Below are 104,456 nucleotides of genomic sequence, written 5' to 3'. Positions count from 1 at the left end.
CTTTTCTTAAAGCAAGTAACATAACCACACTGACAGCACCAAAGTTTAAACTGCACCTTCCAGATTCTCCCCCCAACTGCAGTGTCCAGGCTGCAGAGCTTGCACTCATCTCTGCAATTAGAGGAGTACCTTCTAGATCACTTAAAAAACAAAGTTAAGTGGTAGTATCTCAGTTATCTGGAAGGAGATAGTACTGGTATCCAAGCATCATTTTGTATAGTATTTAATAATTATGCTTGTCAGGAAGCTAAATTTTCTCCTCTAACTATGGGTTTAAAAGGGACTTAGTTCTCCACCGTCCAAGACAACTATTATTCAAATACTGTTGTCTCTTCTTATCAAATGTTCAGAGTATCTCAAGTTTGTGCCTCTATATGGAAAGTAACACAATACATCACAAAGTACAGAACAGTTTAGGGGTTTTTGTTATGTTCTTAGAACAGACTTTGATGAAATGAGCTTTTTCTTCTTGCTTATTGTATTAAGACTGCCCTTGGACGTTGACTTTCTACAGAGTACAGTCAGCTCTTGACATAAACTTGTCTCTAAGCTTTTCACCCAGCCACCAACTTACACTGCCAACAGTCCAAGATGCCTGCAGGATTATGGCTCACGAACTGGAATAAGATAAATCATCACGCTTTTGAAAAAAAGTACTTTTGAAAATTGCCATTATCTAGAACATACAGCAAAACATGCCACAGCTGCTAAAATATTCTAGTTGCTTTGTAGATCCATATGCAGTTTCTCAGTTACCAGGTTTACATATTTTGGAGCAATGACAGTATTTCATCAGTATGGTGAAAGCTGTCAGTCAGAAGAAAAACAAGGAAGAAAAAGTAAGACTTAAACTACTCCATTTTCTGACTGTGAGTACTATTTTACCAAATAGCATTGCAATTGCTTGTTGGACAAACAATACTTAGTTTTTATGCAAGAAAGTAATTTAAATTTAAAAAGGAGAAACAGAAGCAAATAAGAAGAGCCATAAGGTTATCTTACAAGACACTAGGTTTTTGATAGCACTAGAGCTGGTAATACTTTAGAAACAAGTCTTCCCATTTACTTTCCTCCTACGTTTAATTTTGGATTGCAGAATAAAACTGTCTCCCCACTAAATCTTTCTTTGGTTTTATTTAATCAGTGAAACTACATTTGGTTTCAACATGAAATGAATTTGCTAAGAAAAACTCCCCTCAAAATTTGCGACAAGATATAATCAAGGTTGAAATAGGTTTGCAAATGAAATGTCAAGCAAGAAAGGTAGCAAAAGCTCCATTTTTATAGTTGTCTATAACATTAACTTGCCAATTTTTACAACAAGAAGTTTTGAAATGTCTGTTCTTATTCACAAGAACATAAATTACTTCAGTGCAAAAAGAGCGAACTTTGCACAAGATCAAACTGCTTTGATCTTCTTATCCATTCATATAACAGTAACATAAAATTGACTGTGAAACTTGGAAAACTTGTACAGATCTGGAGTAGCTATGACTAAAATTCTGATGCAACTATCTCAACTAATAGCTTCTTATTCACTACATCTACACGTGTATTCAGAGAATCAGTATTACACATAATTTGAAAGGAGATGGAATAAAACAACCCAGAAAATCCAGCTTATTCCCACTAGGTGAAGGGCTTGCGATTTCTCCTATTTTGTAGAATTTGTGAGGCTAAAACTATAGCAACTTCCAAAACAAAGCCTCCAGGTGCTTATGGAAAAAGTGAGAGTGCTATTTATCTTCACCTCTTACCCTGACAGCCTTCAGGCCACCTGATGTTATATCCTCTTCCACAGTGGCAATGACTTCTTGTCCAACAGCCAGCAGCATGTTTTTTGTAACATCCTTCGTGAAGACTATCATGTCATCTATCATCCCATAATCATGGCAAAGTCTTGTCACTACTCCTTGTATCCTTTTCAATTCCTTATCACCTGCATCAAAAGGAAAAGTGTTCACAAACTCAAATCACTTGTTTATAGAACTATGCAAAAAGTTATGAATGCTACTAAAAGGGACATCCATTCCATCAAAAAGCCAAATGGAAATAGCAACAGTTGCCAACTAATTATTTTCACAATTAAGACTTGAAGTCTTATTGCCATTTATGGTTTCAACCAATTAATAAAGCTAGTTAAATACAAACTACATTTTAAAACCAACATGCTCTAAGCTCCATTTTAAAAAAAAAAAAAAAAAAATCACAGAATATGTCACACTGAAAGAGACCCATAAGGATCATGGAGTCCAACTCCCTGCTCCTCACAGGACTACCTAAAACTAAGCAATATGATTCAGTGCATCATCCAGACGCCCCTTGAACTCTGAGAGGCTTGGTGTCTTCCCTGGGAATTCTCCCTGCTCCTCACAGGACTACCTAAAACTAAGCAATATGATTCAGTGCATCATCCAGACGCCCCTTGAACTCTGAGAGGCTTGGTGTCTTCCCTGGGAATCCTGTTCCAGTGACTGACCACCCTCCCAATGGAGAACAGCCTTTTCCTACTGTACAGTTTGAATCTCCCCTGATGCAGCTTCCTTCCACTTCCTTGTGTCCTATCACTGGTCCTCAGGGAGAGATCAGCACCATCCCCCACACCCAAGGTGTTGACTGTGATGAGGTCACACCTCAGTCTTCTTTTCTCCAAGCTGAACAAGCCGAGTGACCTCAGCTGCTTCTCCTAAGTCACAGCCTCAAGACCTTTCACCATCTTGGTCGGCCTCTACTAGACCTACCATAATGGTTTGATGTAGCTCTTACATTGATGCATCTGAAATTGCACACAGGACTTGAGGTGAGGCTGCCCCAGTGCAGAGCAGAGTGGGACAATCCCCTCCCTCACCCAGCCAACGATGCTGTGCCTGAGGACAGGACACAGTTGGCCGTCTTGGCTGCCAGGGCACTGCTGACTCATATTCAACTTGCCATTGACCCAAACTCTCTGATCTCATTCTACACAGGTGCTGTCCAGCCTCTGTACCCATCTTTTTTTTCCATTCAGGTTGAAAAGGATCTTTAAGATCAGGAAATCCAACTGTAAATCTAACATTAACAAGTCCACTACTAAACCTTGTCCCTAAGAGCAACATCTACACAGCTTTTCAAGTATCTTCAGGGATGTTGACTCAATCACTTCCCTGGGCAGCCTGTTCCAATGCTTAACAACCCTTTCCATGAAGAAATAGTTTCTAATATCCAGTATAAAACTCCCCTTGTGCAACTTGAGGCCATTTCCCCTCATCCTATCCCTTGTTTCTTGGGAGATGAGACTGACCCCCACCTCACTACAACCTCCTTTCAGGCAGTTGTGGAGAGCAGTAAGGTCTCCCCTGAGCCTCTTTTTCTTCACACTGAACAACCCCAGCTCTCTCAGTCACTCCTCAGCAGGTGCTCCAGACCTTTCACCAGCTTTGTTGCCCTTCTTCGGACACTTTGATGCTCCAGCATCTCAATGTCTTTCTTGTAGTGAGGGGACCAGAATTCAACACAGGATTTGACGTGCAGCCTCCTCAGTGCTGCATACAGGAGGACAATCACTGCCCTGGTCCTGCTGGCCACACTATTTCTGATCCAGACCAGGATGCCATTGGCCTCCTTGGGCCACCCGGGCACACGCTGACTCATATTCAGCCACTGTTGACCAGCATTCCAGGTCTTTTTCTGCTGGGCCTCTTTCCAGCCACTCTGCCCCAAGCCTTTAGCTCTGCATGGGGTTGTGACCCAAATACAGGACTCATCACGTGAACTTGTTGAACCTCATGCCCGTGGCCCATTGATCCAGCCTGTCCAGAGCCCTCTGCTGACCCTTCCTACCCTCAAACAGATCAACACTCCCACCCAACTTGGGATCATCTGCAAACTAACTGAGGGTGTCTTTGATCCCTTCATCCCTTCAGATCACTGGTAAAGATAATAGTCACAGCATTTTCCTCATCCACTAAGTGGGTCACCTCCTAGGAGGAGATGAGGTTGCTTGATGTGTTTCACAAATCCATGCTGGCTGAGCCTGATCCCTTGGTGTTCTGCACATGCCACACAACATGATCTGCTCCACAGTCTTCCCCAGCACTGAGGTCAGGATGATAGGCCTATAGTTCCCAGACCATCCTTCCCACCTTTCATTTAGATGACTGTCACATTTGCCATCTTGCATATGGGGATCTCCTTGCTTAGCCAAGACTGCTGGTAAATGATGGGAAGTGGCTTGGTGACTTTCTCTGCCAGCTCCCTCAGTGCTCTGGGGTGGATCCTGTCCCATCCCATGGACTCATGCCTTTGGGCTACAGGTGCTTCATTCTGCTCCTCACCCCCATCTTCCAGCTCAGTAGGCTGGGTACCACTGGTATTGCTATTAAAGACTGAGGCAATAAGGGCATCAAGCACCTCAACATTTTCCTCATCCTTTATTACTGTGTTTCCCTCCAGACCCAAAATAGATGGGGGCTCTCTTTAGTCCTCCTTTTGTTGCTATTACATTTACAGAAACGTTTAGCTGGGCTTTGCCCCTTCTAATTTACTCCCTGCATAACCACATGACATCCTTGTAGTTATCCTGAGCTGCCTGTGCCTTCTTCCAAAAGTCAAACTCTCTTGTTCTTTTCCTGAGGTTCAGCCAAAGCCTTCTGTTCAGTCAGGCCAGGATTACTCCATTTCAGAATCTGACACTTGAATACAAATATATATATTAAAAAAAATTATTCAAATATGCTGAAAAACTTGAAATAAATAAATAAATACCTGCACACTAAATAGCTTCTCCCAAAAGCTGTGAGGCATCAACTATTTTTAAGATTTCCTACAGCAAAAGAAACTCGTCAGCACTGTTTGCATGGGGACTCCAACATAGTTAAGATTTCTATACCGAAAAAGCAGGAAAAGTAAACAAGCTATACAAATTAATTCTTCAGATTTGTTTAAATGATATTATAGTTAATATACTTCTGAACCTAGATGTAGCGATGTTTCTCTGTAAACCTAGAAGTTTTTAGTCTTTTGGATTATACGTACTATCTACTCATGTATCACACAGACAACTCAACTGCACTGCCCTGCAACTTCAGACTTAAACGTGGGCTGAAATATGCTAGTTTAGACTTCGAATATATTACTAGCTACACTTACAGTCAAGACAAAAAGTGTTTTTTTTTTTCTTTCAAGCATTCATAAATATGAAAAGGTATTTCCTGCTACATTGAATAATGCTACTAGAAGCATTCTTAAATGTACATAATTTTGAAATATGAAAACTACACTATCATCTCCATTCTACAGCCCAAGTAAAACGAAAGTTTATTCATTAGGATACTAGCACAAGGGAAAACCCAAAGCTTCACCACAACACTGCTCCTACACCTCACTCCATACTCTCAGCAGCAAAAGTAACCTGTCCTACCCAGGAAACGGCAAAAAAGCACTTCGGGGAAAACTTCCACATGCTGTGTACTCAAAATGATGCCTTATAATCTCAATCTTCTCCTTACTTCTGAAAGGAGTGAGAAGGAGGTGTCTTAACAAACTGTGGGCCTGCTGTAGATAAAGCCAGATACTGAGAGATGAAAGAAGCAATGGGAGGAACCATAAATTCCACAGGAACTCCACTAATTGACACAGACTGTCACTCAAGACTTCGTTAAATCCCTCGATTCAGAGAAAAAGAACAGAGACACAAAAAAAAAAAGAAAAGAAGGAGGGGGGTACACATTAGAAGAGGGTCTTTACTAGGCAATTCGGGAAGTCTGTGCCTCTCAAGTACCTCAGCCAATGGGGAAAGGGAGGGAAATGCGGCCGGGAAATTAGGATAAAAAGGAGGCCGCGTCCTCAAACAGCCTGAGAGACCCCATAGGAAATGCCCAAGACCTCTCCCCTTATTTGAATAATGTAACAGGACTCCTCCGTCTGCTTTTTGGACATAAACCTCTGGTGTTTGTGGACTAATTTTCCTAACGCTTCTTTTCTTAAGGAAACAGGTCTGCCCTCAATTGCACTCACGTGGGGGACAAGCACACCTAACAGCTCAGAAGCTGCACCACAAACCCGCAACCGGCCCGGAATTCCTACCTGAGGGAGCCCATCTCTTATCTTCGTCATCTGCGCGTCTCCAGAAGAAGGAGACCGCCTTAGAAAGGAAAGACAGCATGCCGGAGAGCCTCAGCGCAGGGTCAGAGCCCTGCAAAGTCCGCCCGGCCGAGGCGTGAAACTCCCCGGGAGCGCCCCGATTGCTTCTCTGCTCAGTGGGCATAAGAAAGAAATCAAATTCTATATCTGTATAATTAAATGGGAAAATTCCATTTCACCTGCATTTGCGCTTTGCTGAAGGCAGTCAGATGTGTTAAATTAAGCTTTTTTATTATCACATCTTTTTATTTATGTTGTGACATTGGTTTTTATTTACATTATTGAAGACGTTTTTCTTTACTTTTTGTTTACGTTTTCTAAAAGGGTGGCAAGGGCACTCTAGAGGTGGTGTCGCACGAGGTTACCACAGAAAAGCTTAAAGGAAAGGGGTGCGTGCAGCTTGTTGCTTGCTGGTGGTGCTGTCCGAAATTGTGGTCGTAGTGTGTGACGGGGTTTCTTTGGTAAGACGCCCAGGGAGAACCCAAGGACAGGATCTCACCTCGCCTGGGCTGAGACCTCTCCGTGCCCTTCCGTGGCCCTGGGAATAAGCCAGGAATGGAGTCCTTCCAGTGTGGTGAAACGGAGCGGGTTGGAAGAGTATTCACGTGCAAATGGCATGTTGATGGGGTTTGATGCTCTCTGTAGCAGCCGGTTTCAAAATGATAAGCTCTAGAACATGATAAACTTGCCGAACAGGAAAAAAACCGGTGGTTATGTCTTAATATCATGAATGAAGGAGCTGCTGTAGTGCTAGCGGAAATAGAATTTTACTGACTTGCTTACTATGTCTGTAGTTCATACTTTCGCCAGTTCTCTTCACACAGTGCACTTCAGATATCTCGTATAAGCCCTCTTTGCATTTTGTTTAACAGTATTTCACAAGGCAAAGCTTTTTGAGTTGACGAGCTCAGCATCCCAGTAGTTTCAATAGGAACTGCCATATAAAGCTGTTAGAGGAGGTGGTTTCAGGAGGTTGAGCAGAGCAGTGTGTGCTTTTTTGTAGAAATCACAGAATACACTGCCTAAGTTGTGTGACTGAAGCACCAGTTGTCTTTGGCAACTTTTTGGTTTCTGCTTGTATGGTTCACTCAGCGTTATTTAGGCAAAGAAGGGCTAGGAATGCATTTGAGGTGCTTTAACACAGAGTTCTGTACAGTTCTTAGACCAGAATAAATTCTGGTTGCTAGTAACTGCACAGAGGTTCCAGTTTTCATTCTGAAGTAACTGAGATGGTGCTATTGGAAGGAGAAACATGTATGATTTCTGTAGTCAATGCTGTGTTTAGAAAAGTGCTGAGAGAGTGTTAGCCTCTTTTGATACATTGGTTTAAAGAATTTCAACTACTGTTTTCTTTCACCGAGTTTCCAGTGGAGTTCTGGCAGGGGACTGTTAGTTGGCCAAAATGTGATGGATGAAGAAATTGTGTTTCTGGAGAAGATGATGGTTTACATGAAGGACTAAATTCAAAGAAGTTTGCATTATACTGGGGGAGTAAATGTTATTCTGGGGGAGCAAGACATCAGTTTGAAGCTATTTGCTCTACATTTTGATCTTGGTTCAGTACATGCCCCAAGACAAGAGCTAGGAATCATGGACTGAGGAATAAGCTTCAGAGAAAATACATCAAAGAGCTGATTTTAAAAGAGCTGAAAATATTGAACAAAGACTACAGGTAACGAGCTAAAATAGTGTAGTTAAATATCGTGTGGAAGAATACAAGTGTAGTGCAGCTGTTAACTTACCAGAAAATGGAAGAGTTAGTCAGGATGGTAAATGTAAATTTCACCAGAGCTTCAGGTGCAGTTTTCATTTAGATTTGGGAACATGTGGCAAACCTTTGTTCAGGGCTAGGGAACCTGGCCCAGGACAGAATTCTTTTTCATTAGTCTTTGATAGTAAAAGTAGGACTATGACAAGCTTATGTACCTATTCGTCACACTATCCCTTGGCACTTGAGTTATAACTGTTAATCTATTTTTTATCTTTTGTGATTACTGTGGGTGCATTGCACAGCCTGTGGCAAATGACCAAGTATCTGCTACAGCTGCATTTGTTCAGTGGTCAATCCTGTGGTGGAAGTATGTAGTTCTTCATAGCTGCTCACAGTTTGATTTGATTGTTGTCCCTTGACATTCTTTGGCCTAAGATAGAATTAAAACACTTAATTTTTAAATCCTTTTCAGAAGCCTGTCATGTTGTGTTGGATTTGTTATACATGGAGCATTCTTTGTGTTGGATTCCTATGCATTCTTTAGAATTAGGAGGAATCTCTTTGTACAGCACATTTGTACCTTATTTAACATTACAAGGTCTTGGTCAGTGACTTGTGTTCTAGTTACCAGAGCTTGTCTTATAGTTGTGTATCCGCAAAAAAGAGACTTTTTCTGGAATTAGGAACATGAAATGAAGGGAACCTAAAATAAGGGCCCCAGAAAATTTTTAGAGTAGAAGCTGAACTTTGAAGTTTAAGTGTTTTTTGTTGATGCTGATGCAAAGGATACAGTAATTATGTGGTGAACCTCTGTGCAAAAGGGAAATGGGAAATACTGAGAAGTGCACAGGAAAGGGGGTAGGAGGAATTTCACTATAACCTGAGAAGACACTGTAATACCATGCTTTAGAGAGGGAACTTTCAGGTACAATACTGGCTCAAACACTTGGAATTGTGAACAAATTGTTCAGGGTTTGAAGCCTGCTCTGGTCAGCGGTACAGGACTTTACAAATTCTTTTTATTCAAAGAGATTAGATCAAGCAAATACCTGAATATCTCACCAATTTTATTTAAAAAACCCCCAAAACAAACCTTCTCCCTAAACTGGTCAAAAGGGTTAAAATATTGTGTTTTGTATCTATGATAATTTGTGTTAGCATTCATTGAAAAAGCTGTCAGGTAAACAATACCCTTTTTCCATTAAACCATAGTCTTTGGAAAGTTACAGATAATGGAAATAGTTGTGCAGTGTTCCTTCCATGAGCAGAGGAACAGAAGGGCTTAATTACTTCAGACAATTTTGCTTGACTGTACAGTCTTTTTTCCCCCTCTTTTCTAGCACAGTTTACAGCTGTGTCTACTGCTGTGTATAGTGTAATAATTTCCCTGTTTAAATCTATTAAAACAACTGTAACATTTTAATATTCTTTCAGTATTGGCTGACATGAAAAAAGGAAAATCTACAGTCTGTACAAACTGAGAAGTTGTGCTGTTCAGAAGTTTTTCTAGCATACTTTGAAGGTGATGCCCTTCAGAATACTGAAGATTTAATTGTGTCTTGGTTACAAGAGTGTTTAAAGTTTAGACAAAAGACCCTGTCATTGCTGTAGCTGTCAAGGTGCCAACATCTTCAAGATAAAAATGTTCTTTTTTGTTTCCCTTTTCATTGCCTAATAAGCAGGAGGACTGGATCCAAAGTACGCTGGCCATTGCATGTCACTGCTGCCTGCTAGATTTAAAATATGTTGTTTAGTCATCTGGTTGTTCTGTAAGTATAAATGATGGCACAATTGAAGTGTATGGGGTTTATCTGACCACTCCAGAAGACTGGGGTTAGTGGAAAAGGACAAAGAAGTGTTCTACAGTGAAAATCATAATGTTGATAGATTTCTAACCTCTAACTTTTGAACCTCCCAACTTGTTGAGCTACTGTAATACTTGAATTTTTATTTGTAGTTTTTTCTAGGAGAATATTGTATTGTAAGTACATTTTACTCTTTTGAAACAAGAACTCGTTTGTTGGATATTGTGATCACTGGCTATTATGGTAGCTAAAACTGTTCAACTGTGAGGAAGCTTTTATTTAAGATGCTAAGTAAGGCGTAGTATTCAAATAAGAAAGAGACATGAAACTTTTAATTTGTTGGTCTGATTTGGAAGCAGCCCTATGAGATGTAGTACAGTCATTTTCTAGTGTGTTCTGTTAATTAAAATTCAGGAGGCATTTTCCTGTTCCCTGGCTTAACTGAAGTTCTTGCTGTGCTTTTGTTCCATATCTGAATAGATGTTGTTGAAAGCCAAAGTGTAAGGGAGAACTTTTCAAAGCCGGCATGACTCACTGAACGGTGAGAATATCACAAAGTGTACAGGCAGCTGTGTCCACAGGGCTGTTTTAAACTGACAGTTAACTTTTCAGTGGAAGGTAAGCACAAAGGTTTTTAACTGTTGAAAAATCTGCAGTAACTTAATTCTAATATAAGATACTCCTCAAGGTATTTTAACAGATTGTCAAGCAGAGAGGTGAACAGAAAAGGACGAAGTGAACGAGAGAAATGGTTGATACTGGGTAAATTAGAAACAGTTTGCTGTAGCTGAGTTATTGTGAGTATGTGTGTTCATGGGACTCATAGGGAAGACTCATAGGTGATAAAAAGTGTTGAAATCAAATGGAATTTATATTGAAACCTGTTTGATTATCTTTTCTGTCCTGGAGTTGAAAAAGAAAAAAGCTTTGGTTATAGAGGTATGCACTAACTAAATACCTCTAAAACTGGTTCTTAGGTCTTGAAATAAGAATCTATTGAGGTATCATAGATACACAAACTTTCAGTTTGTTGGTACTTGTACTGTATTATTATGAACTGTGACTGTAGGATGTAATTTACTTAATGTATTCAAGTAAGTTGTTAGAAAGCTTACATACTTTGAAATGTGAATACATCCAGTAATTAAATATTGCTTTTATTTATTTTGTCTTGAATACACAAAAAAACCTAGTTGAGCACTGATCTGAGTATGTGAAGGATCTAACTAATATTTTTTTCTCTTTCTTCGTAATTTCCATTATTATTTAATTGCCTTTCTGAAGTGTTATGACCAGGGAAGAAGGTTACAGAGAAGAATTTAGCTATGACAGGATGGCAACTTTGGAGCGAGGAAAACAAGAGAATGGAAATTATATACCAGATATCAAATCCAGTGACCTTCAGCTGTCAAAGAGGCTGCATCCTTGCTTTAGTTACAAAACATGGATATTTTCTTTGCTGATGGGAGTAAGTACTTTAAATGATACCAAATTTAAAAATATATGTGAGGCCTTAGTGCCCAGCAGTCTGTTCTGTTTGACATCATTTGAAGACTCATAATTTCATTGATAGTGTTGAAAAAAATCTTTGTAAAAATAGAAACGTATTAGCAAATCTGGAATGTAGTAATTCACTGACTACTGGTATTCTTTGGATATTTTTTTACTAACCAGAGATGATATGTGAGGCTTATTTTTATCATTAACATTAATCATATAAGCAGACAATAAGTGTGATAGTGGTAAATACCAGCCCATGTGTATGTATAAGCTGTGCCTTTTGGTAGAGCATATAGAGTATGCTGACCATATGCATTCTTTTAAAAATATTTTTAACTATTAAATGTACTGTGGCTGCCATGATAGCATTTTGGCGTTAAAAATATACTTGCCACATTCATCTGTCAGGGTTCAATAGCCACATAATTATTTGGTATAATCATTATGTAGTGAGGTGTATACTTGTGTTTCTTACATGAACATCACAGTGATTTGAATTTTTTTTGTCACTGCTAGAATCACAGGATACTCATCTTGCATGTACATCATATGCTTATCCATGTTCTGAGCCAAGTTAATTAAACTTCATTATAGCAATTAGAATTTGATCTTTTCTTTTTCTGTCAGCTCGTGTGTTTTGAAGCGTAATTTTTATTAAGTGCTAAAAGTGTCTCACTGTTAATATGGTAATTGCTTGTTTTTACACAGTGAATAAAAGTATTGCCTTATTTTTGTGGAAACAGCTGAACATTTTTTCCTTTCTGACAAACTGCAAGGCTTGAATTTCCTTTCAGATGTACTCTCACATGAAAAGAGAGCAAAAGAAGTGCTGGCCTTCTTTGCACTAAATTTTCTCAAACTTAATTGTCAAAAAGGACAACTGCCTGTAATTTACTGAGTTGTTGTAAATTTTTGGAGACAATAATGTCTAATGATAATTTGCTGAAGTCATATTATCAAGAAGAATAAACTTCATGGAAAAATGAAAATGCAGTTTTATTCATAAACTAATGGAATAAATTCCTATCAGATTTTTCTCCCAAGCATTTAGTCTCTATCAGCTCTACTGAAAGACAGTGTCCAGAAAAGAAAGTCTGTATGCTGAGCAACGTAAGTCATAGTGAACAGAATGATGCTTCAAGGAGCGGTTGCAAACTGTAGAGTGATATCAGAGTGGCTGATGGGCTGGTTTTGTGCAGAAACAATTTGATGAGCTTCAAGCACAATTTCAGCTTGTGGTCCATAGACTGTTCTTCCAGTCTGCCAGAGTTCTCTCTGTGTTTATACATGCACATATACTATCCTTATTTTCTGTCTTTATTTAACAAGGATTTTTAAAGACCTCCAGTAATTTTCTAACATGAAAAAAATACCCAAATAAAACAAAAGAGCCGTTCTCTTACCTTCCCCAGCCCCTTAAAAAAAATGCCTACTCAGAAGAATGACAAGGAAAAACAAAATAATGTTACTAGAAGACTCTAATCACTTATTGCAGAGTGTGTAACTGTGGTAGTTATGAAATAAACAGAAGACTTATTAAGGGAAGAGGAGCAATTGAACATTTTTGGATGTGCAGCTGAATGAAAGCAGGAAGAGAATTTGGAGGGATGCAGGAACATAGTGGAAGAAACCTCATTAATGTATCCCAATACTATTTTTGCTGCTGTGTTCTAGCTGGCAATTGCCCAGCTGCCCATATGCATAATGAATGTTGGTGGAGTCAAGCAGAGAATGCAAAGTAGAGCCATAGCTGAGGTTTCGGAAACATTTGTACCAGTAAAGACTGCAGTTACCTTTTCAGTATTTTATTGAGGTATTTGCCAGGTCAGGACAAAATGCTTGATTTAAACATGAACATTATTCATTATTAGGTCTTGGTAATCAGCAAAATATCTCTGGAAGTCAGCATATTTTGATGTTTTTCTTCAAATTTATTCACACAAAACCTGCATTCTTAAAAGTTCATCAGTAGCTCAGTTTGAAAGGGATTGATTACTGATTTTTATCTGACTAGTTGTTACTTTTTAAATAGTTTTATTAATATAAATTTATTTTATTTCTTGCTTTCCAGACTTGCCTCCTTATTACTTCTGGATTTTCACTATATCTGGGAAATATTTTTCCATCTGAAATGGATTATTTACGTTGTGCAGCAGGTTCAGTAAGCATTCTTAATTATTTGCTGCGGCTGTTTGACAGCAAATGGAATAGTAAATATTTTTTGTGGGTTTATGTCTTTTATTCTATCTGTCTTTTTTTTACAACTAATTTTCTTCATGGAAGATTTAATTCTATTTAACAGTTCATTAAATGGATTTTTGTCCCATGGTTAAGGGAGTAACAGTTGTCATAAAGACAACTGGGTTTGTGTTACCATTTTTGTTAATCAGCTCACCACTGGCATGCAATATTCATCTGCTGAGGAGTTTCTCTGTGCTTGATTTTAAGAAAATTTTGATTGCTATGCATTTGGGAAGTTTTCTGGCTATATGGTATCAAAATTTATTTCAGATTGTATCTCAAAGTATTGATTTTTGAGTTTATTTTGCAATCATGTCCAAGTAGTGAAGCAGACTAAAGTTTTGTTGAATATTATTATTTTATTAGTAAAGTATGCATTAAAGATGCTTGACATTTTCCAAAGCCCAGTATTTTTTACTATATTTTTAGGGGTGCATATATATGTTTACTGTATTTTACACTTTAGATATTCATGAGTCTGATGTACTTGCTTTATGGCAGTATTCTGTTCTGTCATTGTTATTTTCTCAAATTGACTTATATATTTAAGTTAGGTCCAAGACTAGTGCTTTACTTGGAACAAACAAGTCCCAGGAGTTACTCTGTGAATAAGTTATCACTTGAGTTTCCACTAAAGGTGTTAAAATAAAGTTGGAGTAGTTTTTTGCAGTCAGTATCCTCACAGATACATTATTCTCTGCAACATTAGTGTTAGTTACTGAGATGTCTCTTTCTCTGCCCCTAATCTCGACTCTTTGAACTTCATGTTTATTGAGAATTTCCAAAGACCTGCTGGATCTTTGGATGCAGGTTGTTATCACATTGGGTTTGAAGGTGTATATGTTTGTGTGTCTGTATGTGAGGAAAGTGTTAGAGCTCCTACTGCAGGTAATGGCATCAGTGCAGTCAGAAGAGCCTAGGCAGATGTGGAGCCAGCTGGCCACCAAGTATCTCATTTAGCCTGAAGCTCAATTGCTCTCTAGACATTCACCATCTGGACTAGTACTAGGACTCAGTTGCCTAAACATAGTCCTGTAGTGTTCTAGAGATTCCTATGTATCCAGGACATAAAAGGATGCTTTAATTATGTTCAGTAAAGGTCATTTAGGTGTTAAGGAAGTGCTGCCAAGAATTTTACATATCAGTATTAATCTCTTTATAGTATTCCATTATTAAGCTGTCAGTGTTCAGATGTGTGGGAGGAGAATTAGAAATGTGGCATTTATTGCATGATTCATTATTTAATATAAGAACATTTTAATTACTATTTTAGGCATTTGTGTAAAATAGAGTTGGATCTGTAATGGAGCCATGTCTTTTGTGGTGGGGAACAGCTAAGGGACAGAGAAATTACTTTGCGAGAATTTTCATTTATGCATGACTTTTCCATTTATCTTTGCCCTCAAGTATGGAAACATAGATTTTCGTGAACAGAGTGGAGATCCCAGGCACAATTCTCCAAGTGTATCTTGACTCAGCAGATTTTTCGCAAGGTCCTTCGGAACTGTTCTGAGATTGGGCAAATTTTAGCTTACTCAACTGGGATGATGTCTGTTTAAAGAATGTGCAGGCCCAGTTTGGGAGTAGCACTGTTTTCTCCTGCTCAAGGATCTCAGGCCTTCTAGAGTTAATTTAAACTAACAAAGCCATGAAATTCCTCATGAAAGACTTTCTTTCTTTTGTTCATCACGTTGTGCTGGGTAGTTAATCAAAACTGAGGGATATGGAAGGTATATTTAAACTTCTTGTAATCCTCAGACACTGATTGTGATTAATGAGCTCAGTCAAGTAACACATTTTCTTCAGAGTTTTTGGTCTTCTGTTTGTCTAAGTGTACTGAAATATAAATTCAGACACATAAAATACATCTATAAAAGTATATATAAAATTTGTTGTGCAGAATATCCCACTAGTCTTCTCTTTTAATTTTTCCAGTGTATTCCTTCAGCAGTTGTGAGCTTTGCTATAGCAAGGAATAAAATTAATGTGGTAAGTATGAAATTTTATTGTCAATTTTATCTATCTATCTGTCTGTCTGTATGTATCTGTGTATCTCTCTCTCTCTCTCTATATCTATATCTGTGTGTGTGTGTGTGTGTTCATATTCCCCACGTGTTTCAAATGAGAGAGAAACCCATTCTGAAACTGTTTTTCAGATACCAAATTTTCAGATTCTGTTTGTCTCTACATTTGCTGTTACAACAACGTGTTTAATTTGGTTTGGATGCAAACTTGTCCTCAATCCATCAGCTATAAATGTAAGTTACTAAAACAATTACTAATTGTGATACATTTATGTTTGTTAAAAAGCAAGGCGGGGCGGGACATTAGGTGGCTGGAGATCACATGTCATTACTTTGCTGCCAATATCCCGGTGTTCCTGCTTGGTCTGTGAGGAGAGATCATATAGCATAACTTTACATTTCTCTTTGACCAATGTTAGTTACTTGCAATAATATTCACAAGATGTCCATGATTATGTGATTTTAATTCTTTTCACTTGCCTATTTCTTGTCCATACTGTGTGGTTGATTACTGAAGAAAGATAAGGGAGAATAACTGTGTGTGCAAATCTGGCTCTGATGCTTTTTTTTAACTCTTCTGTCTTAAGAGTAATTCAGCTGCTGACTTGCCCTCCTCTTCAAAGGGTACTGTTCCAGTGAGACAGTCTCACTGTTAGGCGGTTCACTGCCAGCTGTTTTCCATTACCCATGTGGTACAAGGAAGATGTGGAATACCATCTCTAACTATTCTTTCATCATCATATTTATTTTGCTTTCCCATGGGAAACTGCACAAGAAACTAATAGTAGGTCTTTGAAATCACTGCTGGTAGTTTAAAAGCAGTAAGACTCATAAAAAGGGTAAGTTTATCCAATTAAGTCAATTCACATTAAAGACCTGGATAATCCCTCATTGGTGTTACTTGTGTTGATACATATTTCCATGAAATAACTTTAGATAGATAGATGGAATGCAAGATACGAGCTATGCCCTAGTCCATGACTGTGTAGGACCACTCCAGGAGGGTACAGTTCTGTCATTAGTTTGCTATCAACATGATGGATGCGATGTGTAAAGATCCAAGCTGCCACTCTGTTCCTTCCCAGCTCTTAAAATAAGAAACCTGGTGGACAGAAATAAGTGGAACCTTGTGCATGCTGGCCACTGCAACTGAAAGTGTTCAGATCTTGAACAGGATTCAAATTAACTCCAAATTGTGTACATGCATTTTTTTTTTTTTTTGTCCTTGCAAGCTGAGTGTCTGTACCTTCATTATAGTTTGTGGGATACAGTCGGTGGGACCCTGCAATCTTGTTTTCCTCAGCATAGATGGCTAAGTCAGGATTCCCTGGCCTGAACTTAAACTTCTCTTCCTTAAAAAGTGCTGTGAGATATTCTGGCCGACTTCTGTGTCTACTCTGGATGGGTGAGGGTTTCCCCTCAGTCTTGTGTCCAACATCCCATTCATGCAGGCACATTCTCCATGCAGCTGGTATAATTGAACTCCACCTCTAGTTACTGCTTGGCCCAGTAGCTTTTAAGGCTCCCTCTTTTTTCTCTTATGGAAAAGATCTCCACTGACAGTAATGGAAATATAGAGAATGTGGGTGCATGCATCTACTGGAGTGTAGGTGCTTGATTTGATTGCCTAACCATAAATGTGTGTCTCCATTAGGTGTGTGCTTGCTTGTCCTGCATTGCTGCAGCCACTGGTCCAGGAGGGTACCAGTGTCCTTTAGATCCTCTGTCATTTGTCAGACCTGTGCAGATGTCTTGAAACATCTATAGGATATCTTAAATCATATTAAAAGTGTGGATTTAAACAACTGTATTGAACTTAAAATTATTAAACTTGACATTAATTCAACCCTTTCATACAGTTTCAGTGAACCACATTTTAATACCTGATGCAGGTTCAGAGAAAATTGGATTAAAGTTGTGGTAATTTACTACTTTCTACTCAGTTGCACTTGCATGTTCTTTAGTCATGGAAGAGGGTTAGGGACACAGCTAGTCTGGTTCTCTGTATCTAGTGATGGATTCTATGTACAGTAGTAGTTGTACAGGGAATTTTCTTTAGCTCTTAAAAATCCAACATTGAATCTCCCATTGTTACAGAAGGTACTTCTAGCTTTAGCTGTACTTCTTTTTGAGAAATAAACTCAAGAAAATTATCTAAGCTCTGAAATTGGAGATGAGATAGTTTTATATTGTTCTAGGTGTACTGAACTAATTTTATGAGTGAAAGAATCTATCTGATACTCTAGATATGTCGTATCAGAAAGTAATACTGGAAAGATAAAACTCTAATTTGTTTACTGTTATTTTTTAAATTTTTGTTATTTACTTCTTGTACCTGGTTATACCTCACTTGTACTAAGTGAGATGGTCCATCAGTTTTGTTACATTGCTTCTGGACTCACACTTGTGCATCTACTTGGCACTGCACTGCCAAGTGTGACGTGTGGCCTTGCCAGCTCACATCAGTATTAGTGCTGTACTAAAACATGTCTTAAGTCATGGGAATTTATAATCTGGTTTAAATTGTTCTGCGGGTCACACATTTGAAACCTCTTCTTTTGCCTAATAATTCCTGTATTCTTCACTGTAGCACATTTTCTAGAAGTTTACCACAATGACATTTTTTGCTGTTTGTGGAGTTAGTGCAACTGTACAGTCTGTTGGGTACAGCAAGGCACATAGTTCCAACTATCATTTCCTAAGCGAAAGTGAATTTCAGTGTCCAAAGAAGCCTCCTAAATCTACCACTTACTACTTTTTTCAAAAAACACGTGCTGCAAGATAGGTGGCAGAGAAAAACTGAGATTTCATCATCAACAAAGCAGGTCTGACATGAGGAAACAATATAAATCTGTTCTAATTTGTCGAACAATGGTTTACTATAATTGTATGGTTTGGAATGGAGTCAGTTCTCCTTAGACTTTTGGTACTTTGCCCCAGTGGCTTGACTGACTACCAGATGTTTTCTTGTGCTGCTGGTGGAAAAAACATGGTGCTTTTGAAGACAAGAAAGGGAGATCCACTCTGCCTAACTTGTGTGCCTCTAGGAAATGTTTCTGTCCATTTAGTGTAGGTATCTACCTCTTTTCATAAGAATAATAAGGAACAAAAGAGCAATGTTAAGTATTGCATTTACTTACTTGTCTCTTGGATATGACCAATGGTGGCGCCCATGTTTTTGCACAACAATGTAGTCTGTGAGAGTCATGAAACCATGAAGAGTGTCTGTGAATGCTTTACTAGCAGTAGGCAGGCCACAGAACTGGGATCCTTGCTGCAGTTCTTTGGTTTGTGTTTTTGTTCAGCATCCACTATGGTAGCGCACCATTTGGGATTGCAGCCTAGGAGTTGTGACTTGTGGCCCTCCTTCCCCGAAGAATCTTCCATAGTTGCTGCAGTGTTCCAGTTTCACGTGGAAGGGCCTGCAAAAAGCAAATGTGCACAGCAAACGCTCCCTTGTCATAAGCTCCTCTTCTGGAAGACAGCGATAAAATCCAGGCAGAATATTTCCATAAATGAAGTAAATGTTTCTTTTTTAGGTTAGGCACTCTGAATATGATTCTGAGTTGTTCTTGAAATTCATCAAGAGCCAATAAAATAGTTAATGAAGTATGTAATCAATAGATATGACTAAATCTGACAGAAACCAGACAACCTGCCTAATCATGCTAGACTCAGCCCCTTCCTTTATTTTTAGTATGGAAGACATAACTCATTTATGTCTGGGATTTTACTGACAGATAAATTTCAACTTGATTCTACTTATTCTGCTGGAAATCTTCATGGCAACTACTGTGATCATTTCAGCTAGGTCTACTGAAGACTGCTGTACAAGAAAGAAAGTAGGTACCCTTAAGGATTGTGTGTGTCCAAAAATTTTCCGTTTTCCGTATTACATACACCTGACAATTTATTGGCAACTCTAGTATATAACTTTGCATGCTAAAACTATATTTGAACTATAAATAAAAGTACCATACAAAACAGTTATTGCTTCTTCTATCTTTTAAAAGTGCAGTGACCCCTCTGCAAAATTACCTGTTCAAAATTATACAGCACAGAGTTCTTTGAATATCTTACGAATGGGCATGGCAAATGTTTTATTTCTGTTTTATAGAATGAAACTTGGTCATGTGTGAAATATTAGAGTATGATAACTTGTATGTATGCAAGCAATACCTTTTTGAAGCCTGATGTAGAGGAAGTATTTGTCTTGTATGCCAGTTTCGTGGTATCTGGACAATGATCTTGGCTTCTGGATTTGGGGCTATTGATAAAATTCTTTTTATTCACATGTACTTTCCCAAACTCCACTCATTTTTCTACAACAGTACTTCTTTTAAGTAAGAATGAAGCAAACATGCTATGCCATTGGAAATGCTGACTGATAAAATTGTGTAGTGTCTTGTCCTCCTTTGGCTCCTGCTAGTCCACATCTGTAAAATCTGAAGGCTCAGGAAGAAAGTGGAAAAGGGAGACAAGATGACAATATTTTGTTATCAAATGGTGGCTGTGGAACAACTAATCTGGGACTAATTAATTTTGTTTTAATGTAATTGATGTGGTCTGGCACTGGAAGACATCCTGATGTGTCACTGTCACCTCTTCTGGGCCAACCAGATGTTGCATACCACTGTTAGGATCTGTAGCAGGTTGTACAAGATATTAGAAAGAAATGTATTGCTTTGTATATTTTTTTATCATGATTTTTTTATTCCCTCTAGAATACTGCATATGACAGTGCCATTGTTTTGAGCAATGTCAGCTTTCCTGCTCGAATTCTGAAATCATACTCAGTAAGAAAAGCATTGCTTCATTAAATCAATTTATTACTTCATCTTTCTAAGTGCTAAGGTTCTCTAAAGCCAGGATGAGATCAGTGTAGTTAAGAACTTAAAGAATAAAGACAAAATGAGAGATACATAGTAAAATTGCAAGATAAATCATAACTGCTCTTTATTATGGGAAGGAGACTATTTAATGACTTAAGGATAAATAGTGTAAACTGAACTGTTGTTTGGTGGAGCTAATAAATGAAAGCATAAATATGTAAGCTAGGTAGCATTTTTCCATATTTTAGTTGTGAGAAAGTAGACTTCATGCCTAGCTAGTAGCATAAATGCATTTTTCTCTTTCCAGTGAGTTCCTTTCTATATGCAAGTAGGAAATTTTGCGTTCAAATACGTTGTTAATAATTTGTGTGGTCTTATTTGTTTTAGGTAATTGAGGTGATTATTGGAATTTCATCAGTATTTGGTGGAATAATTGCTTTGAATATGGATGTTCTAGTCTCAGGTCCATACCTCTCAGTAACGTTCTTTTGGATCTTAGTTGCTGTAAGTAGTGCAAATGGAAGGTACTCTTTTAAAACAATGGCTTTTATTTAATGTTTTTTTCACTTTTCTCCTCCCTACCGGAGTATTTATTTGGCTCTAATACTGTTTGGGAATTGCTGCTTAGCAAATGAATTAGTACTTCAATATAATTAATATATTTATGCAATATTTTTGTTCTGTTTTGGTTTGCAATACTTAGGTAAAGTGTTCTGATACATTTTCAGCCCTCAATTCAGTAAAATAGAAATGAGTATTAAGGATATTAGAAATGAGGTGTTTTGTCAAAAAAGTCATAGGTTCTAGAATATTTCAGGATGCAAAAGAAAAAGTTGAGTTTAGTTTCAGCGTGGTAGAATCCTTAGAACATCTTATTTAACCTCTCAGTTTTAACTGTTTTAAAAGTCTGAGCCTGTGATTGGTAGCCCTTATCCCTAATAACAGCCTGTACCTGTGAGCAATGGATTCATAAAGGATGTTGTGCCACCCTGCTTGCCACAAAGGAACTGATTGAGAAAGAAGACAATGATGATTAGGTTTATATATGGCTCCTGTGTCTGTAAAATTCCTCTGCATGGAGTGGGAAAAGTTCATAAACAAGCTTTTCAGCATTCAGAATTCACAAAAGAAAAAAAGCTGTGAATAGTGGGAATTACTGTAACTCAATTGTAATTTTTGTAGTTTTCAAGTCAATAAATACTTACTTTGTTACACATGTTTAGTGCTTTCCAAGTGCTATTGCAAGTCATGTAGCTGCTGAATATCCAAGTAAATGTCTGGTAAGTGTGTAAAATTCTTGGATTTTGTCATTAGAGTGGAATAATGCTAAGAAAGTCTGCCTGACAGTGGGCACTAATCAAGTTTGCTCACTTGTTTTTAGCTGCTTCTACAAAATGTGACAGAAATGTGTTAGCTGGTATCCCTTAAAAGAACTCTGGTAGATCCTTTGGAGGCTTAATTTCATCAGTTCTAGAAAAGAATTTGAAGAGTTTGGTTTCTTTTTTTTGTTTTGTTTTGTTTTGTTTTTTGTTTTGGATATTTTTTTTTTTTTTTTTTTTTTTTTGTAGTGATTCCTTGGGCAAAGATATTACTATAGAAAAATGACATGCTTCATATGGTATGCCCAGAACTGCTCTCAAGCTTGTGAGATGAGGTTCCCTTTTTCTTTCATTATCAGTTGTGGTTTCTGAAAGAAGAAAATTAGGTGTGCAGGCTACACTGGACCTAGAACCTATTTTAAACAAATTCTTCATGATTAGCAACAAGAACTAAGTATATTTAGTAGAGTGCATTTATTCCTTGAATGTTCTAGATGTGCAGTTAAGGCTCCTTAAAATATCTGTTCCAAGTAATAGTCATGCAACCATATTTAAGTGAGTAATGATGCATGACCACAATTGAAGTCAGAATATAATCCCCGTAGGGGTGATATTTGAATGAAACTTGGCTGCTGTTGTATGGCAATAAATTTGCCTCAGGGCAACTCAAATTTATTTGCATAAGATTTTTTTAGGTTGCAAATCTGCAATATCTGTTGTTAATTCTCATGAGTTCATATAAATTGAAGAATAAATGGTACTTCTATACTGGCTCTTCAGATTGGGTATTGCTTCCTCTATGTGCATATGAAAGGCACTTGTAAAATAAAGCAAAAACATCATCATCTGTATTGAATGAAATATGAATTACAAATCAACAGTGTTTTGGCTAGGAAACTTAAGTTATTCAAAGCTTGCTTCTGTATCTCCATGAAATGTGGATGGCTCTTAGTATTTGCCTTTTATGTGTAATCTTACACAGTTTTGCACACTTTTGTTATGCTTGCTTCAAGGAAACAATTCACAAACCAGAGTTAACTTTTAAAATTATTATTTAACATTTATTATCTTATTTTTTAGGTTGAGGTCCTGATTGCCATTAGCAGTGTTACCTCTCCTTTGTTGTTCACCGCTTCAGCATACTTATCCTTCAGTATCATGCAAGTGGTTGACATCTTTAAAAGTTATCCACCTGCTGTTAAAGTAGGTGTTTTTATGCAATTGAAAAATGAACCTCTATCTATTACAGTAGCAAGTTAGTAGTAAATTAGGCAATATATGAAGACAAGGTACTGCATTATAAAGGTTGAATGAAATGTTATAGAAAATATTTAACGACTTTTGTTTAACTTATGATATAATTGAAAGTATGTTACATCTATTGGCACCCCAGAATTAAGAGTTTAAAAAAAGTAGGATATTATTTTAAAGGCACAGTAAAAATAATATACAATATGCTAGACTCCTTGAGGCTTTTATAATTTGTAGCATTTAAATTAAAGATTCTAGGTCTCCTTGAAGAATACATTTTTCTGTTTCTTAGGATGTTTACTAATAGTCGGGATTGTAAGCCTGTACCTGGATTCATTCAAAGTCTGGATTGGGACAGAGAAGAAAAAGTTTGCAAAGTTTAAATTATTTTGGTATGAAGTGTTACTCATGCACTGCTGAAGAGCTTTCCAGGGCTCTACTGGCAGTGTTTACCAATCCCTGACAATGTTCAGAGAACCACTTATGGGCGTTAGACCAGTGTCAGTAAGAGTCTTTACTCTTAGCATCCACTAGTCATTAAGTAGTCTTGTAATTTTAGAAGAAAGGATGGAAAATGTTTATTAAATTGGTATCTCAGGGACTGGAAAATCAGCTTCTGAGTATGTGATCCTGTTCTTATTCTGGAGGAGTGTACTGTGTTGTTGAACCTCAGGAGTGGCCACCGCTTACATACCCTCTTTAAGTAGCTTCTCCTGTCACACATGTTGGAGACAGATGACTGCACTGTCTAGACAGTTGGTATGCCCTGCAGAGCATTTCTTATATTCTTACTCTGTGTCTGGTTACAGCAACAGTGGGCTGCTCTGCACAGGAGGATGAACAACAGAGCAGGAGTAACAGCAAGGCAGAAAAAGAACAGTAACTTCATTTGCAAGCAGGGCAGTCCTACAGCACCCCAAAAAATAGTAAAGCAAGGCAGGTCCAGCCATGGTAGCCAGGTTCAATCAATGCTTCAGTGATTGCCAGGTAAGTCTACAGTACTGAGGCAGATCTAAGGTCATCCAGGAACTCAGGTCAGCAGGGCAAGGTCAGGCCAGCAAGGCACAGGGCCAGGCCCAGGCATAGCTGGGACATTGCTTAGGCCAGAAACAGCAGTAAGACACTGTTTTAGAGGATGATTTCCTCAGTTCTGTTCTGTTTCCAGAGGAAAAGATAATTTGGCAAATTAACATTTTTTTAAAAATTACAGATCTCTTCTACTTTCAGCAAACTCAGGCACTAAAATTTTAGTTGAAACTTTATGCTGAAATAAACTGTAAATGATAATTTGAATTAAAAAATCTAGATATGAATCTTTATAGAGGTGGGGACATTATAAAATATTTTATTCTGTTATTAGTTAAAAATGTATGTCTATTTTCAGCAATCTTATGATGTACTCCTGTTGCTTCTGATGTTGATGCTGCTAATTCAGGCATGCCTTACTATTGGAACTGTAATACAGTGTGTGAATTACAAGACAAAAATGAAACTACAAGATTCATCATGGACACCATCACAGGTTAAAAAACAGGAATACAGAACAACAGAGGTATGTATTTATACCCATGAGAAAATTTGAAAATATCTATTTTAAAATAATCTTTTGGTAATGTTTTGTGGTCTTAATTTCTGATCTTAATTCAGACGACAATTAAAAGCTGTTCTATGAAACAGAATTTTGTAATCAAGAGATAATAGTTCGCTGGTTGGATGATAACTGGGCATGACATAGGGCACAGAACTGTACCCCTTAGGCTTTCCTCTTTGCTGTACAGAGCTACACCCTTAAAGATTAAAGACCCTTAAGCATGAGTAACTCATGCTTACTGCACTAGAAAGAGAGTGCTGAATTCAGTCCCTGCTCTAAGGAGAGCATCTGGACTGAAACAGCACTGGATAGAAAGCACTGGGAGCAGAGACTGGAATCAGTCAAGTCAGTAAACAGCTGCTAATGGAAAGTGGAAGCTTTGGAATTGTGTCCCCTCAGGCTGCTGAGGGTATTTGGTGTAGGTTGCTTATTTTCTGGATCTGTGTCCTGAGACTTATGTTTTGTATAAAAGATGAAGCACAGCAGCACTTCACTGCTGCAAGTCACATTTTGGAGCATAGGTCATGGCACGGCTGAACACGTCTCTGCTGAGGATTATTTACAAAAATATTCCTGGTTTGTGAGTCACTGAAAAACTGGGCGAGTTAAATGCTAAAAGGAGCACTTTCTCCACAAAAGCAACACTTTTTTTGCTTACCTTTTAGTATTTAAACACATGAATAATGTTATAGGTGAAGTTGCAGGTCCCTTTGGCTTCTCAGAAGTCTGTGTTCTTAGGCAAGGCCTTAATTTGCTTGCATGTACGTAGGTGAATCTTGCTTCAGTTGCACCACTAGGGGCTGCTTCTGGCTTTGGGCTTAAAGGTTTAGGTGTGAGGGCTTTCAGTCATGTTTTAGAAAAAATCTCGAAAAAGTATCTTAAGTAACAAGTTTAAAATAGGAATTTGGCCAAATTTCTTTGACCCAAATGTTTCAAATATTATACAATTTACACTATTATGTTTTATATCCTAAATATAAACTCTGTAATATACAAAACTATGTGATTTACAAACGTATAGAATATTTTAATAGCTCTGGCTGTAACTATTCACATTTGCATTCTCCTAGCTTCTCTCAGCTATTTATTTGCTTGAACTTCAGGTTTTAATCAAAACATTTTTTCATGTTTGCATTTGTCTGAAATTTTTTTGCTTTTAGGTTTCCAATAATACCTTAAAGGATTTTGACAAAGATAAAGCTTGGAAAGCAGTTGTGGTGCAGATGGCTCAATAGTTTGGATTCTACAAATGCAGGCAATACAGCACAATCCAATACAGTCAATCAACTGAATTAAGGTTTAAAAACTTTTCAATTTTTAAACAGCAATATAGTTGCAGCAGTAGGAGCCATGGAATAACACAGTAAATGATGTATCTTTCTAATAATTTCAAAATACCTTGATAATATTTTTAACGTATCTGTCTTTTCTGTTGGTATCTGTAGTCTAGAGTTGCTTTAGAAGATACCTTTAGAAAAAGGTAATGAGTCACATGGATTTATGCGGATGGCAAAGTAAAATATTGCAATACGTAGTAGGCTTCATATATTTGCAAGAGATTGTTATAACTGCAGTTATGCAGTCAGTGTGACTGATAAATGCTTTTGTAAAGTTATGAGTACAAGTCATAATTGATGTTTTTGCTTATACTTCACTTTTGTAGGAGTTGTAAAGTTGTTCTGCATCTTATTGCTTTTATATAAATAAAAGTCTTTATTATGTGGAAACTCGAGAATGTGGATTGACATTCTAATCAGAGAGGTGACTACAGAATATTCTTTCCCATTAAACTTCAATTTCTGGACTATTAAAAGGGGAAGTGGCATTTTCTGAGTGCTGGGACACAAAAGCTACTAGCCAAAACAAAAACATCCAACAAACAGAAGCAATTGGCCAAATAACGGGAGATAATACTGACATTAAAAGAGGATTTTTTCACATAGGAAAACTTATTTTTAGGTATATTACTTTTCATTTATTTATTTTCCTAACTATCTTGAAAACCTATGAAATGTAGCTGCCCTGAAACAAGGGACGTCCCCCATACAGATTACCTTTTCCTATAGCTGAACTGTGTGTATGATCATGTAGATTTCAAACACTATTAGAATTTCCATGTTAATAGGAATTTTGGTGTAACCAGGGTGATAGCTGCTGACAAGATGGTGGTGGGATTATTTTTTCCTGTTTTTATCATTTTATTGATGATTTTTGAGAGGTTAAAGACTTCGAAGTTCATTCTTTTTTTAATCTGAAATAACTCAGATAATTTCATTTGTTCAGAGCATGCTGTAAAGCTTAACTCTTTGCTTTGGAGAAGGGGAAAGAAAAAGAAAAAGGTGTGTAGAGTGCAGAGCCTTTCAGGTACACTAGCATGTTTCTTTTCATTTTGGGAAAGCTGGCAGTTATTATGGGATTTAAATACATGGAGGGTACTCTTTCAAGTTTAGAGCAGTCCTTCTTAAGAGCTTGTACACAGCAACCTCCCTGTCCACCTAAAATAATAGGCTATGCTTTTGGTCCAGAGTAGTACATCAACAACCAGAGGCTGCAGCTGCTGTTTCTTAAACATTGCAAAATTTCATGCCTGTACTGGTGGTACTTGTGTGAACATTCTCTCAACCTAACAGCTAATTGATTTTATATCCGCCACAGTCCTACTGATTTTGCAAGTAGGAAAAGTTAGGGTTTGATGGTACACTATTTTTTTAAAGCTGCAAAGAAATAATGACAGTTCTACCTAAAAATAAACATCTAAACAACTTTCTAAATATCATACATGAAAGTGGAGAAAGACTGTAGACAGTGTAGAATTTCTTCATGAATTATTGTAAAGTGAAAAGATAGTAATATGCAGAATAGTGCAAATGTAACTTGACTGTTTTCTTAGTGCTTTGTTTTCCTTTATGTGGTCAAACATTTTGCCTTTGTTTAACTGAATCTTGTTCTTTCAGAGATTATCTGTTTCTTTTCTGTCAAGTGATGATTAGCTTTGGTTATCCAGGTTAGATATAAGGAGATACTACTTTTGTAAATGATTTGGGTGGGAAAAGAAATTAAGTGAAGTTGCACAGCTGATGGAATTTCCTTTTAACAAAATGCTTATACCAACAAAGCAGACAAAGGCACTTTAACCTCCTTTTGAGTCAAATGGCTCGAGGTGCTCTCTTCTAAAAAGTGAGATTCTTTTAAACAGCTCCTTTTTTTTTTTTTTTTTTTTTTTTTTTTTTTTTTTTTTTTTTTTTTTTTTTTTTTTTTTTTTTTTTTTTTTTTTTTTTTTTTTTATTTCTTTTGGGGAACTAAAATGATTTAGTGTTTTATTAAGAAGTGAAGAAAATAGCATTCATCAAAAGAAAGAGAGAAACTAAATAGGCTAAACAGGATGATTGAGTTAAAATATGGATTGACCCTGAGTAATGGTTGAGATATATGACTGTATCTGAGGTTTTGTAGTCATCTTAGATTAACAAGGGTAAGGAATAGATGGGAATAAAAAAAGAGGTTGTCATAGAGCTGCCAGCCATAGATTCTGCTTTCCAGTGAAGATGAGCACCCCAGGGCTCTCTGCCTGGCCATGGCTCCCTTCCTGCTCTGTTCAGCACAGTGGAGCCTGGACAATCTGCCAGCTGCCAGGACTTCTCCCTGCATGCCTGGTAAATTAGGAGCCCCACCATGGATACCCCTCCGGAGGCTGAATTTTCTCATACCCTGCAAGAAGGAAAATCATGGAGGTAAGAGGCAGGCTTTTAAAATCATATCTAATGTTGGGCTGGCTGCTGACATGAAAAGCATTTCTCAGGCAGAGAAAGTTTCACTGTAAATATCACTCTGTGGGCCAATGTTTTTGTAACTCAAAACAACACCCTCCCATATGCCCTTCTTTACCAAGGAATTTTTTGTATTGATGTTTGACAGAGAGTAAATCTAGATGGCTTGAAGCTTTAATTAGAGTCTGCTGGTAGATGATCTGTTTCCACAACACAGCTAGAAAGCCTGTTCAAAGGACAAAAATCATACCCCTCTCTGAGGTCAGCCTGGTAAGGTAAATGTGTATGTGCCAGGTTAGAAGAGTTTCTGCTCGGAAATGCCTGCCTTGCTGGTTATCACTAGAATTAATGCCATGGGCTGCTGCTTAGCTTATACCAGGAGTTAGGTTCCTAGCTTAAAAAGATATAGCCGTGGGTAAAATAAAGCAAAAAAGCAGACTGAAGCATCTCCTGAAAAAAAAATTGTGTGCACATGGTGCATGAATGCTTCCTCAGCTAAAAATTTAGCTAGGAAAAGCTAGGAAAGTGAAGGGAAAACGTGCAGTTTTAAGAGCATATTTTGATCCTCTCTGCAGGTGAATTTCTTGCAGCATCTCTCCAGAAACAAGAACACACTGTTGACTTTTGATATATATTTTTTGTTTTCATAGTAACTTGCTTCATAAGAACAGGCACGTGAGGGGGAAAACTGCAGTTTGGATCTAATTTATCAAATCTTACCTTTGGTGTTTCTATCAACTGTTTTTCTGTTTAGACACTTGACTAGTTAATGGTTAGAAAAACAATATGTCTGTGGGTTCATTGGACCTAAGCTACTGATATGAACCTGGGCTTACAGTGCCTTTGGGTGCTCAGCTGGAATGAGAGATCTGGATGAAGTGACCCACTGCCTTCCCACAGCAGGAATTTTTTTAGGAATGCAGAGCTCTCTGTATCCAAGGGTGTCCTTGTGCCAAATGCACCATGCATATGGGGTTTTTTATGCACGTGTGTTCTGCATGGGTAAGTCTAAACTGGTAGGAGTTTTTTAGATATTTCTTATAATATTAAGAAGATGAATTAGCTGATCTAACTCAGTGCTGAATGGGGTTGTCTCCCCTTCCTTTGTCCTAGCTGGGGCTGGTATCTATTAGACTGGCAGAAAATAAATATCGATTAAGAATTGAATAGTATCCTGCTGATTTAGCCAGGTTAGCACACAAGCAGACTCATAGGGGCTATAAGATCTTGGCTATGTCTTCATACCAACTGAATGTAGAACTGGACTTCTACCTCATTGGAGGAAGATCAACAGGTTTTTTGTCTTTTGTTAGCACTTCTTTTGACCTTTCCCATCACATTCCTTGTCTATGTTTTGCCTTGATGATATGCCCTTCTCCATTCCCTGTTTGAAAAAGTAGACTTGCACATGATCCATACCAGGAATGACAACTTCAAACTGACCATGTAATCAGTTTGTCTGTAGATCACTGTAAATAATAGCTGGAGTCTCTCAGGTAAAAGATTGCATGTTTCGTGATCTGGATCTTTTGTTTTTAAACACATGGGATCAAAATAACAGAATCTAAATTGGTTTCAGAAACTGGAATAGTCAGGCTTCCCTGGTAGCTGCTTGGGTTTTATAATGATTTCCTGTTTTTTCAAACATTGTAAGTAATTTTGGTTATTACTGAGTGGGAAGTGCCTCAGGGAGACACTGAGGAAAAAGAAAATATTAGTATAATCCATTTTATAAATAGTAGTATCCAAGGTAAAGTATCTTCAAAATATGAGTTTTGGATTTTTTTTTTCCCCTTTACCTGTCTAATTCTGAGATATTTCACAGTAAACTGTTTTTATGCCCATATATTTATAGGAAAGGCAGCCAAGGAGTGAAGTAACAGTGATAGAGCTGAATGTGCTGTGATGAATGAGATTCATGCAAAAGGAAAAACATGCCTTCTATCTTTAAGCAATGAAGAAAGAAATGCCCATGAGAACAGTTTGTGGCTAATTATTTCCTAATCAGTATTTTGTTAATATCTAATTATTTCCATCAAATATAAGAAAAAATTGCTTTTCATACTTATTTTTTCAAGACATGAAAATATCTTTATTTTATATATTTTATATAAAATATCTTTATTTTATTTTATAAAGTATAAAATATCCTTATGTAATGCTTACTAGAACTTTTCTCAGAGTGTTTTTTAAAATATTTATTTCCTACTCAATCTTTCTGTTTCATTAGTTCAAAAATTACAGCTTCAGTAATGAACCGATTTTAATTGTTTTCTGTTCTATAAAGATAAACTGTTTCTGGAGGAAAAAAAGCAATCAAAGTGATACTGATTTTTTTTTAAAATTATTTTTTCCCTACCCAACTCTGATTTTAAAATCTGCTGTAGCTCCTTTTTGTGGTTTAGCCCCAGCCAGTAACTAAGCCCCACACAGCTGCTCACTCGCTTTCCCCAATGGAATGGGAGAGGGAATGAGAAAAGTGAGAAAACTTGTGGGCTTAAAGCAAAAACTGCACACACAAGTGAAGCAAAACGTGGGCAGGCTGGTGTTCAGGTATCCTCAGGAAGGCAGAGCTCCATCACATGTAACAGTGACTTGGGAAGACGAATGTCATCACTCTGAATATCCCCACTTCCTCCTTCTTCCTCCAGCTCTATATGCTGAGCATAACACCATGCTGGAATATCCCTTGGGTCAGCTGGGGTCAGCTGTCCTGGCTGTGTCCCCTTCCTACTCCTTGGGTGCTCCCGGCCTCCTTGCTGGTGGGGTGAGGAGCAGAAAGAGCCTTGACTCTGTGTAAGCTCTGCTCAGCCACAATGAAAACATCCCTATATTACCGATACTGTTCAGCACAAATCCAAACCACAGCCCCATACTTGCTACTGTAAAGATAATTCAGTCTATCCCAACCAAACCCAGCACATTCCTAACCCAAGAAACACATTTAAATAGATGTTTGGTAGCGGCTGTTTTCTCAAAAGTGCAGAGTGCTTAGGTTTAAATAGTCCCTGGTCTTTCTTTCTCCACTATTTTGAACTACAGAGGCTGAAATCCCAATACTCAGAGTTTGCAGGGATTTGTACTACCTGTATGTTATGGAAAGGGAAAATAAGTGTTAAGGCACCATGTGAATAGGATAATTTGCTGTTTTGTATTGCATGGTTTTCCGCTTTATGCCATCAGACTTTGGACATCCAGAAGGAGCTTGGAAATTTCTGCAGCTCCTGAATCTTCCTGCATTACCAACTCTTGCTTCCCAGCAGCTACAAGAGGCCAACTGCTTCTGCAGAGGCTGAATTGCTAGAGTTTGCCCCAATATTTCTGGTTTTCAGAAGTGTCCCCAGAGAGGAGGTGCTGATGGAGTGCCTCCTCCCTCTGTGTTTCCTACCTCTATACTGTCTGTATCAGCTGGACTTTCCTACTGGGCCCTATTGACAGTGCAGGGATAGTCACAGGTTCTTGGTTGTTCCTGGGATCACCACTTGACAAATAACCAGGATTAATAACTACTCTGGAGCTTGTTTTTCTAGACAAAGGCCTTGACTCACTCAGGCTCAGCTCTGAGGATATGTACTCTTTGCCAGCAATCCTGGTTTAAATTATTCATCATGTTCTGCTGCTCATTTGCCCATTTCCATTGAAGGATGTGGAAAGAGTCTCATTTATTTCAATATGGCTCATCTTGAAGTTTTTGTATTTATTTTGTGTTCTTTCTAACATCTGATTTATATAAAAAATTACATGAAAGCAGAGTAATTTTTATTTGCATTATATAAACACTGAAGATTGAAATGTGAAAGAAAAAAGATAGCATTAAAACTTTAGCCTGCTCCATACTGTCTGCTACTACACTGAGCTTCACTAGGACACCTGTGATGCTTCAAATTGATCTGCCTAAAAAACACCCCCAAACTACCCAAATTGCACAAAATCACTCTTTGTTCTGGAAGAGTTTTAAAGCTGCATTGGTATCCTGACTCAGTTTACATGGCTTCACACTCTCAGTTCAACTGAAGGATTGAGATGCATCAGTGCAGGACAACAGCTAGCATTGTTGCTGCTTACATCTTTTAAATCTTACACCAGACTACTTATTTTTTGAGGGCTGCATAACATCAATTTGTTGATGGTTTCCACTCTGCCAGTCTTTCCAGACTTCCCCATATCACTGTCATTTGCCGGTCCATTCTTTTTAAGTGTATAATCTGAAATCTTCCCCTGCTGACCTCAGCTGAAATTTTAATTGTTGGGATAGAATTTTTCTTTCAAACCTTCCAGGATGTTAAAGGGTACTTTCTGTTCTAGAAACTGCTGGTGTCCTTGTGTTAACCTCCATTTTTTTTGTGTGTATCGTGGCCCAATACTTTGATATCAGTTCTATTTATAACCTGATCCATAGATCTGGTATCTAGACACAGACTATATATTTTTTTTTTCTAAAATCCAGTCTGTCCTAATAATGATGTATTAGGAATTAAAAGGTGAGCCATAATTGTACTCATGGAGATGTGTTGGAGTGTGAGAGAATCCCTTCCCTGCTGCACATTTTTTTTTAAATGCACAAAAATTAATTTTTACCCCCAAACCAGACAAATACAATTTGGTAGGATTTTTAGAAAGACAGTTAAGATAAATAGATTTAATAATTTATTTACTTTTAGTTGCAACTCCTCCACATTTGCTAATAATTCCAGTTTCTCTGAGCTTTAAGTTCATAAAAGTATAGTTTGTCTACAAAAATTTTGGAGCATCGTGAATATGCTTTATTTTTTATTATTATTTTACTGTTTTTTCTGAGTGGATTTTTTTGAACACTCAATTTTTTGGTTTTTTTTCTTTATAATTTTATTAACGATTTCATAGTGGTCTAAAATAATTTTCTTAATAATTTAAAAATATTCTTTATTTTATTTCTTTAATAATGCACAGGACTTTCAGCAACCTAATTTGGAACTAGATTATTTTTCAAATAATCTTCTAGCCCAAACCACTTTATGATTGTATGATTCTAATCTTAGGAAAAGAAAGTCTTCAGCATCTGTGGGTTGTACCTAGGCTGTAAGCAGTGCTCCTAAGGTGCTGCCTACTGTGACAGTTGCTGTCATTGCTGAATACTTGTGACTCTTGAGGGAAAAGGTCGGGGTGAGAGAGGAGAGAGAGGGTCCTCTTGAATCACATAGATGAATTGAGTAGTGGTTGTCTTTGGACAGTGAATCAGTAACTTGTTGAAGCTTCTGTTTTACCAGCCTGTCTTGTGGCTCTCTGGGATATAGGTGCCCTTCTGGTACCTTGTAGGCTCACTCTGGACAGGAGATGTAGGCACAGTCCTGGAAAAGTGCAGTTCCCAGGTAGCTCTGAGTCATTGTATTTTGTTGAGATGACAGTAACACCTCACACAGCTCCACTCCAGAACATGCCTGACATGACAAGAAGCTGTCAAGTTATAAACAGCTGTCCTTTGGTTGATGTGAGTGGTTCTGAGGCAAGATGTCTGTTGCCTGGAGCAGGCAATACCACTGCACATGGAGTTAAAAGAACAGCCAGGGGACTGTGCTGGCCATGGCCCCTCATCTCTAGACAGCTGTTATAATATAGTATGTGTGCCTGTGTTGGTGAAACTGAAAAGTATGTACTGATATATCACAGGATCCTCTTGCAAAATGTAGTGTGAATGTGGCTATTGTGCTCCAAAGAAGGCTGGGACTTCTCCGATATGGATGTGACAGGGACATGCCTTCCAGGGTAGACATTGACATGGTAATTTAACAAAGTCAGAATATAATGTAGCCAAAGCAGAAATTTCTTTGGAGTTCTGTGCTTAAGCTCCAACACATCAGGTCACAAAATCCATTTCTGGCTGCTTAGGTATGTCTTGCGATGCATCTGTCCTAACTTTCATTTTCAAATAATGTTTCTTGTAGACCCTTGACCAGCAGTGGAATTATATTAGTGTTCTCTTTTGAAGTGGGCCAAGTACGTATCCAAGCATGCAAAATTTGTGAAGACAGACTAAGTAAGAAAAAGAGACCTGAGCTGATGGTCCAGAGATCAAGCTTGACCCAAGAGAAAATGGGGAATACAAAAGCCTGGATTTTACTCTGTACTCTAGGGTCTACCTCTGCATTTTATTAAAAACACTGAACAACCAGGCCACCATCCTGAAATGTGCAAGTTTTGGTATCAAACCTTCTTGGACCGTGAAATGTTTAGATTCTGGCATTTTTGTGTTCTTGACCAGTGCTCTAATAAAGATTTAGGATGCAAAATATCTGTGTTACCAAAGTGCAAAAGGAGGCCCTTCCTATTAAGGGTTTTTTACGAGTCTTTTTCTGAAGGTGGAGGGAACATTGGTAGAAACAGAACAGGATCTTTTGCTATCATCTGTTCTTCAGGGATAAAGTAATGAAGCATCAAACTAAAGACAAATGTGGATTAAAATATAGGTAAGGTATAGTAAGTAACAAGGACAAAAAGACATCTGTTAGGAAGAAATTATTTTCAAAAGTATGAACAAGAGTCCCAGTTGAGCAGGGAGCCTAAGAGATAGTGTCACTGTAAATTTCAAATGCACTGATGTTTCTACATAACTGTTAGTTTTCAAAAAATGTGGCATGGGTTAATTATACTGCCCAGCTTTTGGTGAGAATCTTAACGGGGGTTCCAAAACCTGATGTAATAAAAACAGTGGATGAACATAGTAATTCCAGGATACAAATTATGCAGAAGCTGTAAAGTAGCTAGTTTAGACATTTTTTAAAAAAAGGTTCAAATGAAGCAAATAACAAGGTAGTTGTTGCCTGTTGAACTTAATAACAGCTTCAGTCCACACAGAAACTGTCTTGACTGAAACATTGTTCCTGCATAGAAAGAGTACATTGGTAGAGCTGTGCTACGATCGGCTTTATGCAGAATGTGACAGAGGTGTTCTAAGAAATACCAGAAACAATAAGAGAATCAAATTTCATAAGGTGAATGACACTGTTAATTTCTATGGAAACTGGAGGTAAATGATACACTAAGGAGAGTCAAAATGGTGTTTGTTAGAGAGTAAAACATCCTTGACCTGCTCACTCCTGAATATTGTCTTCAGGACTCCTATCTTACAAAAGAGTATAGTAAAAATGAAGAGGTGTATTACTTATCATAGAAAATATAGAGGAGGTATGCTGGAAAACAATACAACTGTATTTTGGCAAAGGTGAGATGAGAATGGGTATTCCGTGTTTTTTTAAAGCAACAAGGGGGAACCTGACTGAATTATTTGGAAGCAGTTTTAAAATAAAAACAAAGCAAATAAACATAGTTTAATCACACAACTCACTGCTCCAAGAAGTTTTGAAAACCAAAAGGATAAATGATGCAAAGAGCTGTTTTACTAATATCTTTAAGAAAGTTCCAGAAGCAGCTATTAAAACCAGTGATCTCCATGTGGCTTTTGGTTCAGTAAATCCGTAAGATCCAGGTCATTGGAACATGTCAGCATACATTGTTAAAATAATCCATGTAAGTAGGATATTTCACTTCTTATTTTTTCTAAGCATCTGTTACTGATACACAGGAGAGTGGGTTGGGCAGATTTTTGATTTGGTGTGGTTTTGTGCATAGATGTGTCACATCCTGCTCCTGTGAGCACTCTGGATTCATTGATGCCTGTGCTCAAAGTTTTCCTGGACCTATTTGATAATGGGTCAGTGGGCTTTGAGGGTCTTTTGGTGGTCTCAATCCACCTCTACTGGATTGACCCTTCCTTGACAGCTCCTGCCTGCTTGTTGATATCACTTCAGTGCTTGCTCTGTCCTTTATGTGGTCACCATGGACCAGAACAGGGAAGTGGGCCCAGAAGGGTGCTTCCCTACCTCCATAAGGCCCCCATTTCCAGACACAACCTGTTTTAACTTCCCTGCTTGAGTGGCCATTAGTGTTTGAGGCATAGCAATGCAGTAACTGCTTAATGTCTGAGCTTCTGCGAGTTGACAAAATTTAGTCATTTTTTAACAAAAACATTTAAATTACATTTTGTTCAGTATGGCGATTGATGCTGCTTATCTAAAAATAAAGTATTGGAAAATTGACAAACTGGACTCACATGAAGTATCTAAAATACAAGTACAGTTGATACATTGGCAGAGTAGATGTATTTTATGTGTAAAGCCAAATCCTAGCAGATGCTGTTAGTTGTATATTCCCCACTGTAGCTGATATAAAAGGTTTTGTAAGAGCACTGAGTACTTGGGTCCTGGCACTGTCCTACTGAAAGATATCTCTCAGTGGCGAGCAAGCCGTCTCTGTGGAAGAAAACTTCCCATTCCCCTTGGGCATATCACATGTAGTCTCCATATGAACCAGAGCGTGTGTTTTTGAAATACTTGTTCCTTACGATGGGTAGTGGGACTATATGAAAGATAGCACCCAGAGAGGCATTCCTGGGCATTTTGTTGTGCTAACAAGTATTGAGGTGTTGTGACTCACTCCTACCCTGCTTTCACAATTGGTGGTGTTGAACTTTGAAAAAACATGCATATTTCTCAAAGCTGCAGATAGGCTATAGAACAAGACGCTTCTATTGATACAATTAGATAATAACTGAAATAAGTTCAAAGCACAGATTTCTAGGGTAAAAGAACCTGGTATCCCTGCTGATGAAAAAGAAGAAACTAGTCTTTCAGGACCACCCACCTCAGCAAAGCTGGTTTTCTTTTTATTAAATTCACTAGAAAACCAGGAAAATAAGAATGCATTTGAATACCCATGAAGTTGCCTGGTACATAAGTCTAGAAACAAAATTCCCATTATATATGGAATTTATATATGGAATTTACAGAAAAGAAATCTGTTGATCTGATCTAATGCTGATGTGATGAAATCCAGAGGGAAGAGGCTTGTACTGTGATTTTCAGAAATCACTGTTTCCTATTTTTCACTCTGAAACATGTGAAATGAGTTGAGCATGCTTTCTATTTCCCAGAACTAGCAATTTTCTGTCTTTGGAAAGTTTTAGAGGGAGGAGCTCAGAGGTGCTGTGGGAGGGACTAAAATTCATATTAAAGTTTTGGCACGAGAGGGAGAATTGTCAGAGTAGAAGGTTTCTTCTGAGGTTTTGCTTTTTTAATTTTTTTTTTTTTTTCAATTTAGGATGATAGGTATTTATGTTCAGATTCTTCTAATCATTCTCTTTTGGAATGCTGATTGTCAGATTATTCCCAGGATTGAAGAATGTGGACTTTCATGTTCTCAGGTAATCTCTTACTTGTTCCAATTTGCTGTCTATTAGTATAGTAGTTATATGCTGCCACAATAATTGTAGGAAAAGCAAAAATAGAAAAATATTTCAGCTGTCCTGAACATTCACTTTATATTCCTGTCATTCTGAATTAAGTATCCAAAGTGGCAAAGATGGCTCTGAAAGGGTGCAAAAAAAAAAGCATCTTTCCACTGTTTTCCACTGCTGCTGTTTGTTTAAAATCTGTCTTTTGTATTTGAAAAAATTATTTTGTTCATATCCACTACTTTTTCAGAGTCAGTTTTTACAACAGCAGTGGTGCCAAAGAGATGAGAGAGGGAGGAATGGGAGGTTTCAGAAATTCCTAATTATGTTAGGAATATTTGAAACACTGACTTTCCTGTGAATAAATGAATTAAGCGTGAGAAAGAGTAAAACGTGTTTTTCATTTTGTGGGTTGAATGTAACTTCAGTATCAAATTTAATGACTTCTGTATGTGCATGAAAGGAGTGTGAACCATACCATCTCTTTAATAGCTTTGGATTTTGTATGATTCCAACTATCCCCGCAAAGGGGCAGTATGGAGATACTCTGCTCCTCTTGGCATTCTGAAATTGTAAGCATAGAGTACATTGAAAGAGAAATTTTTAAAAAAGGATTATATAGGCAATCTGACTTTTGGTCTTAGTGGGGGATGATAACTGTGTACTAGCTACAGAGAAGTGAAATTGATAGTATGAAGGAATCTGGCTGTCTGTATACACTGCTTGAAGATGTCAGTATTTAGGACAGGCAGTGAGACATTCTAAAGATTGTTTAAATGTGGTGGTGCTACTCAGATATTAAGCTAATTCATATTATAGCAATTTTTATATATTTTATATGTGTGGCCTAGAAAAACAGTAGGAATAAAGATGCTTATAAAATACGAGACTGAGCAAAAAAAGCCCTCTCTATATTTAAATATTCATGTATTATAGTTAATGTTCCTGTATTCAAATTCTGTAGTCTATATCTATTTAGATGTTCTTAGAATCGTATAGCCATAAGAGATTAATATCTAGATGTACCTGAACACTTTTAAAGAATTTTTATGTACTTAGGTTCGTGAATGCAAATACACATCTATTTTAAATAATTTATGCTCATTGGTCCGCTGCAATGAGAGTTTAAAATAGAAATGATTTACCATTCTAATTTATCCCTCTAAAGAGTGTAGGACTATGGGACTCAGCGTGTAAAAATCAATACCAACATTTTTTGATGAGTTTCAATCTAGGGGACAGAATTTACCTCTGGGGACCTTAACAGGTATCTTTCTCTGTCAGACCTTAGGTATGTATGTTACCAAGACTGATTCACTAATTGCCTATGATATAGACACAACCCTGAGGTTTGGCAGACTGGATCCCTTTCTTTGCCATCAAGAGTCTGTCTTACACTTTTTCCAATAATGAAGATTGATTAACTGAGAAAGGTCTTATTTGCAGCGGAAATACATTGTTTCCAGTATAATGGAATCAATCAATCAATCAATCATTTGTGATATTAGGGACAGGACTCAGTTCATGTGCTGTATGTGATGTTTCTGCTAGTTGTATTCAGTAGAATCTTGAATACATTAATGACAAAAATGTTTTCTCAGAGGGAAAAATAATGATCCCAACAGGATAAATTACTGCCAGCATAGCATTTTCAATCTAGTGCAAAGCATTTTAACTAAATGAACTTTAGGGTCTCATGACTGGCTTGTTAGAGGAAACTACTTTTCCTTTTCCTTTGAAAGTAACTTCAAATTCTCTGCATAACTGACCATGATTTGTGGGCTCAGTCCAATTCAGGAATTATTCTAAAAGGGAGCAGTCAATCTTCCCCATGATGAGTAACTCAGTGTTCCTCATAGGGGTACTAGTCAGGGGTTACAGTTTGTCTGTGTGAAATATGTGTGTGCTGCCTTCTGCTACGGCACATCAAGTCACAAAGTAGAGAACCAATGACTTGTTTCTAGCAATTTCCTTAATGTGATAATGAGACACTGTAATTTTAAAATTATCAGAGATTTCTGCAGCTGCTGTTTTTACAAGTGAATATTACAGAAAATTATGTTTTTTTCTTGTGAATTTTTCCTAAAGTTGGTACAGTAAATTTCTCTTTTGCATTCAAACTTGAGGCTGTGTGGTTTTTCATAAAGCAATAGGGGGATGAAAAGCAATTAATTAGCATTTTTCTGCATTTTTCAAACTGTGGGTATTGTCAGAAGGTTTTTAGCAGGTTTAATAACTGAAACTGTTGAGTTTGACCAGTAGACTAGATTTTAGTGTGTCTGTGTCCACTGGATATTTGTGAGCAGTTTTGACCTCCGTGGGTACTCCTTATCGGAGTAAAGCACTGGCTGTACTTAAGAGGGAAATAGTGATATAACTATTTTGAGGCATATGACTTGCAAAGCACCTGCCTTGAACTGTTTAGATTTTGAATCTTATCACACCTTTATGAATCATTCTTGGTTTACCATGGGTATTCAGAGAGATATCCTTGCATTGCCTTGTATAAGGCACTGTTCAGGTTTCATTACTGTAACACAACCTGTGCATCTGTTCAGTACAGGAAAGGAAAAAAATAAAAGAACATTGGATGTTTATGCCAGTATTACATGGAATTTTAAAGAGCATGAAAAATATGGAGCTGTGGGTTGAATGATGGCAAATGAACGACTAAGCTTTTATTGCATGTTATGATTTTTTCTCTTTTATTTTAAGAGCTTGGCTTTAGAGCTCACGTGATACTCTAGTATTCAAAGTTTAAATGATGTGGGCATGTTCCCCATGCCCCACCCAATAGCAAACACAGTTATCAACCAAGTTTCCTTGTGAAAGCATAGGGGAATCCCAGCCTGCAATTGGAATTGGGTTTGTGCCCTACTCATTTTACAATCCACATTGTTTGCAAGCTGTACACAAAGAAATAGGCTTATGCCAAATTTGATTCAACAGCTGGTAAAGATCAAGAGCACTGCATTTAAAAAACAATCCCCAGAAAACGATGAAATAGTATTTGTGTTGTCTGCTATTTAATGCAGTAATGCTTCCAAAGTCTGTGGCTAAAGAAGGAAACCCTAAACTGAATCTGGGATTTCCCTTTAATTATAAAGGTTATTGGCAGCAAATTCTTGATAAAACTGCTGCTTGTTCCTGCTATTCATAATCAAAATGTGTGGTGTTTCTTTACTGGATATTTATAGCATGGATCAGTCCATTCTTGCTGAATATTACATACTGCAAAACCAGTGATATAGTATGGCCCTTAGGCCACAAAGTCAGCTGACATAAATTGGTATTCTTTGTTCATTATTAAGCAATTTATATTTTAAAAGTGATCCCAGGCCTTTAGAAAAGACATGATAATGTAAGCGACATAATTCATTTGTCCTCTAAAGTCTGATTGAAAACATGATTTTAGACATGGAAAATGTCTAAAGAGACTGATCAGAGACCTGACTTCCTCTGGGTGAGTGAGAGAGATACACCATGAAATCCCGTCACAGGAATATGATTCAACACACTTTTTTTTGTATGCACTGATATACCTGATGACTGAAGGAGATGCATAAATATATAAAACATATCCTCTGCTAATATTTGCTGAGGTGCAGTACAATCCACCAGAGCATGCCCTAGATGGAAAGCCTGGGGTCTACCTCCCTGCCTGTCATCGACTCACTTGTGTGGCCCTCTTCAAGTCATTTCATTTCTCTGGTTTTCACAAATATAAAAGAGCGCTGACCTTCCTGTGTGGTGTGTCTTAATTATATGTTTTCATTAACTGCTTTGAAAATTATAATTAAGAGTTACGTACTCATTCATCAAAACAGTCATACTTAAGGGGCTCAGTCATTTTGAGTCATTGTATTAGAGTGATACTAACCCATTTGCTTAGATCTCCTTGCTTGCCTTCTCTGCTGGTACTTAGGAGAGCAGCAGTTTAGCAAATTTGGGTGGCTTATCTCTTGGACTGTGTTTCACATTTGCTCTTTCAGTCAAAAATAGCTTGGCAATGACATAAGACAGCTTTCTGTTGTGTCCTATGTCACTGGTTGGGTGCTGTCACATTTCCTCACCCCCTGAAAAGGAAACAGCCTGTGACAGGTACAAACAGGGACTTACTGCAGTGTTCCTCAATGTTACAGCATGTACCACCAGCTCCTGTAAGAGAGGTGGAGATGGAGAAAGCTCTGCAATTCAGATCTAGCAAAAAATTCAATGGTAGATTTTGTGCTTTTTCCCTTCTCTCTTCCTCAGGAACTCTGGAAAAAGGTTGTAAGGTCTGGAAAGAGACTAGCCACTGGAATAGCAAGAGCAGAATACAAGCAGTCGTGAAAGCTGGAGGTGCAGACTTAACAGGTGTTGGAACTGGAGCTGACAAAGTGTCTTGGAACTAAAACAAGGCAGCACTAGAAGCTTCACCATGAGATATCAGCATCAGTTCCGTGCAATCAATACCCATAGCAGGAGACACATATTTAAAAAACCCAAAAAGGGATATATAAGCAAGGTCAGCAGAAGATGGGAGCAGCTGGCCTTTATTATTAGCAGTGAATTTTAGCTCACAAATCTCTCTCAGCCCTATTCTTAGGAATCTGATCTATCCTTCGGCTCCATTTGGACCCAAAACTAAGTAGTGGGTATTGAGACTTGGAAGTAGGTGCTTTCCACAGCTGTCTGACTGCTTTGCAGTTGGAAAACTACTTGTGATTTGATCAAATCTGGGTGGGACAGGTTTTTTAGGAGTGGTAATAACTTTAATGAGACCATGTGGTGTGACCTAGCTGGAATTCTTGCAGTAAGGTCTAGAAATAGTTTAATTTGTACTTTTGTGGAGCTGGCAGTGCTGTACCTGTTACATTGTCATGTCTGTTTATACTATTCCATTCTTCCTCTCCTGCCAGAGTGCCTGCGCATGCAAGAGAACCAGGGATGATCAAAAATGAGAAGGACCAAAAAGAGGCTTAAAACACTTCTTTCTAAGGATAGGTTTGGATACTCTCCTGGCTTTTTGGCTCAGCATTGAAATGCTAGGCTTTGGTGATGGATGGATGGAAAGATAGGTAGGTAGATAGATAGATAGATTTAGACCTAAGAAATGTTTTTCCTCCTATCTCTGCCTGAAAATGCATTGGTTTTTGGAAGCCATAAATTTCTGTGTGCTGTGTTGTGGCTCAGTGGTTGTTCAAACTAGGATCCCACATTTGAAGTTCTATGAGTTTTGTTACCATTATCCCCACAAGATCCCTAGGTTTTATATACCAACCTGTTACAGATTTAGTTTTCGCAGACTGTTACAGACATAGTAGTTTTCATAATGTCAGAAAAATATATTTCCTTGTAAAACTTTTTTTTTTCTGATTTTGTTAACATTTATAGGCTATTTTTTGAAAACCAGGAAGTTATTTGCCATCTTAAAAATACAAACCAGAAAGTATGCCCCAAACTGCAGTGTGTTGCTGAGGAAGTTCCAGATCAACTCTGGTCTGCTTGGCTAGGAATGATCACAGAACCAGTAAATTCATGTATGCTCAGATGTAATACAGACACATCATAGCACTACCCCTGCATTCACAACCATAGGAATTCACTGGGCCAGAATTTTCTGAGGTCATGAATAAACTGGAAAGTCATAGTAACTAATGATGCTGAGCACTGGGATAGATTGCCTGTGGAGCTTATAGAGATCTCCACACACACTAAGAAACTATAGCTATGTTTAATGTAGCTCACATATGTCTCACATAAAGGTCATTCTTCCTAACGCAGAAATGCAGAGTAGATGATATCTTGAGTTTTCTTCTAAGACAAGTGTCTCTGATTTCTTTCATTCATTCATCCTCTTCTCTTTTGTGGGCTCTACAGATGGTCTTTCAAATCATATTTGACTTATTCCTTTGAAACAGTCAGCAGAGCCAAAGACCTGTTTTGCTCTATGGCACATCCCATCCTTCCAGCATGCAAAATATAGGACTCACCATGAAAACCATATGGGACATTCAATCTCATTCAGGAAGTGTCTATGCAAAAATGAAGAGAGTTTTAGTTTTAATTTGCAAATTACTTGTGGGTCTTTCTCTTGCAAGGAAATGTTTCAACATAGTTGCTTTGAATAAGTGTGGTAAATTTCAATAATTTCTGGAAAACTGATTGTCTTGCTATTGCCTCTACTTGTCTGCATATTTTCAGAGAGTATGAATCACATAAACAATGCTGTACAGTACTAGAGGTGCATTCATTGTCTTTCCTTGGAAAAACTTTGAGGAAATAGAATTTATTGCAGTTAAGATTTTCACTGCCTCCAGTTTTGTTTTTCCCTTTCATCCCTACATATGCAAACTTCCTTCATCTTTTTCCAACTTCCTCATCTCCCTGACCTGCTGTTCTTTTTTTTCTGCGACTGCAATGAGTTTTTTCCATTGCTTTTTGAATTTTGGTATAATTTTTTCATAATTGCAGTTATCACTGTAGTGTGATGATTCATGCTTAGTTTTGATCAGTAATATGTGTTCTTTGGAGTTTTTTCCCTCTTATTTTTGATGTATTTTGTTTATATATGATACAATAGAATAATTTTTAGAGCATGGTCAGATCGTGTGCCTACTCAGTCAGCCTTTGTAGCTTATTTTCTCTGCAACTTAGAGGTCAAAAATCACATACAATTTTTAAGCAAATGTATGGCATAGGTGTTTTTCAGTAAGTGCTATCATTAGAAATGAGGCACAGTGTGAAGCAGCATATGAAAGTACTAAACACTGATGGGTTTATTCAGCTGAGGCCATGCCCAGGAATTACTGCTGCTTCCAGGGACTACAGTGTGATCAGTAGAGTCAGATGATACAATGCTGCCATTGTGAAGTTGGTAGGATCCTGCTTCTTTGGAAGCCCTTCTCTTGGACCTCTGCCTCCTTTAATTGCCCTGTGCTAAGTTTAGCAACTACAGTATAAGGTTACATTATATAAATGATCTGATTATTCCACAATTTGTTCCCCCTTTCCCGTCCCCCCAACAAAATTATGATTAACAGTAAAAAATTTGAGGAATAGATGTATGTAATGACTTTTCAAATGATTTTTTTTTGGTATTTTATATGATTTATTTCTCTTTAAATTTCCCAAATTTATACATAATTAGCTTCTCTCTATCACTTATCTCACACTGCAAATGTTTCATCTACAATACACACTAGATTTTTTCAGTAGGGCTTCTCTACACAGCAAATCTTGAATTTTTTATTTTCTCATGTACTCACATTACTCGTTCTTTCAGGGAAAGGTGTTTTTGGCTTTTGTTGCTCCTGATAAGACAGCAAAGACATGTATGTAGGAATTCTGGTATAGGGTTTCTGATGTAGGATTCGGACTTTCAGACACCCTAATAACACAAATATGAATAGCCAGGAAATAGTCGTCTCTCAAAAATTTTCAAGAGTACAGCTGCAAAAACCTTCACACTCTAAGACTTCCCTCATTTTTCTGTGGCTAGAGTGTTTCTGTAACTCACTATTAGAGCAAGTCAGGCATGTTTAGCATTGTCTTTAATAGAAGAATTTCCTGTACTGATGCTGTGGCACCAGGCAGGAATAGAGAAGCCTCCCAGGACTGTCATCTGAGAGTGTACTACCATGGCTTGTACGATGTCCTGTGCGAACATTTGTATGGCCTTACACCCTTACACAACAATATAACAAGCTAAGGCTAGAATGAAACCAAAGTCAACGTTAAAAAATACTTCTCATTTGGAAGGGCTATAATCAGGGGTAGTTCCAGGATTATTTAGACTTGAAATTTTCTTCTGTTTAAGGAGAAGAGGGAGAAACATCATTTTGATGGGAGCTGAGATTACCAGTTTTCTTAAATTATATTTCAGGTACTTAAGTCCTCCTTTAAAATTTGGCTGACTTAATCCTTTTGAAAATGGCTGACAACTTTGGCTTTATGTCACTACCCACTAATAATGCAAAACTCACAGAGAAATTGCCTTACTTGGGAATGATGTGACTTCACGGGCAAAACTGTTTGCATAGGTGTGTTTGGTTTGTGAAGTTTTGGTAGCTGGGGTAGGGTGGCTTCTGTGAGAAGCTGCCAGCCAGCTCCAAGACAGACCCACTGCTGGCCAAGGTCAAGACCATCAGTGATGATGGTAGCACCTCTGGGATATCAGCTTTCTGTTGTCACGTGATGGAGCAGGTGGATGCCTGAAGGAGGTTGGGACCCTGTGGGAAGCCTGTGGTGGAGCAGGCTCCTGGCAGGACCTGTGGCCTGTGCAGAGAGGTGCCACACCAGAGCAGGTTTGCTGGCAGGATTTGTGCCTCTGTGAGGGACCCACACTGGAGCAGTCTGTTCCTGAAGGACTGCACCTTGAGGAAGGGATCCACTCTGGAAAAGTTCATGAAGAACAGCAGCCCATGGGAAGGAATCATCTTGGAGAAGTTCGTGGAGGTCTGTCTCCTGTGGGAGGGACCCCTTGCTGGAGCAGGGGAAGGAGAAAGAGTATAAGTAGTCCTCTCCCTGAGGAGGAAGGAACGCAGAGACAATGATGATGTGATGTGTGATGAACTGACTGCAGCCCCCATTCCTTGTTCCCCTGCCCTGCTGAAGGGGAGGGGGTGGGCAAATCAGAAGTGAAGTTGTGCCCATAAAGAAGAGAGGGATGGGAGGAAGATGCTTTATGGTTTGTTTTTTATTTTCTCATTAACTTACTCTGATTTTAATTGTCAATAAATTAAACTAATTTCCCCAAGCTGCGTCTGTTTTGCCTGTGATGGTAACTGCTGGGTGATCTCTCCCTGTCCTTATCTCAAACCAGAAGCCTTTTGTTAAATTTTTTATTCCCTGTCCAGTGGTGGAAGGGAGTGACAGAGTGTCTTTGGTGGGCACCTGGCATCCAGCCAGGGGCAACCCACCACAACAGGCAAAAAAATGTATCCCCACTTGCATCAGCTTCAAAGTTCATCCAAATCAGCGGAATGTGTCTCACCCACAATTTCTGAATGTGAGCAGTGTGGCATTTTTCATTTATAAATTTGACAGTGTAAAGCTGAACACTGAGCACTACTCCTGGGACTGACTCTAGACATATATAAAGAATAGTTGCCTAAAGCAAAACAGTGAGGGCTTTGCTGTGTATGCCAGAACACTGGAAAACCAGGCCTGCCGTACATCTCCTCTTTTTTCTGAGCAATGGTGTTAGGATAAATGAGAAGACAGTAACTGGAATAGAAAAATATCTTCAGGCAAAAATAAAAATACATATTTCCAAATGAATTAATTACTGTCTCCTGCAGTAGGAGGAGCAATTCTGTCCTGGAGGGTCTCTTCTCATAATCTTCACTTAAATTCTTGCTTTTTTCTTTCTTTTTCTCCTTGTTTCCTGTTCTATGGCAATCTCACTGCCCACTGGTTTCAGTCACCACTGAGACTGCAAATCTCAGTCCTGTCAGTGTTGCTGAGGAATCTTTTTTCTTGTAGCCTGTTCTGTGCTACAGAGATCATTATAACATCCTAACCTCAAAGCACAGGCTATCCATGGTTGTCTGGAGGGCTTGTGGAATCTGTGTCTTCCAGTTTTTCAGGAAATGGCCAAAATAATGGCTGACATGATCTGGTGTTGGTGATGGTACTGCTTCTAGCAGGAGGCTGGACTTGGTGACCTTCAGAGACCCCTTTCACCCTAAATTTCTTTGATTCCATTTTATCATTCCCTGTATGAGACCTCCAGTAAGTCATTGAAATAATTAATGTTGTGTCAGAGTATCCCTGTCTCATTGTTATGCCAGAAGTGCTGACTTAGTATATTAGTTCTCCTTTTGTGTAGTTGAGTGGTCTGAAATTTTTGACACATTGTGTATGGGATGGTGCTGATTTATACCAACTGAGAGTATGGCAGTCAAAGTACATTTTAATTTTACTGTGTCTATTGTATGATATTCTGTTTTCTTAACAACTTATATTAATATTTTAGGAAACATGACATCAAAATGATTGACAAATTTTGGTTGGGTTTTTTTTGTTTGGTTCTTTTTATTTCTAAAAGAAAGAAGTTAATGCATACTGTTGCTTCAAGCAAATTCTGCTTCTAGTCCCGGAGCTGAAGTATACAATAGAACAGGCAGCTTTTGTTTCAGGCAGTCATAGCTCCCTTTGGTCCAATAAACTTAAAAGCAAGTGGTTTATATGTAGGTCCTTTTTGTATCTCAACATTACTTTTAAATAAAATTACTTTAAAAAAATTAGGAGCGGGGAATATTCTTCCCAGCAATATTGTTTTGTCTGGCTATTCACTTACAGGGTAAATGTATGTCACTGCCAGGAGTGAAATTACTGTGCTTCTAACTCTTCCAATTGTTCTGCTCAGGGAAAGGGATCCAGCCATGCAGCCACTGCAAGTGCCAGAAGATGTTATATGCCATGTGCAGTCCTGATAACATATGGAATGGTGTAGTTAAAATACGGGAACAGGATTCCTCTGCATCAGTACAGAGCAGGAGGAAATGCATTCTGACTGGAAAACAGAAATCTCTGTTATACCTGACAAGTAGCAGGTAAACAGAAGGACAAAAATCTAAGGGGGCTGAGGGTCATGGGCTCCTGAAGTACTGCTAAGCTGTGATGGAAGAGTTGGCCTTGTCACAAGGAGCAGGTTGTGGAAGACACGGTCTGTACCTTTGCATTTACATGTGAAATGGGAGATGGTGCAAAGACGGTGATAGGCTCTGCTTGAGATCCCTATGAAGTCTTACTGGAGAGTGTCCAATAAACTTCAGTAAACACAATCATGTCTTCCTTGTTTGTTCATGGTTGTTTCATGTTGTTGATGAGCTCAGAACACATCAACAGAGTGTTAACACAGCCAGAAGTTACTTTGCTCTGCTGGACTCAAGCCAACTATCATCCAAAAAGTGCATGACCTCATTAGCACTGTACTGAACCTGAGCTTGATATCCCACTTCTGAGTAGCAATTATCCTCTCAGATTCAGCACTGCACAAATGTGATGGGATGTTTTTTATTCAGCTTAGAACACACAGGGAAAAGACTCGAAGCTGGGTAACGTGTAGGTGTGTCTCAGATGTTTTGTTTTTAGCATTCTGTAAACAATCCAGCAGCATCCAGGTGTTTTTGTAGTTTAAAGTAGTCCAAAATAATGCTTTTCCATAAGTTTGGGTGCCTATTTCTTTTCTGCATGATTTCCAGGGTGGAAAGCATCTATTTAAGTGAAACAATAATGAACACAATCAGAAATCAGTAGAAGCTAACCATTACTGTGTTCATGAAAGAAATTAAAAGATTTGGTGCTGGCAGACAACAGGGCTTCTGGAATAGCCTTGGCTCTCACAGCAGTGCACACGAAAGCCTGACTGATTTTAAAATGATGCTTAACCAGTTTTTGAAAGGGATTAGATTATATGGTACCTGTGGTTATCAGGGGACTAGACCCAGTGATCTGGGACACCCTTTCTATTTGTCTGCAGAATGAGATGGATTTTTGCAGAGCATTGTCTCTCAACTGGAAATCAAGAAAGAACAGGATTAAATTAATCATATTTATTGGCCTTTTGGATAAAATTTGAACATCAATTATTGCAAACCCACCCTTTCCCTGTGTTCTAAAAATCCATACAATCCCATGCTTGCTTTTAGCGATGGTTAAAGAATAGAAATTGTTGGAATAGAGGGACACATCAGAATATGGTCATGTTCCTTTCTCTCTGCCTTCTCTGACAACTGAACCTAAACTAGAAATGTAGCTAATAGCTTTGCCAGTGAAGATCTCTCAAAAGGGGGGAAAACTCTTCGTTCTACATTCACTGACTTTAATGTAGCTATCTTAATGAATGAATGTTAAATGTCTGACAATCTAGTCCCAACAAAAGAATACATTTTAAGGCATTTTCAGGCTTCTTACTATTCCTTACAGAATTGTGGAAGAGCTGCCACCAACCCTTCTTTGAACGAGGTATAACAGAACTAACAGGTAGACTGTGAAACCAAAATTTCCTCAGACTCTTTCCTGCGTGACAGAACATCCAGGAAAGAATTTCCACAATTCTGCACTTGATTTAGTGCCTGGAGATACGAAAGGAAATGGGAAGCAGATCTGATCTTTGTTTCTTTTTCTTGGCAATTTTAACTCATGATAACACTCTCTGTGCCCCCTAATCCAAGTCTTCCTCTGCTGATCTCACTTTCTTCTCTACAGTCGTTAGACAGAACAATGGGATATTACAATTACCTTAGATTGAGGAGAAGTTGCTGTGCTAGCTAAAAAGTTGGCACCACATCTTCTATTCAGAATGCTTCACGGTGGTGCTGTCTGTTCAGATAACCTCTAGCTACAGTTGAGTAACACCACAAATGGGGAAAACCCCAGAGAAATAGGAAAATCCCTAACTGTTTTTGCATTGTGTAAGTATATTTTGCTTAGGCTCTTTGCCAAAGAAGATATGAATCAAAGATTCTCCTTGTATAGGAGTAAAATGTGCCATCATGCTCAGGATCTTATTTTTTGCATAAAAGATGCCCTTGGCATTTGTGAAAGGGGAAGAAAATTTCCATTCTGGTTTTAGTGTGTTATGTTTTTCTATTGCACTCATCACTGAAAATTCCTGAAAACAAAAGATATAGAAAGTGGGAGAGGAACTTGGTTAATTCATTTGAGTTATTCTTTCAGACAAATGGTCTCTTTGGACTGTTTTGCAAAATGATTGTAAAAGAAAATACCACCCCCACCCACTTGGTATTGTACAATAAAAAGAAACACTTTTTAAAAAAATAAGAAATTGGGCTGTGACCAAATGTTGCTGTAACTGGCAAGTGTTTGTGCAAATATTTGATTATTTATGTAAGCCTTCCCAACAACTCCTCACCCAGAACACAACCAAGTACCCAAGGATGACAAACCATCTCCCTACCAGAACAAAAGTCACTGAAGGACATTTCTTTCTTTCCTGTGAAAAAGGCAAGAAAATAAATGTAAGAGCTCAGATGATAGGATTCCTCTATGCAATACTGAAAACCAAACATTAATTAGGATAGACTAGAAAGTATAAGAGCAGTTCTTTGTCATGCCACAGCCCCACAGAAGTGGGTGTTTTGGTTTTCCCCCTGCAATGTATGTAATTTAATTATTCTACATACAATTTTCATTTTTCAGGTGTCATAACAGGGGTATGACCTCTAATTAAAAGGGTGAATCCTCTGATTTTTGTAAGATTTTTTAATTGTTTAGTTCAATAGGATCTTGGGTTTTTTTTAATGCATTTTTTGCACTAAGGTTGTAACCAGAAAGAATGGTTAGAGAAGTTAAAGATGCTGTTCTAAGAAATTTTGACTGACAATTGGGTACTCTGTCAAGCTACCTAACCAAGATATTTTCAACAGTCTGGCTGCAAAATGGGAAGTTAAAAATATGGAAGTAATTTGCTGAATGATCAGCCTCACGAGAGATTAATTTCTTCCAGTAAGTAATGACTGAGAAATTAGTTGATCCAGCAATTAGGTTTTCTCAACAAAAAAGTGAGCTCCCTAAGTCACTTGATTTTTTGCAGTCATTTTGTATATTTGGCTATTCCACCTCCTAGGGCCATAGAGAGCCTCGAGTAAAGAGAGTCAATTCAAGTTTTCTTGCAGCATACTTCTGCAGGATTTCAGTAGAAATAATCCAAAATTAGGACTTTGAAACAGCAGTTAAATGTCCACTAATTTTATATGAGCTGGCATGTTCCACTTTTATTGGCTTAGTGTTGCACTGAATAATTCAGAAAATGATAGTCTTCTTTCTATTGATGAATGTGCAGTGGGATCATCACCAAACTACCAATGAAGCTTATTTTGGGGAGATGGTGTCAGAAGTAATTAATAACAACCATTTCTGTAATACAGCAGAAATTAGGTTTTATCTGTTACCATTTTCAGTTTTTCATGGGGATTTGAGGAAATTATAAAACCATTGAAATAGAACTATCCCAGTTTTAGAACAGTTATGTAAAGAAGTTTGGTTTATTTTATAGAATCATAAAATGGTTTGTTTTGCAAGGGAACTTTAAAGGTCATCTAGTCCATCTCCACTGCAGTGAGCAGGGATAGCTCCAACCAGATCTGGGTCCTCAGAGCCCCATTCAACCTGGCTTTGAATGTTTCCAGGGATGGATCATCCACCACCTCTCTGGACAGCATGTGCCAGTGTTTCACTGCCCTCACTGTAAAACATTTTCTTATGTCTGATCTAAATCTACTCTCTTTTAATTTAAAACCATTACCCCATGTCTGGTTGCAACAGACCTTAATTTGAGTGTCAAGGTATTATGCTGTAGGAGCAGCCAAAACAATATCTTTAACGTCTCAAATATTTTTTGTAATGTTCAGTCTATGAAAGTATGTTACCATGCCTGTCTTATTATAAAATGTGGTTTAAAATACCACCTTTTACACATTTGCGTTTTTGTGAGTCATAGTAACAAGGTGCCAATAGTAAAAGATGATAACTTACGTCCAAAAGTGAGTGTTAAAAAATAGAAGTGCCAAAAGGACAGAAGAATGGGAACTGATACTGGTTAGGTAGTGGTCACTGGTTTTCTAAAGGCCTCCTTTAAAAGAGATCTTATTTAGCTTAAATGAAAAGCTGTGATGAAGGACAGGACACACTCCTTGGGTACACCAGGCAACTGCCTCAGGGGAGCAAACATGCTGCCATTTCTCACCTGCAGAAATAATATGCTTTTGCCCTACAGCTTTGTTTCTGAGGAGCACAGAATTCCCTGTGGATGAAAGCTTCCTGGAACACCAAGCAATAGTTATTTTATGATGTGCTAATGCTTGCCCAGGCTGCAGTCTCTGTGTTTCAATTCAAGTAACTTCTAAATGTCCACCAGAAGACTTTTGCTGGCTCTAAAACTCAGATAGTTGGCTTGTTGACGCGATCCTAAAATGTTTTTGAAGGACTGAGAGCTACCATCCCATTTGAGAGCAGAGGAGACAAAGCAGTGCTTGCTACTTTTGTGGGTGTGATAGAAGTATCTCTGTCAACAGGACACTGCTTTTAAAGGAAAGAAAATGGGAACATACATTCTGTATGCAAAAGAATACTGGTATAAGGGCTATGCCAGAAACCTGAATGCCAGAACAGCAGCAAACAGTATTTGCTGGCTAAGCAATAGCCTTTCTTTAGAATGTCATGCATAGCAGTCAAAGTAAGATTTGTTATTTTTGTACTCTACAAAATTTTAGTGTGTGGTTAAATGTTTATTTTACTGGGAAAATGGATGTAGTCTGTCTGAAAGATAGCTGGAAGCTTGTCAAAATCTAAATGCCAGGTTCACATTGCATCTTACAAAGACACTTTCCCTTGAACACAATAAGTACTGTGGCTGAGTAATTTGATTTTCAGTCTTCTAAGCCAGATGTCAGAAATAAAAATTCTTATTTCTAGACTTCATTTTCAATTGCTATAATGCTTCCTTTCTAGTGGGATCTTCTAAAAATCATATAATATTCAATAATTTTCTAGATATCTTCCATTATAAAATCATTGGCTTTCTTTGCTCTGGTGCGAACAAATCCGTTGTAGAGTTCAATGAAGTAATAAATAAACTCTTGGTCAGTAGGAATGGCAATACCTGATAAAATGATGCCTTTATTTGATGGAACCGTTATACTTGTTAGAACAATTACACACCTCAGTAGGGATACATGAAAATGAGGATAGTGCTGATCTTGTGTCCCCATATGTATCAGTCATATGCAGCCCTGATGTGCTTTTTCACTGTATTTGAAATTCTTTGTTTTTAAATGTTGAAAATTATTTCTGTTGTGGACTATGAATATGTTTACCTGTTTAAGGTGTGTTTACTTGTGTACAATGATTGAGCAATATTTATTTTTATTATTACCTCAGCTCTTATAATATTTTGTTTCTGTTTGCAGGGGATTCATTGTAAAAGCAAACCTTCTGGTGAGTATACATTATTCACATTTTTACTGTGTTTGTTTCTAAAGATAATTTATTAAAGATATTAAATCCACTATCCTAGTGACATCAGATCACTGTCATGACAGGGTATTTACCACCAGTTCTTTTGTAAAAAACATTGGAAATTGGTAGGTTTTGATAAATAATAGGTTAATAATGACAATTGCTTTATAATTTTCCTTACCATAGTGAAGGAAATGACTTGGTAAGTCATTTCACATGTTTTTATTGCTTCTAATTATTATTATTGCCTAGAGTAATAATACAGGGTCTTCAATTACCTGAGCTCTGAAGCCTCCATCAGTCACTCCTCCACTGCACACAGTCATTTGCTGGGAAGTATGAGGCAGCTGCGTCACAAACAGTCCCCCCTAAGAGGACAGTCCCAGTTTCCGCTGAGAGGACTGTCACAGTCCCCACTTGAGAAGACAGTCACAGTCCCCTCTGAGAGTACAGTCACAGTACCCTCCTGAGAGGACAGTCACAGTGCCCTCTGAGAGGAGAGTCACAGTCCCCCCCTGACAGAACAGTCACAGTGCCCTCTGAGAGGAGAGTCACAGTCCCCCCCTGACAGAACAGTCACAGTGCCCTCTGAGAGGAGAGTCACAGTCTCCCCCTGAGAGAACAGTCACAGTCCCCTAGCTGAATGTCAGCTGGCACGAGTCCTTACTCAGAATGCATGGCATTTATGGGACCAGTGTTAAGGTGGTGAGAAAGAACATGAGTATGGAGGGGATGCAGTTAAAAGTCCCACCAGAAAGTCTCTTGTCTTCTGCCAGAGAGCAGAGGGAACCTTTGGTGACTGGTTCAAGGGTTGTGAATGAATCTTGTTAGGATTAGGCAGCTGAGCTGGTAGTTGCACAAACTATGTGGAAGGTAGAAGAGGAAATAGGGGTGTTGACCCCTGCCCTGCTAGCTGAAGCATGCCTTCATGTCCTTGAGCAGTACAGGCTGAGAAAATCAAGCCCTTCAACCTCTTCTCAAAGGGAAGAACACCTGTAATTCTGTTGGTTAAAAACCTGTGCTGGGTGTTACACAAATGCAGATCTAGATAGTGGAGACTCATAGGTACCACGAGGTGGTGATTCATTCCATCCATTTTAGGGCAAGGGGATTTATATTCTGGGAGGGAGGCAAGAGGGGTTGTCACTCTCTGTTGACTGCCAGAGTTGCTTAGATCACAGACAACGCGTGGCTGAGGTTGGAAGGGACCTTGGGGAGTCATTTGGTCCAACCCCTGATGCAGGGACATGCAGATGATGCATGTCAGGTAAGCTAGATGTTTCACTCATAACTGGAAGGGCACTGAAAGGTTTGTAAATTAAAGATCCATATCTTTGAAGATGATATATGTGAAGCTAGTTGTAGGTTTTTCAGTGCTGTCTGAAAAACACTTATCAGCTATCTTTAACACAAGTAACATGTAGGATGACTCAGCCTTACAGGGATGATGAAAAAGCATTTTTTTGTTTTCATACTAATTCACTTGTGCAACAGTGGGTGTACACTCCTTTCCATACTTCACTGTCTATATTATTTTTTTAAATTATTTGTTATTTGAGGTTAAATTACCTTAAAAGACCTTAACTCTATAGTAGAGGACTTTGCAGAAGTAATTTCTTTTACCTTTTTTATTTCCTAAAATTTGCAACCACCACATCAGTAGTATTTGTCAATATGGCTTTGACTCTGTCTTCTTCCTCCTGCTCTTCTAGACTGTTAGGTAGTACATAAGTGTTGGGGTCCCTCCCCTGCCATGTAGCCCTGGGAGAGGGGCCCTGAGGGCACAGACACGGGGCTTCCCTGCCCCTGCTCAGCCTCGTTCCCATGGGTTGGTTTGTGTTCCCTGCGCGGGCAGAAGGACCCTTGGTCCCGTGACTGGAACAGTTCCTGAGCACAGCCCCGGCCATGCGGCTGGAGAAATAAACATCTCTGAAACAGCTATCAAGAATCTGTCTGTCCATATATATTTCCTTTCCACGGGACGCCTGGTTTGATATATGTATGTTGCAGGATCCCCACTGCAACACATAAGAACTACTGTAGTATTTGAAATTCACTGTAATATATCCATACATGGATATAAAAATATCCATGATTTTAAAAAAACTTACACTTTCAGAAAATGTGTTTGGCACATTTGGCACATGTAAATCACCATGTTGTTCGATATCTTTGAAAGTTTGAAATGTTTTCTCAACACATAACCATGAAGCCCTTTTAATTTACTGTGCATTGCAATCTATTGTGAAAGAGAGGCTGTCAGTCTGAAATTTAATCAATTTCATAATTGCTGTAAGTACTTTCAAGTAGTGAATTTTGGCACTTATTAACTGAAGTGCACCATGCGGTTATTGTAGGAGGGCATATCTACTTTGTTGATGAATTTTGTTGAATCATCCTAATGAACAGATGCAGCAGATACTGTGGTAAATCATATGCAAATAGGTTAGAAATACTACTGTCATTTATACTCATGGAATGATGTGCCAGTGAAGCAATTCTAGTAAGCTTTAGAGATGCTCACAGATTTAGCACTGTTAGTATCCTTAAGCAGTTCAGATTCTTACAATACTTGTAGGCAAGACATATCACATGAAGAACAGTTAGGATTTTCTATTGGGTGTTGTCTCAGCCTTGTTAGAATAGGTTTTTTCTGCCTTTTTTTTTTCATGCTGTTCTCCAATTCCATCTTCTTACCTGAGGCTTCAAATTATCCATCTAATAATTTCTATTGCGTATTCATTGCTCAGCTCTGGCTTCTATCATCCAACTGTACATAAGGTGTGATTTTCTGTCATGACAGTTCTAGGTTGATTGCTGCATCATCAGATAAAATCAATCATCAGATTAAAAAAAATTATCTCCTGTGGTTGAGCTGATGGCAAAAGTACAAGGATATGTCTACATGCTGAATAATAAGCCTTGGTTTCCTTATGCTTGGGCTTATATGTGTCCATAATTAAGGAACCTTTTATTAAAGCAACAATCCCTCTCTCATGTAGGGCTAATTACAGCTATTATTCATAAACACAAAATTTAGGTAAGATTTACTCAGCAGATGGTTTGTGTAGCAAGATGCATCTTTGTGTCTTCTTGGGGTATAGATAAAACTACTTGTGTGAAAAGGAAAATGGGGTGTGTTCCAGAAGAAAATATCTTAAGGGAGGATTAAAAGATGATAAAGTAGGAGTTTACTGGAGAATTAGTCAGAAATGAGTCTCATACTGTGATGATTTATACAATGAAAATTATTTTCTGTCAGGTCTTCCTTGTATCATGTATTTACTGTAATTCAAAGCTAGTACCCTCATGCATGATATGATCCATTTAAATTATTATTAATGAGTTTTGCAGCATATTTTGCAATTCTTATAATCTATCATAAAATTAATGGGAAAAAATCCAAAGTGTTAGCATAATTTCATTTTATTCAGTGCATTACATATTTGTTCTCAGTTTGAAAGTAGAAACTATGATCAAAGACAACATCTCTGCTGACAGGACAGTAGCCCCTAAACCTGTGTTTGTGCATCTGCCTGATGGTGATCCAATGCCAGTTATGCACCCAGGTTGACTTAGAATTCTCGTGAGATAGTTCCAACCCTGTGACGTCTGATGATATCATACCTCAGGCTGTAATAGCTAAGGAGAAAATTCAGCTAAGTCATGACAGTTTCCCCCAAAAATAAATAAATACTGTCAAATGATATGGAGAAATACACCTGAATAGAATGCTTTGTAAAGAACTGTCAGCTTCTAATATCTATCTATCTATCTATCTATCTAATCTATCTATCTCTAGCTTTCCACATATGTCTACATACGTTGCCTTTCCCTTGAATCATTTCTGTGCAGACATGGGAATGGGTGAAGTTACAAGGTTATAAACCTGGATCAAGAAATTTGCACCAATAACCAAACCTTAAGCAGAAACAGTTACTCCCAGATACCATTGGGTATCCACATCTGCATCTCATACGATGCCATCAGGAAAATATATGTTTGAGCAAATAGACAGAGCTGAAACTAATCATCACTTATCACATTATTAGTAATAGTTATCAGGTAGTTCTGCAATATGGTGAACTCCCAGTTAGTTGTGGGTGGATTAATTGACTGTTGTACAATAACTTTCCATCCTGAGATACCTTCATGATTATTACACCACTCATTCTTGGAACATGGAATACAGTGTTCATATCCAGCTGCTGGGCACTGTACTTCTAAAGGCTGTCTCATCTCTGTGGAAATGTGTATAAATTCTTCAAAAGTCAATGTATTCCAACTGCTCTTAAAGCCTTATTTGTAAATTTTGAGTGATCTGTGTTTTTGATTTGTTTTGCATAAACTGTCTTCTCTAGTTGCCGGTATTTCTTTGGGTAATTCAGAGTTGACCTACTGCCAGGTGAGGTAAAGTGTCCTTGTTTTCCCACGCTTTTCTACGTGGTTCACATCAGCATATCCTGTTGCCTCCAAAATATGCTCAATGACACAGAACCAGGATAACAGAGTGGAGATTCAGGTGTGAAGTGTTTGTCTCTTCTGACTGTATGTGTGTGATATGTATCACGCAGGACTTATTTCTCCTGATACCAGGTGTGAGGGCACTTAAGGCCTAGCAGATTTAAGCCAAGGTCTCACATTTTTGTCAGCCTGTCTTCACAGCCTGCAGTATCAGTATCTGATCTTTGACAAAGAGCTTCAGCTGCAACTGGACACTGGGAAAATGAGGATCTCAAAATACAGGGAGAAGTCCTGTTCAGATTAATGCACTTTCAGTCTTTGAATTTAGAGCACTTTCCTTCACTGGAAGGGTTGGAAGGATAAGTAAGAATAAGCTTTGTCTTTCCTCCTTCTCCACACCCTTCCTTTCCCCTGTGAGAACTGTGGATGTATCTTCCATGCGAGTCAATGAGCATCCACACTTGACAACAGTTCTTAGCTTGACATTGAGGGACGCACCCTTCCCTGATGATTCCCATTAAGAGTGTTATCCTGAATTTTATGGCAAGCACAGTATTTTGGCACTGCTGTTTCATACTTTCATACTCTTTGCCATACTTGTTGAACTCTTTCTAGGAGCATTTTGAACAGTTGACTAATATGAATTTTTTTTTTTCTTTTCTTTTTTTTTTTTTTCTTCCAGCCTCTCACCAGGGGAAGGAGAATGTTCAATAAAATACTTTGTTTTACTTGGGTGGTTTTGAACTTTCATGCTATGTACTGAAGGGAGAAGGCTGAGAAATATTTCAAAGAAATAGTTATGTAGTTACAGCTAAAAAGAGGTGTGCTGCATTGCATACCACAAAGCCAAGGGACAAAACCTAATTCCCTGGCTATTTGTTCTGATAATTTCTTGAACTCCTAGTTTTTGGGACTACAGACAATGGATGTGAAGTAGAGAAGCCCAAGGAATGCATTGGGGATTAAATCCACTGTACCAATATAAATTAATAAATAAATAACTGATTTATGTGCAGGGCAGCCTGAGAAGTAGAAAGAGATGAAATATGCTAACTGATGAGGTTTGGGGCCTTAAGACTACTTTTTCCTTCTATACTAGCCTACAGTTTTAGCTCTGCAAACCCATTTCCTAAGGCTTTGGAATGACTAAATTTCTATAGGGAAATAGAATGAGACATAGTAGCTGTGTTCTGTGCCTACTGATTACTGTGTTCTGTGCCTTGAAGAAGGCCTGAATAATATTTATTCTGCTCTTGTTCTGGTATAAAGCAGAAGGAAATCCTGTAGATGTAAGGTATTCTTCCATGACTATGAATGCAATGGTGCCCTCTTGTGTGAAAGAGAAATTTTAAAAGTAATTGAGACCATCAGAAAGTCCTAAAATTAAAATACTACTATGAGAGTGCTCATAATATCCAGGTAATGGTTTTGAGAAAAGTTTATATAAACTATTAGTTTAGCTGTGATCTAGCAGATCTAATTAATTAAAAACAGTATTAGCCTAGGTGTGTTCTGCTAATCTTAGTTGTTAGAAGTGCGATTGCTTCCTCTTGTGGGGTAACATTTCCCTAAGCCTAGAAATTTATACCAACCCCCTACATTGCTAACCAGCCAACCAGCTATTGTTGGCCATGTGAAAGTCTTAGGTAAAGTACTGGCCTTTGCTAAAGTCAGTGGTGACTTTCTTACTGATTTCAGGAGACCTGGAACTTCCCCTGCAGCGCTTGCTCTGCCCCAGACATCCTGTGTGCAATGAGGTTTCTCTGTGCTTGTGTTTGCATTTGCAGGTGGCATTTTTAACAGCTTCTGCCATGATTCTCCTGCATCTTTATCTTCTATGGTACTGAAAAGCATGAAGATCTCAACAGTGATGAAATGTGTCCAAGGAAGCCCATGCTCTCTTCATTTAAACATTAAAGGAGCACTGAGTCTAGATGGTAGGAATCAGCTTTGCTACTGAGCCCTTTCTGTTCACTTTGTGTTTACGGCTGTTCAGCCAAAATTTGTTCTATATTGTAATATTTGGGACCAAGCTGTTTTCATGCAATGATATCAGAAAAATGTTTTTGTGAAAGCATTTTACTGCAAAACAGGATGAAATTGTGACCCTTCTCAGGTGAATGAGAGCTGAGATAATGAATTCTGCCTTCCAATATAACACACATAACTTGTCCTCTATCAGTGCCCCAAGCACACAGCTGCCCTTTTCTTTCTTGCTCTGGCATCCATGCAGGCACACACAGTAATTCTGTCTGCTCTGATAATCTGGACATGAGTGACTGCCCCAACAGAAGGAGAAACAGTTTAGTCATCTGAAGTTACAGTTCTGCACTAAAATAAAATGAAAGTACACAAACTTCTTGTGCATAGTCTATTTTTACTAAGATCATGCCATTCATGTGCTCCATGTGTTACCGTTTAGACATTTCCTAGCTGCTTCACTTAGAGTTAATCGGTTTATTTTTAAATTTTGCATAATTAAAGCTTCATTTATAGCAATCTGTATTAAATCCTTGTTCCTACTCCCATGTGTGGGTTATATATAATGTCCCTTTTTTAACAGAGATAAAATACATGTTCCTTTCACTTAGAAGGAAAGCTTATGGTATGGTATATTTTAATTTATGTTTTTGTTCTTCTTAAAGATGCTTAAATTATATTTTTGCAATCTGTTCCTAACTCATTTCAGAGAATGTCCGTGGGCTGGAAATATGTTCTTTTTCACTGGACACACAGCAATCTCAGTGCACAAATGTGAGATTCACTAGGAAAAAAAGCAAGATGCTCAATGGAAAGAAGGTAGACTCCTTTTTGGGGGGGGAGTAGTGTACCATTTAAATGTTTACAAGCCTTTGGAAAAAATATCTTTTGTATCTCTCTTATTTTCTTCTTATTGACTTTGTGGAAAACTGCAGTGAAACATATGCTTCAGCATTGCCAGATGAAACTCCACACAAAATTCCCTTTTATAATGTATACATTCAATTCTCCACCATTTTTGTACTTCTTCCACTTACCTTTTGATAAGGGAAGCTGCCTCTACAGAGCCTAATTTTCATATCAGTCTTGGTAGCTTTCTTTTTGTGCCCCCCAAATTTTGTGGAAGATTTTCTGACTCCAGTGTCTAGGAAGAACAATGCTACAATGATTTTAAGTGTGTATTACTTCACTCAAGCCATGTCAATGGAGTTTACACACCTAGAAGACAGTCAGGTGCCTAAGCACTTGTACTCATCTGTCCTAAGCCCTTGTAAGGGGCAGTATTTGTTAAGGGAAAGTATTTGTTATTAAAATTTGCAACTGGGGAAAAAGAAAAAAAGAACCACCCTTGACCAACTATTTAAAAGGCATGAATTTTTGCAGTTACTGGTGGATAGCTGTTATTAATCCTATACACAATGTGTTGCTTCATGTGCTTTGTACACCTTACACTGATTGCACAAGGAACAAAGTTCTCCTGAGCTGCAAGTGCAGATTGCACTTGGTGTCACTTGATGATGGAACATCCCTATGGGCAATGCAGGGCCACTAGTCAGCAACCAGTATCTTTTAGAGTAAGGCAAGTTTATAGGCAAGAATCAATAAACATATTTAATGAAATTTTCCTAGTTTCAGTTCAGTGACTAAAATGGTGACATAACACATCTTTTACCCTCCAAATGCCTTGTACCAAATAGGAGAATATCCCACATGAAAACCGATATGGAATTTAATAGTTAACTGATAGCAGTGAGGGAATGACCTGGTAGAACTGGACCTCAGCTTTTGTTTCCTAAATTGCTTTCTGTCTCATAAAAAGAAATAACTCATGTTATTGTAATTAATAAATTTTCTGTAGTTGCCTTTAAATATTTAAACAGACTTTTTTTTTTTCTATTCTGCAAATGTTTGGGCTTGTAAAATGCCTATAGACTGGGGCTTTTGTATTTTCATGCTTTTAGGATTATTCAATATCTTGTAGATATTTGGATTTCCAAAAGTGAAGCTGATAGCAACAGCCTGGATTAGAAATAATGATACTTTTTGAAATCCTTTTATTAAGTTGTATCTGCTTTTACATTCCTAATGCTACCTTATTGACTGCTTAATGCTGCTTGTAAATGTAAATATATCTGAACAAAAAATATTTCTTGCTTAAATATCTTAACCAAAGGTTTTTCTGTGTGGATGCTAGCAAGGGCTGGCAGAGGAATTTTCCTATGAAACTTTTCTTTCTCATGAGAGAGCAGTTAGAGAAATCCAGCTTCTCACAGCTCCTCTGTGAAAGCTTTCGTTCTCATGCGAACTGGATGGACAACAGTTTAGAGAATGTAAACCATTTCTACACCTGCAAGTTGTTTTGAGAACTGTGAAAATTATTTTCCTTCTCTAAGAATAATATTTGGAAATGGGTGTCTTACTGCTCAACCTATCACCTTGAGAGGTGGTGGGTCAATAGGGCAATCATGTAATTTCTCTTTTACGAACCATGCTATAAAAGCTATGGGTGATTAAACGAGGTCGCTTCGGCCACATCATCTGACCTGGACTTATGTCATGATTTCGCTGTTCTCTGGGGATAACAGCAGCATTTCTGTATCTGGAAGTCATGCATGAACTTGATTTTATAAATGTTTTAAACAGGTACAGGTACAATTCAATTGCTTTGAAGTCAATGTAGCACAACACATCTATGTGACCATGAAAACTGTACCACATTACTGTGAAGTCAAGCTGAGTCAGCAGTACTATGTTGAAGGTAGGAAAACATCTTAAATCAGATGTTTTTCAAGAAATATCTCATAAAAGATAAAAGCCAAGCCAAACCAAAGAAAAAAAACCCCTCAAAGGCAAAAGCACATCCAAATCAGGTTCTGGGATACACTGACCCAACTGATGGTAGACTGCATAGGCCAGGACCAGTCTTAGTTTATGTTTCAGTGGGTTTTTTTGTTAGCAAGTAAAGGTCTCGACTTGATGTAAACCCCAGAGTTTGTATGTAAAAGTATGTGGAAAACTGAATTTACACTATGCATTTGTCCCAGTTGCCCTTCTTGTGATTGGCATGTGCTCTTTCTCTGGCTGTAGGTTCAGCCCTGCCTGCTCTCTGTGCCTCCAATGAGCTTCTGCTTCTCTGCATGGGTGGGCCAGGGGTGGCTTCAGAAGCTGAGGAAAGCTTTATAAGAAAGCCTATGAAAATTTGTTTTTACTTTCATTAACTAGCCATTCTATAGCCTGTTTATATGTAACTGGAAAAGATTAGGTAGCATTTTTCCATGTTGTTGGGATGAAGTGATGCCTTTTCTTGGTCTTAAAATCAAGAGTCAAGCACGGTTAGAAGGGGAAAAGGGATTTTACCTTGGTATTTATTTTAAGGATCTTTAGGTGCACCGAAATGCACACCTCAATGCACACCTTCAAAAGATCTGGTATAACATTATAGGTTTTACTAATTAGCATATCTAACAAAGATTCCCCAGTGAGAGGCTGAATGGGCCCCTCTCCCCAAGGAGCCTTCTCCTGGATGGTTCTATCTTAGTTTACAGAATGTGTTCTGGAGACGACCTTGGGGTCTGGGGCACACTATCTTCTACTTATGAAGCTTCTAAAATGTTTAGTCTCGCAGCTTGACAAACAAGTCCAAGAATGTAGGCAAAAAGCACTAAGAATACAGAAGTTGTAAAAAAGGTATAACAGGGGTACAAAAGAAAAGGCAAAATATCTTCATGGCATCAGAATTGCCTCCAAATTTTTTACAAATTATGCCATGTGCATACAAAAATTGATTCAGCACCGTGGTCCAACCAAAATACAGTGTGGCCAGGGAAGGAAAAAGCAAAAAAATGCCATGACACCCCTTGTTCGATCCCATGCCTGGGATTGTCCTGCTTTCCCTTCTCCAGAGCCCATGGATGGGTGGTTCTTGCCTTTGCCCCTTGGTACGGTGCCATCCCTGCTACATGATTGGACACTTTGGTACAAGTAAAGCATTTTTGTGCTTAAAAAGCCTTTAGTTTTCTTATAAATCCTGATGCACTGTTGATGTATACAAGTACTTTGTGAACAAAGAGTGGGGGGAAACAAGGCCCAGTTTTTTTAATAAAGCCCAGTTTTAAGACACATTGCCAGGGTGAGTGAAAAAATGAAAATAGGAAATATTTCTTGGTGGAAAAGAACTTTGTGGGGAAATTAGAGTAATTCTAATACTATGTTATGCAAGGAGGGGTGAAAGCAGCACATGAAAAGTTGTTTTAATGTTCTTAGGAGTTAAGTTTTGGAGATAAAAATACCAGATGTTCTGAAAACGTTGCCTGGCTTCTAATTCTGGTAAGCTCCCTAGGAGCTAGATAGGGTGTTTCTTTCTAAGGCTGGAGTCAGAATAGCAAAAATACAGAATTATTGATAACAGAGAAATGAGCCTGGTAAACAACGGGAGTTGTTTTTTGAGGAAAAAGTAACCAAAATTAATATTATTGCTTAAATTATTGTTAGGTTCTAGGTGAAGAAGTGTGATGTTATATCCTCAATTGCAGCCTTAACTGCTGCTGATGTTTCTCAGTAGAAACCCCAGACTGGGAAGATAGCTCCTTAAGGCATATTGTGATATAATCTCTGTGTGTGGGAAGAGTACTTTCCTTTTTTGCTGTTTATCTAAAAGTGAAAGTAAATCTGCCTTTAAAAAGAGGGATGAGAGAGGTTTCCTGTTGGGAATCTATTGGATAATTTGGCAGTTTGTTTACACAGTTATATGAATAAAGCATCACTGACACAAACTCTGGCTTCTACTTTTCAGATTGCAGAAACAGTGATGTGGGAAAATATATTCCAGCTTGTTCAGGTGAGCTGACCTTCTATGCAACTTAGAGCTGTGCGATATTTCTGCTGACCTATACAATGACATGTTTTCATACTTTGATAAGCAGGGAGAAAAAATTATGATTTCCAACTACCACTACTCATAAGTGCCATGTAGTTGATAGGTAATGTTCTGGAAATACATTTCTACGTATTGAAATGGTACACGGTAGTGTTCTAGAAATGTATTTCTATTGAAAATGCTACATGGCAGGTAAAGATTTTGATAGTCTATTTGATTCCTAAAATTTTGGAAATAGATTTGTGTCCTTTTAATGCACTTTGGATGGCTGGTTTTATGTTTTGTCTATAGACAAACCTCATAAATAGACTGAAATTAATTTGCCAAACTGCTGTACTGATTTTGGCATACCCATGAATATATATATAAAAAAATATCCTCTCACATATTGCATTTGTCTGTCATATTCTCTATGTAACAAAATTACAATCTTGGGATAATCAGCCCTTATAGTAGTATTAGCGCGTATATTTCAAATGTTTGTACATAAACTACATAAGATTTCAAGTATTGAGGCTGAGGTGAAATTGGTAGGTGTCTCGGCCTCTCAGTATTACAAGTTCTAAGCTAAATAATGCTGAATGACGATTACATCTCATAAAAAAGAACATGAGGGCTATCAGGTTATAAAAGTAATAATAATTTCAAACATTCTAAGTAAGAATCTATAGATGTTGAGTTTCATCTCCATCAAGTTAAGAAATATATTCTGTGCCTTTTATAAGTAGATAAAATAGAAATAATAAAATTATAAAAAAAAAATGTAATAATTTCATGCTTGATTTTTTTTTTCAGCTGGAAAGTTAGATTACAATTTAGACAGGGCAAGGAAAACTGTAACAGTGAATGTATCTAACTTCCCCCGAGATCAAGATTATTACGTTCGCCTCTGCCACAAATGGTTTACCTGTGAAGATGTCGGGGCATTTGCTGTGGTGAGTTAAACTCACGGTGGTTTGGGGAACTGGTGGGGGATGCCTTGCAGGTGCCAATGCTCATTAAGGTCACAGTTATAGGAAATGCCATCTATATCTATATCATCTATATCATCTATAAAATCTATATCTCTATCATCTATATCTATCTATATCTATCTATATAATCTATGTTTATACCTATGTATCTATATCTAATCTATCTATAATTTAGCTTTATTAAAAGTAATTTACTGTCTTGGATTTATGACCATCTTTTTCATTTCAGATAAAAGGAAAGGAATCTTTTAAATCTGTTTCTCTGAAATATTCTCAGCTACTCCCTTGTCTTTGCGTTGAGGTAATACAGTCTGGAATTTGGTACATATTTGTGTATCTGATTAAAGAAATTTTATCAGGGATTTGTGCTAAGAAAGGAGGAAACACCTAAAGAAAAAGGTTCTAGACTCAAGTTTTTGACTAAGACTTTTTTCACCTTAGGATTACATAAATGTAAGGAAGAGATTTTTAAGAAAATGCTAATTAAAACATGGCAATCAGAAGAAAATGGGATACAATTTACAATAATTTATGGAATGTGTTGTGTAATATTTTGACTGATTTTTTATAACCAGTGAAAAGACAGAAAATTTAATCTGACTGAATATCAGCAGCATTTGAGATAGTATTGCATGAGAAACTAAAACAGGAATTGAGGAAACTGAGAGTGAGAACAAGATTTGTATGGTAGATAATACCTAGCTGCAGGGCTAACTCAGCAACTCCTTTTGGATGGGCCTCTGCTGGTAGGGAGGTTACTTGAGGACCACACTGAGAGCCATTCTCATTCAAATGTTTTCATCCAATGACATGGGCACAAAACGCAGGAACGTGTAATGGAATTTGCTGGAACACTGTTGGGACATGTAATCAAAATGGAAGAGAGTCAGGGTAATTGGAAGACACTAGAGGTCTCCATTTGTGACATAACTGAAGGATGATGCAGTTTAAGGTATGAAGTACAAGTTCATGCACTTGCTCTAATAAGAAGAATTCTTGCTGTAAGATGCGAGTCCCCATTTAGAAATAACAGTGGAAGAAAAAAGATCTGGGTGAAATAATTGATCACAGGGTGATTAACTAGCTTGCTTCCATAATGTAAGCGTGAACAGAAGTCTAGTGAGTTAGATTATTCCAAGCTAACAGGAAAGTATGGGCAAGGCCTTCTTTGAAATACTGTGAGGAATCCTTGTATCCATATTCAAGAAAGATTAATTCAAAAGGAAGATGTACATAAAAAAAATCTGTACTGATTGGGGAATGAAGAGACTGTTTTACAAAGGACATTCAAAGACCATGTTTCCATTAGCCTGGTAAAACACATGGAAAGAGAAGATATGCTTGCTGTGTAAAGGTCACTTATAAGGAAAAATAAGATATGTTTAAAAAAAGTGCCATTCTTGCAATGAGATGAAGGGGGATAAACTTCATTCCATTAATATATTCAGGTTAGTTACAAATTTTTCTGATAACCTGAGAAGTGAGATTTTGGAATATCTTTCATACAAAGAATAAAAGGTCCCAAACAAATTTAAAATTATCTTGATAGCATAGAAAGATAGTATGTGAACCTAGTTTCTCACTGAATTTTGGGGTAGATTTACCTTGGGGATTAAGAATCTAAATGTAGATATCCAATACATATTGCTGCATTTGAATTAGGTGTCCAAACTGTTAAAGTCAATGGAGATCTGATTAATGCAGTCAGTTGCTCACCTGACCAAAGGTAGGTGGCCCTTTTGAAATGTGCTGGACTGCACTGTAGATTCCACTGGCTGCACTGGCTAGGTCTTCCTATTACTGTGGTAGTAATTTGGGCACTTTAGTCACGCTTAGATGTCTACATTGTGGGACCTAAAATCACATACCTAAATACACAAGCAGAACCCCAAAATCTCTTCCAAGCCTAGGAAATTTTTTAATTCCACCCTGGAAATATGAGGTCTCTAGAAAAATATTATTCCTCTCAGTATATACACAGAAAATTCTGCAATAGGATTGCTGAGGAAACAGATGGAAAGTCTAAATAACAGAAACATTTGCACATGAATCTAAATAACTAGGGTGTAGCAGCACTCATACACATATAGTTGAAGACTGGGTTAAGTGTTAGTCTTCAGATTTTAAGGATGCATCCTTTACCATTGGCCAGGCCAGGAGATCTGATATTATGATTATTGAATGTTTTGTTACCCCTAGAAAGTAATGAAACTGTAAGAAACTTAATGAAAATCAAACTGGAAGACTTTCTAAATGAAATTGGGCTAAATATACGACTTAGCAATAGTAGGAATATAGTGTTAGAAGGGATCACCTTAGTTCAATGCCCCTAATGATGAACAATAAAATAAAAATATAGTTCAAAATTTCTTTTAAAAAATGACTTCCAAAGCTTTCTAACAAACATAGCATCATTACCTTTGGTGGAAAATTTTTCTGTCACATTCTACCTGAAATGTTAAAAACATGTGTGTCTGAGAATCTCTAACTGATGCCTACTTTTTGGCTGTAGGGTTGGCTGGCACTTCCAGATGCAAGGAGGATACAGCTTTGCCCCTTTGAAAATGGTGAGTATTGCGTGATTACTCTTTATGGGAGTGATTTTCAGCAGGTCCATTAGTATGTCACAATTTAATCTACAGTGAAAATCATGTATTGCAAAACTTCAAGGAAGTCATCATATTGGTTTATTTTACTGTGGGTAGATGAAATAACTTACTTTCAGACCAAATGGTTCACCAAGTTTATGCCAACATAAACACTAAGTAACTTTCTAGTCATTTCCCACATTTTCTTAAGTGACACACAAACTGGCCAGAAGGAATGAAAGGTCAGCTTAGAAATGATGTGAGAAGAGGTCTTCCAGGAGATGTTTGAAGAAGGTGTACAGTACCCAACTTAAAGGAGAGAGCAGGGGGTTGAAAAAGGCGGTTAATATGTGAGTTCCATGCTTAATGCGAAATTATTCACACAAATATTCCAGCAATGTCAGAATCTGGTCTGAGATGGCAGCTGAAAAAGAAATTGCCTTATTTACACACACATATGAAAGTAAATGTTTTACCAGGCAAATAGAAAAAAGTGTGGCCTAAAAAGTGTTTTATTGTTTTAAGTCCAAGGTTTTGGTTTAAAGCAGATGTAGAAGTACCAGACTTCTTAATAGTGTTGATTCATGTCTAGACATCTTGAATAATGTTTTCCCTCTCTCTTTGTGCACAGATACACAGGTTCTATGGGATAATACTGTTTATAACCCATTGACACAAACCCTTGCTTGGGAGCCAGCCTGTCCTGTCCTTGTCATGGTTAACCTGTGCAGGTTCACCAACTCGAATGACCATTGTGAAGATATAGAAAACTCTTTCAGAAATTCTCCTGAGAAAGTAAGAGCTATGTGGATTAATTCAAACTGTGAGATTGAAGGCCATCACCAAAGGCGTAATGTGAAGAGCTAGACTTTGGAATAAGAGCAGTTGCAAATTCCTCTCTTCTTCTCAGATACTTAAAACTATTCATAATCACAGTCTGTTCTTGCACACTAATCAAATGATTTATTCAAAATGGTTATTGACTCATTATAAAGAAATAAAAAGTGGACATGACTGGGTAGGTAGTAATGTTTGCTAAATTCTTTGGGGTAAATAAGATCTGCTTTTTATTTATAGTTCATGTCAGATTCCCTTTAAAGTAAGGGAGACAGACACATTGTGAGGACAACTCATCCATAGATAGGCGTAATATGTTGGAGGGATTTCTCTCTGATGGTACTGCCCTCTTTTTACTGTCACAAGAGTCTATTTTGATTAGATCAGGTTTAGATGGTTAACATTTAGACACTGAAAATGTAAATGAGATGAAGCTAAATCTCTTTAAATATTTCTGGAGACAGCAGTACTTTGGTAGGACACAATTGTTTTGTAACTAAGAACTTTCTGAAGTGCCTTCCTCAACCTGGTCCAGTGTCTTGAAATTGTGGGTGCTGAAATACTGTGTCCCTTAGTTCTTCCAGGACTTATTTTCTCAAGTTGAAAAGCGTTTTCAAATGCATATGTCTTGAATGGCTTAACACTTCAATCTGAAATCTGATGATACTGAATGCTCTGGGTTTTTGAGGTTAATTAGAATTCGTTTCATCTTGAAAAGTAAGTTTCAGGCTTGTCTGATTGTGGAGAGAAGGCAGTAAATTTAAAGTAACAACTGAAAGGGTAAATAAGATTAAATACAAGATATTAATTTTTGAAACTTTTGGATTAATATTATTATTCTGATGACATGATTGGGGAGGGGGTGGGGCTGACTCAAGACTGTAGAATGCTTTTGTGATTAGGAACTCCTGGCCTAGCCTTTAGTGATTGTTCAAATCACTATTTTATGAGTTTCGACAAAGCTTTGATCTTGAAAAAACAGATTAATTTAATTTTACATGTGAGTGATCCCTGTGGGTTTATTCATCTGCTGGTAACAAGTACGACTCATTGCTTGCAGGAGAGAAAAAGAAAACAAAAAGAAAATAAGACTGAAATGAGGTCTGGCTGGTAATGATTGTATCTGTTATCAGAACAGAATCCAACTTTGTTACAGAGTATGAGTGTTTTTCTGTATTTACTCATTGCATTTTAATGGCTGAACATTAATATTAATCATAGAATCACAGAGTATCCTGAGTTGGAAGGGACCCACAAAGATCATCAACATTCATGGATAGAAATAATTCCCTTTTTTCCTCATTAATTCTAGGAAGTTTGATATTGAATTTGATCCATTTATTGTACTATAACCCTGAAAACCGTCTCTGTAGTGTGCTGGAAACTACTGCAGATTCCTCAGATAGGGCCAGCTGCCCAGTAAAGCCACACAAGGCCACACACTCTAATACTATGCACATGTACTGACTTAGGCTCAAAAGCTGCATCTCTCCTCTTTAATGAGGCTGGGGCTTTCTCTGTCAGTGACAACGCTGACTCCAGGTCTGAGCAGACTCTTAACAGAACTATCTTCTGGAACACCACTGTAGATGTACCTGGGGACATATGTTCTCAAAAAAAGTTACAGGAAGGAAGTGTTTGGCCGTGTATTGTGCTCAGTCACTTGAGCAACAGGGTTTATTTAAGTAGGATCACTTATATGTCTAGTAATTGTTTATATAAGACAAGGCTTTTTGTGGTAAAGCCCTTGGTGGGTAAACAGTTGTTAATCAAGAAAATAATGTTTTGTGGATTGCTTAAGTGGATTTCTAAAATTCAGCCTACATTTCACTGTTCTGAAATAGGGATATGGAAAACTGAAAGATTTCTCAACTGATGGTGGAATAGTTTTGGGTGTATGTTTAAGTGTTCTGCTGAGTTGTTCATGAGTGGCAAATAAGGGATTGAAACAAGATGACTGTGTAATCAGAATTTTGCACAAGCCACCATGGAATCAATTAATTTAGCTCTAATGGGTCAGGCTGACCATAAAAAATACTATATGTTGCAGATAAAAAGAAGAAAATTTTTCAGTAATCCAAAGCAGCAGTTGTTTCTAACTCTTTTATGTGATTAACTGCCTGGGATATTTATGAAGTAAACAAACCAGTTCCCTTCTCAGTAATCAAACCATGAAAATTTTGAGTAATATATTTTACTAGTGAAATTGATTAACTAGTGAAACTAGTTAATAAAACTAGCTAATGCTGAGTTCTTTGTCTTTCAGCAGGTTAAATATTCTCGTGTGGACACTCACCCAAAACTTTGCATGAAGGTAAAGGGATTTCTTTGTAAAACACATATTAACTGCCCTTTTTCTGTCTCTAAAAAAAATGAGCTGCTGATATTCTTTATGATCAATATTTTGTTTCATAGGTCTGATGAATGGGAACTAAGAATGAAGGAAAAGTGAAAGATTAGATTAGAAGGTGATTGTTTTGAAGTGCAACAGCAATGATAGATAGGACACAGGTCAGATTTTGCCCTTCATTTTTTCTGTTTAAGAAAAGCACAAAAAAATGGTTTTCATCAATACAAACTCTGAAGAATGTGCTAAACTTAACATATAAAGTTTTTCAAATATTTGAAAATAAAGTGATCAATACAATACATTTAATGGAGTATCTCTTACTAATCTAGTTGAGAAAAAAAAAGCCAAATAAGGCTAACACAGGCATATTATTATTTTCTTTTCGATTACTTTTAAGTCAGTGGAACCAGATGTTTCTGTAAAATATACATGATTATAAATATCTGAAGAATCAGGGGATCTAATTTAAGTCAAGGGTTGGAAGATATCATAAAGCAGGAAAGCTGTGAATTAATCTTCTGCAACTTTCTGGAATGTTCTGATCATCACTAGTTGAATATTTTGCCACAGATTGAAATTAAAAATTTGGTTTTCCTAACAGATTTTTCTGCTTTCAGTTTACAACCAAACGAGGAACTTGGATTAAATGTCCATTTGCTCATGGAGAATTTCCAGGTAAATATATGTTCTTAAAATTACATAAAATTATACTATGGAAAATATTTAAATCAGTCACTAGATATGAGCTGTCTCTGTTAAGTGAGAAGTGTTCACAACACTGTAAGTTGTAAGTTAAGTCAAAGAGATTTGAAAGCTCGTTACTTCTATGAATCCTCAGTAGATCTAGTGTTCATCAGCATAAAAAGTAACTTGTAGGAATCAAAATAATTACTTGCATATCATTTGATAGCATTTAACAAATACAAAAAGATTTATTTTAGGCATAAATTTTAGAATATAGTGTATGGTCCCTTTACATCTAAAAGTAAGTCTTTTCCCCTAATATCAGCCTGGAAAATGAGGACTGCTGCAGTTGCAGAACAAATACAAGTTTTCTTCACGTCCCAAACCAAGGCACAGTTCTCAGTGCTTGTGTGTAACAGGACGCGGATGGCTTCATGTGAATCTCTTGGGATGCACCATTCAGTCTCTGTGGTTTGTATATATTATTTCTTAAGCACTGTAAGACTTTTAAACATACCTAACTTCATTCATTTATTATTCCATTTATTGTTCTGCAGCTTGAATCCATTAATAAATCATGTACATATTGGAACAATTACTGGAACATTTTAAAAGCATGTAGTTCTAATTCTGATCTCACACTGAAGCAAGAAATAAACAAAGATCCTGAAGTCAAATGAGTCACATCAAAGGATGTGACTATTGAGCATATTCTTCTAATGTCATTTTTGTAGTGTGGTATTTGTATTATGTATATAGCAAATGTTACTGTTAGTATTTCATATATGGGTCACTGATACAGCTGACCTGGCAAATCACACATCATGAAATGTAAGACTTGAGGCATCAATCCATGATGAACTCTAAATGTCACAGCTGCCAATACAAACTCAATATGCAAAAAGGGCTAGTTTTCAGCCAAATTATCTTTTTGAGCCAGCTGATTGTGTGGCTACACAACTGCTTCTTCCAGCAAAGTGGGGACAGAGTGGGAAAAGATTATGGGAGGATGAGATTTCTGTTTCAGGCAGCAGCTAGTCATGAGAGCCTCATTCCTCTCTCGCAACTGTCTACTTCTCACACATTTTCGGTACATCACTGTGGTTTGCCCTTGCCCATTAACCCTGCCTATCAGTTACCTTGTTGGCCCAAACAGTGGTCTACTGAGACACACATCTGGAAAGTGAGGTCAAACAGCAAAAGAGTGGCCATGGCATTATTTTTCAAGCAGGGGACTATTAGCAGGATATATTCTAGTAACTACTAGGACCACCATGCTGAAAGACATCCCTCTGGTTCAGCTTTTTTTTGCTGAAAGACATCCCTCTGGTGCAGCAGCCAGCTCCTCAGTAGTCTTATGTCCACTGCTAAATATGTGCTCCTGCTGTCTGCTCCACTGACCAAGTACATGAGGTGTCATATAATGAATTTTGAGAAATTTAAGAAATCTAGATGTTGTGATTTGAATTTTTACTCCTGGCTGTGCCTGTTGACTTCACTATAGGGGGATGTGCTTTTAGAAGATACAAGCATAGCTCCTCCATCTGCCCTCTCTTTAAGATATATTCCAGCTGTACTTATTTGCCACTATATGCAGGGACACAATGCAGCTGTGCCTTCTTCAAGTACTTGTGATACTTCTAGTGAGAAGGGTGCACATACAAGGGGTTAGCTGATAACCAGGGAGCTATGAACAGGGATTTCTTAAACATAATGGGCTGGAGACTGAATGCTGCATTTGTTTTCTAACAATTCAGTTTAGATAGTTATTGCACCTCTGGTGCTGAATGTAAAAGAGCAGCTGTTAAAAGCAGAGTTCTCTCACTCAGCTCAATCTGAGGACATGTGTAAGCGGAAGGTGACATCTTGCTCCTCTAGGAGATCCCAGAGCTGAATAACCATGGGGGAAGGCCTGGGAAAAAACAGCTATCCTAATTAACCCAGACCACAGAGGGCATTGGTGGTAATATCAAGAGTCTGTCCTAATGGGAAAAGCTGTGTGGAAAATGCTGTATTACTGGCAGAGATAGAGATCTGTAAGGTAGAAGAGTTGTTGGTGCTCAGGGAACGTCCAGAAGCACTTCCCTTCAACTGGTCTATTTCACATGAAATCTGTAGAGTTTATACCTTCTGGTTTTAAAGGTTCCCTGTGTGAATTGCTAAGTGAAAGGAGTAACGGTGGAGCACCAATAAATCACAGCTAGATAATGAAGTGTGTGTTTCATGAAGGCACTGATGCATTTAAAAATGATGTTTTCTTCCCTGTGGTACAAAGTTGTTATGTCCTCTGCTACTGTGACAGAAGGGGATCCCACATAAATTACATACGGTTCCTTTCTCAACACCTTGCACAGTATACACAAACTTTTCATCAAGACCTAACTCTGTGTTCTCAGAAACCAATGTTGATCCCTAACTACTAATTCCTCATCAGTCATGTTTGAAAAAGAATATATTCACCTAATTTTCCCCAAATTACTTTATGAGTTTGCCACTCTGAAGAGAGTGGTGTAGGATTCATAGCTATTGGTGGAGTAACAAACATTATTTTGAGGACAAACCATAATCAATCAAATATTAAATGTCAAGCCAGTCATTTAGGACAATTTTACCCTGAGGCTCAGCTTGTTCTCAGCATACAATGGGATGGGATGTCCAGAAGAACTGTAAAGACAGGGTCATTCCTTCAACTCGTACACCAGGGAAAAGAAATGAAGATGGTGTGAGGAAGCAAACATGGTGTGAGCTGCCACACTGGGGGGAGAGTGTCCTCCTTATGAAGCCCATAAAATGCAGTATCATTAGCCCTCTTCCTGTGCTGCCACACTGTGCTTGGCAGAACTACACCAGCTGCTTATGGTCATTGAGATCTGGGGTTATCTTCTGAAAATAAATAACCTTTCATTAATTTTCTAACACAGCAGAACATGTAGCAATATTGGCAACCAAACCAAAGAGCTGGAGAGACACAGTATGTTTTCATTGTTCCGGGGTATGGAAAATAGTATGTTTCAATTTCTTTTTTTTCTTCATTAGGGAGATTCTGTTTCAATCCCTATGTCACGGGAAATGTGTGGCTCAACAATTTGCATTCAGGTATGTGTCTTGCTTTTGCCAAGTACCCTGTACAAAATAAACTAATAAACAAATCATTAAAAAACCAAGCAAACCAGCAGGTACTCTCACTGCTTTCTCCTCTCAGCTAAATCTGATTACTGTGCAGATCGAGTTGGCAAAGAGCATTATTTATAACTTGGTGTGCTGCCACCACCTTGCTTTGAGACGACATTAATTAACTGAGAAGTTGCTCTCCGTGATCTTGCTCCTCTGTCAGTGGTAGATAAAAGGCTACCACCAGGATATTGCTAATTCTGTCTTTATATGTTCCTCCACAAAAAAAAATTCCAAGCTATCAAAAGATCCAAGTAAATAATAGATGAATTTTCAAAAATTGACATTGGCTAGAAAAGGTGAGGCATATAGCAAACAGCCCAGCACATGCATGGTATCCTAGAATTAGCGCTCATGAAAGTAGAACTGAGCAAATTATTTCTAATATTTCTGCACACTATTTCCATAGCTGAACTTTATTAAGACATTTTATTCACAGAAAATGGGCATGAAGCTGATAGATTTATTCCTCTCTGGAGTTAATGTTCTCAGCAGACACTGAGTGAAATGAAACTGATAGTGCAGCTCTGAGGCTCCAGTAGCTGCCCTGGAAGGCCCTTCTCAGCTTTACTTTCTGCTGCTGGGAAGAAAGAGGCAAGATGAAAGTGAGATTAAGATATTTTCCTCCATAAATTATTTATTTTGTAAATAAGACATGTCAGACAAGACCAACAAAAATTATGATTAGCTCTATCATTTAGAGACCTAAGTGATTGCAACTCACTCAATATACACTAGACCAGCAATCTCCATATGTGTTTATTTAAAAACAGATTTAAAATGCAGTCACTTGAGTAAACCAATAAAGCAATCTCGTTTTGTTAACACAAGTGTTTAGTAACAGTTCTGCTGAAAAGGGAATAAGCCTCAATTCTTTCTTTTAAAAGGGCTGGAGAACAGATGTAGATTATTCAGTTCCACTGCAGGTCTGTGATACCTACTGTGGTAAGTATGCATGATAACAAAAGAAACATTGGGTCTTGATTCTGTAGAAGAGAACATTTCAGGTGAAGTGTGTTTCCACTGGGAAACAGAGGTGGGATTCACCCGACTGAATGTAGATGTGTGCATGAGAGCTAGATAGGCTCAGGTTCCTTTACAGACAATGGACTCATATACCTCATGAGCTATTTTAATTAGCTCTGCAAGGGCAACTTGTGTGGCTGGCTGCTGCCTCTGCTTCCTGGGTGAATTTTCCACCCTGTGCCAGATTCTGTGTGTCACACCTGTATTTACCTTCCTGTCAGTACATGAAAAAAACCATGCCTTGGCAAGAGGAACACAGTGCTGCCATTGCAGTGACTGCAGCACAATCCCAATGTCAGTTCCCTACCACTGCAAGTGGGACAGCAGCCCTTCCCTCACCTTCCCAACAAGTGGAAGTTTGCTTCTGGATATTATGATTATGATTTGAGGTACACTCAGATACACTATGGAGTCAGAATATTCTGAAATCTCCAAGCCCTGAAAGTAAGGCAGTGTAGAAGTTAGTGAGTTCAGAGCAAACTAAGGCTGTGGGGTTTATGATTAGGAGTACAGGAACGGATTGACTAATTTAGAAATAAGAAGTCTAAAAGGAATCATGCTGAGAGAAGCCTCAATCTGAGCATTTCCAAAAACACCTCCCCAAACTCACACAACCAACCAACATCCCCTTCCAGTTCACTCCAAATATAGTAAATCCTGTGACAGATTTTCCCTGTTGTCTAAAAGCACCTGTCAGTGAACTACAGCTTTAGATCTGAAAGCCTGATAATAAAAAGAAGAGAGCTTGAATTTGTAGTTTGAATGTAGTTCCCTGTGCAATCATTTGTATAATGCCAGTTCAGGTTTCTTCTCCACTGAAAAACTCGTAACAAGCCCACTCAAGATGAATAAATTAAATAATCAGAGTGTTGTGTTTCATACAGTGTGGATGAATGTTCATTTTTCATGTTTTCCATTTAACAAATGCAGAGTATGACAAAAACATGTAAAATAATTAAAAGCTCTAGAGCTGGCAGTCTTGGAATTTCCCTGCATCTCATAATAGGAGAGACTATGTGTAGTAAATGAAACTAGGAGAACACTGAAAGCTGACTAAAGAACTTTTTGGGCACAATATTTGATTTAAATGTTGAACATTTTGTCACAAGTTTCTTTGGTTGGTTGGTTTGGTTTTTTGTTTTGCTTGTATGTTTGTGTGTGGCTTTTCTTTTTTTTCCTTTTCTTCTGATCAGGAATTTGTAGAGATTCAGAAAAAAGAAAGAGAAATTGTGCACTTACCAAGAATATTAGAACTATAATATGTCATCACTGTGCTCATTGTACATTAAACTTACGCTTTCATGGATTCTGACATAACTTACGTTTTTGGGATAATGGGATCCACATTAGTTGGTAGATAAATCCATCTCTATCTGCGGACCAGTGTTCTCAAAACCTCCTTCTAATGTTAAATGTGCATGTTAAGTATTACCATTAAAGATATCAAGCAGCGTCAGTGTGTCCAAAAGAGTCATGACATTATTAAAAAGCAAGGTTACAGTCATAACAACATCTATTATAAAAAAAGTCAGTGTGTCTAACCATCAGGAAGGCTGCTTTTTACCCAGGCTTCAAGAAGAGCTTTCTGGCATGTAGAATTTATTATGCTACAGTGGACTGCGTTTTTCTATAAGTAGCTGTGCTTTGGGAATTACAATGGCTTGGTCTTGTTTTTTCTACAATGATGGAAATGGGAAAATAACTTTTTATTTTTTTTTTTTATTTCCATTTAATAGCATTGACTTGGAGGCAAAACTTTGTGTTCTTTTTAAACTTTATATTTCCTTTGACCACTTTTCTGGGTTCTGTTTAATAAAGCCAAGCATTTTGAGACATTATTTCACCTATAAAATAAGAAACTTGTGTGTTTTGTATGAAAAAATAACCAATAAATCAGTTATTGATTTATGTGAGAATAAATATGTGAATCATAATGAAAACAAAATGGCAACCTATATTTGAACTTGTTCCCTCAGGTTTTCATGGTCAGTCATACAGTGATGGAAACCCAGCAAAGGCCATGACACATAGGTATTGATCTAATGCCCAGTTTAAAACATCTGTGGGAATGTGTGGAGTTTTTAGTCTTGAAACCATATCATTGGCCTTGATACAGGAACAGAAGGAATATCTGAATGAATTTTGTATATAGCTATAAGGAATATCAGGTTCTTAACTCTCTCACTGAAGACATTCCTTGGTTGTGTGCTCTCTCTCCTCTTGCTTTCTCTCTTTGCAGTTTAGTCTGGAATCAGAGGTCTGCTGCTAAAGTGAGAAGAAAGGGAGGCAAATAACCAGTGGAAGTGAGACATTTGTAGAGTAAAAAGGCAACCTTTGAGAGCCCTGAAACAAACTCAGATCTGCTGTGCATGATCATGCTGTGCATGATATTCACATTACTAGCACCTGTCCCCTGCTTTCTCACTGATGTTTGCATGCAGATCAGTTCCCCCTGTGCTCTCACTGATTAGACATGTCTGCTCAGCCATTCCAGTGCTGCTTCTTATTGCCACAATCCTTTACAAAATACCTCTCCTAGGCTACAGACAAATCAGTTATTAATGCAGCCCATGGAGGTGCAATTTGGTAGACCCCAAGCCCTTAAAAATTCTCTTCCTTTAAGGACACCCTTTCAGAGCCAACCTAGAAGAGTGTAAGCAACCTAGAACTCCAGAGAAAACAGAGATGATCTGAAAAAGCCTTGTTAAAAGATGGGGAAAAGATGCAGCCTTGCAAAAGCTATGCAAATCATGTGGTTGAGAAGGGGCTACCATCCTTGCTTTGAGGCAGTCTTTGGCTTCTCCCTTGTCAGAAGATACCCTTCAGAATAAAGTATCCTGGTTTTGTTTATTTGTTCATATGAGCACAGTTTGAACTGTGACAGTCAAGAACACAAGCTGTAGACAAATGGTTAGATTTGTTATTTTACACCAACTATATATGAATGCAATGAAATTTTTCACATTTTGGAGAAAATAACCTCACAAAAATCTTCTTTCCTCTTCTGTTTTTCTCCTAGGATGAAGAGTGTGCAGTCCTCGCATTGAATTAAACATGTTCTCAAGGTTCTCAGTATCTTTTCAACATTGTATTTTGGTGCAACTTGCAAATCTTGTCTAACGCTCATGATACTTTCTAAATACTGTGAAATTATTCTCATGAGTGAAGAATTTAGCAACTTGAGCCTACTCTAATATGACAAATTCAGATTATGATTCCTCATTTCCCAAGTATTTCAAAACAAAAAATGTCTTAGATCACTTAGAAAATCAGGTCCACATTTCCCATCTAAAGTAGCACTTTATATAAAACATGCTATACTTGAGTACTTTCATAGTACTGTGTACCTATAGAACAAGTATTTCAGATTTTCTTGTTTGTAACCTTCATTTTTAACCATAATCAAAAATTTTTGAGAAATGAAGTATGGAGGAAGTTTTCTCAGCTTTGATACATTATTCTTCTTTGCAATTTCCTGTCTTGACTTTCTCATGCCGTTCTGATAATCTCACCATCACAGCCCATATTCCTCAAGTATATCTAACAACTGCTTTCTGTGTTTGCATTTGTGTTTGACATGGAGATAATTTTCCTATTTGTCCGAGGTAGTACATGTCTTTGGTTCAATATCTATTTAAAACTGCCTTGTGGAAATCCACTCTAGAAGGAAATAGTTTAATGGAAATATTTTTTCCCCATTATATCATTATTTATACTCAATTGTTCAGGATAATATTACACAGTGTACTGATTATCAAATATTTGGCCTTTATTCCACTGAATAGTCCTGTCAAACATCCTTCCTATTGTGTAACATGGGAATAAAGGCAACTAAAAGATGATTAATGGCATATCATGAAACCATGTGGAATTGATCATGTGAGGTCAGGAATATGGGTTAGGAGTATCTGGAACAAGAAGTTGATCAATAAAAAATATTTTCCATCTGAGTGTGTGGGTTTTTAAAATTTGTTTGTTTTGTTTCAAGACATTCATTGAGACATTTACAGAGTATGGGATAAGAGACATATCCACTGCATTGAAACACAAGATTTTTTTGAAGTGCCCTGGAGAGGACAAGTTCTTCTTGACTCCTTTGATATAAAACCTTTATTGTTTATACTGCACATCTATTAGATCTAGTCTCATTCCAAGCACTGCTGCAGCTCCAAAAGCAGAGGTAGCAGGGCAGCCTTCCTAAAGCACTTAGTTACTTTCTTTGTGAAGTTGAAGCTCTGATCCATCCAGACACATGCTTTTCCTCTAATACCTTTCTGGCCATCCAGCTGAGAGAGCATTATAATACTACTCTCTTCAATTTCTTCCAGTGAAAAAGTCTTTTCTGCAGGAAAGGTTGATTTGTACAGAGTGATTTTTATTGCCATGGTATCTTAAGATCAATTTTATGAATATGTTTCAGACAGAAAATGAATTAAAATGATGCAGGTGTATCTAAGGCTAAAGCAAAACACCACCTCCAATGACGAGCTCATCTGAGGTCCTGAAGCAACAATAGCTGTACTAAGCTCTATGCTTTCAGTGAGGAAGTCCTGTTTCAGCTGCTTAGACACTGAATCTCTTGCACTATATCACCTCTTGTTGGCTGCAGCACTGAAAATACCAAAGAGAATATGACAAAAGAATATGAAATTTCCTGTTTTAGAGGAAAATTTGGATGGTGGACATAGCAGACATGTCACTTAACCTGAAAGCGTTCATCCAAAGACAGTAGTGTAGGCTCCCACGATGGCCACTGCAGAGAGACAGGTAGTTTCCAGGTATTTTTCATTCTGCTTGGATACTTGCTTTAAAGGGAGCCTAGGCAACTCAGCCTAAATGCTTACCATTGCAATGTTCCTGCTTACACCAAATGTTTGCAAATAATCCTTAATAGTATTTCTATACTTTGGCTCAGGTCTGCCTGTTCACATTTCTGTAGTGAGAAAATTGCTGCTAGCTTTTCTGACTGACTCCCAAGCAGATCTGTATGAGTCCTTTTCTAATACTCTGCTTCAGGAAAACATTGTCTCTTCTAATTACAAAATTCCTGGGACCAGCTCTTCCTGCTCTTTCAGATGGTGACTGGACCACCCCATATATGTAACACATTTGGAAGAAGTTTCATGATATTTTCTAGAGAAGTTACAGCCTCTACTATTCTTGTGACTTGATAGCTGCAAAAGTAAAGGTGTTTAAAATTTTCACAGGACATTTTAAACATTGGTAGACCAGTCCTGAAAGAAGGTGGTACTAAAACCTTTCCCAACTCTAAAAGTATTCATTACACTCTGCTGACCACTGAAATGTTTTCTTTTTCTCACCCAAAATACGTAACAGTTTTGCAATGTTGACCAATGCACAAGTAAACGTGTTGTAGCAATAGCAAATGCAAAAATCCCCTATGTGCTGCCTATAGACTTGGCTAATTCTCTAGAGCCTCCACTCCTTTGTTGAAGGAAATTCCCTTCTTGCTTACTGTGGGCCCAGTCTAGTCACCCTATTTTGAAATAACCTGCATGTATTTTTTATTTTTTTTCATTTCATGTGTACATTCTTACTAATATCACAGAGCATCAATGTCCTAGCTCTTCTGAGATATTAGCAAGTACCAGAATATCATTGAGATATAGCAAAAAAATATTACTAAAAAGCATCTTATCAGTGTTTAAGACTTTCTGTTATGTCTAGTGCATTGCACAAACCTGAAACTAATATTTAAAGTTAACACATAAATTAAAGCAGTTTTGTTCTGCTTACTTAGGGACTTATTTTCTTGCTATGCTGACATGTGGTCTGGTGTGGGAAACCAGCCTGGTGCTGCTGCAGTATTCTGGACATCCTTTCTTGCAGTAACAGATACATTTCCTTGATACCAGCAAGCTACAACTGAGTGGCATGCTTGAATTCCCACATCCCACATTAGAGTAGCTGTGTGCTCACCAAGTTGTAACAACAGCACAGCAGAACTAGTCATGCTCTGCAGGCTGTGTTCCTGACATACCTCTTTTTGACTTCTGATAAACTACTTCAAGGAAATAAATGGGAAGAGAAATAATGACTACTTTTGTAGGGCTATTTTACTGCTGATTTCACTTTCTGGACTACAAAATCAGGCCTATGTGAGCCAGCAGAAGGGAAGCAGCCCAGCTCTAGGGGAGTGCAAACAGTTCTGCTCATTAGGTCCTTAGCTGGCAGACTGACTAAATTGTCATACCTGACAATACACTGCAACCTGAACACACCTGTGCTTAACAAACAGAAGGAAATGTATTTGCTTCAATTTAGTGTGGAAAAGTTCCCCTTACTCATATCCTGTAACAGTTGGCCTCAAAAAATGGTGACTTATATCTCATATCCCCTGTAACTTTTTTTACTGTACACAGAAATATCTTTCCTGGATTACGAAAACAATTTCTGTCTCTTATCCAGAAAGCCCTTTAGTGCAAACATGTAAAGCTGCTGTGTTCAGTGCAGCACTGGAACAAGTCCAGTAACATGACAGGGGCTATTCCTCCCACCCCTCTGCTGGTTTTCTACTGCTTCAAGCCACTGTCATTATCACTGACTCTTATTTTGCAGAAATAGGCCCTTTCATGTGGCACTAAGGGCCATTTTTGAAAAACTTTCACTAAATGTAGAAGGGTCAGTTCTGGTACTAGATTCAAAAACACTCTAGAAATTATTATTTTCTAGGAACCATCAGACAGATTAACTCTCCATCATATATAGGTCTAAATGACTTCTTAATATATAGCTGATACAGTAAAACCAGGACAGTTTATCTACTGAGAAACACATGATAATTTCTCTAGACTGCTTTTTTTAATAGGTGAAATTTGTCAGATTTATTTTCTATCATTGACTACATTCTAAAGAATGAAACCTAAAACATCCTCTTTTAAAGCCGTGTAAGTTTCTATCTAACTTCTAAAAGTCAGTTTTCAGTATCAGCTGTGGATGGGATTGTGTTGCCTATTGCTGTCTCCACATGAGTGCTATAAAGTTTTGCACCTTTTCATATCATAGCCAACAGAATAAAAAACCTCTTGCCTTTGACTTGATAGCCACTATTCTCATATATTTCACAGGTTCTAGTGTCTGACCACACACTGCAGAGATTTCCAAGCTTTGCTTACATTGCTTATGTGCATTCAGAAGCTGGATTTGTGCTTGATGAACAGTTTTAGCACGAGAGATTCCTTGATGGGATGTGTTTGGAAGAAGAAAAGATGAAAAACAAAAAGAATGCCCAGAGATAGGATGACTAGGTAAAAGATAGGGAGAATGTACTTTGAGTCATCTATGGCCACAGGTAGGGAGAAGCTCTCAGAAGGAAACACTGTATATGAAGCCTGCAGAAGAAAGCCCATAAAGGATGAAGAATGATGCAGACATGCAAAAGTTTCGGCAGGGGTGACTGGAGGTGGGGCAGGGGAGATGGACTGAAGGGGACAAAGACTGTGAGGCAGGAGAGGGAAGGGGGAGGTGAAGTTGGCCAGCCCAGGTGTGATTCACATTCCTGACTCACAGCTACTCCCACTCAGAACCTAAAATAGGAACACAAGTGCAGAGTAACCACAGATGTGCTGCTCTGCACCCAATATATACATTTTCCCTACCTGGCTGCTCCTCACCTTCATCCCTGTTATATTCTTGTCCCGTTCTTCATGGGGCACAATGCCAGAATGAGTGGGAGGCAAACTGACCCAGGACCTCTCTGTATAGCAGGGAGTCCTCTCCAGTGAGACTATGGGCTTCTTAACTATGGGACTTCTCAGTTTGTCAGGTCCTCAACAAGTAATCTTACAACAGCCTGTGGAAACAGCCTGTCATTTTTATTCCTTTCTTCAATAGTAACAGTCCTAACAGTGGTGAGTGCAGGAACTCAGGCTTTCTGATCAACAAATCAATATGATTACACAGAAGCATCTTATTGTTTAAAATACACTCCACTCAGACATCTCACAGCTTTGACATCATACCCTACTTACACATTCTACTTACTTGTACATATTTATACATAACTTATACAGTTCACTTACTTATACATTTTATAATTTATAACTTCCACATATCACACTACTTATACATCTTACTTACACCTTTTACAACTTTTACCTAATACACTACTTATGCATTTTACTTGCTTATCTTATACTACTTATACATGTTACTCTACCTATACAATTTACAACTTATCCATAATACAGTCCATATACATTTTGCAACTGCTGTGCATGAGATCTCACATTGCTTGATTGGTCCCTCTATTTTGTCCATGAGCTCTGCACGCACTTTTCTGAAAATACAATTGGTTTCAATCCAGTGCAGCACACTCCTTTTTTATCTATTCCTTGCTGTCTTGGTATTTAGTTTTTCAGCTTCCTCTTTTCCAATTCATTTCCAATTTAGCACAGTTTACCTTTCAGTCCTTGATGAATTCCTGAGGGCTCTAACAGGCAGGACTCCTGATCCAGGCGAGCAGCATCAAGATGATGCCAGCAACAAAACCCATCCAGTGATCAGCATCCAGGTTAGTCCAAGAACTCCAAACAACAAGACAACAAAGGACAGAAAGCAAATATAAACCTGCCCCACCTCTCCCCTCAAACCTTCAGACTGGAGCTTAAAAACAATCTTGGGGCTGATGTGCTGCAGCTGAAGGTGGAAAGGCCAGGTGAAACCAGTGAGGGTAATTCCAGCCTGGTCCCACTCTGAGGGCTCTGGTAAAAATAACTACAAATGGTTTGGCTGGGGCACACTATCAAGGTTCAAATACTTTACAACAGGTGAGAGAAAGCAAAGGTGGTTCAAACAAGTGGAGAAACACTGAGGTTCACAACAGCCACACACCTTTGATAGTCCTTTCATGACCATTTTCCCCCTTAAAACTAGTGAAAATTGACAGAGATTTTATTTTATTTTTTTCATTATGTAAATTTCCCTTTATTTTTTAGAAGTAAATTTTCACTTTCTTTAGTTACTTAATATTATAATGAATCTTACAGCATTGGCCTTCTGTGGCAATCAGCTTCCTTTCAGGTGGCTCTTCCTCTTCTGTCCTCTCTTCACATTCCTTCTGAAATCTAGAATGTCTTTTTACATCTGTAGTTTTCACTCATTGATATTTTTCTGCAAGACCCTGGCCAGCTGAGAGCCTTCACATTGGACTGTTGCCAGCTCATTCTGGAAAGGCATGGTTCTCTGTATGCCTGCAGATACCAATATCATAATAACCCTTGAATGTTCTGCTTGTTCCATTGATGTATTCTTTTGTCTACCCAGTTCCTTATCTGTGCCCTACACTAATGAACCATGAGTGTCTGAATATTTGAGAATATTTCTAGACCATACAAGCATTTTCTCTCTGTTCTAAGATGGCTGTGTGTGTAGCTGAGTCCTGGAAGTCACTTAACCGTATCTGTGCGGGAATATGGCTAATTGAAAAAGATTTACTGGAAGTCAGGATAGATTGATTGATCAGCACTAATGTGGTTTCCAGACTGAGGATAACTTGCTCTGGCCAAGTCAGAGCACAGACAGCAATCAGGTATCTGTCCTCACTTTACTATAAAAACAAAAAGCCAGCCTTTTTTTCTGGATATATATTCTGTAGTGTTATTTGAGATGTGTTTCCCAAATTCACGCTTTTTGTCTTGGCTTATTTAAGGTATGAGACTGAGCTGAGCCAAATGAGGTACCTCATTTGGGGTCCTCTCCTTCAGAAACTCAAGCTGAGGCTGTGAGTTAATGATGCCCAGAAAACTGTCATAAATATCTCACCTGACTCAAATCCTTTGTCATATTTCCAGGCAGCTGACTTCTGTGGTGTTTTTGACTCTCAAGTTTCATTCTAGAGGCACATTTCTAGTTCTTTAAGGCTATGCTATAGAAGACATTAATTTGTAAGCACTAAGGTGACCAGATTTTTAACTGCTTCTATGGCCAGGAGAACATTCAGCAAATAATCAGTTGTTGCTGTGCTACAGCATATATACAACCTAGTCTGCACAAGCAGACTAAGATTTACTCCATGAAAAAAATCACAAAGATAATATAAATGTACTTGAGAGGCCTGTTTATTACTGCTTGGTGCAGAGACATTAGGTATCACAGGAAATAGCTGTACAAAAATTGCTGCTGTTGTGTCACTGCCTCAGATGAAAGAGGATTCTGTGATTCCTGAATGGATGCTCTGCTGTACTCCAGTTTAGCAATCCTCTGCTTCCAATACAAGAGAAAAAGTAGAGATTGTGTTTGAAGAATGTGCCATGTGTGTTTCCGGGGAACACACATTCCCATTTTACAAGACCCAAACACTGTAAGCTAATTATTTTGGATTCTCACAAGTTTCTGTTCTCTTTCTCCAGAAAATACTCCAATACATTCTTTCCAGCTCACAGAAATGGAGAACCATTTCATCCAGTCTTTAATGGAGATAATTTGTGTATGACTCAGCATACAGGGTAGCAGCATTCCCTTATCTATTTCTTAAGGTCTGTAAAGAAATGGCTTTAAAATGTAAGGCAATTTTATGGAATTCTGAAAAAGTACAGCACAGTGGGGGTGTCACTTAAAGAATGTTCATTGTAACATAATTCATAACCACAATTCCCTATGTCTAATCTGACAGTTGTGAATTTTTGTGAAGGGTGTGTGCTGTTCATGTGGGTGAAGTGTGAGACAAAGGGAGACAAGGAATGAACATTGCAAGAAACTTTCTCTTGCGTATCATCTGCCCTGTGAACCACTGCCTGACAGCAACAATTTCTATGCCTGACAGAAACAATATTGTTCCCTGCCCACTTAGTATTGTCACGAAGAAAACAGATAGTGTCCTGCTTGAGGAAAGTATGTCTTGTATCTGTAAGTCATTGTAGTTAGTAGTAGTAGAACCCAGTCAAATAGGGATTCCATTTTTCTTTTGTATTACTTTTTGCTTGGCGATATGTGCACACTACTGAGTTTCATTTCCCAGAAGCACAGAACCTCTTAATTCTTCTGTGAAGTCCAGTGATTCATTTCTAGGTAAATGGAAACTGAGTTTTTAGACTATGAGGCATATGGAACAGTTTTTGAAATGTGGGTAATTATAGGATTATTTCATAGAGAACAAATAATATGCATGAGGAATCAAATCTATTCCTCACTAGACAAATTTTAATGGGCTCTGGATCAGAACATTATAAGCTTCCATGCTTTTGCTGTCATCCTTGCTTGTTCCTCTAAAGGCTGAAATTTATGTCCCCATGATACCACTCAGGGCAAGATGCTGTTCTGATATTTTGTGGGGTTTGTTACCTTTTCATCGTGTTCCGTGATAAAGATCTCCTCCTTCAACCATGTTGCATCTCACGATGAGACAAGCTGCTTCCCCTTATGCCATCTCCAAATCAAGTCCATCCTGAGGGAGGATTGTGAGGCTAGAGCTAGAGGCACACATTTCCATTTTGCCATACAACAATGTATTTTCTTTCCTGTTCATGGAGCCCAGATGGTTGACATCTGGAAAAATTGAGGGTGAGGAGCTGGAAGAAGCAAAAAGTACTGTTTGGGGAAAGCAGGAAAGCACAGACAGTTAGATCTTTTCCTCTGTAAATTCCATCTTTCTCTATCTGTTGCAGAGCACTTCAAACCTAATCTTGATGAGTTAGCCAAGAGCAGAGCTTCTCTGAATCATTCATCACCTTTTCCACATTTCTATGCAGTCACCTCGGGCTTCTGTAACTTTGTATGAGGACATATGAGAGTTGGTACTGTGTCAAATCAAATGTTCATCTAATTTGTACTCTGTCTTCAACAGGTACATCTGCATTTCTTAGGAAATTAATGAATAAATGATTCTTGTGTGTTTAGTATCTCTGGAAGGGTTTTTTGTACACAAATTTACCTAAGTGTTTTTTTGAACTCATGTAAATCTCATATTTTCTATTCCTCATTTCGTTAAACTCCACAGTTTAAGCAGGTGATGTGTGAATTATCTGTCCCTGCTTTAAACCTGTCACCAGGCACTACGACACTCACTGAGCTCTAACGTCCCCTAGTTTATGTCAAGAGGAACAATGAACTGTTTCTCAGTACTTATTTTCTCACATTCCTTATTCTTCATTGACTTCTATGTTATCTTCTCTTGATCTTTTTATCACTTTGAAGAATTTAGGTCTATTTAGTAATTCTTTATATGGAAATCACTTGAACTGTATACAGTATTCAAAACAGGAAAGCTTGTGATTTTATACAGTGGCATAGAGCTGTTCTGTCCTGTTCTCTCTTCTCTATCTAATAATGCTGACAACTACCTGCCTGTTTTTAACAAGTACTTCTAAGTACTGAACTGTTGACAACATGGAACTCTTAGAAATCCAAGATCTCAATCCCTAGTGCTTATGGCTAAATCAGAATATAGCACTATATTACAAAAAGATGCAGCTTTATGATTTCTTCAGACTCTGCTTCTTGTGACTGGACAGAAGAGACAGATGCTTCATTAATACTCCTTCAACTAAGCAAGTTCATAAGGAAAAATAGACAACTGCTGAAACTTCCCTTGCATTAGACAGTTTTTGGTAACACTTCCATGAACGTTAATACGCCCTATGCCAATCTGCAGGGAAGACCCAGCCAGAGGATGTCCACTCTTTAGTGGGATGTTTGTACAGTAAGTAGGTTGCTATTATGTTATATATGGTGTGGCCATGCAGTCTCTACATAGCTGGGTTTGAAGGGAAAAGAATCCTGATCCTCTAGTCCAAATCACTTCTGCAGCAGGCTGTACCTGGCAATATCATATATGGACTATAATATTTTTCAGCAAGATAGGCAGCTTTAGGAAAGTTCTGCAACTAACTCATTATGGTAGGGTTTTTTTCCATGAGTCTACCAAGACACTGTGAGCCAGCACAGGACACATTCTCCATTAGTTAAGGTTCATGGTAAGAGTGGTGATGGAGGTGGTGGTGTCCATGGTGTTTTCTGGAGCTACAGAGTTAGGATTGTTTTTCCCCCCACAAATCACTTTATTTGTCAGCACTGAGAACCACCTACCTAGCATCATCAGCTTCTCACTGTTGCAAAACCCATTTGTAATTTTTCAAATTCAGCTTGAATACCTTAGGCTCAAATGTTTTATTCTATTAGCTATACTATTTTATAAGCATGTTGAACAGTATAGAAACCAACAGATAGCAGTAAAAATGTACATCAGTATTCCTTCTTTAATTGCTGGATACCTTTTCCATGCCCTCTATCTCATCCTCATATTTTTGTCACTAGAGACATCATTGTCTTCAGATAGATTGATAATAGCACAGCTGGGTCCAAAACTGAAAACTCTGGAATTACATTGCACTTATTTGCAATTAACCATGGAATGCTCCAAAGGGAAGTGCTCCAAAGAGAAGTTCTCAGCAGTGAATGATACATCTCTCTGTAGTAATCTCTTAATTTATGCAAAGTAGTGTTTGATTTGGATTACTCTTTTTCCTTCACCTTCTCAGCTGTGATTTTTATCAAGTGTTTCTTAACAGCTGCATAGGTTTAGCATTTATTTGATTAATTGTGAAAAACTGAACACAGCTTTTAAACCATAATGACTGGTGAGGAAAGAATAGACTACCCATTGGGCCTAGGCTCAAGTCTTGCTGAATTTGGGAGTTTGATGGGGAAATTTCAACCTGTGTTGAAATGTAATACCACAATTGCATGGTTCCTCTGAAACTGCATCACAAAATTCTCCACACAAGATCCAGGACACTTAGTTATCTGCTCGTTTGTTTTCCTTTAATTTATTTATTCATTCCTTGGCATTCTTCACAAATCCCTATGATTTTCCGGACAGTCCATTTGGAAAACTTTCTGGATGCCATTGCTCTGTGTGTTCTCAAAGCCCAACAAGACTCCTCAGCAGCAATTCAGCTTCTCTTTCTCTTAAAAGTGACAAAGAGAAGAGGAAACCAAAAGAAGGCCTTCCCTCTCTTGGTGCACTGGATTACTGAAGGCTATGATGTGACAGTTTGGAAGTTACCTTATCCAGCAGCTTAGTCAGTAGGAGGTGAAGCCAGGTGATTCCCAATGCCAACATGTGTCTGAGCTCTGGTATTGACTTTTTATACTGTCCTGTCTCCACAATTTGGGAATTATGGAAATCACCTTTTGGGTCTGAGAGAAAAAAGGAGGGGGAAGAGGGACTCCTATCCACTTGTGCAATAAAAATGCAAAGCAGGGTCTTGAGGTACAGTGAGGAGAACAAACAAGGCTGGAAACTCCCTCTGGGAACTGATGAGACTGAACTTCAATGCAAACTTGTGATGATCAACACCCTGACACTGATGTGTCTCTGAGCTGCCTTTGGCTGGTGTCTCAGTAACGCATGGGAAGGAGCAGGATTCCTTGGTCAGAGCCAAGAACAGGCCCTGGAGCATATGGCTGTGCAGGGGTACCTGCAAAGGCAGCACTGCAGCTCTGTGGCAGTGACTGGGGCAAGTGGGGAGTGCAACATTGTGGCTGAGTGTGCTGGAAATAGACTTCAAAACCTGGTGTCTGAGCCAGATTGTAGATTGAGAGAACTAACAGTGTGCCAGGAAAACACCTCTGAAGCATTTATTGGAAAAGAGTATATATAATAGGTAGATGAAATGCTCTGCCTTCCTGTTCTAACATGCATTTCATAAAGCAAACACATGCACATACAGTGTTGGGTAACAGATGAGGTACAGGGCAGGCCCAGGTGTGGCTCTGTTTTGGCTGCTGCTCATTCCAGAGGAGAGCTCCTCATCCTGAGGTGGAAGGATTACTCCGGGGGTGACTTCCCCGCTGCTTCACAGGAAAAGAAACGTGGGTTCATAAAAGAAAATGAAAGCCAATTACAGATTAAACTGTTATATTCTATTGTTTCATGGTATTTGATACTGAGAATGACTTTCCTCATGAAAAGCAGTGGTGGCTTTGCCATGATGGCTGTGGGGCTTTGTGGCACTTTCCATAGATTTGGCTCTTCTGATTTCCCTAGTGTTACTCCATGTACAGCTTTCAGAGGAAAAATGGGCACAAGGCTGTGAATTTTCACAGAAGTTTTTGCAAAGCTTGAAATCCACAGTTCCCTATTGGTTTATTTTTTTTCTGACAAGGCAGCTAAGAAACTTTTTCACATCCCTTTTGTTTCTCACATCTCTTCAGACACCCGTTTCCCACCCACCTCTATCTATCCTCAGCAGTTTCCTTTTCATGATGCTTCTGTTTCAGCTTCGGGGCTCCAAAAACATTTTTTTCAAACCAAACACTTAACCGCAGTCAAAACACCAAGCGCTGCCATTTTTTTACCTCACAGATCTTGATTTCTGACTAAATTTATTTATTAATATAGCAGCATCAGACCTTGCAGGAGGTCCTTCCACTTTGCAAAAACAAAAATGGGAAGCAAATGCAAGTTTGCAATTTTTTTTCCGATAAAAATCTCAATTCCACTTAGATACAAAGGGAAAAAAGAAGAAGGTTAAAAGCATATATATGAGAGGAATGCACATGAGAGGAAAGTGCAACATATGACTCATGTAGTACCTTTTGAAACAAAATACAAAGGATATATCTGCTGTCAAATTATCCCTTCTTTTGAGGTAATGACTGAGGTCTGAATTGCAGAGCCAAGTCACCAGGGACCACACATGCACACAATAAGACATAGCTTCTAAGGAGAGGAAATTACTTGGTTGTGAAGCCTGGCTTCTTGTATTACAGAGCTATTACTTATTAGTTTGTATTAATCTGTCTCCCATTATTGCATAAAAAATTATCTCCGTCTGTTCATAGCATCCTTGGAACCAGCCACGCAGACCAAAGATTGGCTTCTAGCTCTGCATCCTTACTAGTCCTTCTTTTCTCTTATTTTTCATTTAGTAAAAAACAACAAAAAACCCCCATAGACATAATATTGTTTTATTGCATTGTGATGATGCACTCTCTTTCCTACACTATTTTCCCAGAGACATTAAAATATTTATTTTGCCCTACATGTTCCTTGTGCTGAAAAACTGGCTTCAGAAGTAGTTTTTGTGTTTTCTTCTTATCTTAGCCATTTTACTTTAATAATTAGTTACCTGCTTTACTTTAGTAATTTGCATTCTCCACCTGTTTATGTGGGAAGAGATAATCTGTCACTGGGTAGGAAAAGGTATATAGTATCAGTATTTGTCTTTCAGGTGAATTTTAATTCATTGACTTGTCAGAATTGCTTCACTTTCAGGTAAGAATCTAAAAGCTACAATCAATAATCTTTTCTTGTCTCTTTCACTATCTCTTTCCTCATCTCTTTTTTTTTCTAGACCTCCCTAAAAATTGTTCCAGTTCTTAACCTTTTTTGTCTTCAGGCTGAATTCATGGACTGATTTTTAGCTGGATCTTCACCACCAATGGCAACCATTTCAATGTAAATTCTCATTCCAGAATTTTATTTTTAGCTTTAGCTGATTGCCGAAGAAGAAGCTTTAAGGTGAATTCCAGAGTACTCTTTTAAGCAGATAATATGAGCAAGAGAATTATGCCAGAGAATTCAGAGGGAAAATTCATGAAATCAATGCCTGTGCTATGGTTGCTGTGACATTGCAGGGAACAGCTGATTGCAGTGTCCAGGTAATGATGTTACTTTCTTGGCTCTGATGGCTGCATGCAAATTTGGGGAGCCAAGCCTCTGTACAGAAACAGCAATAACCACGGTTATTAGCTGACACACAACCCATTATAAAACTGGTTATCTTTTCCCGTTACAATACAGCTTCTTTTCGTTTTCAGAGGATGGTAACTCAGGGAAAGTAAACCAGGTAATTCTGAAAGCACAACCTGTTCCCAGCTTCCTATAAGGAAACGAAGCAAATATAATGTAGACTGTAATCTGTGTAAATTTGTTCAAAGTTGGGAATTTCCGCTTGACAAACGCTTCTTGGTGCAGTAATAACTGGTGCAATAAAAACAAATGATGAATTCTGTGAAGAATAACAGCAGGAACAAAAGTTTCCAGTAAGGCTATCATGATAAGACCAAGCCAGCAAGTGCTGGGAACCACTGACAGAACTACCCAGCAACTGAACTGTCCCAGAGTGACAAAGGGAGAAGCTACCCCAATGTAGCAAATGCCATTACTGTCAATCACCTTTCATGTGGCTGTGTGAGGAAGTGTGACTTCCTCTTCTTTGCTGGTTATGGGTTATATCAGATGAGAAAATCCCTTGAAATTTGCATAGATAACACCAAACAAATTCTAGCCTTGGCAGACTGGGATCTTTCTGGGCTCCCCAATGAACTGCACTGCTCAGGGTATGCTCATCTGAATGATCTTTACTGGTTTGTCGTAGAACTGAACAAAAGTCGCTGCTCCTATGGAGGGCAAAGGTCAGTCAGGAAGGTCTGTGTCACTGGTTTCTTTGCCATGCTCACCAATCATGTTCTTAGCCAGTTACCAGCTACTCAAATAGCAAGATGAATGACATTAAATTAAAAAACACCCAAACGTTAAAGACGTCTACAGATTTTATTTTTCTTAATGTTATCCCATGAAGGGAGCAAGACAAGGAACCTCCAGAGGAGGAAAAGTAATATGGTATACCAGCTCCCTGGGTATTTGGAACAGCTGTAAGGAGAAGAGGAGGCTTTAAATGTAGTATCATCTAGCCTGTACCCTGCTGTCAGAAACGACCCCTTCCAGTTAGTTGGGTGCTTTCTGTAGAAGGGGGGTGGAAGGCTTTGCAATGGCTCAGCTGATGGTTACCCACTTACATTTTACACTGCTGGGATTTTGAAATGGATATTTGGGGTTTGCCAGAGGATCACACATGGATTTCCTGCTCTTAAGCTGCAGCAGTCAGGAGATCCTGTAATAGTTCCATTTTCCACAGAGCTCCAGCTGTGTCAGGGATCTGGGCAACTGAGGACACTCATGATGAACACACTCTAAGTGTGTGGTTTATCATCGCACCTCTCCACTGAGTGTTGCAGGAATGAACCACCATTTTCACTTTTAATAAGGCATATTAACTGTGCAAGTTGAGAGAGCGATTGATTACAGGCAGATCTGCTCCATTTACTGTAGATGTTTGCCCTTTTGCAGGCCAGCTTCTGCCAGATTTTTGGATGATGACACACTGATCTGAATTATGGAAATACTTAGCAGGAATTTATTGCTGATATGCAGTAAGCCACAGGAATGTAAGCAAGTGAAGGGTGATAAGAAATGTCTACTTCCTCTTTTGGGTGAACTTCTCAGCTTTCATGTGTAGGCTGAATTAATTATGCAGTCCTAGGTATTAAAATGTTGTTCCTTGGCTAATGTACTGTGGAATGACTTTTTGGAGAAATAATTACCTATGAATACATTGTTCTGATTAGATCTATCTGAAATACCAGTGACAAATTTATGCTAAACAGGAAAGGACAGTAATTTTTTTCCAGCTTTTCAATCATGATAGTGTTGATCACAGTTATAACAGACAATTCAAATATGGTATAGAATGGGAAAATTGGACTTTTTCCTTCTGTAAAAACTCATTTGGAGTGTATTTTTGATCAGTTGTTCTGGTCAAGAGTCCTCTGAGACAAAAAGATTGCTAGTAGGTATTTTCATAAAGGACTGTGTCCCCTAATGTAATTTCTTAAATAGAGCTAAGTAGGAAAGAGTAAGTGTATTGTGAGCTTCTTTTTTCAAGAAGGAGCAGACACAGCTAAGCAGCAGAAGAAACTTTACAATTTCTGTGCAGATACAGGCAGTTAAAAGTCCTCAGGGGACTGTGAAATAAAAATAGAGGATAAGGCCAATTCATAAAAGTTACCAGGATTTTTAAGACCTAAGTACAACCTGCTGGTTTTTGGTACAGATAGAAGTGACAGTGAAGCATGTGGGATTATAGTTCAGGAACAGGCTTGGGAATTGGAGTGTAGGTATCATCAGCCTGTCACCCTGTGAACATTCCCTTCGTGCAACACCAGCCATGTGTCCAAAAGCTTTTTAAGGGGCATCCTCAGGCAGCTGCTGACTTTTTGGCATGCTGAATGTGTGCTGTGTTCCTCTCTCTCTCTCTAGCTAATTCTAGTAAGGAGCTGCCTCCTGCAGCTGGCATCTTCTCACCAAATTACATGGTTATTTATAGAAATTCTTCCTTCTCCCTCAGAAACCCAATATCTCCACTTGTTTTCTTTTACTCCCTTCCTTTCCACGGATATGTTTTAGTGGTAACATGGCAGTGCTGGGTTAACAGTTGGATGTGGTGATCTTGCAGGCTTTTTCCAGTCCTAATGATTCTATAATTCTATGAAAGATGGTAAATTTTTGCCATCTGGCAAGACCAAACAACTGTCGGGTTTTTTTTGTTTTGTTTTTTTTTTGTTTTTTTTAATGTGGACTCAGATGTGATAACACTGAGTTACAGAGACATAGTGATATTGCTGTTATGTTTGCCTGTATGTGGATTATGGGGATGAGGGAGAGGTAAAGGCAACCTATTTGTCAGCATGCTTGTTACCTATATAATATAATGAACAAGTATTGCAACTTGTTTTTAGCCATATGCCTCTCATATTTGGTTTCCCGTAGCTCACAGTTGTTTCCATACCAGCAGAGCTACATCCTAATCAGTCGCTTTCCTTTCTTACTAGCTTTTTAAAAATACTTACATGCAATTCCTTTTCAGTAGTGTAGATGATCTGACTAACGAACTCACTTGGATGATGCCTCATTTTATCTTAATCACAATATTTTTGCAATATCCGTTCTTCCTAGTACTTCTGTGTCACCTAATTCCTAGCATGAACTTTCCCAACCTGGTTTCTGGTTATATCCATCAGGTCATCACACTCCTCGAGGCTTTGGTTTATTTCTGGTGCTCTCTCTCTTCACCAAACCAACTGAAAAGGAAACCTCAGCCTACAGAGTGTAGTGACCGTGGCCAGTGCATGGCCAGCAGATCTCCTGGGGTGGCCTTGCTGCACAGCAACTCGTGGCTCTGCAGCCCTGTGGCTCTGTAGCTGGCAATCACATGGCTTTGCAGATGAGCACCACAGATCTGTCAGCAGATAAAGGATCTGCCATGAGAGACTACACATGGGACTGGGCATTGAGACACCTGATGACAGGTGGGAGGCAGTGCCTGTGGGGCTGAATGGAGTGGGCATTGGAGGGCTCAGGATTAGATAAGGTTTTTTGGGTGATGCGTAAGAGAAGGTGATGAACTGGTACACTTGGAATTTTGGAGGCAGTCTGCAGGTGCAGCTGTTGGGTCTGGAGAAGCAGTCTTGGGAAACAGAGACTAGATGCGAATATCTACTTGTGCCTGGCCTGGCAGGTAGGGGCCCTGCCAGGAAAGTGGGCTAGGTGCTGCTGTGCATGAAAAAAAGAACTCTTCATAGAATCATGGAATCATAAAATAGTTTGAGTTGGAAGAGACCCTAAAGGTCATCTAGTTCTGACCCTGCTGCCCTGGACAGGATGCATTTCATTAGATCAGGCTGCTCAGAGCTCCATCCAATCTGGTCTTGAACACTTTCAGGGATGGGGCATCCACCACTTCTCTGGGCAACCTGCTTCAGTGCCTCACCACCCTCACAGTAAAGAATTTCTTCCCAATATCTACTCTCACTCTACTCTCTTTCAGCTTGAGGCCAGTCCTGCTTGTCCTGTTACTACAAGCTCTTGTAAAAAGTCCCTCTCCAGCTTTTTTGTAGGCTCCCTTCAGTTACTGGAAGAACACAATTAGGTCACCCCGAAGCCTTCTCTTTTCCAGGCTGAACAACCCCAATTCTCCCAGGCTTTCCTCACAGGAGAGGTGCTCCATGCCCCTAACCATCTTGGTGACCTCCTCTGGACTTGCTCCCACAGGTGAACATCTCTCCAGAGCTGGATGCAGCATGCCTCATGGGGTCTCACTAGAGTGGAGCAGAGGGGTAGAATCCCCTCCCTCAACCTGCTGGCCATGCTGCTTTTGATGTAGTCCAGGATACAGTTGGCTTTCTGGGCAGAGAGTTGGCTTAATTGACATAAGATGCTATCATACAGATTTGAAGTGATTTCACATTTTTTGCATTGTTTATTGCTATTGCTCTGAACCATAGTTCTCTGCGAGAAGTCTCCAGTCAGTCTTTAAACATAGAAGTGTAAAAAACCCACTATAATTCCTCAGGGTGTTTTTCAGTGTGACAAACCTGTATCTACAAGATTTTGTACAGAATCTTAGTTATAGTAATTAATGTTTTTACAAAGACAATTAAAATGATGTGCTTGCACAGAGATGGAATTTGGCTGTGAGAAACCACTCCTTCTCACAGATTTATTGGTCCATAAAAATTACAGGCATAGAACCAGCCTTCTTTTGGGTTTTTATGAAATCTGTTAAAAAATCTAGCAATATAAAAATGTGTTATAATTTGTGGCATCCCTTAAGTTACCAAAAAGGACTGAATCAGGGCAAACCAATTCAAATTTAAACACAGTGTCTATAGTTCTGCCAAAAGATAAAATCATGCTTGAGTGCCACAGCCTTATTTTATAGCTCATGCTTGAAGATAAATTTTATGGTTCCGATAAGGCCTTTTGAAAATAGACATTTATGACTCTTTTATTAAAGACAACTCTTCACTGGGCACCACTGTAATAAAATCGTATCTCTGCAAAACAGATGATAGTGTCCCTTCGACTTTTACCATACAATAGAGTGCTGCTTCAAAGCCTGGCCACAAACCATACACAAAAATGCTCCAGTTTGGATCGGCAAATATTTATGTTATTCTTTGTGTGGAAACTGTACATTCCCTTTAAGGGCAGTTGTCCTAAAATTAAAAGTAAAATTTTGACATTGGAAAGTTTTGGCTTCAGAGAACTTATGAGCTAAGCATGGTGACTAGATTCCAGTTCTCCAATCTCTGAGTTCCGAAAGCCAATGATGGACCATTGTTAAACATTTTATTACAATCTGAAGATGCTACTGCTGCTAAATGCACAAGGGCAAGGGAGAGAGACTTTGATCATTCAGTCTGTTTAGTTGTAGCTTCACTGCATGGCTCTGGTTTGTCTCTCTGCTATCTGCTTTAGCAGGGACACAGCCCAGGCATAGCTCTGGGGACAGTTCACTCCAGGCTCTTTTCTCTCAGGTATATGGAACTACCCTGTCTCTCTTCCCCTCTATAGTCATTCCATAATATGCCAGCATCTTTTGCCCTCCAGTCACTGCTGCACTGTATCCCTGGGGATGCAATACACACACTGCATCCTTTGCTATCAGAACACCCTGATGGACTGCAAAACACCCCTTACCTTATTGTGAACACTTTGAGCTGAAAGCAGCATCTTAGAGCCACCAAGGTATGACAGAGGCACGGGGATATCTGCTCTGAAGGGAGCTAACCTTTACTGGTGTGGCCATGAGCTAGTCTACACTTTTACTCAGCAGAAGTGAACTAAAAGCAAACTGCAAGCAAGCTAAACAGTGCCAAGGCATTGGATAGAGAAGTAACATCTATCAGTACTGTTTGGTGTTTACTAACCCCCTACCTGGCCCAGTTTTGCCACATGACCTTTTAACCAGAACTGCTTCAGAAGATGGCCAGGAGTGGCTTGAGGGATAACATGAGGTCAGGGGGTGGCTGCAATACAAGGTATAGTGAAGACCATGCTGTGGAAAGGATCCAGCTGTGCTGCTGTAAGCAAGCCAGGCCATCCCATTCATTTGCATGGTCAGAAAACATACCCCAGTCATCCAGCTGTAGCCAGTATTTCATTGTAATCAACCTCATGGTTTGCTACAGCAAATGTGGAAGGAAAACACAACAAAGCTGTTTAAATATGGTAGGTTCTCCTTTGCTGTAATGTCCTTTTGTAACTTGGTGACCTAATTGGCTGAATTCAGTATGATTTTAGTACTGTTAAACAGAGCCCAGTTTCAATCCCAAGAAAAGTTCCAACATTTCAATACTGTTTTTTATTACACATGAAGAAAAAACGTGACCATGTAGCTCTCCAGAAAACAAGATGTTCTCACAAAAGTTTAATTAAAAATCTCAACGTTTTCCTGCTGTTTTTAAAATCTAAATGAAAAGTTATCATAGACCACAATCAAAAAAATCCACTTTGGTTTACTGAAGTGAGCCCAAATGATTCATTTTCAGGTCTTCACCTCCCATCATACATCCAGCTTAATGAAGTAGTGTGACTATGCAGAATGATCAAAAGAAAACATATATTCACAATGAAAAATGTAAGGATTGAGAAGCCTCTAATCTAGTAGCTGGGGCAACAATTTTTCTGATGATGGGTTTCATCTGATCAGGTGTAGACATCGACTGCTGAGCTGGTTGTCTGCTCTCTTATTAGAGTCACTGGAAGGCAACAGGCACTGTTTGGAAAATGAACAAGGTTCAGTTTCTGAATTTAATTTAACCACGCAGACTGAACTAATGATCTAATTCTAGGTAATTTTAATGAGTAGAAACAGGCCTTTTGGAGTGAAATCCTTTGCCAATATTAACTTCAGATTGAGACATAAAAGGACCCAGAGGCAGGCACAAAACATATTTAACTGGCATTTTATATTTTTTCATACTTGTGTAAATTTCTGTCAGGTATTTTACTGCCAATGTTGCCCAAGACACAGACACTCTTTGCAGACTCCTCTGGCACTGGAGTCTGAAGCAGCCCAGAAAGCCTGTGAATGATCTTCGTAGCATCTCTCAGGTTAATCAGTGTCAGTAATGATAGACAATGACAAAGAAGTGAAAAACAGAGTTTTTCTGAATGCCAGGAGGTAATGAAGCTTTTGAACTCATGCATATGGCATCACTCTGTGCTGCAGTTATTAGAACAGTCTGGTGGATCATTTAATCAGGCACATCTTTTAACACCACAAGTGAACAGTCACAGATTCTGGACAAAAAGGATTTTCTTTTTACTTGCTGTAGTGATGCCTTAGGTTTTAACTTTTATATTTTTCAAATCCTGGACTGCCTAGTGTGTAACTCTGAAGTTTCATGTAGCCTGTTAAGTAATGTTCTCTTATGCTGGTTAGACATAACAAACCCTCTCTAGGTTTTCACTCCAAGGACACCTTGATTGTCCCAGGCCCCAAAATGTGTAAACTAAAAGCCTTTGAAGAGGAGGGGCAAACGTGGGGTAATTACATCATTAACTGAAGTTATGATTGGAGAATTAACCCTGATATGCAAATGGACCAAACTTATAAAAGTGTGAAGAAGCCATGACCCAGGGTCCATCTTGGATGTAGCCTTTTGACTGCCCAAGGTCTATCTTTGAAGGCCCTTCAAATAAATACCTACTTTTATTCTCTTATTTTTGTCTAGCCTCTGTTTTCAGTTAGCCACATCAAGGCATCAGTTCCTTTCAGGACTCACCAAGAAGAAATTGTTTTCATTTCTGAAGACCTCAAGAGTAAGGAATACCTTGCCAATGTCTCCTGGGCAATGGAGGAATTGCTGTAAGCTTGCTCTCAGCTCCTGATTGCTACAGCTTTTTAGAAAATCAGAGGGTAAGCCCATCAGTCCACCCAACCCAAACTTTCTGTACACTATTCTGTTGTCCCAGAATGGAGGTGGGAGGAAGAGCATCCCATCACCCATAGCCTAAAGCTAGATGGTTGCTGCGATAAATGAAAATCCCTTCTCTACTAATCTTTGCTACGTTAATTGTCATCAGCAAAACCTTGATAGGCAGAACTGCCCAGCTTTATAAAGAGCTTTTTATGTCTGAAAGACATTATCTCATACGGTGCGACATATTGCAACTCTTCAACTACTGTCTGGAGACGTAAGAAGCACTGAAGCAGCCTGTTCCTAAATTTCATCATGCTATGATAGTAGATCCTGACTAACTGGACAAGATATTTCTTAAAAATCCACTCCGTTGAAAGTGAATGGAGAATCTTGGATAACCTAAAAAATTCAGTTATGTTCTTCCCCAGAGCTATTCTTCCCATACTTCCCATATAGGAATAGTGGCATCGAATTTATATATCCCATGTTTTGACTTTTGGATTCTATGTTTTGGCTTTGTTTTTGAGTGTTGCTGTTGGCCATGGTGGAGGCAGAGAGTGTGCCAAGCTCCAATGCTAATCTCCAACTATTTAGAAACTCTCAAAAAGGATCTTAGGTTGTATAAAGAACTCTTACAAGATGGTCAAGATTGACTTAGTTGTGAGTCGAAGAGTATTTTTTTCATTTTTAATGGACCATTTTCTGTAGATGTTACCATATTTACACTTTTTTTTTGTATGCAACAAAACAGAGCACCAGAGATGTCTCAGCAGTGCCAGTGAAAAAAAGATATTTGAAAAAGAAAACCTAAGTCTGTGATGACACTTTAATTTACAGAAGCCTCTGAATTTAACAGTTGGCAAAGCACACCCATACTCACTGTTCTCCTTTGCTTCTGCATATTATGAGTTTGGTGTTGCCTACAACAGAAAATCCCTCAAAGGGCTTCCCTTTTGAGATGTTTTCTTAAGGTAACTTCTGTTACAGTAGCTGGAGTTTTTCAGACTCTACTGCTGCTTACTCTTATAAGCTTTGTTTTCCTCAGCAAGGGAACTGCTATGTTACAGGCACAGGGTGTCCTTTGTGGCCCCATCATGCAGCGTGAACCTCCACAGAGTGCATGATCTCTGTGAGTTGATATAGGCAGGCATAGATAATTAAATATTCACACTGTTGTCTCTTCAATATACACAGCAAAGAGGCCAGATATGAGTGCCATGCATATGCCATGGACTCTCGCACAGTTCCACAAACAGCTAAAATGACTTCTCACTTCTAAACGTGCTTTCCTCTTACAATCTCACTGCTGTCTTGCAGCCCAGTGTGATGGTAGCTCTGGTATTGTCACTCATGTGACTTTTCTGCTAGGGACTGATTGGCAGAAAGGCATGATTCAGTCACTGGGCCAGCTCAGGCCCTGGGGTCCCTAAAAAGTAGGCACAGGCACACACTGTTTGGCACTTCCATGCAGAATGGTCGAAAAATTAAATTAAATTGAGTAAATTAAACCGAAGTCTATAGGCTTTGAAGAAAAGGTTTTTCTTCAGTCATAAGCAGTGCACAGTACAAATGGGTGTAAAAAAAGGAAACATGGGAGGAGAGAAACAAAATATGTCATGAATATCCCCAAAGGCAAATTACCACCCCAGAACATACCAATGCCAGGATAAATCCAAGTTTTTTACCTTGTCAGGGTGGAAGCAGAACAGTGACTCACCCCAGACAACCACAACAGCCATCACCTTGTTTGCTTGTTGTGCTCTTGGAGTGTATTTTTCAGGTCATGTCTGAAAATGAAGATCTAGATTTTCCTGAACAACTCTTTGAAATTCTTTTTCTCTAAGCCAGTTGCCAGTGGATAAGTAAAGCCATCCTCACCTGTGATACAACACCTGAATGGAAAGCAAGTCACTTTATCAAAATGTTGGTAAAAGATGTCTTTCAGGCTCATGACAAAGAGCTTGAAAGAAAATATCGCAACAAGAAGAGCAAAAAAAATTACATTTGATGCATGAAACAGCTTCTGATTCAACTTTTCCCACTGCAAATGGCAAAGGACAACCCCCTTCATAGGAGGTATTGACCAGCAATTTTTCCATGGTAAACACTTTGCTCTGTATTGTCTGTCTAATATATTGCTCTGTTGTCTAATATAGACTGGGCCATCTTTGCTGGGCTCCCGGGAACTGGGGATTAACTTCAACTGTGGCAGTCTTAGCTCATGTACAGGAATTTTAGTGGTTGTGGAACTCCCCTTTAAAGTTTTTAGTTTACATGGTGACTAGAAATTACCTGGCCAACTTCATAACCAACTGAGAAAAGATGTAAACTTGAGAGTTCCTCCTTTGCATTTCAGTGACAGTTTCTTTCTGTACCTTCCTGCATAGGCGAGGTTTTGAAATGTCTTATGCGCCACAAGGTGCTCATATGACTTGGATATCCCTGATCAGAGACCAGTCTTAGCTGCTTCCCCCACTTCTCCCAGTCTCTCACACATATTCCAAGACTCTGCTCAGAACAGCTATTTTTGGCTGTTTCAGAAAACTGTGTTGTTTATTCCAAGAATCTGTCTGAAGAATTTACACACCAGAACCCATGTTGCCAGGAATATGGAAATTATAACTGCAATACAAAGGACAGTTAATAAAACCAAGACATGATCCTAATGAAATAAATGCCTATTTGTGTCCACTCTAGGAAGCAGGAGATCTTTGTGTGTGTGAAGGTATAAGACAAAAATTCTTGCTGCTCAAAATGGTGGCATAATTATTTTAATAGGATAATAACTAGGTGAAGACACATTCAGATGATGTCAATGAGATGTATCTTTTTCAAGCGGAAGTGCAGTAACTGTGCCTGTGAATGGGTTCCTGTGACTTGTCCATGAACTGTGGACATGGTCCTGCAGCAGCTGAAATGGCTGGAGCTGGCTTTAAGGGAACCATGGTACTAGCTCTGTTTGTGGAAATTTGTTGAGATTGCACATGAGAATTAGTATCCCAAGATGGTAATAGTTATTTTCTGCCAATGCAAGGCACATTTCAGGATTGATATCTTACAAGACTTGCAATGAAATTAAAGCAGTGGTAAAGTAGTACAATGAGAAGCATCAAACAGTGTGCTGTGAAAGGGTGTGAACCGCTGCAGAAGTATGGTACTAGAGTTAGGTGTTGGACAGGAAGGTGGGCTGGATTCAGAATTCTGGCTTGGGCTTTGTTCATTACTTAGTTTATGACCTAGAATGGGACACTCAATTCTTCTGCTTGTTACCTTGTGTACAAATGATACCAAATTGTTATTCAGTTCTTGCTTGTACACTAAGGAATTAAAAAAAAACCCCAACCCTTATGCAAATGATGATTAGTGCAGTTCTCGGACCCAGGACGCTCCTGGAAATCATGCCTTGGGTGGAATGCCCTTCTCCTGAGTCAGCTGCTTCCCCAGACCCGCCCCGCGCCTCCAAACACAGAAACTCTGTATGCAGAAACACACAAATTCGTGCGGAGTTTCGTCCCTGAGACGACCCTCGACTCCTGCAACTCATTATGCCATTTCGACTTGCTCAGTACCATCTGGCAACGGTCTGGAAATGGCATTC

The 104,456-nt window shown here is 38.4% G+C and overlaps 3 protein-coding genes across 14 annotated transcripts in view; 2 read left to right on the top strand and 1 right to left on the bottom strand.

The window, feature by feature from the left end:
• Positions 1 to 6,215, bottom strand: part of MOV10L1 (Mov10 RISC complex RNA helicase like 1) — a 41,544-nt gene extending 35,329 nt beyond the window's left edge. For all 5 annotated transcript variants that reach the window (XM_008642590.2, XM_017746036.1, XM_017746037.1 and 2 more), the window contains exons 1-2: positions 6,064 to 6,215; positions 1,758 to 1,939 (exon numbers count right to left, since the gene is read on the bottom strand). In XM_008642590.2, the coding sequence (XP_008640812.1) occupies positions 1,758 to 1,939; positions 6,064 to 6,142 (261 nt within the window). In that variant the 5' untranslated portion in view covers positions 6,143 to 6,215. The remainder of the gene's footprint in view (positions 1 to 1,757; positions 1,940 to 6,063) is intronic.
• A 3,295-nt stretch (positions 6,216 to 9,510) lies between these two features.
• MLC1 (megalencephalic leukoencephalopathy with subcortical cysts 1) lies at positions 9,511 to 26,121 on the top strand. Its single transcript, XM_008642543.2, has 13 exons — positions 9,511 to 9,600; positions 10,117 to 10,254; positions 10,921 to 11,104; positions 13,208 to 13,297; positions 15,313 to 15,366; positions 15,534 to 15,635; positions 19,142 to 19,243; positions 20,126 to 20,197; positions 20,621 to 20,737; positions 21,457 to 21,513; positions 22,633 to 22,755; positions 24,188 to 24,355; positions 25,555 to 26,121. The coding sequence occupies exons 3-13, from the start codon at positions 10,925 to 10,927 to the stop codon at positions 25,627 to 25,629; spliced, it is 1,140 nt and encodes a 379-aa protein (XP_008640765.1). The 5' UTR covers positions 9,511 to 9,600; positions 10,117 to 10,254; positions 10,921 to 10,924; the 3' UTR covers positions 25,630 to 26,121.
• A 6,967-nt stretch (positions 26,122 to 33,088) lies between these two features.
• IL17REL (interleukin 17 receptor E like) lies at positions 33,089 to 80,295 on the top strand. 8 transcript variants are annotated; one of them, XM_017746030.1, is made up of 18 exons: positions 33,089 to 37,396; positions 53,347 to 53,374; positions 59,647 to 59,796; positions 60,549 to 60,658; positions 62,483 to 62,597; positions 64,632 to 64,676; positions 65,511 to 65,650; positions 65,919 to 65,990; positions 68,202 to 68,256; positions 68,909 to 69,072; positions 71,384 to 71,428; positions 72,082 to 72,139; positions 72,474 to 72,619; positions 75,185 to 75,244; positions 76,207 to 76,264; positions 78,322 to 78,376; positions 78,585 to 78,648; positions 79,365 to 80,295. In XM_017746030.1, the coding sequence occupies exons 1-17, from the start codon at positions 37,295 to 37,297 to the stop codon at positions 78,637 to 78,639; spliced, it is 1,458 nt and encodes a 485-aa protein (XP_017601519.1). In that variant the 5' UTR covers positions 33,089 to 37,294; the 3' UTR covers positions 78,640 to 78,648; positions 79,365 to 80,295. The 8 variants fall into 8 exon arrangements, with proteins under 8 accessions (XP_017601519.1, XP_017601521.1, XP_017601517.1 ...); XM_017746028.1 differs by having other exon boundaries at positions 33,091 to 37,396; positions 71,381 to 71,428; XM_017746029.1 differs by having other exon boundaries at positions 33,091 to 37,396; positions 71,381 to 71,428; positions 78,585 to 78,664.
• Positions 80,296 to 104,456: the final 24,161 nt, after the last annotated feature.

This window comes from Corvus brachyrhynchos, unplaced genomic scaffold (assembly GCF_000691975.1).
Source record: "Corvus brachyrhynchos isolate BGI_N302 unplaced genomic scaffold, ASM69197v1 scaffold239, whole genome shotgun sequence".
NCBI classification, from domain to species: domain Eukaryota; kingdom Metazoa; phylum Chordata; class Aves; order Passeriformes; family Corvidae; genus Corvus; species Corvus brachyrhynchos.
Note: the sequence above shows the minus strand (reverse complement) of the source record. Positions and strands in the feature narration are given on the sequence as shown.

Bases quoted from the DNA above. Each gene is read 5' to 3' on its own strand.
- MLC1 (XM_008642543.2), top strand. From the start codon at position 10,925: ATGACCAGGGAAGAAGGTTACAGAGAAGAATTTAGCTATGACAGGATG. The intron at 21,514-22,632 runs GTAAGTGTGTAA...CTTATTTTTTAG, and splicing joins AATATCCAAGTAAATGTCTG to GTTGAGGTCCTGATTGCCAT. The intron at 24,356-25,554 runs GTATGTATTTAT...TTTTGCTTTTAG, and splicing joins AGGAATACAGAACAACAGAG to GTTTCCAATAATACCTTAAA.
- IL17REL (XM_017746028.1), top strand. From the start codon at position 37,295: ATGATAGGTATTTATGTTCAGATTCTTCTAATCATTCTCTTTTGGAAT. The intron at 37,397-53,346 runs GTAATCTCTTAC...TTCTGTTTGCAG, and splicing joins GTGGACTTTCATGTTCTCAG to GGGATTCATTGTAAAAGCAA. The intron at 53,375-59,646 runs GTGAGTATACAT...TTGCATTTGCAG, and splicing joins TTGTAAAAGCAAACCTTCTG to GTGGCATTTTTAACAGCTTC.